General features: G+C 40.4%; 2 protein-coding genes, 1 long non-coding RNA gene and 1 other non-coding gene across 6 annotated transcripts in view; 3 read left to right on the forward strand and 1 right to left on the reverse strand.

The window, feature by feature from the left end:
- Positions 1-3,172, forward strand: part of LSM11 (LSM11, U7 small nuclear RNA associated) — a 13,806-nt gene extending 10,634 nt beyond the window's left edge. Inside the window, exon 4 of the mRNA XM_051843563.3 lies at positions 1-3,172. This exon is cut by the window's left edge and continues 1,857 nt beyond it. The gene's annotated coding sequence lies outside the window, so the exon portion shown is untranslated.
- Positions 3,173-30,943: 27,771 nt separating this feature from the next.
- Positions 30,944-100,948, reverse strand: CLINT1 (clathrin interactor 1). Of its 3 annotated transcripts, none has more exons than XM_008255333.5 (12): positions 100,728-100,948; positions 63,520-63,624; positions 62,862-62,958; positions 61,281-61,389; positions 60,196-60,360; positions 57,385-57,562; positions 53,322-53,568; positions 50,361-50,427; positions 42,255-42,329; positions 36,592-36,884; positions 34,403-34,553; positions 30,944-32,677 (listed from the first exon to the last, which is right to left on the reverse strand). In XM_008255333.5, the coding sequence occupies exons 1-12, from the start codon at positions 100,766-100,768 to the stop codon at positions 32,331-32,333; spliced, it is 1,875 nt and encodes a 624-aa protein (XP_008253555.1). In that variant the 5' UTR covers positions 100,769-100,948; the 3' UTR covers positions 30,944-32,330. The 3 variants fall into 3 exon arrangements, with proteins under 3 accessions (XP_008253555.1, XP_008253554.1, XP_089191110.1); XM_008255332.5 differs by having other exon boundaries at positions 34,403-34,607; XM_089334984.1 differs by lacking the exon at positions 100,728-100,948 and adding an exon at positions 68,737-68,755 and having other exon boundaries at positions 34,403-34,607.
- Positions 56,973-57,080, forward strand: LOC127490847 (U6 spliceosomal RNA). The gene has a single exon (XR_007919240.2). It is a non-coding gene; the product is annotated as a U6 spliceosomal RNA (small nuclear RNA).
- Positions 100,758-108,587, forward strand: LOC149126130 (uncharacterized). Its single transcript, XR_016235419.1, has 3 exons — positions 100,758-101,164; positions 104,982-105,077; positions 108,208-108,587. It is a non-coding gene; the product is annotated as an uncharacterized LOC149126130 (long non-coding RNA).
- Positions 108,588-144,179: the final 35,592 nt, after the last annotated feature.

The raw sequence follows: 144,179 nt of genomic DNA on the forward strand, positions 1-144,179 counted from the left end.
GTAAGAAGGTGCTACATAAGAAAGTCATCTCCTTAGGTGTCAGGGTTATGATCTTGTAGCTATCATGAGCAGGCAGTGAGGTCTTCAGGGACTGTTTTCCATATTGCATTCCTTCCTCTGGGGGACAGTGGAAGTTTTCAGATGATTATCTTCAGTAAGAGGAGAGTAACTTTTTTTTGCTGTTACCCCTGCATCCCAGCCCCCATCTTGTCTGGTCATTATCAGAAAAAATTCCCCTGAACTCTTCAAGGGGTTTATCTGATAGTACCAAAGGGAGAAATAAGCATCCAACAAGGATACATGCCCAAAGGGGGATTTGTGGAAGTTTAGTTTTTTGTTTTGTTTACTTGGTTTTCTTTTCCAATGCATGTTAAAGTATATTGTAGAGCTAGATCAGATGCACTAGTTTATAGAGATTCTAGGTTATGAACTCAATTGAACAATTAGCTTTGGAATCCTCCACTCTGAAAATCTTCTAAAGAGTGTGTCTAAAACTCAGCTTCCAAATTAACGGCTGTCTTAATTGTTATCTGCCAGTCTCCCCCGTGTGGCTGCCCCTCTGTCCCTCAGCTAGAAGCTGCAGCAGATACTGTATTTTTCCAATAATGTACAACTGTTGAATCAAGAGAAATAAAATTAATTTACACTCATTTTAGTGCCTGATCAAACAAGACCATATTTATTTTAAACACACGCCTGCTTTCACATTTACATGTAATTTTCATACATCTGTGTAAGGACTGATAGACTGTTTCCTCCCCAACATGACAATTTTGTGAATATTATTTTTAAACCATGTGTGATTGATCTGCCTTATGTGCTGTGTTTCCCATTTATTTTTTTGGTGTGAACAGTATTTTGGAATGAATTCTATCGACTAAATGTGTTTTTTTTGTACAAAGCATGATACTTAATTTTTAGAAAAATCAGTCTTTAAAAATGGTTGCCTTTTCTTTATTATTGGAGGAATTTTTCAAAAGAAAGAAAAAAAATCCAAATAGTGTGTGTGCTGCTCAACAAATGGGATCATCTAGGTCCATGTCACGAAGCTGCTATGGAAGTAATGGAAGTCTTCTCAGGAGAAAGAAAGCAAAGGGGAAGTGGTGCTGTGGTCCTGAGCCCCCACCCAGCTGACAGAGAGGCAGCAGTGCTGGTCTCTAGGCCTGTCCGGAGATGAGGCTTAGGAAGAGTAGTACCCATTTTTGAACATCTAACTATCATTCTTCAAAGTAATCTCTGAAATAGGGGCATATGTTTTCAAGCCGGTTTCTCTAAAACAGGCTTAGGGAAAGTAGTACCCATTTTTGAACATCTGACTTCCATTCTTCAAAGTAATCTCTAAAACAGGGGAATATGTGCACTTGCAGTCTTCTCAGGAGTTGCCAGCTTTGTTAGGTGATAAGAAACACAGAATTGGAAGATAGGGTTTCACACCCAGAGCAGCTTCCTGTGCCACTGGACACAGAGGTGGTTCTTCTGCCCCGTCCTGAGTAGACGGGGCACTTGAGGTGGCTGGCTTTTGTTCTTGTGCAGTGTTGGTGCTTCCTCTCAGGGACTGTCTTACCGCCAGAGGCAGGCTGTTCCTGGCAGGGTTCGCCACAGTTAGCAGTGTCTGAGGCAGGTGCCTTGCTCTCTGTGCATGGTGCATGTCGAGTCAGGGGTTACAAACTGTTAGCCTTAAAATCAAGGCTCATAGGAAGCCTTGCTGTGAGTTGTCAGTGGATGCCGAGTGGCGAAGGAGCCAGGAGCACCTTTCAGGATTGCCAGTTGTGCCACTGCCACCCCTGGAGAAAAAAGAAAGAAACCTCGCTGGATGCAGACTGGATGTTGTATTTCTTTTTGCAGTGTCCGAAGCAGCTGAGAAATTCATGAAATAGAATTGATTCTGTAAATTGCCTTTCTCAATTTGCTCCAAATTTTGCCTTTAGGGAAAAATTAAAATTCCCCAAGGACAGCTAGCTGTCACTGGTGCTGCCCCCACAGCTCACCAATCTTGTGCATTTCTTGTGAATGAAGTGGTTGCTGGGGGAAGACCCAGATTCATGCGAGGGAAGAGTATCCCGGGATGAGTGTTTCCCAGCTGCTTTCATTTTTCTCTTCCTGGCCAGAAATAGAATGCAGCCGGCCCCACTCCACAACTTCTGTTCACCAGTCTGTGTTTTTCTTCTCCCAGAAGGCTTTTCTTAGCAACTGTAAAGCAAAAAAAAAAAAAAAAAAAAAAAAAAAAGCCTCTTTTCTGGGCCTGTGTTGCAGTGGTGGGCGGTCTGTCATTACTTTCTGGCAAATTGAGTTGATGGATTTAGGATAAGCCTTGGGGTTCCTGGCACAGTTTTCTAGGCTCTGAGGACGGGTTGGGCCTCCATAGCCTTCAGTGTGTTGAGTATTTTTCAAATGCCTGTAAGTTCTCTTGCACTCCTCTAATACATATGAAAGCTTTCTGTCAAGCAATGGCTTTGGATGGTTTGAAGATCTAGGAGGAGACAAATAAGTACACCTGAGACCTTCAGTTGGTTTTTTATTTATTCAGAATAAAAAGTAGTTTGATAAGCAACCAGAGTTAGTGCCTCTTTAAACACACTCTCTGAAAAGGTGGGAACTGTCCCTTAGGAAAGTATAAAAGCTGTTCCCAGTACATTGCAATTGCTTTTGATTTTACTCCTTTACAGCAACTGTGTGATGTACGTCTCATGTTATGTTTTTAGAGCTGTGGAGAAAATACATGAGAAATGTTATAGGTATTATTTAAACAGTGATGATCTGGCTGAATTGTGTGTGAGCAGGGTTCTAGGACAAACGTCCACTCCTTTCTTCTGTTGTACTGACAGTGAAGCAGATCGTGAGCCATGTCTTCAACAGTGATTAGCTTATTCCGTGCTGGCATCTAACGACATCGGCCTTTGTATTTGCTAACCCTCCACACCAGGACTTGGTACGGATTTTTTAGACAAGGCTAAACCTGGATGACTCTGTGTATTGATAGTATCACAATTCATATTCCAGCTGCTAAAAGAAAACTGTAACTTATAATCGCCTCTTTGAATTCCTCATAATTGTTAACTGAAATCCTTCGTGTAAGGAGGATTGCTGCTAGTAATGTCAGTTTGCAATGTTCTGCTTGAGAAATGTCTCATGGGAGTCTGGAAATTGTAATAAATATGATTGTATTAATGAACTGGCTGCTTTGTCTCTGCTGATTTGGGGGGATGGCAGGGAAGTGGATGGGGATTTCAGTACCAAGTGAAGGCCCCTGCCTAGAAAGCAGGACCATCTCAAGCCGTCTGCAATTTCATTTTGCAACCTTGGGCCTTTCCTTACCAAAGCACAACACATCTGGATCACAGTTTTTAAGGTAGCTTTCTTCTTGCATGTTTATGTGGAGTTCATGCTTTAAAAACAGGAGCTAATTAGTGGATCCAAAAGGCATCCATAGCCGAGACAGATCATGTCAAGAGCCTTGGGCAATTATTGATGTCATACGTAAGAGTCCTATTTGTTAAATAAACAAGAGTCACTGTGCACTAACTTTCTGTCCAGGAGCTCTGTCCCCAAAGAGTTGTACCATGAGACTTAATAGTAAAACTTGTTCTCAAGAATCACTTCCTTTTAGTATATTAAAAGGAGGATATTACTGTGTCTCATAAGATATAGTTATGTCCAAGAGCTCACAAAAGTAACATCCTTGGGTTCTTCTTTAAAGACACTTAAGTTTCTAAAAGGAAAGAAGGGGGAGGAAGGAAGGGAAAAGAGGAAGGGGGGAAAATGAAATCACCTTCGAGAAGCAATAACATAGATCCGCCCTTGTATAGACAGTTGAGGAATACTTCTGCTAGTTTTTTTTTTTTTTTACTCCATTTGTTATTTCTTTTTCTTTTTCTTTCTCTTTCTTGGATAAAACAAAAGAGAAAGCAGGAAGTGGGGTGGGAGGAGAATGGGTGGTAGGGCGGGTACAGTGGGAAGAATTACCATGTATATAATGTTGTATTTATGAGGTACATACAAATTGAAAATAAATATTTAAAAAAAGAGATAATCCCACATTATGAATTATCTGTTCTGAGCCCCAAGTAGTGGTAATTGCCCTGTAAATTTATTTTACCTAACACTCATAATCCATTGTCTTCATGATAGCTAAAATCACCATCAGTTCTGCTCCCCTCTGATTACCACATTAGGCTCTTTGGTCCTTACATGCTCCCAGAAATATGTGAATTTGCCACCAGCGTTCCTCTGTGAATGTGGAACCAGTGGAGCAGTTGAAGGATTTGCTACATTGATTACTCAGCTCTCCTGTGTGCTCCCAGAACCAAGTCACTTGGTAAGACGAACAAACAAAAATCATCTTGATTCTTAGACAGGAAACCTCAAGTTAACTGTCATGACTCAGTGCCCCTCTTGAGAGAATAACCTAGGCACAACTGATACGCATGAAGTTTCTGCCACCGCTGTCAAGATCCGCTGGTACCAGTTCTGATCCTGGCTTGCTCTTGTATCTCAGAGACTAATGATTCATTGAGGATGTCCTCACTAATCAAAAGAAAGGCACAAGAATCAGCCACTTGACTTTTAAAATGTGCAGTGACAGTTAACTGTTGGCAGGGAAGTCGAGGCCAGTGGGGTGAGACACATCTATTACTCTTTTCCCTTGCTTCTTGGATAGGAGTGGCATTGAACAAAATCCTTGGATTAAGCGAAGTGTGTTTCAGTCTACTTAGCTACCACTAGGTGGCAGTGGTTTAAAGAAAACAGCTTCATTAGAGGTTCCAGAAGGATCCAAGTCTCCCATCTCCAGTCGCTGCTGTAATTTATCCTTTGGACTGAGATAATCAAGGAAAAACAAGCTATAATCAACCCAAGTGGCAATATAAATGACTGTTACCAATATTGAATTTACCTAATTTAAAGCTCAGGAAGTCTGACATGACATTCGGGTAGTGAATGTGCTTGGGAAAGAGTGGCAAGGAGAAAGATTTTCAGTGCCCACTTTGCTGGGGGGTCTTCCACTCTTCTCAGCATACTGTCAGTGCCACCCAGCCTCTTCCTGCCTGTTGGCGAGGGGGACCCCCAGGAAACTGGAAGTTCTGGTTTCTCAGCAACTGTCTCTCTCTCTCTCTCTCTCTCTCTCTCTTTCTTTTTTTTTTTTAAAGAGGTATTTATTTATTTGAAAGCCAGAGTTACACAGAGAGAGGAGAGGCACAGAGAGAGAGAGAGGTCTTCCATCCAATGGTTCACTCCCCAGATGGCTGCAATGGCCAGAGCTGCACCGATCCGAAGCCAGGAGCCAGGAGCTTCTTCCAGGACTCCCATGTGGGTGCAGGGGCCCAAGGACTTGGGCCATCCTCTTACTGCTTTCCCAGGCCATAGCAGAGAGCTGGATTGGAAGAGGAGCAGCCGGGACTAGAACCGGTGCCCATATGGGATGCGGGCACTTCAGGCCAGTGCGTTAACCCGCTGTGCCACAGCGCCAGCCCCTCACTTTCAAACAATTCAGTTCCTCCCAGTGTTCATGTTGGGAAGCGTATTTGTGAGAAAGGCTGCAGCTCTCTTGTGAGTCTATGACCAGAAATGAGCCTCCATTACAAGACGCAATGAGCAAATATGCCCATGAGTCAGAGGAAAATTTTCGATGAAGAGGACAGCCTGATGTTTTAAGCTGGGAGAGTCTCCTAGTACGTCATGCTAAGACCTCCCAAAAACTTTGCTCTCCCTACTCATGCACAGTTTTCCAGAAGCTTGTGGTAAAGATGATTACGGTATATGAAATAATAATACTGATTTTCAAATGAATATGAAGATCATAAAAAGGTTTGTCTTATGCTTGTTGGTCCTTGATGATTTACACCACATTTCACCCGATCATGCTGTGGGTATGAGGACAGATCATGCATTAAGAAATGCTGGCGTTTTTGAGCACTTCAGCCTTACACCAAGTATATTGCATTACCTGTGCAGTCTCAGCCACCCTAAGAGGAAGGTCTTATCCCTGCTCTCTATATGGCGGAACTAAAGCCCAGACAGATTAAGTGACTTGCCAGTATTTCTGCTAATAAATTGTGAATTCAGAATCTGTCTAAATTTCTCTGACTCTCAAATTTAGTGTTAGCCAGTTGCACCTTACAAGTATTAAATTTCCCAAGCATTGACCAGGAAACTTGGAGGATAAGCTGAGTCTTCCCCTTAAACTAACCAGAAACCAGAGGTCCGAGTTAAAGTGCTGCTTGATGGTTGCTTCAAGTGCCTGGGCCCTTGTGATTCACACCATTCTTTGGAAAAGCTGCTTCCTCGCAGTCTTGACTATGAAGAAACTCCTAAAGAAACTCCTCTCAAGGTTAAACTGTGGAGGTGCTAACCGTACAGAAAAATAAATTATGTGAAGCTCGTTAGTCTTTCTGCTGAAACCTGCAAGCGGACACAAACAGAAATCTTTGGTGAACCATCTGTCCATCTTGCAAAACTACCCTTCTACTTGATGATGTGCTAATTTCCAGAATACAGAAATCCTGGGAGTATTTTTGGCCCTTTCAGTAAAACTTTCGAGCCTTAGTTTCCTGCTCTTGAAAATAGAGATAATGCCACCTGCCTCATAGGGGTGTGGATGCAAAGGGCACAGCCCATAGAGCAAATACTTACTGTCTATTTGCGCCGATGACCTCAGTGTGTCATGCTCAGTGGCTTCCCTAACATCCCTGTTCCATCCCGTATCCTGAGATCAGGCCTGGCACACAAATGGACAGAACAGAATATTGCTTTCCTGTTTTTCCCCAGCACACAGGTGCTTGAAAAAGCATCCCTAGGCTTCCCAAATTCTCTGTGCTTCCTCAGTTGACTCTCCTTGGGTTCAAACTTCAGAATGTCATCAACTTCTCCACTGCTGGAAGAGCTGCATGCTCCCCTAGGAACAACATTAGGCTCCACGGGACGTTCATTAGTTGGGGTTACGAGGGGGCCACAGGGCACTGGAATGGTAATTTCCTACATGGGACCCCAGTGACCCAGAGTGAGCTAGCTCAGCTGGTCTGAGCATGTGGCTAATGAGGGAAGGGTCATGGATTCACTCCTGTGTGGGCCAATTAGTGTCACGTGGAAAGCATGCTCCTGGGGCATCAGGCAGCAGCCTTAACACGTGTGTGGCACTGGTCACCAGGATGGCTCTGTAGCTAGTTAGCATCACTACCACAAAAACAACCCAAAGCTCATAGCTTCTTTATTCTTACTACATGGATCATTGTTTCCAAAACGTATAAAGCACCTTCATGAATTCTGCTTTATCCTAAACAGACCATTACATTTTTATTTATTAATATTATAAAAATTTACTCACTTTTTAACTTACATTTAAAAAGAAGCTCACTACCATCAATAGGATTTTGAGAAATTTGCCCTAGGTTGAAAGTACACCTTAACAAAAATATGTAACTACTTAAATGAAAGTGTTTTTTTTTCATGTCATGTGCAAATAGGCCCTTGCTACAGTGATCAACAGGCTCTGTGTTAATAAATGTTGCAGGTATAGAATCTGCATGTGTCATGTAATACCCCATCCCATAATAAAAAGATGACCTCAGCAAGAACAATTTTATAAATGAATGCTTTAGTGGGAAGAGCTGGAGTCAGTGAGAGTTGCACACTTAAACAAATGAAATTTTTACTCTTGCAGGTATTTCAACACCAAAGGGTTATATTTTCATGTAGCTTTGTTCAAGGGTCAAGAATTTTGTTTACACTCTCCACTGGCACTGTCATTAATGGAGTGCTTCTTAGGCATCCTCATCATCACCCATTTTATGATAAGCAAAGCACCAACATGCAAAGCAGACATGTTGACTGCACAATGTCTTCGCTCCTCTTCAGTCATAAGCCACTTTGCAGTATCTCCCCGGTTGGCCAGTTCCTTATGGAGATCAAAATATAACCAATAATAGTGGTGTTGGTAATAAAAATGTGTTCCCCAATTAATTGAGCATGTTATATCCAATGCAGTTATGAAAACGTGCACTGGAGGACAAATCCACATGAAAATACACACACTATCCTGGAGAGAGGGCCTGGCCACTTCTATTATTTCAAGTTTCTAATACATTAAAAAAAAATCAAGGAATGAAGGGACAGTGTTGTGACATAGCAGCTAAAAGGCACTGCCTACAACACTGGCATCCCATATGGGCACCAGTTTGTGTCCCAGCTACTCCACTTCCAATCCAGCTCCCTGCTAATGTGCCTGGGAAAGCACTGGAAGATGGCCCGAGTCTTTGGACTCCTGAGCCCACATCGGAGACCCAGAAGTAGCCCCTAACTCCTGGCTTCAGACAACCCAGCTGCAGCCATTGCAGACATTTGGGAAGTGAACCAGTGGATGGAATACCACTCTCTGTCTCCTCTCTCTGAAAACTCTGTCTTTCAAATAAATAAATAAATTTTTTTAAAAAAAAAAATCAAGGAATGTCAAAGATGTTGGTGTTACACTATATTTTATAAATGCAAGGTGGTTGATGGATAGCTTCTCAATTCTGTTGACTGGCTATGTAGCTTCATTGGGAGGTGTTACAAATCTGTACGTAATGAGATCTTTGTGAATGTAAGGTCCAAAGGATCCTCCCTTCCTGTCCCAGGCCTAGATGTGAGCCCCACTTGGAACCCTGACTTATAAGCAGATCTGGGGTTAAATATTCCATTAGGCAGAATGGAAGATTTTTGGCAATGTGCAAACACGAAATTATCTGGAGTGTAGACAGATCAGAAGGTAATATCCATACTTTCCTTCTCTATTCCTTGCATAGTAGATTCTCCCTGCAGCCACTCCTGTTATTTCAGCACCACATAAGTTAGCCCACATTTATAGTTTTCTCATCATCTTTGGAAAGCCACTAATTGCTAGCAAGAGAGCCAGACTGATAAGTACCAGAGGACTTAGACTAGCAAATCAAAATCCTAAACAGTGGGCAAGCAGTTATAGCTTTTCTTCCATTGCTTGCCAGTCTGATGACTACTCTAACCACAAAAAACTCCTTTGAATGACCATGTGTATTTATGAGAACTAGGATAAGAGTATTTACTGGGCTGGCACTGCAGCTCAATAGGCTAATCCCCTACCTGTGGCGCCAGCACCCCGGATTCTAGTCCCAATTGGGGCACCAGATTCTGTCCCGGTTGCTCCTCTTCCAGTCCAGCTCTCTGCTGTGGCCCGGGAGGACAGTGGAGGATGGCCCAAGTCCTTGGGCCCTGCACCCGCATGGGAGACCAGAAGAAGCTCCTGGCTTCTGATTAGCGCGGTGCGCCGGCCACAGCGGCCATTGTAGGGTGAACCAATGGAAAAGGAGGACCTTTCTCTCTCTCTCTCTCACTGTCCATTCTGCCTGTCAAAAAAAAAAAAAAAAAAGTATTTACTGAAAATCCTCTATGCAGATTCTACTGGTATGGCTTTGTTTTCTGATGCATTCTTGTTATTCATGGCATGCTCTGCATAAGGAATCTGAGATCCACTGCTCCAGCTGCTTCTCTACTGTTTCCAAGTCTGATTATGCCTCACCTGGCCCCAGAGCTGAAGTGAGCACAGCTGTTGCTCTACAAGGAGTATTTTGTCAGAAGTTCCCTTCCCCTGTCCTGGGAGTCCTCTGTCCTTGCTGGTGTAGAACTGTTCTTCATGTACATTTGAATAAATTAGGTAACAACATACATAAATACACATCCATTTTAATGAAGAACAAAGAGACACCAAACCAAGACTGACAGTAAGAACTTATCTCAGAGAGCCTTCCAGAAAGTAACACGCTTGGGGATGCATCCTACCCAGCACTGCCCAAAATGATGAGTCAGGGTGCCTTCAGTTACAGAACTGATGCTGCAACTCTTGGGGGTGCCTGGAACCTCTGGGCTGGTCACTTCTAGCCACAAGCACGAACAGCTTCTGCAGTGTCCTTCACAGGGGGCTTAATGGGGCAATGTTGTAGCCCATGATGCTGTGGACATTGAACCTAACCAGCCTTATGGAATCCACAGTGTTGCACTCCACACTGGTGCACTGAGTGTGGTAGCTAAAAGGTGGCTTCAAATTCCAGAAGCCAGTTGTGGCATCAGCCACTGCCCATTGTGACGAAGGGCAAGAGGTAGCTTCCAAAGCAATTTAGGCTCTAGGTGCCCAACATGCCAAAATCTGCTACATAAATGGCAGGGTCCAGTGCAAAATGAAAATGCAGGTGCTTTATTCAAAAAGTGTCAAAAATTTCCAGATGGCATCAGCAGAGCACTGAACTAAACATAGAGGCCTTCTTAGCATGAGCTCTGTGCAGCTGTGCAGGTTGCATGTCCATGAAGGCATCCCTGTGGCTGAAGTGCTAAAAAGAAGACAGTTGGAAATTTCCACAGTGAAGGGGGAGGGGATGGCAGGTGCAGCACAGAACCGATTCTTCCTGTTGTTTGTGACTGACATGCTCTTTCACTGGTGTCCAGACTGGCTGTGTTTAGTAACTACTCTTACTATGCATGAGTGATTTACAAATGAAAGCATTATCATTATTTTGAATACTTTGAGAACATTTCATTAGATTTGAAAGATAGTCACACAATAGCAAAGAATATCAATATTACAAATGTCAATGAGAGAAAAGGAAGAACTGTTGTTTTCTTTAAAGATAGCTCAAAAGTAAATTTTGGGATGGTTTAAAGCCTTAATGTTTTTCTATCACTTGTTTAAACAAAGCTTATTGTTAGTCATAACTTTGATGAACTTGAAGGCACTGTTATTAAAAAGTCTTGATGGAGGAAAGAAGTTGAGCTGGAATTGTTATTTCCAGCATAAAATCTGATACTAAACAGCTATGCTCATAAAAGAAAATGCAAATTTCTCATTAAAAATTAAATATGTTATTTTGGGGGAATTTTATATAAATTCAGTATTTAATGTCTTCCCTAAATTTTGAACTTTATTTTCTTATATAATATGAAGAGTGATGAAGGCTTTAAGTCCCATATAGATGCTCCAAATCCCTTTCAATTTATTCAGTTTATCCTAGTGTGTACCTAACGTACTATCATTTCTGTGTCCTATGCAGCAAAAATTACTGGAGCATATTCTAGCCAGCAACTGTCTGGGGGAGTCTAGAGACTATGAAGAAGTGCATCTGCTTTTGCTCACTGCCCACTGGGCTTTGACCTGGGAAACAAAGCCATGACTAAAAAAGAGTTCAATCATGGGGACAACTACCAGTATTTCATGGAGTGTTAAACTGGTGGCATGAGAAACAGCACAATCCCTCAGCTCTGTTTGTGTCTCTACTTTCCATTTCTCTGATTCTGCCCCCTCCTACTTTTACCATTTTATCTGTGCTCACCTGGACAATCATATTAGCCTCTTAGCTTGTCTATTCAGCTTCATGTTTGACCAATCTGGTTCAATTAAGATGCCTTAGGTTTCAAGTAATAGAGTACCCAATTAAAACTCATTATTTCACACATAAGTTCTCATACTTGGTTCTGCAATCAAACAATATCAGAGCTGCGTAGGGACTGTGTGTGTGTGTGTGTGTGTGTGTGTGTAAGGCATAGAGATCATTTGTTTGATCTGCCTTTCCCCTCATGGTCTCAATATGACTGTTAAATCTCCAAGCATCATCTCTTCTCATGATGACATCCAAAGACATAGAGTAAAGGAGTATTCTCCTTGGAATCTCTTTCTACCCAGGAGGAAAATTCTAGAAATCCTCTTAGAGTTCCTCAGGACATACATATCCAAGTTGAACCAATCACATGCAAAAGGGAATGGGATTATAATATTGGTTTAGATGCCTCATTATTTATCTCTGGACTTGGCCTACATTTCCTGAGAATAGTTAGAGCCCTATATCCAAATAGAATAAAAAAAGTCCATATCCAGGAAGGCGCAATGGCTACTGGGTAAAAATCCAACAATTTCAGTGTGTCTTTCCTACATATCACTGGAAGACTCATCACACATTTCCTGCTTGAACAAGAGTCCTCCAAAGACTACTGGGTAAAGTTTCAGTCCCTTCACTTAGAATTTTAAAAGGTCCCTAATCTAGAGGATGAGGTCAGATTTCACAAGCACGATCCGCCTGGCGCCACTTCTACTTTTCCTTCCTGGTCCCTTACCACCTTTTTATAATTATACATGAACCTGGGAATTACATGACCATTTAGAGCTCCAGAGTGTGATCCCCGGCAGAACTGTTTCTGTTGTGCTTATCCTTATACCCAAAGTCCAGCCTTTTACTCAGACATGGTAGGTTTTCATAAATATTTGTTGCATGGATGAATGTGTACACCTGTCTGAGGCAGCAAGCAGCCATTTCAATAGTTAGATATTTAATTTGGCAAAAGCAGGTTTCTGTGTAGCTATCAAAAGAGGTTGAAAGAATTTGGTACCTCAACATCACCAACATTTTGTTAAAGGACTAATTGCCAAGCCCTGTGTGCATGTGGGACCATTAGTAATTCTGTAGCTATGCAAATTAAAACAGTGATGTATGATTTATAGCTTTAATAACATTCTGAAGGCTCTTAAATTTTAATCACTTGCAACATCCTTTTTAATATTCAATTACTTTATTAACTAATTAGGTCACTTGCTGAAAAAGCACATAAGGCTGGTGCTATTTTAATATCAGCTGAGCCTCACAAAATACCTTTGAAATGGTGCAAATGGTTTATTTATTTTAAACAGATCATTAAGATGCTATAATTAATAAACCAATTACCAAAAAAAGGCCCAATAGTGATAGATGCATAAGTACAATAGCAGTGTCCGATGGATTAGTCATTTTTACATACATACGTCAAGGGGCAAAACCTAAATGAAAACCCGCTGTAAAAAGTGCTTTCCTAAATAATTAATTTGTGCAATGACTGATAACCCTATCACGATGAACCTAACTTGAGGCCCATTCATTACGTAAACCTGTAATGTGTACTTTCATTTTATCTAATGACGCTCTGGATGGAAAATCTACAGCAAGCTAAACTTGGCGTTCCTTGATTACTTACAAGGGCCTTAATTTGCAGACAGAGACGGCCACTTCACTACCTATCAGCGTGTTGGAGTGAGGCGAGCCTCCCAGAGGAGACTCAGAAGGAGACACATCCAGGGTCAGCAGCGCTCTGCTTATTGATTTCTCAGCACTGTGTTAAGGTCTTCAAAGCAAACAATGTGAACAAAGAAAGCCAAGGCCAATCCTGTAGGGATTCTTCACCCAAAATTCTCCAAGGAGACTCTGGATGGTAGCACTGAACCTGCACTGCTAATGCACAGAACTATTGAGACTGCGGCTGGGGTACAGAGAGGAACAGCCTTTGGGCTTGGAATAGGATTTTATTTCTGGGATCAGGGGGAGATAAGAGGCATCAACTCTTTTGCTGGGATGGAAAATACTGTCAAATCCTGGAGAATAGGTCATTTTCACAGCTGTCAATAATACAATAATAATTTTTAAAAATATAATAAGAAACTCAGTGGCCATCATTTATGGAGTGCTCACCATCTACTTGCTAGACCCAGTGTTGACTGTGTTAACTCCTTAAAAACCTTCCACATATCAGAATAGCCCTCTCAGGGTTCCTGCCAGTACTAAATGCTGTAGTTTAATCTGCTCCCATGTTCCTCCTGGGCCTTCTACTCTGCAGGGTACTTATTTTGTCAGTGTGTATTTACTGAGCACCTTCTAGTACCAGCCACTGTTCCAGGCACTGGAGATCCTGGGGTGAACAGGACAGACAGGTTCCCTGCTGTCATGGGGTTGACTTCCTGGGGTGGGAGGGCGACAGATAATACACAAAGGTAAAACTATAAATCAGAATTTTCGAAAACATAAACTGCCATGGGAAACGTGAAACAGGAGATCGTGATGGAGTGACTGGGGCAGCTGTTGGTGATGAAGTCACTAGCGAAGGGCTTTTGAAGGACAGCAGCATTTGCCAAGAGACTTCAGGTGTATTCTTCTCCCAGTTTCACCACTATGTTGTCTGTGCCCTTTGCACATGAGTGGAAAAGAACAGGGAAGGCAGCTAAGGGAGAGAGAAAGGGAGGCCAGGCAGAGTGAGACAGGTTGGCAGGAGGGAGACTGAAGGAAAGTGGTAGGTACAGACACTGGCTTGCAGTCAGACGACAGCATGAACTTGCATGTGTTCTGTTGTGTGTGTGTGTGTTCTGGTGCGTAGAAAACGTGCAGAGAGAGTGATTTCTCAGGCCTCACCTCTTTTCTGTCACTGTCAGGCCCTGCACATGCCTATAGCTTGATTTTATGCATTTTTGATCTATTTTAGCACCTTCCTGATGTGTTGATGGAACTTTAAAATATTCATCTGTTTCCACATCCAGCCATGGACGCTGAGCTCTCTAGGAAGAGTAGCAGAGCCCAGACAGTGAATCTCACGTTGATGCTGCTCAAATACAGAGAAGATCTTCTCCCAAGTCTCTATTTCTCATTGTTGTGGCTTTCTATAAGTACCACATGGCTCAAAACAAATGACTTTTCAATTTTCATTTCATTATAATTGACATTGTAATCTGTCAATTGTCCTTCCATATGTCTCTGTCCGCCACATCAAGAATTAAATAGGTTTTATGTTGAAAAGAAAAAGCCAAACTATTGTAAACCACTGTGATAGACACATTAATTATGAGTTATAAATGACTACTAAGGAATATGTGGTATATATCCGCATTTGTGGTCCAGGTCGTCTGTCCTTTTTTAAAATTTGGAACTGGAGGGGCCACCAGCTGCAGGATATGGACCATATGAGTCCATTTCCAATCCAGCTGTCTGCTGATGTGCTGGGAAAGCAGTGGAAGATGGTCCGAGTGAGTGGGCCCCTGCACCCATGTGGGAGACACAGAGGAGGCTCCTGGCTCTTGGTTTCTGGCTTCAGGTCAGCCCAGCTCTGGCCATGGCAGCCATTTAGAGAGTGAACCAGAGGATGGAAGATCTCTCTCTCTCTTTCAAATAAATAAATAAATCTTTCATTATTATTATTATTATTTTTAGAATTATTTATTTATTTGAAAGTCAGAGTTACACAGGTAGAGGAGAGGCAGAGAGAGAGAGAGAGAGAGAGAGGGGTCTTCCATCTGTGGGTTCACTCCCCAATTGGCTGCAATGGCCAGAGCTGTGCCTATCCGAAGCCAGGAGCCAGGAGCTTCTTCCGGGTCTCCCACGTGGGTGCAGGGGCCCAAGGACTTGGGCCATCTTCCACTGCTTTCCCAGGCCATTGCAGAGAGCTGGATTGGAAGAGGAGCAGCCGGGTCTCGAACCAGCGCCCATATGGGATGCCGGCACTGCATCCCATAGCAGCAGCTATGTAGCAGCAACTTTACCCGCTACACCACAGCGCCGGCCCCAATAAATAAATCTTATATAAACAAACAAACTGTGGAACTGGATCAAGATAGTTGGGCCTTGAGGCAGGAAACAGGCTGTGCTGACTCCTTGGATGTGTGCCCGATACTCATGAGCAGATTCCTCAGGATCCTTTGCCCTCCCTCAAGGATAGACAGGGTGAGAGAGAGCAGGTGTGCCAGGGAGAGGAGCTGCAAACACATCCATAATGCATGTCCTGGGTCTTTCCTAGCAGCTCCTTTCTCACACCTGCTAATCACCAGATCATTTCAACTAAACAGCCTAATGTAAAATAACTTTTAATGTACCACCTCCAAATGTGTCTATTCATAAGATAGATACCTGTACTATTGCTAGGTTGTATATTAAGCATGAGACACATACACTTTCTAATAACTTAGATAAAACAGATTCAAGTGTGGGCCAGCATTGTGGCTTAGTGGGTGAAGCTGCCTTCTGTGATGCTGGCATCCCATGTGGGTGCCCGTTCATGTCCTGCTGCGCCACTTCCAAGCCAGATCCCTGCTAATGGCCTGGGAAAAGCAGAGGAAGATGGCCCAAATATTTGGGTTCCTGCCACCCATATGGAAGACAGGATGAAGCTCCTGGCTTTGGATTAGCCCAGCCCTGGCCGTTTCAGCCACCTGGGGAGTGAACTAGCAAATGTAAGATCTCTCTGCCTCTCCCTCTCTCTCTTCTATAACTCTGACTTTAAAATAAATAGATAAATCTTTAAATAAATAAATATAAATTGATATTCAATTCCTACTGTGCCCCAGTGGGCCATCTGTCATCTTTTTTTTTTTTTTAATATTTATTTGAAAGGTAGAGTTACAGAGAGAAAGAGGCAGAGACAGAGGAAGAGAGATCTTCCATTCACTGGTTCACTCTCCAAGTGGCCACAATGGACAGGACTGTACCAGACTGAAGCCAGGACCTTCTTCCGGGTCTCCCACATGGGTGCATGGGCGCGAGCACTTGGGCCACCTTCCGCTGCTTTCCCAGACACATTAGCAGGGAACTGGATCGGAAGTCGAGCAGCCAGGACTCAAACCAGTGCTCATATAACATCCTGTGGGCAGCAACCTTACCCACTATGCCACAATGCCAGCGCCCATGTGGCATCCTTCTAGAGCTTGTGTGAATCTTCCTTGAAGATCAGAGCTCTGAAAAATTGCAGAAATGTGTCCCATGCTGGTGGCAGACAGATCTACTGCTAGAAGCACCTTAAGAGCAGTTGGGACATTTCTTGCATGAGAATCCAGATGGTGGGGCTGGTATTGTAGTGCAGCAGGTTAAGCTGCTGCCTGAATTGCTGGCATCCCATACGGGGGCGCCAGATCTGAGGCGGCTCTTTGATAATGCAGCTGGGAAGGCAGCAGAGGATGGCGCAAATACCTGGGCCTTTGTCACCCATGTGGGAGACCCCGATGGAGCTGCTGGCTCCTGCTTCAGTGTGGCACAGTCCTGGCTGTTGTGGCCATTTGGGGAGAAAGCCAATGGAAAGAAGATCTTTCTGTTTTCTCTCTCTCTCTCTCTGTCACTATGCCTTTCAAATAAACAAATCTTTTTAAAATAAAGGTATCTGGATAGAAAATGCATTAAATATAAAGTCTAGCCTTTGACCGGTCCTAGAGATTCCCCTGGGAATACTGATCAATACTCTGCAAAAGGTGTGCAGTCACCCTCTATGCCAGTGCTTCCTCCAGTTCTCATATGGCCATCACAGTCTTTGCCATGTCAGGGTACCACAGTGTTGTTATTTTAGAAACAATACTCTTTACATTTTTCTCATGGCTGTACATATGAATGCACTTCAGAAGGATCGTTCCTATCACTACCAGAGAGGAAATGCCAGCTTTGCCTGCCAGAAAGACAGGAATCAACAGGTGCTTAATGATTAAATTTAAAAGGATTCACTTATGTGCTACCTCTGAAACCACCATAAGAACCCGAAACACAAGTTGAGAAATATTGCCTTTAGCTCTCAAGAAAACCAATACCAGATTTGCCAGATCTTCCTTTAAAGGGTTTTGACACCTGTAATCAAGTAAGAGATGATATTCCCAGCTTCAACCTGTGAGTTTCTCTATCCAGCCACTGATCTGAATCAACGCTCAGTTGATATTATCCCTAGCCCTGTCAAATGTCCACAGGTTTCTGTTATTTATTTAAAAGGCAGAGAGAGAGACAGAGACACAGAGATAGAGAGACTGAGTGCTCCTGTCTGCTGGTTCACCCTTCTTCTACCTACAATGGCAAGAGGACAGGATCAAAGCCAGGAGCGGGGAACTCCATCTGGGTCTCCCACATGGGTGGCAGGAACACAAGCATTTGAGTTATCACCACTGCCTCCCAGGATTTGCATTAGCAGGAAGGTGGAATCAGTAGACAGAGCCAGGTACCTTTCTGTGGGATGTGGGTATCCTGTGTTTTAAATGCTGGGGCAAGTGTTCACTCTGTGTTTTGTGTTAAGGAAAATGGTGTCATTTGGTGCTAGTGTGCTGAATAGTTTAGAATTCATGTTCTCTTGAAATATTTTGTCTGAGTTTTTTTCTAGATCTGCCAAACAAGCTATGGGACATAGTTTTTCCTTCCTTCTGGATAATGAGGCTAACTTACTATTTAGCCCAGTGTGACAGAAATGTGATGGGTGGATGAGAGGACATTTGTTTTGGGGATTGAGCACAACAGTATGCTGCACTGATGAAAGAACATCGGTTACACTCAGAGACAGGGGTGAGGGTTCGCAGCCCAGTTATCAGGTATGTACCGAGTACTGTGGTGGCCAGATGTAGACATGAAGACACAGCCTGGCGCTCTCATATGGGATGTCGGCATCGTAAGTAGCAGCTTAACCTGCTGCACCACAATTCTGGCCCCAGTAGCACAGGCCCTTCTGTGGAGTCTTCTTTATGCACAGTTGGCCTGGAGGAGATGGTGGGAGACTCATGTCTGCTGTTGTCTCAGCTGGCCTGTTTCTACTGCCTCTCCTCATGGGACCTTTGCCTGCGCCTGACAGTGGTACTCCACATAGACACACCTGATTACACATTGCACATAACTACCTAAGAGGGCTTCATAAAGTTCATGGAAATGGTGTTTTATGAACAAACATGCAAGGGTTTCAATTTTTTGCACCAAAATAAACTTACCTTTTAATTCCATTTTTCATGGACTTTTTGAAGTCCCCTTAAATATCGTTGTACAAGGGTATGACCACAAAGCCACACACAACTTAAGGGATTTTTCAAGGACAATTCTATTCCTGTCCAACATGAGTATTTCCTATGTTCCTGCTTCTACAAACAAACCTCATAGAAGCGTCCATGTAATTCCTGATCATGGGTTACAAGAATCCTATGGGATTATGTCCAAAAGCTTGGCACCTTGCTGACAACAGAGGTTAATATAATCATGATGGTAATGTCATTATTACTGTTTTACAACCAGAGCACAAACTATTAGGGATGAGTTCTATTCTGTGGTTATTATTAGCATAATTATCAAAAGGAATGGAAGGGATGGAGGGAAGGAGCAAGGGAGAGGGAGAGAGGGAGTGAGAGAGGTAGAGAGAGAGAGAGAGAGGGAGGGAGGGAGTGAGGGAGGGAGGGAGAGAGGGAAGGAGATAGAGAGAGAAAGAGAGAGAGAGAGGAAAATTGATTTTACTTCCCCTGGAGTTACAGAGTTTCTGAAGAGAAGAGTGGATATTTCGACAGACAGGACCTAAGATCTGGTGGAGGCCTCCAGGGTTCTGGTGTCAGGACTGGCCTGTGGCAGTGTTAGAGGAGGAGAAGCAGATACCAAGTGCCAAGTGTGAGAAGCAGCTTCCTTTGGTTGGCACCCATCAGAAGGGGTAGGGGAAGAACGCCTGGGAAGGTAGCTCATCATTAGAAGGCTTGAGTACCTGGATTTGATTCAGCTGGGGATGAGGAGCCATTGACAGTGGTTGAGCTGGGAGAGAAGAGCACCACTTTTGCTAGAAGCATAGAAACCAGGGAGGAGGCTGTTACATATGTTTGTAAGAAGTCATTCTGAGCTCAAAGGAGAGTGGCAGCCAAGGGGAGGGAAGATACTACACATGTTGGCAACGATTAGCTACATATTTTCTGAGAAGATCTCAGATATTTTGTGCTTTTTAAAATTTATTAATTATTGCTGCAGAGAGTTATGTAGTCCCATCTCTTTAAAAACATTTTGAGGGGGCCAGCACTGTGGCACAGCAGGTAAAGCTGCTGCCTGCAGCACCGGCATCTCATTTGGGTGCTAGTTCAAGTCCTGCCTACTCCAACAACCCATGTGAGAGAACCAGATAGAGTTTCAGGATCTTGGCTTTGGCCTGGTCCACCTCTGGCCATTGCAGCCATCTGGGGAGTGAACCAGTAGATGGAAGATCTCTCTCTCTCTGTCTCTCCCCAACTCAGTCTGTAATTCTGCCTCTCGAATAAAATAAATATATATATAACAATTTTATTTATTTATTTGAGAGGCAGAGTTACAGACAGAGAGAGGGAGAGACAGAAAGGTCATCTGTCTGCTGGTCATCTGGCTGCAACAGCCAGACCTCGGCTGATCCAAAGCCAGGAGCCAGGAGCTTCTTCTGGATCTCCTACGTGGGTGCAGGGGCCCAAGCACCTGGGCCATCTTCCACTGCTTTCCCAGGCCATAAGCAAAGACCTGGATTGGAAGTGGAGCAGCCAGGCCTCCAACAAAGGCCCAAATGGGATGCTGGCCTTGCTACTACACCACAGTGCTTGCTGGCCCCAATACATTTTTTTTTACAGGCAGAGTGGACAGTGAGAGAGAGACAGAGAGAAAGGTCTTCCTTTGCCGTTGGTTCACCCTCCAATGGCCGACGCGGCCGGCGCTCTGCAGCCAGCGCATCACGCTGATCCGAAGCCAAGAGCCAGGTGCTTCTCCTGGTCTCCCATGGGTGCAGGGCCCAAGCACTTGGGCCATCCTCCACTGCACTCCTGGGCCACAGCAGAGAGCTGGCCTGGAAGAGGGGCAACCGGGACTAGAACCCGTTGTGCCGGTGCCACAGGCGGAGGATTAGCCTATTGAGCCGCGGTGCTGGCCCCCCAATACATCTTTAAAAAAAAAGTTTCAATGTGTTTTCTACCACTTATCAGTAAGTTTTTTAAAAAGTCATTTTCAAGTATAATGATAAGATTATTGAGGACTTTCACAAGCCACAGCACTGAAAGTTAAATCTCAAAAATGTGGGAAGCCCATGGAAAAATCCCCACCCTGGGACCTTGGACCCAGCAACAGCCAGTGTAACAACAACAATATAAAAAAAACTCCCTGGTCTCAAATTGCACTGCCAACTGAAACCAACCGAACCAATCACCTTCCAGAAAACATGAGAGGGAAAGCAAAGGAAAAATCCAAATATTGAAAAGACATTTACCCTGATTTGAACATCACACAATGTATACATGTATTCAAACATCACATGGTACTTCATAAATATGCGCTTTGTATCAGTTAAATATTTTAAGAAAATTTAAAAAAATAAAAAGGATGCTGTCTTACAAATATAAGGATGGATGAATATTATTTATAGGAACTGATTCTTGGATTTGCTAGTGTCTAAGATAAGCAGGTGGATAGTTGCTTCACAATTGTATAAAGAATTTTTATCTTAAAATTATTTTTTATCATACTTGCATTGCGGATGATGCAAGTTGCAGGGTGTGCCTGAGTGTGGCACTGGAATTCCTTCAGATGAATGTCTCCCACCTGCTTGGGGTTAGAGAGCATTACTGCACATCAAAATCTGTGATTTCCTACTGGATTGTTTACACAATGTTGTCCCATCTACATGTCCTTGCCTACAGTACCACTTCCCTTTGTCATTCTATAATTTAAAAAAAAAAAGCATTTTAAAAAGTTTGATATGTGGAGAAGGAGACTGAGAGAGATATAAATAAACAGAGATCTTCCACCTTCTGATTCGCTGCCCAAATGTGAATCAGCCAAGGCTGAGCCAGGGAAAATCCAGGAGATAGGAACTCCAGGAAGGTCTCCTATGTGAGTGGCAGGGCCTACTCAATCACTTGAGCCATCACTTTCTTCCTCCCAGGGTGTGAATTACCAGGAAGCTGCAATTGAGAGCAAAGCCAAGACTCAAACCTAGGCACGCCATCTAGCAGCATCTTACCCACTATGCCACACACCTGTCCACAATCCATCATCATTTTACATTTACATTACATTACATTTCATCTATAACATGAATGTGTTAGAAGAGGGAGTAGTTGTTGGTATTTTTAATATATATTTTTTTAAGATTGATTCGTGGCCGGCGCCACGGCTCACTAGGCTAATCCTCTGCCTTGCGGCGCCGGCACACCGGGTTCTAGTCCCGGTCGGGGTGCCGGATTCTGTCCCAGTTGTCCCTCTTCCAGGCCAGCTCTCTGCTGTGGCCAGGGATTGCAGTGGAGGATGGCCCAAGTCCTTGGGCCCTGCACCCCATGGGAGACCAGGATAAGTACCTGGCTCCTGCCATCGGATCAGCGCGGTCTGCTGGCCGCGGCAGCCACTGGAGGGTGAACCAACGACAAAGGAAGACCTTTCTCTCTGTCTCTCACTGTCCACTCTGCCTGTCAAAAAAAAAAAAAAAAAAAAAAAGATTGATTTGTTTATTTTGAAAGTCAGAATTACATAGCGAGAGGGGAAGAGAGAGGAGAATCTTCCATCAGCCAGTTCACTCCACAGATGGCTGCAATGGGCAGTGCTGGGCCAAGCCAAAGCCAGGATCCAGGAGCTTCATCCTGGTTTTCCACATAGCTGGCAGGTGCCCAACACATGTGCCATCTTCTGCTGCTTTTCTCAGGCCACTAGGAGGGAGCTAAATTGGAAGCCAAGCAGCCTGGACATGAACTGGCATCCATATGAGATGGTGGCATCACGGGCAGCAGCTTTACCCACTAAGCCACAATGCCAGCCCCTTTAATGTAGCTTTGTGGGGAAAATGACCTTATGTCCCTACAAATATGGAACTACTCTCTGGGTAAAAATTCAAGGTGATATTCTTCTCTTATTTAACAAAAGAGTCACTCACACATCTTCAAGCTTGTAGGCTTTTTCATGTGTCTGACTCCATGGGTTCTTTCAAAGACAACCATAGCCCTGAGCTTAAGATAGACCCACACAATGTTACAATAGATGAATGGATAAACAAAACAGGTATGCACATAGAATGGGATATTATTCATCTTTCAACAGGAATGCAATCCTGACACAGGCTATAACTTGTATGAACCTTGATGACATCATGTTAAGTGAAACAAGGCAGTCAGAAAAGACAAATACTCTAAGACTCCACTTTATAAGGGAGTTACAGTAGCAAAATTCATAGAGACGGGAAGTAGAATGGTGGTTGTCAGGGACAGAGTTTCATTCTAAGAATTTTCTAATTCATTAGATGTCCATCTTTCACCAATTTGTCTCTGATGTTCCCTACCTTTCCCATCTAGAGATGACGCCTTTGATTAAAGTTATCTTGGCAAACAAGCGATTTAGTGGGGAAAAAATGGAAGCCATTTTTGGAAGATCAACATTATAACACTCAAATCAGGCCCTAAGGAAAAAGAAGCTGCATGTCAGACCACTGCCACCATTTTGGGAAGAGTGTTAGTGCCAATGCAGGATACAAAGACACCCTTAGCTAAGAGCTGATTGTTAACCTCCCAAACTCAATGCAATGTGACAGTGACACTTCACAGCACATTGCATCCAATCTCATTTGAAGCTGACAAAGATTGTTTCTGCTTTACATCTATTGGTTTATTAATGGTCTACAGCCTCTTAAGCAGATGCATATTCATTAGGTAGCCAGCTGTTAGGAGGTTCCCAGATGTCGAATGTAACTCTGTCTTGGAACATTTTTTTTTCCTTATCAGGAAACAAAGTAATTGAGGCCTTATTAAAGAACCAGTTAATTACTAAAGCGGTACCTTATGGCACCCTTTTTATCATTCAAATCTCAGAACTCTCGGGATGTCTAAAAAATTTGGTGAAGAAACATATTTAAGAGCCAAGGTTTGTTTTAAGTTTATATACACAGAAACAGTATGTGTAGAGACACACATACATACTTCTACATTGCAGGAAGTGAAGGATGCAATGAGCTCTTAACTGACAAATTTTAGCAATAATCTCCTATCCTTAATTCATTATAGGTATTACATCTAAAGGACAATACTGAAAAACCTACGAAGTTCATTGAAATTACAGAATTTAATAGTGTTCTTTTATCTAGTCTTATTACTTTCCTGTAAAAGAGAGCCACTGAAAAATGTTTTTTTTTGTGTGTGTGTAATCTATGTCTCAAACTTCATGTAAAATTTTGCATTAAAGAGTATTTTTTCCCCATCAAAAATAAGGAAGCTCAACTACTGGCAATGAAAGCAAGGTTTTCAAATAGCTAGATATTACCAAATGCCTTTTTAAATCCTATCCTAAAGTTATCAGTTCAAACACTCCCTTAAGAACACCTTAATCTAGAAATCCCATTTTCTACTTTTTGGTGACTTGTCTCTGTTTCTCAGCTGCAAGTCACAGGAGCAAATATAAAATGGCCAAGAACACTCAATCTTTAGAGAACATTGTGGGGCACCTTTTGAAATGGATTCTTCAACCAAGCAGTCCAGTGACATCCAGCTTCAGCCTGTGGCTTACTTTTAACGTATCTTTTGATCCCTTGAAATACCTTTTTGTTAATATTATTCCATATCTGCTGGATACGAGAGATCTGGTTAATAGCTTATGCTAAGTTACATCACCACATCAACAACACAAACATTTCAGAAGAGACCGGTTTTTATGGGCTCTGGGGCTTATCTCCTGCTGGTGACCTTTAGAAAATGCAAATAGATTACATAAACATAAAGTGCTTACTTTAAAAGCATATTAGTTAACAAGCATTTACTAGCTGTCTGATATGTGTGGAGCAAAACACAGCATCTGGGGACAAAGTGGTCAGGGCTCAGGGGAATATGCCAGAAAAAGCTGACAACTTATCTGTGTGACATGTACAGCCTCTAAATTCAAGAGTCTGAAATATTAAGAGGCGGGTAATGAGGAATGGCAGAATGAAGCTGAATTTGGATTCTAAAGAACAGTCCTAGGAGATGTGGCTTCCCTAAACCATCTTGAATTCTCAGGGCCTCAGTTTCCTCCTCTGTAACAAAGGGATGACAACTGTCTTACCTTCTCAGCTTTGGGCTATCGTGAAAAGCAGGGAAGAAATGAGTGTTAAGACACTCTGTCACCAGTAACATGCAAATTAGTACTACTTGAAATACTCAACTTGCATGTACAAATGAATCTTTAGGTTAAAACAATTCCTGTCTTTCATACTTAAATGAACTGCTAATGAATTTCAGGTTTGACAATAAATAACAAACTACTGCCATACAATTTTCCACTCAGGTTTCTTAACATTCAAGGGAGGCCTGTGACAACCATGGCAAGGGAGGTGCACAGGGCCTTCAGAACATTGCATTCCAGTTGTCTACAGTCCCCATGAGGCACTTCGGAGGGAAATGAATCACTAACCTTAGCATCCTACACACCAATTACTACCAGTCTGTCCTTGCCTATCTGCCCCCCACTCCCTTCCCATTCCATTCCTTTTACGTGAAGCTGCACCCACGCCCACTGAACTTCTGGCAATTCTTTCTCCACTTGGGGGTCTTCATGTATGTACTTTTTCCATGGCTCTACGTTTCCCTCTGGCCTAGCATGGCTGCCACCTTCACATCCTTCTTAAGACATCAAAGTAAAAGTGCCTTTCTCAGAGAGGTATTCATGGATTAATCCATTTAAACTAGGATTCTGCTCCTGTTTTTTTTTTTTTTTTTTTTTTTTTTTTTGACAGGCAGAGTTAGAGAGACAGAGAGAAAGGTCTTCCTTCCATTGGTTCACCCCCCAAAATGGCTGCTACGAGCCAGCAGCCAGGTGCCTTCTCCTGGTCTCCCATGCAGGTGCAGGGCCCAAGCACTTGGGCCATCCTCCACTGCACTCCCGGGCCACAGCAGAGAGCTGGACTGGAAGAGGGGCAACTGGGACAGAATCCGGCGCTCTGACCGGAACTAGAACCCAGTATGCCGGCACCGCAGGCAGAGGATTAGCCTGTTGAGCCGCAGCACCGGCCCCTTCTGTTCTTTCTTAACAGCACCTTGAGCAGTTCCTTTGTAACACTTAACACCTGCCCACACTTCCATGTGACCTTATGGGGAAATTTCTGTTGAATTATCTTAGCTCATAATTTGAGGTGATGCAGGCAGTAGGCACATAATATGAATAAACACATTAAAGCACACTTGGGCAATGGTCCTCTGGTTTGGCACTCCAGTACACTACTGCAATCTCATTTCCTAGTTGGGAATATTTAGGGTTTCTATATCATAATTACAGTGACTCTTTTGGTATTGTTTTCCTTAATTAAAAAAAATTTAGAAGCAGAGAGATTGAGAAATAGAGAGTATTCCCATCCCAGTGATTAATCTTCAAACGACTGCAATGGCTGAAACTAGGCCAGGTTGAAGCCAGGAGCCAGGAACTCAATCCAGGGACCCAACTACTTGAGCTATCACCTGCTTCCCCGGGTGTACATCAGTTAGAAGCTGGAAGCTGGAATCGGGAATGGAGCCAGGACTCAAATTCAGGCATTCCAACAAAGCATGTGGGCATCTTGACCGCTAGACCAACTGCCTATTCATGATTTACTTTTTCTTTTTTAAAATAATCAACTCATATGGTTCTCATTGTATTTGGTAAGCAGAGACACACAGAAATCTTCATTTGCTGGTTCACTGCCCAAATGCCTTCAACAGCCAGAGTTGGGCCAGGCTGAAGCCAGGAGCCTAGAACTCATTCCAGGTCCCCCACATGGGTGACAGGGACTCAAGTACTTGAGCCATTATCTGCCACCTCCCAGCATGAGTTTTAGCAGGAAGCTGGATCTGAAGAAGTAGAGGAGCCAATACTTGAATCAGAGACTTGGATACTAGATGAAAGCAACCAAAGAAGCATCCTAACTGCTGCACCATATGTCTGCCCCTTGATTTAGCTTTCGAAGACTGAAAAGTAAAAAATTAAAAAAAAAAATTCTATGAATATTGGAACCTATTCCACCATCTACATTTTAGTTATACTTGAAAAATAGTTCAATAAAACTGGTTTATAAATCAAACATATTCAATGCTTCCTTACTAAAATTATGTACCTATCCTATGTACTGGTTTACTAACGAAGCTCTCTTCAAATGGGGAAACCAGTTTGGAAATTCCTCTTTCCATGATTTAAAACAAACCTTGTCAAATGTACTGACCCCACTCCCTGATGAGTTATTAGAAATCAAGTCTCCAAGTTGGGGACTGCACAAATTCTCAAAAGCTTTTTTGTTATCTCATTTCTGACTCTCTTCTCTTACCATAAGGAGATAACTGTCATGGGTCACAAGAATGAAACATTATGATGGACATCAAGGGACCAGCAAACAGCTTGGCATTGTCATTTCATGAATTGGATGCAAACTTTGCTGAATTCTTCTTCCGATGGCATGGATCAAATTTATCTAGGAATATGGTCTGGTGCTCTGGCATAGTGGGTAAAGCTGCCACCTGTGGTACTGTCATCCCATATGGGCACCAGTTCGAGTCTGGCTGCTCCATCTGTGATCAAGCTCCCTGCTGATGGGCCTAGGAAGGCAGTGAAGGATGGCCCAAGTGCTTGGGCCCCTGTACCTGCGTGGGAGAGCAGGAAGAAGTTCTGGCTCCTGACTTCAGACTGGCCTAGCTCCAGCCGTTGCAGCCATTTGAAGAGTGAACCAGCAGATAGAATAATTCTCCCTCTCTGTAACTCTGCCTTTCAAATAAAACAAACAAATGCCTCCACCCCAGTTATCTAGTAGTACAGAACACGGATGCAGTATTTCTAAAGACATATCCTTCCGGGGTGTCAGAGAACATTAAGTAGGTTAAATTGCCAGAGCTCCCTCAAAACAGGTCAGAGGCCTTCAGACTTAACCATGACTCTTAATGAAGGCTAGACAAGGATATTCAGGTTTTCTTTTCTTTTTTTTTTTTTTATTTTTGACAGGCAGAGTGGACAGTGAGAGAGAGAGAGAGAGAGAGAAAGGTCTTCCTTTGCCGTTGGTTCACCCTCCAATGGCCGCCGCTGCAGCCGGCGCACCGCGCTGATCCGAAGACAGGATCCAGGTGCTTTTCCTGGTCTCCCATGGGGTGCAGGGCCCAAGCACCTGGGCCATCCTCCACTGCACTCCCAGGCCATAGCAGAGAGCTGGCCTGGAAGAGGGGCAACCGGGACAGAATCCGGCGCCCCAACCGGGACTAGAACCCGGTGTGCCGGCGCCGCAAGGTGGAGGATTAGCCTATTGAGCCACGGCGCCGGCTCAATATTCAGGTTTTCAACTCACCACGCACCCTAACACCCAATCTCTCAGCCGGTTTGTGTGTCTTAGGAACTTACTCTTCCTAATTTTATAAAAGCAAGCTGGTAGAAACACACTACGTTACCAGAATAAATAACCTTAAACATGGTATGAAATTCTATGGTGTAACCTATTTTTAAAATTTAGTACCCAGAGAGCAATCTTCTATGATTGGTGTTCTGCTAATGGTAAAGGCAAAACTAAACTTTTTGTAACTCAAGAAGATCACTTTGGAATAAATCAAGCAATACACAGCATACTAGGAAATAACCTTACCCCCTTAATTACAGCATTGTTGGCCAAGTGCAGTCTGAAAACCACTGAGGTGCTCTGAGGCCAATTCCAGGGAGCTGCAAAGTCTTCTTTCCAACCACAAAACAACTTATCACTCCAGACTGAATCCAGAGATCAGGGAATCCAGCTGTATCCCATTAAGCCAGAGTGGTGTTAAAGACTTGTAAAAATGCGAAACAACATCAAACTTTTATTTTCAAAATTAGTTTATAAAATTACAATTTGATAATATACAATGGATTTAATATGGTTAGACCAACTAACACTTTTAAAGCTTCTCAGTTGCTTCATAAATATCGATAGATATGAAACCACTTCAAAATATTCATGGAAAATTTGAAAGAAAGTTTTTGTGGCTACAATTTTTGAAATCCATGTATTTTTTTCATAATGCAATTTCTATGAACTATTTGAAGATACTTTGTATTCATAGATTTCCCAAAGTTCAAGAAATCCTTTCATGGAGTTTTTAAGTATTTATTTATATTTGAGAGGCAGAGTTAGAGAGAAAGAGGTCTTCCATCTGCTGGTTCACTCCCCAAACGGCCGCAAAGGCCAGAGCTGGGTGGATCGGAAGCCATGAGTTTCTTCCAGGTTTCCCATGTCGGTGCAAGGGCCCAAGCACTTGGGCCATCTTCCATTGCTCTCCCAAGCCATCAGCAGTGAGCTGGATGGGAAATGGAGTAGCTGGGACACAAATGGGTGCCTATATGGGATGTTGGCATCACAGATGGAGGTTTAACATACTACACCACAAGCCGGCCCCTTCATGAATTTTTAAAAATTCTATTTGTATCTGATGACTTATCTGGGTACCACAAGACTACTAAGATCTTAGTCAACAAAACTGCAAGAACTCAATCAAGCAAAAACAGATTTCCACAGCCTGTGAAAGCTGAGAACATTCTAATCAGAGTGGTTCGTGTAGCAAATCCTCTATAAAGGGCTCATTTTATGGTTCCCTCCCTTGCACCTGCCCTTACGTGGTAAGAAGTGAGTCAATATAGTCACAAACAATTCATTTACAATTTCCTTGACAGGTAAAGAAAACAGAGTTAAATTCATGCAGATACTGAACTTCTCATCAGAAAATGCCTCAGAGGTGTCTCTGGCTTTCTTAGCTCTACTTTGCTTTCAGGAAAAAACTTTAATTTGCTGTGTAACTTAAATGACATTCATGTGAACCATTCAGCACAAAGACTGGCAAAGAAAGCTGTCCACATGCAAACACATTCACATCAACAAGAAAATGGGGGACAGGGACACATGAACAGCACATTTGTCAGTGCTGGTGGGTCGTACACATCTTTTAATTATGCAACACTGCAAGACTTTAATAGTTTGTCTTAGAAAAGTCATATTAGGGTCCAGACTGGTCAGGTAAACCGATCAGGACCAGTGAGTGGTGGAAATGGAAACATTTTCCTTACACAATGAATGCAGTGTTGTCCAGGAGAGCTGCTAAGTAAAGCCAGTTTATTTCAGAAACCCATTAGGAGAAGCCATGATCTGTGCCAGTACAAATTTTGCATCTTAGCTGGAAAACTACAACATGACAACTGATCTTCATATTGAGACAATGTAAAGTTCTGAAAGAAGAAAAGTTCTTTTGTATAAAAAAAATCTACTGTTCTGAAAATATTCTGGAGAAAGTACTAACCTCTATCTCCAAATATAAGTGACTATAAAGGCCCCAACTTATTAGTGAACTACTATCACACCCATAACATTATAGGTAACTCAATTAAAAAAATCCAAAGTTCTGTACAAGAACACTGTGTACATGTATGATTCTTCAAGTTTATCAGAGAATTAAATATAATCCAGAAGGAAACCAACACAAATCTGGAGCAGCTATGTAATCATTGTATATAGGGTTGAAAGGAAAGTCTATTTGCCCCTCACAGTATCAGGCAGTAGGAAAAATGGATACAAATAGAACCCTGGGTAGGAAGGCAAAGTGGTATAGGAAGTGTATAAGGGAGCCCAACAGGAAACTGAAGAGCTGTCATCTTGCTAACTCCAAGAGATTTGAGGAAATTCATGCCTTTTTTTTTTTTTTTTTTTTGAGGCATCACTTATTAACCCTTTCAGAGACAAATCCTTATAAATTGGATAGACTCCCAGTGAGACAATTCTGCTTTTCTTTCATGGGCTCTAACACAAAAAATTCTTCTAAGATAGCATCTAACTATGCTGACTAAAAAGGAGACAAGGGGTACCCCGAGTATCCTCAGAGATAATAAATTTAGGGAGGCACTGGTATCGAAAATGCTTGAGAAACCTTACTATAAAAAATTTAAACACAAAAGTTCAGATAAAAAATATTTATTTCCTGTAAGAACCACATATATTTTAAAGGTTGAAGACATATTTCTTAAAGAAAAATTTATTTAACATTATGGGTTTTAAGACATTCTACTGTGCTGCCACCAGAGGTTGGTTTGATTGCTCTGAAGTAACAACACTTGAAAGCTCCTATTCTTTGAAACTAATTTAAACACATTGAATTGTTGAAAGATTAAAAACCACAGTCAGCTAATTACACTCTCTCTCATCTCTTATTCAGCAAATGAATCACTTTTCATTACCACTTAGCTGAAGTACATGAATTTCTGCCTAATTAGAAACGTTGTAGATGGAACATTAGCAAGAATGGAGCAGGTCAGGATATCTGTGCTGCTTCATTTTTAATTCCTAACAGTAGAGTCTGATAGGAAATAACAGAGAAGTCATTAAATAATTTTAAATTATTTATAAAAATTACTTTGCCCAAATTATAATTATTTTTCCCCAAATGGTCTCAAATGTCTAACAGAAAGAAAGAAAAAGCACTTCAACATTGATTTTAATGAACATTTTAATGTTGTGTATAACAGAACATTATGAATACAATGGAAACAAAGTTTTATCAATTTAATAAAAAAATTCAACATAAAGTGGGGAGGTAATAATTTGATAACTATATTATAGTATTTATTTTAAAAAATATTCCCAGCTTGAGGGTGAAACAATTTTGCATTCCAAACTCTAGAATCATGATTTTCATGTGAGCTCAATGCAGAATTACAGCAGGAAAACAAAAACATTTTAATTAATTTCCTTTATTTGTCATTAAATCAATAAAATCTTTGACTGCTACAGGTCTCCTTTAATAATATATATTTAACTCCTCTCTATTGGAACCATATTGCTAATGTCATATTATATACACTCAAAACCCAAACAGAACAAATACTGTATAAAATCTAAAAGTGAACATTGTTGAATTCTAACATTGATATTTAACTTAAGGTTTTAATGGACTTTTACCTTTCAATTTTTTTTGACAAGACACCAAAAAAATAAAAATAAATAGTTTTCTCTTTTGACTGTTCCTGACTTAAATGATAGTTACGGGGATAAACACGGAAGGAAGCTTTGCCAAGTAAATCACTGCAAACTGTAAATAATGACAGCAAAAAACAAACACAAACACTGGAGGGTTCTTTTTTTTTTTTTTTAATTTTAAAGGAAACCATAGAGCAGTCCTGAAAAAAATTTTTTTCCTAGTTCTGCAAAGGATAATTATAGCAGAAGACATGGGAAAAATCCCATAGCTATTACCAATTTCTTAAAGTTTTGTTACAATAAAAATTTGGATAGTATAATAGCAGTGTTGCTGGAACATTAGCAAAAGTATATACATTCCAGTTACCTTTGATTTAGCCATAATCACATATGTATGCCTTTTTTGGACAAAAATATATATTTTTATAAAAAACTGATCATCCAACTTTAATGATTTCATATATGGACTCAAGAATGGTAGTAAAAGGAACAGACCCAATTATGACAAGGCGATTCAGGGACAGAAAAATCAAGTTCCTCAGGAAAAGAAAAGTATAAAATTAGATATCCTAACATTTATTCAGCCCTATTCCAGTACTCCCACAAATTATGATGTTAAATGAATGGGCTCTTTAATTTATAAAGGCCTTCAGTGTTTTCACCACCCATAGGTGGTCTATCCTCACCGGGAAAAATGATTCTGTCTCATCTGAAGTGCTCTTCCCTGGCCTTCTAAAATACTAGATATTTCACTTTTATAAAACAGCTTTTTTGGTTCTTTATTTAGGCTTATTTAATTAACTGATAGAAGAATGGGGAGTTGATTAGCATTTTCCATCCCAGCATCACCTATCTGCACAGATAAAAATTCTTCATTTATTCTGTTTCTTTACAATCTCTTATTTGCTAAAGTTGGCGAAATTTGCAAAGGCATCTTGCTTAGGTTGCACAGTTCCAGAAGTCATGGCTATATTGGGCATGCCCATTCCCATTGTGCCTGTCAAGCCCATCCCAGGAGTTGACATCCCTATGTTCATGTTCATGCCCATCATGCTCTGGTTCATCATTGGAGTATTCCCAAGAGGGGCCATTCCCATGGTGCCAGTCATCACATTGGGCATGCTCATAGGCATGGGTCCCCCCAGCAAAGGGTTAGTTTGAGGCCGGACAGGAAGCATGTTTGACGGAGAACTGAGGTTCACAGCTCCAAAACTCTGAGTCATCACATTCATAGGCTGTTGCATATCTACAAGAAGAAAAGAGACAAAAGAATTTTAACACACTGAATTTTTTTTGAAAGCTTTTATTTAATAAATTTCATAGGTACAGCTTTTTGGAATACAGTGGTTCTTTTTCCTATACCTGCCCTCCCACCCTCACTTCCGTTCCACCCCCACTCCCTCTCCCATCTCATTCTTCATTAAGATTCATTTTTAATTATCTTTATATACAGAAGATCAACTCTATACTAAGTAAATATTTCAATAGTTTGCACCCACACAGACACACAAAGTATAAATTACTGTTTGAAGACTAGTTTTACCATTAATTCTCATAGTACAACTCATTAAGAACAGAAGTCCTACGTGGGGAGCAAGTGTACAGTGTCTCCTGTTGTTGATTTAACAACTGACACTCTCATTTATGATATCAGTGATCATCCAAGGCTCTTGTCATGAGCTGCTATGGAATACAACTATGGAAGCCTACTGAGACACAAACTTGGACATTATTTAGACAGGGACATAATCAAAGTGGAAGTGTTCTCCTCCCTTCAGAGAAAGGTACCTCCTTCTTTGATGGTCCCCTCTTTCCACTGGCATCTCACTCCCAGAGATCTTTCATGTAGGCCATTTTTTGCCACAGTGTCTTGGCTTTCCATGCCTGATATGCTCTCATGGGTGTTTTAGCCAGATCTGAATGCCTTAAGGGTTGGTTCTGAGAGAGTGCTATTTAGGGCATTTGTAATTCTACCAGTCTGCTGTGTGGCCTTCTTCCCATGTTGGATCATTCTTTTCTTTTTAATTATATTAACACACTGAATTCTAATACTGAAACAGCAAAAAAGAAATAGAAAAGAATAATAAAAAGAAAACAATAAAATTTTCCTGACCATCCATACATCTAGCCCCAGTAAAACTCCTTTACAGTAATTTTATTATAGAAGGCTATTCATTTGCCTGGCTGCTCTTGAGAGATTTAGCAGTTGTTGGCCTTGTTTCTCAGAGATGTAGAAAGAATTACAAATGGGCTGGGGAAAAGCATTCCTATAAAATCATCTGTTGAATTCTACGTAACAAAAGTTGTCAAGAGCTAGTGTGAATCAAGAGTCTTAAAAAAGTCTATACTTCTGACTTATTCTATTTTTAGAATATTATATTAAGTAAAAAAATCAGAAGTACAAAGATTTATATAAAATTATGGAGTTACTGATAATAACAAAAAGCTAGAAACAAGTAACCTGAAAAGAGGAATTATACACTGATATGAAAAATAACTTTAAAGATCTAAAAGTCATTTTTCTTAAAAACATTCACAGAGGAAAATGATTATAACCTAATGTTGAATGACAACAGTAAGATACAAAATACATATTCATTCCAAGTATTAAAAATATGCTTAGAAAAGATAAAATTAATGGTAATTATCACTATATTGTGGCATATAGACAATTCTTATTTGTGGATCATATTCTAAAAAGTTTATATATAGCTATTAACTTTATTTTAGTGACCAGTTCCCGGCCCCCAACTCAACACAATACAATAAATATCACACCAAGAGTAAACACAAAGTCAAAGTGCCAGGAGGGACATCAAGTTGAATATTATATGAAAAGATCTTACATGGTTAGTTACCTTCCCTACAGTTTATGTTGTATATTTTTATTTTGTAGCCTGAAGTGGTGCTACTAGCATCTAGGCAAAAAGTTAAAGTACACAGAGAAGTGAGATATCCTGAAATAACTTACTCTGTTGTTGAATCATTGTATTCAGTGATGGCTGCTGGGGTTTGGAAGGCTGCATACCAGGTAGCAAGTTGTCTAGGCTGATGTTTACACTGGGGTCAGACCAAGTTGACGGCAGGGTTTTGCTGACCGATTTCTGGACCATATCTGTATTCTGATTATAGAGAGGATTAGGCTTCTGCAGCACTGTGCTAACATTTTGCAAAGGCTGGAAAATAGAAAAATGCTCTAAAATTTAAGAATCCGCTTCATGAAGATTATCAGATGGTAGCTTAATCACAAAAATTAACTTCAGAAACCAAGAGAAGCCACCAATGTTCTATGCTAATGTTATCAATACCCTAACCATTAGTTTCCCAAAGAGAACCCTCTGACATCCCAATCAGATTTGGGGTAGAAAAAAATCTATAATATATCTATACTGACAATTATTTGCCTGTAACCCAAAACCTCAAAGTCACTATCCCTGGAAAATGTTCAGGCAAACTCACAACTTCAAGTTAATAAAGCTTTAATGGAATACATGAGTGGAAATTTATTTTTATAATATAGAATTATAAAATTTAATACCAATTATATTTAATATAGCCTGATCGTCATGTCCCTACTCCTACTGCCTAACATGAGCAACACTAGTGGAACAGACAAATTTCGGAGAAACCAGAAATTCAGGAGAAAGAAGCAGAAGTGCCTGGTGATTACTAAGGTTAACTGTGAAAGGCACAGAAAAAAGGAAAGGAATAGTAACAAGAACTTTTAAATGGTACCAATGCAAAGAATCACAACAGTTATAACTGTCACTGCAAATAAAATGGACTGGTTTCATACTTATGTTAAATCTAACTTCTGTTACATAGAACAGTCACTTTTCTGTTTCTTTCTTCTCTTCCTTTATCCTAACACCCCAAAAAGGAAGACTCCACACATTAAAATGAGTAATAAGCATCATAAACAAATATCCTCAAGAGCTTTAATCAAACATACAAGTTCCTGGTACAACTCAGGCACATACTTTCTCACTCTACATTTTAGGGATTCTAAGCTAGTATTAGGCAATCTGAATAATCTGAATTTAACTATAGAAAAGTAAATCAGGATATTCTTATTTTAGTTTTATTTATGAAAATGAAAGTTGAAAAAAGAGTCTATATAATATTTATACAATACACCACAAGCCCAGAAAAGGGAAAAACATTCACTCTCTCTCTCTTTTTTTTTTTTTTTTTTTGACAGGCAGAGTAGATAGTGAGAGAGAGAGAGACAGATAGAGAAAGGTCTTCCTTTTCAGTTGGTTCACCCCACAATGGCCGCTGTGGCTGGCAGTCTCCCATGCGGGTGCTGGGCCCAAGGACTTGGGCCATCCTCCACTGCACTCCTGGGCTACAGCAGAGAGCTGGACTGGAAGAGGAGCGACCAGGACAGAATCTGGCACCCTGACTGGGACTAGAACCTGGGGTGCTGGTGCCACAAGTGCAGGATTAGCCTATTGAGCTGCGGCGCTGGCCCAGAAATTTTTCTAAGTGAATGTTTGTCCTTGGGAAAATTACTATATTTCTATTATTTTTTCCCAAAAAATTTTAAAAATCTAGGAAATATTTGCTATAAATCAAGAGATTTTCAGTATAGCTCTCCCCTATGCAAAGAACCATGCTTGGTTATACAGAGATTACAAAGATGAATGAGACGCTCTTACCCTTGAGAACTCAAATAACTGTAAAAGGGGAAAGCATGCAAGGTAAATGTCCATGTACAATAGTACAAAGGCACTTCAAAAGTTCATGGAATGTGGAATTAAAGAATCAGCTTATTTTGTTGCAAAATGTTTTAAAATTCGAGCATATAAGGGTATATAGCCATAGTATATACAGCCATGTGCTGCATACCAACATTTTGGTCAATGATGGTCTCCATATACAATAGCAGTCCCAATGTCTATCACCTAATGACATCACAGCTGTCTTAGTTGGTCTAATACTCGATGATGTTTACACAAGGAAATTCCTAACACTGCATTTCTCAGAACCCACGTGATCCTGTTAAGTGACACAGGACTGTATATATAGGCACTCATATACACACACACACAACGCAGAATGAGCTAATTTTTATGTTTTGCATTAACCTATCATTAGATTAGCTAGAGCGTCTTAAAGATTAAGAATCACAATTTCTAAGGAAAGTTGCTAACTTACCTGTGATCTTGACATGGGCAAACCAAGTCCTACAGTATTAGTACTCATTATAGAGAAATTCATACTCTGAGAAGATGTCATAGTTGCCTGGGACGAGCCCATCAGATCAAACAGGTCTGAAGAGTTTGAGGCAGCTGCAGTTGGGCCTAAAGGTGGTTGTGAGCCACTGACAAGTTCTACTGGTAGCTGTGAGGCACTGCCAAAGAGCTCGCCACTGGAAGCAACAGGGCCCGATGGGGCTTGGTTGAAGGCACTCCAGTCACCAAAGTCTCCATTCCCACTTGTTGCTGTTACTAAGACAGAAAGAAGTATAAGGGCAAGAAACTTTCTGAAATGCACAGAACAAATGTTAACAATCTATGACCTGAAATAAATAAGAACTGATGGAAGTCCACACAGATTAACATCTACAGGTACTATCTCCATCTGGACATTATTCTTTCTCATGAATATTACATGCGAGTTAACAAGGTGGCAAAAGAAAAAAAAACTCCACATACACACTGAAACTTAACAGGTCTATAGGTGATATATAAAAACCACCATAAAAAGTTCTTTTCAATCAAATATGCTTCCAGTTAAACAAATATGATCCAGACTGGGTCTCAGAAATATAAGGAGGAAACTCTAAACTTGGTTAAACTTTTGTTAGGAGTTCCAGAATTCTCTTACAAGGAGACTTTCTGTAAAATAAGGGAACGCAACTCATTTTACAAATTCATTTAGGGGGCCAACACTGTGGCTCAGCGGATTAAAGCCCCAGACTGCAGTACCGGCATCCCATATGGTCACCAGTTCTAGTCCTGGCTGCTGTATTTCTGATCCAGCTCCCTGCTAATGTGCCTGGGAAAGCAGCAGAGGATGGCCCAAGTCCTTGGTCCCCTGCACTCACGTGGGAGACCAGCAAGAAGCTCCTGGCTCCTGGCTTCAGATCAGCTCAGCTCTGGCAGTTGCAGCCATTTGGGAAGTGAACCAGAGGATGGAAGATGTCTCTCTGTCTCTACCTCTCTTTGTAACTCTTACAAATAAATAAATAAAAAAAATCTTAAAAAAACAAAAACAAAACAACAAAACAAAACAAAAAAAACCTGGGCTGGCACCATGGCTCACTAGGCTAATCCTCTGCCTGCGGTGCCAGCACTCAGGGTTCTAGTCCCGGTTGCCCCTCTTCCAGTCCAGCTCTCTGCTGTGGCCTGGGAAGGCAGTGGAGGATGGCCCAAGTGCTTGGGTCCTACACCCGCATGGCGAACCAGGAGGAAGCACCTGGCTCCTGGCTTCGGATCGACACAGCGCACTGGCAGTAGCGGCCACTTGGGGAGTGAACCAACAGAAGGATGACCTGTCTCTGTCTCTCTAACTCTGCCTGTCCAAAAAAAAAAAAAAAAAAAAAAAGAATAAACAATAAAAAACCTGATAGATTTAAAAAAAATTCCATTTGGAAAAGTTCACAGAGAAATAAAATTCAGATTTATACTATCTCATATAATTTTTTAAATTCCAAATTCATGAGAGATAAATTTATTTTTTGAAAAACCACAAAAGCATGGAGAAAATACCCTAATAAAATCAAAGACAGGTTTACTTTCTTTATTTTTTTTAATATTTATTTATTTATTTATTTGAAAGTTACCCAGAGAGAGGAGAGGCCTTCCATCTGCTGGCTTACTCCCCAATTGGCTGTGCCAATCCAAAGCCAGGAGCCAGGAGCTTCTTCCAGGTCTCCCACACGGCTGCAGGGGCCTAACGCCTTGGGCCATCTTCTACTGCTTTCCCAGGCCATAGTAGAGAGCTGGATTGGAAGTAGAGCAGCCAGGTCTCAAACCGGTGCCCATATGGGATACCGGCACTTCAGGCCAGGGTGTTAATCCACTGCACCACAGTGCTGGCCCCAGGCAGGTTCAATTTCTAAAGGAGTTTTCACTCATTTGGCAATGCTTCCACTGATAATACAAGGGCTATCATCACAATTTACCCTTTAGTACATTGTTTTTTTTAACTGGGATTATTCAATTTACTTAAATAACAGGGGAAATAAATAACAGGGAAATAAATTTAAAAACATAGGCAGAAAAAAAATTCTCTTATGACACTTCAAAGTACATTTTAAACAAGTTTAAATGTCAATGTATTCAATAGCAAAGAAGACTGGGGCTGGCGCTATGGTGTAGCAGGTAAAGCTGCGACCTGCGATGCTCGCATCCCATATATGCACTGGTTCAAGACCTGGCTGCTCTACTTCTGATCCAGCTCCCTGCTAATATGCCTGGGAAAGCAGTGGAAGGTGGTTCAAGTGCTTGGGTCTGTGCACCCTCTTGGGAGATCCAGAAGCAGTTCAGGCTCCTGGTTTTGTTCTGGCATAGCCATGGCCGTTTTGGCCATTTGAGGAGTGAACCAGCAGATTAAAGATATCTCTCTCTCTCTCTCTCTCTCTCTTTCTGCCTTTTAAATAAATAAAAATAAAAATCTTAGGAGAAAATTAGACTGATAGACTGTGATGGTGAAAAGCATGGTTTGTACCTTACTAGCTGTGTGACTCAGCAAATTATTTAACTTCTTTGTATTTCACTTTTAAAATCTAAGTGGTAAAACTGAATATCTCAATATATAGTTAGTGTCATTTAAGATTTGGGATTATTACTCTGGATTAACTGTGAAAATTCATGTAAAAGCCAACAACACTGCAACACTGCAGTCTCTTTTTTCTAAGTATGCCATAGAAAAGTGGAAGTTAAGCTTTTGTAAATTATGCATATATAATTTTAACTAATTGGAACACAATGACTATTTTTTCTTTTTTTTGATAGGCAGAGTTAGAGAGAGAGAGAGAGAGAGAGACACAGAGAAAGGTCTTCCTTCCATTGGTTCACTCCCCAAATGGCCGCTATGGGCCAGCGCACTGTGCTGATCTGAAGCCAGGAGCCAGGTGCTTCCTCCTGGCTTCCCATGCGGGTGCAGGGGCCCAAGCACTTGGGCCATCCTCCACTGCCTTCCAGGGCCACAGCAGAGAGCTGGACTGGAAGAGGAGCAACCAGGACAGAATCCGGCGCCCCAACTGGGACTAGAACCCAGGGCGCCAGCCGGAACACAATGACTTTTTTTTTTTTTTGACAGGCAGAGTAGACAGTGAGAGAGAGAGACAGAGAGAAAGGTCTTCCTTTTGGCGTTGGTTCACCCTCCAATGGCCACTGCGGCCGGCGCGCTGCAGCCCGTGCACCGCGCTGATCTGATGGCAGGAGCCAGGTACTTCTCCTGGTCTCCCATGGGGTGCAGGGCCCAAGCACTTGGGCCATCCTCCACTGCACTCCCTGGCCACAGCAGAGAGCTTGCCTGGAAGAGGGGCAACCGGGACAGAATCTGGCGCCCCAACTGGGACTAGAACCTGGTATGCCGGCGCCGCAAGGCGGAGGATTAGCCTAGTGAGCCACGGCGCCGGCACACAATGACTATTAAGGCAAGTGATATCTAAAAAACTTAAGCTAAGCTACACACACACACACACACACACACGCATCTATGTAAATAAACCTTCCATTAAGAAAGGGAGAAATGGACAAGTATGAATAAATGGAAGTTGAAAAAGCAAAAGGTGAAGAAACAGCCACATAAAAACTGTCATCCAAAAGCAAATAGCACGTATTTTCCAAGTTAATTAGCACCATTTCTTTGCACTCTATGTTCATTTACAACTAGGAAATACATTTTGTCTAGCCTAAAAAGGTAACCAGCCCCTTTAATACTATGTCTCATTATACACAATATCAAAAGAGAACATGAAGTTTTAAAAATAAAATTATATTCTATTACCATATTAAAATGTAAGTACACTCAAAAGAGAAAATAATTCACTTAGAAGCACCAAGCCCTATCAACATTTTAATACAAGAACAGGATGAAGTGCCAAGCCCTACCAAAAATTTAATACAGAATTGGACAAATATTCATTACCTTAGGGTAATGATCTTCACCAAAACAAATTGCATCAAGAGTTTTACAATTACTTATATACATTAAGCAATTTAAACTAATGTAAGTAAGGCTGCTGGATAAAGGTAATCTTTACGTTGATTTTCTATTTGCTTGATCTGTAAGAGAATATAAATGGAAACTGGGGCAAAATGTGTTGCCCCATCTGAAACCTCAGTATCTGAGATGATTAATCATGAGATGAGGAGATTTCTAGAGGGGCATATACTGCTCAGAAATGATTAATCATTGTTGCAACAGTTTCAGCCCCCTGCGTAATGGTGATCAGGTTACATTAATCACATGCATACAGATGAAGGGATGTTACACTTAGGCAACATTAACATATTCAAATTACTTGCACAGTAGGCAACTTTACATACATAAAAACTTTGGGAATTACACAGGGAGTCTGTAAAATTAGGACAATGTTTATCTTTCACTTTGGTTTGTCTAAAGTAAGATATCAACACTTAGAAGGTATAATCACACTTCCAAAAGGAAGTACTTAATTACTAAACAATTCTGTTTTCTGGAAAATCTCTGGAATATATAAAAACAGGCTGTGTTAAAAGCTATGCATTTTTCTTCCTAACTCCTCATAAACCTATACCAGCCATTACTAAATATAAATTGTAATCTACTTTTATGTTACACCCAACAGACTATTCTATTTGTAATGAATAAGACTAATTCAGTTAAGTTACATCTTTCTTCCTTGTCTCACCTCAAATTTAAGAATTTTATGGTTGAGGGAAGTTTTATGGTTGAGGGTAGCGAACCAGGGAATGGAAGACCCCTCTTTCTCTCTCTCCATACCTTTGCCTTTCAAATAAATAAATCTTTAAAAAAAGACTTGTATGGTTTATTTTTAAAATATTATCTCTCAAACTCTCAAGCTGACCAGATTTTATGAAACAAACACTACAACATACTCTCCCCTCCAAAAATGAGACAATAATGAATTTAGTCTCTATTCTACGTACTTTTATAGACATTATTTTATTCTCTAAACAACCACAACAATTAACCTTATTCCCAGGTTTAGAAAACTGGAGGCTTAGAGGCTTTTCCAAAGTTAAACAAATATTGCGGTATTAGCAAAATTAGTAAGATAAAATACTAATTACCTCAATCCTTACCATTTAAGCCTAAATACTGCTTGAATGTTATTTTTAAAAAACTTCTTACCTAATGCAGAGTGAGAAAATTATAGCTGAGTTCATCTGCTCACTAATTTTAGGGTATGTCAAAATGAAGTTCAGTTACTTTCACAGAAATATTCTTAAGGTATCTATCTACATTACAAAGGAATGGATTTTATTAAGACAGTCTGCCCAATCCCAGTGCTCATTTCATTCACAAAACTGAAATAAGCATAATTAAATACAAATCAAAATATTCTTCCTGTTAAAATAAGGTTGTTTATACTTATTAATTCTCCACTCATCCCCATTCCCCGAGAAGATACACTTACAAATATGAGCAATTTTCTTTAGGTGTACCTGAGTAGTCTACAACCAAATTAATTCACTTGGTACATTTTAGATCCAATAAAATATGTTGTGAATAAATTCCTTATGAATTATGAATTATAAATACTGCAAGGATAAAAACAAAGTAAACAATCTTGGAAGGATTTTTGTTTTGGTAATCTTTTCACTGCTCGTAGATGTCTGGCCAATTAAACCACATCATACCTTGGGAAGAGAAACTCCCTGATGCAGCCGCTGAGCCAAAGTCAGCAAATCCCCCAAATAAATCAGTTGATCCTCCTAGAAGTTAAGAATGAGGAAAAAGTTAAATTGTGAGAACTAGAGAAGAACTGTAAGCAATTTCAGGAAGCCATTTTTAAATCAAACTGAAAGTATCCAATATTAGAGGCCTCAGACCTCTCCTAAAAGCTAGTTTGTTGCTCTGAGTTTTCATGTCACCAATGCTCCCTATAAGCTGCCACAGATTTTTATATTTCTCAGTCCTATATCTAGTAGATAAAATGATGCCACATCTGTGGAAAGTTATCACTAATATTTTACAAAAATAACATGGCATATGGTTTATTCAGCAATTATATTCTATGTATAACAATCTTCAGTAGATGTTAAAACCTGAGTAAAACACAGCTGGAGAATAAATATTTACATGACAAGTAAATGAAATGCGTAATACCTCACTGGACCTTGGATTTTGTTTCTGTTGAAGATTTATTTATTTATTTAAAGGCAGAGTTACAGAGAGGCAGAAGCAGAGGCAGAGACAGAGAGAAGCATTCACTGGGTTCACTCCCCAAATGGCTGCAATGGCTGGAGCTGCGCTGATCCAAAGCCAGGAGCCTGAAGATTCTCCCAGGTCTCCATGTGGCTGCAGGGGCCCACATAGTTGGGTTATCTTTCGCTGCTTTCCCAGGTACATTAGCAGAGAGCTGGATCGGAAGTGGAGCAGCTGGGACTCTGAATCAGTGCCCATATTGGATGCCGGCACTGCAGGCAGCAGCTTTACACCTACCATGCGACAGTGCCAGCCCTGGACCTTGTGTTTTTGAAAAAGTGTTATCCTTAATGATATAACTCATAGTATGGAAATCTGAATATGTTTGTATATTCGACAAAAATAGCGTTTTAATGTAAATATTGCAAGTATGTATTTATAAATGAGAAATGTCCTTGTAAGGAAATGCATGCTGAAGTATTTTAGGAGCAAATGTCATGTTAGATACTTCCTCTCAAATGGCACAGAACACTGCATAATAAATGAACAACAAATAACAAACTAGAGAGACTTTTTAAGATTTATTTTATTTATTTGAAAGACAGAGTTACAGAGAGAGGTAGAGACAGAGACAGAGAGAGAGAGAGAAGAGAGAGAGAGGAATTCCATATGCTGGTTCACTGCCCAAATAGCCGCAATGGCCCAACCTGAGCTGATCTGAAGCCAGGAGCTTCTTCTGGGTCTCCCACGTGGGTGCAGGGGCCCAAGCACTTGGGCCATCCTCTGCTACTTTCCCAAGTGCATTAGCAGAGAGCTGGATCCGAAGTGGAGAAGCCAGGACTTGAACTGGTACCCATACAGGATGCCATTACTGCAGGCTGGGGCTTTAACCTGCTGCGCCACAGCGCCAGCCCCAAGAGAATTTTAAATGAGTAAATTTTCAGTATTTCAGAAATTTTTTTAAAATAAAAAGGAAAAAAATAACACCTTGAAGTTGATTTAGAGGAAGTTTAGGGTAAGGCATTTAGCCTAGTGGTTAAGGTACTCACGTCCCACATCACAGTACCTGCACTGCATTCCTGGCTCTGGTTCCTGAATCCAGCTTCCTGCAAAAGCAGATTGTGGGAGGCAGCAGTGATGGCTCCAGTTATTGAGTTCCTGCCACCCACGTGGGAGACATGAATTAACTTCCCATTCTCAGCTTAGCCCAGATCACTGTAGCATTTGAGGAGTGAACCAGAGGATGGGAGCTCTCTGTTCATCTGTCCCTATTATATGTAAATAAGTAAACATTTTAAAGTCAGTTTAAATAGACATGAGGGGGGAAAAAGTCAATGCAGTGAGTTCAGTGTATTTTTTCTTTATTATTTACTCCATGTAAAGACGTTTTGGTTTTAATGCATGGAAAACAGCTTTTTGCTACTTCTTGATTGATGTTTTCCAAGGGGTGAAATTCTAATCACAAGTCTTCAAATCAGTCTATGTGTACTTAACATCATGTCCTCCTACACATTATTATTTATAAACACTACATAGGTAAGAATATTTTAATCTACAATTTGGAGTAACATTATTTCAAGTTTTAATATTCCATTTTCTCCAATTCAATTATCAATAGAATAGCCAAAGATAAACTTTAAAGAGTTATGCTTATTTTTGTCTTTAAAGATTTCACCTCTTAAGAGTCACAACCTTAGAAGTCTAGAGCCGCAGTTCAATTACAGGGCTTTTAGTGTTATGTGAACATTATATAGGTTACATCACAGCTGCTTAGCCTGCAGTGCTTAGAAACTAGCCAGGTGGGACTGGAACATCTGGGCTGCACTCAAACTCCACCAGGGACAGCTTCTAACATCTGGTGCCATTTCTGAATTGTCTTATCGCTGCAAGACATTCTGCCCCATCTGCTACACTCAACTGGGTTAATTAAAGTAAAACTATCTCCCCTTCTTAATAAATGGCCAGCAGTAATAAAAGGAACAAATCAGTTTCTGATACATGTATATCTGACATTTCTTTTTCAATACACTCTCACTGTAGTCAACTCTCAGCAGGCGTAACTAATTCTTCATTCCTTTACTGTCTTACATATATACCCTCACATTTATATTCTCACTCACCAATGACCTAATGCTTGCCAAAGTCAAGGTATTTAATTTATTATGCCAAACAGGTTAGGAATTTTCAAAACTTACTTAGTTTAAGCTAAAAGGAAATTCATGTTGAGGATAAAAGTTTAGAACACAACTTAAACTGGGACACAAAAACTTTATTTTTGACATACCCTGAATTTAATTTTTCAGATAATCAGCCACTTCATTCTGCTGCTCTACCTTCTACTACTACCTGAACTGAAATTACATGATATTATAACTTACCTCTAGCAAACATTCTTCTCCCCCATACCACAGGGAGTTTGATTTCAACATGACTAATTTGAGAAACGCAGGAGCAGAGCAGAAAGAGGCAGAGCTATTTTCCAAATAGAAGCCACCTTTCTTTGAAACAGATTTGAGTTTTTTCTCTAATTTTTTGAAGTGCAACATATTATGCCTTACTAGTTTAATGTGATCATCAACTCTGAAAACTGTCTCAAAAATTAAAATTCTCTTTCATCATTTACGCTAAGTTTCTCTCTCCTAGGAAGATCTACAACCACATGAATGACACTCCTACCAGTGCTTTAAATGCAAGAGAAATGTTGTGTGCTGAAGCATTTTCCCCGATTACCTGTATCTAAGGGAATGTAAATAAAAGAGACTACCAAAAATTGCTGCATGTGGAAGACTGCTAACTTTCACAACAAGAGCCATCCTTTAAGATTCCCACATGAGAGCTGTCATTATAAATGAACCATTTCCATCTGCCTTTTCAGGGCAGCGAGGAGGTTATTTACAATCACCAGCTGGGAACATGTATTTTCCAAAGCAATATTGTGAAGAAAAATACAGTTAAACCAGACAATGCTTAAACTAAAAATGAAAATTTTCTTCCACAAAGAATTTATTCTAGATGGCATTAAGAATACTTTTGAATAAATAATTCTAATATGAGATGACAAAATGCAGAAAGTATAAATATATAAGGGAATTAACTCCATAAGAAGTTTTTAAAAAATCAGTGATGAACATCCCCAACAGAAAAAAATGAAGAAAGGACATGAATAGACAAGTCACAACTGGCATATAAACATGAAAAGTGTTCAAACTCAGTCATCAAACAAATGCAAAATAAATGAAACACTATTCAATTAACAGTATTTTCTCCTTATCAAACTGGAGGATTTTCAAAGGTGCGTTTTGTGCTACTTTGTTTATAACAGAGGAATTTTTGAAAAAAAATAAAAGCAAAAACTAATGTCCAGAAAATAAGGGATGGTTAAATGACCATACACTGTAAAAATTATTAAAAAAAAAAAAAAAAAAGGTCATGAGATCTTGGGTGAAAATGCAGTTCACACACACAAAAATTCCTCATCTAGAAACCTGAAAAAGATTTACCTCATAAAAAATACACTGACTGAACAAAAATGTTTTAAAAAGAATATTCACCAAAATTATTAATAGTTAATTTTATGTATCCATATTGGAGCAACTCATTTATTTTCCACCAAACTCCTAAAATAAACATGCATTGCTTTTAATAATCCTTGAAAAGAGAAATATGTTAAAACAAAGCTAAAGATAACCTGAAATCAAATTCTACTATGTAAGTTGATCTACTAATGATGTGCCAAGGTGATTCATATTTATGTAAATAGTCTCAACTAACTAGCAATTATTGAGTGCAAAGCAACAGGTTCAAATATAAGCCTAATGAAAAATTTGGATTTGATATACCTTAGTCCCTTTCAATGTTTGTTTTTACAACTTAAAAAAACAGGTCAAAACATACCACCAAGTTCCATAAGGTTTTTCTATCTTCACTGATTACAGGTATTTTCTCTTCAACCTTACAAAATGTACTAGAAATATCTTGGGTAATATGTTAATTGAGACCCAAATTCCTTAATTACAAAGTGACAAAGACAATTAGGACTTTTTTAAGAGGTAATATATATTTAAGCCACCAAAGCATAAATCAGTGGGACATTACAATGGGACATTTATCAAGATAGCTTCAAATAAATCTTGATAAATGGTTAGGTTTCATACATATATTTTTAAACTTGGTAGATATTCTACAATGATTTTACTATATATCTTTTTGAAGATGCTAGCAGTAAGGTCATCACACAAACACACAACCAAAAGGAAAATCTGAGCATTTTCTCAGAGGAGATATTTATCTGATGAGTGGTACAGATGCGCTATCTGCTTAGCTTTACAGTTCATGCCCATATTACTTGCATGATGGTACTATTATAAATATGGGCACATCTGGTAAATGACACCCAAATGGCATCCCAAACAGCAATTTTAATATGGTAGATTCTTATACCTTATCATGTGTAGGTGCTGAAGATTTAATATGTAATTTTCTTTCACTGCTGAATTCAATCTCAAATATATTATTAAAATATCTAAATAGAGAGTGGGAGTAACTAAATTTATATACTGATTGGAGGGGCAACATGCACAAAACTGGAAAAATACTGTTTCAAATAGGAGTTAACTTTAAAAATAACTCTAATATTACTCCACATTCACTTGTTTTTAGAGAACATTGAGATAAATAAATCTTAAGGTAAGAAACCTTCCATATTTCATGCGAACTCTGTATCAATTACTACACTCATATTAAATGTTACTTCCATTTAATTAGTCTATCTACTGTTTGCATTGGAAAAGAAAAACCACTCAAAGGTTTCTTGCCGAGCAAAGAAAGCATGTTGGTATTTAATAATTCTTTCTGTACAAAGCAATCTTGGTATCACCAAGGAAGAAAGTTACATCCACTCATCTGACCTTCCTGGTTAACTCTTCTTTGATTGCTCCATTAAAACTTTCCACAGACACATGAAAGGAGTCCTTTAATATTTTATGCTAGAAGTCCAAAACAGCTGATACTCTGCGACACTACATCTATATTATATGTCTACATGCTAACCACCAGTTAGTGTTCCAGCTCAAATCTTAAACATACAAAAAGCACACAAACTGTCAAACAACTATTGCAGATATTTGTAATCTTGGGCATTATAATCCCATTAAGTTTAAATAATAATTTTAGGAACGAACAGTCATAGTTACAGAAAAAAGGAATTAAGAATCTCAGAAACGAAGGCAAATCAGATTTCCAGTAAGTTGACTCCCAGTCCAACAATTTAGTGACAGCAAGAATAATGAAAAAACATGGCATTTATATACTACATTAATTTCATGTTCTAACTACCACCAATGAAAATTAATTTCCATCAAAGACTTTAACTTAAACACTAATGTAAAAGTTTAGAAACAATTCAAGCTTTGAAAAATCATTTCACAAAATTGGGAATAGATTTACTTTGCACATTAGTAATACCCCAATTTTGCATTTTAATGTGAAATATACTTACAACAGGCTTGGAAAGACTGTCTTAAATTATGGTATATACACACTATATACTGTATATATATTTATATATGTGTGTATATATATACATATATATGTATATATGTATATACATATATATATATTTTACTGTATATAGACACAGTAAAATAAAATGAAATCCTGTCATTTTCAACAACATGGATATAATTGGAATCCATTATACCTAGTAAAATAAGCCCATCCCCAAAAAGACAAATGCCTTATGTTTTCCCTGATCTGTTGTAACCAGATACCTAAAGGTAATCTATAGAACTGAAATCGGTATTTTGAGATTTGATGATTTTCCATAGCCCTTTTCTCAACTGTTGAGGAACAATGTTTTTTTCCTCCTACTATTTATTGAACTGTTTACTTAGTAGAGTTAATCTTATGAATATAAAGTTAGCTGAAAACAGATCTTTGTAAAAATTAAGAATGGGAATAGGAGAGGGAGGAAGAAGAAGGGTGTGGGCATGGGCAGGAAGGAGCGAAGGATGGGAAGTATCATTATGTTCCCTAATCTGTATATAGTAAATACATGAAATTGGTATACCTTAAATAAAATTTAAAAAAACAAAAAATAAAGTTGTTTCTTGAGCTATTTTGATTTTAGACATAGTAGTTTACAGTTAAAACACTGCAATCATCAAATATAGCCCTAAAATATCAATTTGCATAAAAATAATTTATTATTAATTACTCAAAATCTAGAATGTTTGAAATCAAATGAAAGAAATCAAACTACAAGAAACTCTTGGTAAGCTGCTCTCCCCACAGTTCTGTGAAAATATGTTTGGTAGATATTTACACACTGGATTTCACAGAATGCCTTTCTCCTCCAATGCATTTCCCCTTGTTTACAACTAGACAGCTATTTGTGACTCTTTGATTGATGATTACTTCCTCCACTTGACCTTTCTATGAGGGCAAGAACTCTGTTTTACAAACACCCAGTCCAGTGTTTTGTTCAACAAATATTTGCTCAGTAAATGAATGAAAAGTTCAACAAACCCTAGGCATGCCCTTGTTGACACCCAGAATTAAAAATTCAATGAAAGATTAAATTGGGCAGAGCAGCACATTTTGCTTACAAAGAATGCAAAGGTGGAGATTCTAAAATAATTTTTTGTTTTTCCAAGTTTAAGGATTAGAAACGGAAATTATAAAGCCTCTAAAATCTGTAATCATGAAATATTTCAAAAAGTATACATATCTCGAAATATCATTTATTGTTAATTAGAGGAAGCACTACATCAGATATAAGGAGTCATTAAAATTACAGTGATTTGAGGATATTATTATAACATACCAGTTTTAACTGACTACCCAAAACAATTAGGTTTTTACTAGGTCTCAGGGACAGTAAAAAAGATGTAAAACAGACTATATTTCTTTTAAGGGCTAATTTTGAGAAATGGATGTTTATATAGAAAGATAAACAAAAATAAAAACATAGCAATTTGAAAGTGGTAAAGCCTTAGTTGCTAAAGAAATTAACAGGAACAGATTACTGAAGTTATAAAACATTCAAGTATTCACCTCCTTTATTTCGGAAATTAAAAAACTCCTACCAAATAATGGTCAAGTCTCATGTTAGGAAACTGGCGCAGTTTTAGCCAGGTGGCCACATGGCCCAACCTCTGTGGTCAAGCTCCACCCCCATCCTAATAGGATTTGCTGCTCCTGCTTCCCTGCACGCCCTCGGGCAAAGTTTTAAAAGGGCCTGTTCCTGAACACGTGCTCTCTTGGTTCTTCTCTCTTGGCTCTCCTCTCCTGCTCTCTCTTCTCTCCTCACTAGCTCCTCTCTTCTATGTCTCTCTCTCTTATACTCTCTCTCTCTCATTCCCTTCACTGCCCCTTCACTCCGGTCTGTTGGTGTTCCCCAATAATCGCTTTCCCTTATTCCGGTGTTCGGTGTGTTTTGTGACGGCTAACATTAATATATAACAGATCACTAATTTCATACTAAAACTAAAGCCAAAGCCAACAAATAATTTTTTCATTTCATCTTTCATTTGGTATTTAAAAAAAAAAGATTCTGAAAGCAAGGCGACCAAAAGGATAAAGCCACTTTGGAGGCTTACCTGACTGGCTGGAGCCATCAAATAGATCAACAAGGTCACCAGATGACTTGCTGCTAGGCACTGATGTCTGAAAACAAACAGGTAAGAAGCTTAGAAAAATAAATTTCTACTTTTCCTAAAATTATTTTACCTTTTTTTTTTTGAGAGGCAGAGGGCAAGCAAAAGAACTCTCAACCACTGGTTCACTTCCCAAATGCCCAAAACAGCTGGGTGGCTGAAGCTAGGAGCCACAAACTCAATCCCAAATCTGAAGTGGCTGGTGGGAACCCAACCACTTCACCTTCTGCCTCACAGGATCTGCACTGAGTAAGAAGCCAGAGCTGGGGATAAAAACCAGGTACTCTGAAGTGGGTTCTCTGTGTCCTAACTGATGTCTTAATCACTAAGTCCCAAGCTCTACCTTTCATTTACAATTTAGACAAAAATACCTGTAATTAATTCAATGAAAAATGGATACTAATTGTGATGCAGTAAAACTTTTTAAGTAATTCCAGTTTCAGTAATGCCAAAGTTCCCAACATTAATAATCTTTTCCCTAAGTCATTTATTTTCTTATTGCACTTCACTCAGGAAAAGATACCTCCCAGACTTCACCCAAATCTTAATGCTATACATTAGAATCACTGAAAAAAAAAAAAAAAAAAAAAAAAAAAAAAAAAAAAAAAACACCGCCCTAACCCATCACAACACAGTGAACTGCCCAAGGTAGAACCTTGGCTTATAAAGTCTTGTAAAGCTCCCTAGAACATTCCAAGGATCCAGATCCACTGGATTAGAGGTCAAAAACTTGTGCAATACTCATTTATGTACCACACAAGCTAGAGCAATTCTATGCTGTTGGATCTAATTATCTCACATTTAATTTTCAAACTAAACTGTGGGGACTGGACCTACATTATCATCTTTGTTTTTTGCATAATGCTAAGCACTCTGATATCTATGTTCTCCAGGTCCAATACATACATGTTAGATTAGCAGTGAACTGCTAGCCAGCAGGGAAACATTAAGTTCCTAGGCATTTTATTTGTGCTCTAAAGATAAACATACTACATTATGGTTCAAAAACCCTTGAATTTTCAAGAGATCTGATGATGTTGGGTAGTTCTCCAAGAACTTCAAGCCTTCCAAACACTTTTTTGTAACAAAACAAAAATAAAAAGCTTACACTACAAATATGAAGCATTTATGGCAGAGTGATATTCAGGTTATATTATAAATTAATATTTGAAATCCTTCAATAACAGAATAGGTGTTTGGCCTAGTAGTTAGAATGCCAATTAAGAAACTTAGGTCTTAGAGTATATAGTCGGCACCGGGGCTCACTAGGCTAATCCTCTGCCTGCGGCGCCGGCACACCGGGTTCTAGTCCAGGTTGGGGCGCCGATTCTGTCCCGGTTGCTCCTCTTCCAGTCTAGCTCTTTGCTGTGGCCCAGGAATGCAGTGGAGGATGGCCCAGGTCCTTGGGCCTTGCACCCACATGGGAGACCAGGAGAAAGCACCTGGCTCCTGGCTTCAGATCAGCACAGTGCGCTGGCTGCAACGCTCCGGCCCTAGCGGCCACTTGAGGGGTGAACCAACGGAAAAAGGAAGACCTTTCCCTCTGTCTCTCTCTCTCTAACTCTGCCTGTCAAAAAGCTTTCATTATATTACAGTATCTGTTTTTTTTTTGTTTTTTTTTTTTTTTTAAATCTGACTCTGGATCCTGACTCAATCTTCCTGCTTATGGAGACCCTAAGAGGCAGTGGTGACATCTCAAGTGACTGGATTCCTGCCACCCATGTGGGAGACCTTGTGTTTCCGGCTCCCAGCTTTGGCTCCTAGCCTGGGGCAGTTGCGCACATATGGGGAGTAAACCAACTGATAGGAGATCTCTGTCTCTTAAATAAAAAAAAGAAATCCTTTAGTATTGAAATATCACACTGTATTCCATAAATATTTATGTCTATAAATAACAAAAATTAAAACCCTTTAAGTTGTAACTTGATTTACTGTTAAAAAATTATAGTTTGGATGACTTTCCTCATGCAACCTTAAAGAGTTGTCTATGCCACTGTGTACTTAGGTGTTAAATATGGCTATTTATCAGATCCTATACAACTATCAGTAAGTTAACTACACAGGATGGGGATTCTTAAGACTACAAAAAAAAAAAAAAGGCACTATTTTTCTTTAACTACAACTAAAGCTGAGTTATAATTCAAAATTAAAAAGATAACGACATGGGTAAAATTTGGCAAAAGGTTGTTGACACTAAATAGGCCTAACTTTTATCTTTAGAGGCACCTACAATGTGCAGGATACATTACAACAGTGTATTTCCCACCTTTTCTCTACTTCTACGGAAAAGATTGAAGTTGAGCAAACAGTTGTGGGGGGAAAGTGACAAACAGTTGTGGGGGGCAAAGTGACAAAAACAACAATTCTGTCTTCCAGGCAAATCTCCCTATTTGGCAGATTTCTGTCCAAATGACTAGCGCAGGGCCAACTTCTTGGGAGGTGGATTTCCTTTCTATGGCGAATAAAAACAAATGAAGGCAGGAGGCAGTGTTTCTGATACTGACTAGGATGCAAGTAAGCAAGGCGTCATCAACATGTTAGAAGAGATCATTTCCTTGATACACTTCTATCTTTTTAGGCCCTCTTTTGTCATTTTACAAAACTGCCAGTCTGTTTTCCTCGGTGAGTCTAGTTGTGTTTCGTGATAACTAGAATGGAAACAGATGCACAATGTTCTGATTCACAACTTAGCCCAAATGAACCAAAAGTGTCATTTCTACTTCCATAAAAAATAGATAATCATTCAGCAACTGGACACACTTCTTAGTATTAATGACTCTAATACATGCCTCCAATTAATACAATTGCCAGAAACGCCCAAGTCTACTAATGCAGGACTTCTACGAGTAGTTTATAGAGAGAAAATCATGTGTAATGCATAAATTCCTGCTGGAAGATTCTCACCTTAACTGAAGACTGAGGTGTGTGGGTGGAAGCATTCTGATCTGGACTTGCTTTGTCCCCGGTGTAATGTGCTGCTGCTCCAAGATCAATGGTTTTGGAAGGGTTTGCAGTGCGCTTGTGTCTAGTTGTGGTGGTCTCTGTGGCCTGTGTGATATGGATATGCTTTGTCGTCACTGTTTCCTCTTCATCTTTGAATTCACCTTTGGGAGATCTCCCTCTTCGGGCTTTCTTTTCCTCATCGCTGTCACTAAAAGATATTAAAAATGAAGCAAAATAAGACGACTTGGGATTATTTTAAAATGGAGTCCTCAGTGAGTTGAGTGAAAGAATTTCAGATGCAGTAACTCCAATATTCTACACTTTGACTATCTGACAGGGATCAACATAATGTTATTTAAGCTGTCTGAATAATGATATGTGTGTATTGGGGAGGGGGAATAGAAAGCCACAGAATTCCCTAGGTAAGTCTCAAACACTGCTATAAGAAAAATTGAAATACTCAGTTTTTTGTTTCTTATAGTTTTGAGGTTAACTTAAAAACATAATAGCGTTGTTCTATCAGAATTAACTGGTAAGACCTCAGTAATTCACACAGCTATATTTCATGACCATTTTTCTTGAAATACAATGTGTGCAAATGGCTATAATCTCATTTTATAACATACTTTTATTTTCAACTCTCATTAATTCAATATAACAAGACACAAGTTCAATAGATGCATTTGAAATATCCTGTTTGGATTCAAATGACTAAACTTTCATCTGTCAATGTAGGAAGAAAAATATGAGAGAATGTACTTCACAAATATGAACTGTATTTGACTACAGTATCAAACTTTTAACATATTTTGGAAACTGCTTTTTTAAATTGCCTTTTAAATAATTCCCCCTCAGGCACATTCAAAAAAAATTTTTTTAAAGAAGGCAAAAGGAAAAAACAATCTAAAGAGTAAAAAAAAGGCTTTTCAGCTGCTACAAAAGAAAATGTCAGCACTAGTCTGTCCTACAGTAACAAGGTATTGGGGTTTTTTTCTGATATAACCTGGGGAAAAGAGGGAGAGGAAAAAACCTGAAGTATGTTCTATTACCTATATTAATTACTTAATTGCAGAGCAGGTAGTTTAATTTACAAATATCTTAGAATAAAATGCTGAAAATCTCTTTTAAACTATGACTATTAATGATACAATATAATTCAGACTAAACTAAAGCAATTTCTACTTAAATATAAGCCAATTTGGAATTGTATAAATCAAGGGTAAAAAACAATGGCATCCCCCACACACAGAACAAAAGGATTACACAGATTTTATAAATGAGCATTTTGAGGAACCCACATATTCTGATAAGTGACCAAAAGACCATAATTTTTTAATAAAGAATGACAAAGATTCCTACCATCAATAATGTAAGTAAAACAGTTATTTCTTACCCTTTCAGAATCTAATTTTATTTTAGTACAAGATAATTTCTTTACAAATTGAAAATCTCAGTATGACTACCAAACACTGAAGCAGATGCTTCATAAAAGATCAATGTTCTAGAATTCCTGAATCTAATAATGAGCTAGTAAAGTCTGAAATTCCTGTTAACATGTCAAAGAAGTCACATGTAGCTTCTTCTAGAAATCTAGTCTTCTCTCATAAAAACTCCAAGATGCAAAATATCTAGTGATAAATGTTACTTATCTTCTATCTACTCTTTTTAACTTGAATACTCCACACGGAAGACTCAGGAATGCTAGCATATCTGTGTTATGAGTATAGAGTGTAGAATAAAATATAATGGCAGAAAAAAGGAAGACAAAAAGACAAGGGAGACAAAGCAAGACAAAATTGAGGGTAGAGGGTAAAGGAAAGAAAATAGCAATACAAGTATATAGACAGTTAGATCTCTAATCAGCCTTCTGATTTCATACTTCTTCAGGAAATATCAGAATATACAGCCATTATGTTTTCTAAACCAAGTCAAAAGTTTATACACACAAGCCAAAATAACATTAATGTTGGAAAAATTGCACAGATTATTTCAAGTAGGCACTGTTTCCCCAAGTTTAGTATTTGTAACTACCGTGTATATACTCTCCTAGTATAAAAGAGCCAGGCTAGAGATGGAGTTATAAAATATACATACTGAGTACTAAAAATAAATTCTAGCTCTTCAAAGTGTACAATCCAGAAATAATCTTGAAAAAGTGGCATTCCAGGGATTTAATAAATATGGAAACACAGTAAGAGTAGATAATACAAATATTTCAGACCCTGTTTCAAAATTAGATTACATTTTTATTTGCACTTCTTTAAAAAAAGTTAAAAAAAATTTTTTTTAATTAATTAATTATTATTATTTTTAGAGTCTGAGAGGCAGAGACAAAAAGGGAAAGTTCTCATTAGTGCTAGGAGTCAGAAATTGAATCTTGGTCTCAAACATGGATGCGAGGACCCCAAATCCCTTGAGACCCTCCCATCCAGAGTCTGCATGAGCAGGAAGCTGGAATCAGGTATCAAACTCGGTACTCTGACATGGTCTTCAGATTGCATTTTAACCATGCCAAAGGTCCACCTCTATACTTCTTTTTAATGACTCCTAAATCCAAATTACTAAGGTATGTGCTAGGTAGGAAAAAATAGATGGTATTTAATAAGAACTCAACTGAAGGCTTGGTTTTTACTTTAGGCAAGTCCAGTTAGTCTTATTGGGTCTTAGGTTTTACTTCTAAAAAATACAGGCAAAATTCTTGCTCTAAGCTATTTAATACAGATATTACCATGCATAATTGTTATAGATGTTGTAAAACTTAAAAATTAAGTGCTACATATGTTGCCCTTTAAATTGACAAAAAAATTAGCTTATAGCTGCATTGGTAGTTAAGAACAAAAAAAGAATGTTATAAAGTTCCAAGTACTGTTCTATGTAAAACTAAACACAAATGTTCTACCAGCAGAAATACTGTTTATGAAACAGTTTAGTCTATATTCTAAAACTTCTGCTTTGAAAATTCATTTGGGGGCTGATGTTGTGGTTGTGGCGTACTGGGTAAAACTGCTGTCAGTGAAGCTGGCATTCCATAAGGACGCAGGTTCTTGTTCTGGCTGCTCCACTTCTGATCCAGCTCTCTGCTAATGGCCTGCAAAAAGTAGAGGAAGATGGCCCAAGTACTCGGGCCCCTGTCACCCACATGAGAGAAATGGAAGAAGTTCCTAGCTTCCAGCTTTGGCCTGGCCAAGCCCCAGCCAAGGTGGCCATCTAGGGAATGAAGCAGCAGATGGAAGTGCTGTAATTCTCTCAAATAAATAAATCAATCTTAAAAAATAAATAAAATTCATTGGGATTGTTTTTCTGGTAATACTGGCACAGAATCATAATGAAATATTATAGAGAGAGTTAAATTCCAAATTCTTTAACCATTTTGTTTAAACATAATATATAAATTTCATTATTCCTTATCAACACTGAGATACCTGGATCATCTGCTGTGCAAATGCAAAGTAATACATAAAACTTTTTAATGTGGAAAAATTTCTAAAGAAGCTTGAATAAAAATATATATGGCATATGATCAACTTAGAAACAAACCAACAGACAACACAGAAGATGTGTCAATGCTAATTATAACAATGTTTGACTTAGCATCTTAAAAGCAGCTGCACAGTGCTTGCTTTGGCAATCCACGTATTAAAACTGGAAATATACATGGAAGATTAGTATGGCCCTTAAGCGAGGACAACCTTGCAAATTCATGAATTGTTTCGTATTTTTGCAAAAGGACATTGTTATCGCAATGAACTATTCTATGTGGTACTGTTATGGTAGTCGTTATGCATCTAACAGGAACCACAGAACTCTATAGTAGAAACTGTAATGGTAGGAGGAAGTATATAGCAATTCTGTAGGTATTTCATGTACTATTTTTCTGTAAACCTAAGACTCCTTTTAAAAAAAAAAGGCTATTAGACAAAAAAGTTGAGCTTCAGACAATGTTAATATCCCAAACAAAACAAACGAAAAACATAGCTGCATAAAGCACCCATTCTAAGAGACCCAGAAGATAAAGTGTTAATACCTGCATCTCTCTGGAGAGTCTTCTCTATCTTTCCTCCGGAACTTGCTGATGGTGTCATCAATTGTGCTTCCAATTTTATCACTCAGTTCACCTAATTTATCACTGAATGGAAAAGCACTCTTGTTTTTATCCCACTCCTCATCCCATTTTGATTTGGGCTCAGGATCATACCTTTCACCTATATAAAGCATTAAAAAAAGAAACAACTCTAAGGATATTAAATTCAAAAGGTGTCTATAGTCTTTATTTCTGAAGCTTTTCCTCATAATAAAATTGTTTTAAAAAGAAAACAGAAAGCTCCCACAGTGCTGAATCAACACAATTACAGTGAGGCACAGCATGTAATGCCAGTCATTAAGTGGTAGGAATGCAGATCCAAAAGCTTTTGTTTATGAAAACTTAAAACAACCTGAATGTGCAGCACGGCATTCATAAAGTTCATAAAGGAGGTTGAAAGACTAGTAGAAAACACAAAACCAACACAAATACATAAGCAAAAGAGAAATGGCAATCTTTTCATTTTTACCAAACTCACTTAACTGCATATTTTATTCTTGTCTTTTAACAGCTTTTTAATTTTTAAAAAAGTATTGCACAGCAACAGTGTTTGAAAAAAATACAAACTAAACAAATTGCTTCTGAATACTATCTATCCCGATATACTGAAAAGACTCAGTAGTGGTCATTCTTTAGTATCGAACTAGAAAAATAATTCAATGGATTTCAGGTCACAGAAGAACAGTCTAGAATTACTGTAAAAAGGAAAGAATATTCTAAAGCTTATATGCAAAAATTATGGAGTATGTTCAAGCAGTTCAGAACAATGATAACCTATTCAAAGATCAACTTGGAATATATGACGAGATTGGTGAAAACTCAAGAGCTTGTGTATGAATTTGGGAACACAGAGAATATAGTATGGCACAGAACAAAATGCCTAAAATGTCAAGATTTGCTATCCTTAACCTTAGAGACCTAAAGGAAAGATAGGAATTACGGACACAAAATGAAACCCTTCCATTTCCATGTCCAAACTCAACTTCAGAAACAAGAAATCACATGAGCCATTGAAATTAAAAAGTTGAAAATTAAGGCCAGCTAGAATAAAAGATAAAGGGCAATGAGAAACAAAATAATCAAAAAGTAACTAACGGAGCTTTTGAGTTTTTGACAACAAGCTCTGGGAGCATACACATTCTTTGAAGATTGAACAAAAACCATTTTGTTGAAATGCCTAATAAAACTGCAAGGCTAAAATTTTTCTGCAAAAGTGAGAGGATTCTAAAATATATTTACTAAATCTGAAGTGACCACTTGACAATATGGTTTTCCAGACAGAATTTAAACCATAATGGTTTTCCAAAAATATTTTTCCAACAATGTGTACATCTCAAAGATAATGTGATGAGCCAGAAATTGAAATAAAACAAACTTATAAGAGAAATTAAAGTAGATGAAAACCAAATTGATTACAGTGGTGGACATGACATTAAGTGAGTGCTAAAGATGTTGGTAAGATCATTTAATGACAAAATGGAAGCACATAAAGTAGCTAAAGCTGATTACCTAAGTCTCAAAAATATTAATAACAGCACAGAATGTGATGAAAACAAGATGCTCAATTCTACCTCTAAGATAGATGCCACAATTAGCTGTGAACCTGAACTTAATTTTTTAAATACTATGCCACTAAAAAGACAAACAGTAAGTAACACAATGAAACTAGCTGCACATAGCAATTTCTACTCAAAAACATGCTAAAAGGCTATAGCTACTTTGAAAAAGCTGAAGAAAATACCTGGGTAAATAAACCAAAAACATCTTAAAACTAATAAAACTTTCAAAACATATTTATGTGTTTTAAGAGAAATCTTCCAGCCCAATTCAAAAATTCACTTTTACATGACATAAAAAATAGAATTTTTCTGCTGTTAAAAAGATCCATAAAATTAATTAAACGCAGGATTTTATAGGTAATGACAAACTAATAGAAGATTTTTATGTTGCTCCACTGAAAGTGCTACAAGATCCCACTGTAATCCAAACTTAAAACTTATACATGGAGCTGGTGAGCCCCAAGCATCTGGCATGTTTGCAAGGAGACAAAGTGGCCAGGGGATAGATACTCAGAGTTCACAGGAAAAAGTCCAAAGGAGCAGGCTGTGTAAAAGTTCATTATTTTGTGTATCCATTCTGAGCACCAAGTGCCGAGTTTCCAGGAAACTGTATCATTACATTAAAAAATAAACATGACATATGAACATTCTAGTTATTCTTAAGAGTGTGAGGAATGGGCAACAAAGCAATAGGTGCAGATGAAAACTAACAATATCATCAGTCATCTTTCTTCCATGTTATATTGTTATGCATTGCTTAATTAAGTGAAGAGAGAATACAGGCAGACTTACAGGATGTTATTTTTGGCCTGAAATAGAGATACATTGGTTTTGAATTAGAAAGGCTGATTTCTTAATCAAACTATATTTTTATACTTGAAACAGTGAATTAAGAGAAATTTTTCTTCTTTTTTAAGGCACCCTAAGAGGGAAGGGTACATTTGTTTTGTTGTCAGTGTGCCAACTCAAACTTTGCAGTCATTTAAGCTAACCAATGATGGTTAAAATCGTATTCTTGAACCTAAAAACCTATAAGGTCCATTTGCTAGGAAACAAATTAAGTATTACACATATTTTATTACTATATGTATTCATGAAAACAAAAAGCAGATGATCTTTTGTATTTCAATGATTCTTAAAATACACCCAAGAAACCAAGTTGATGCTTAGGTGCCAGCCTATCTTTGATACTCACTGTATCTGAATCCTCCAACACTGTCAGAGGAAACACCAACATATTTGTCTTTGTTCTTCTTTGCTTTCTTTCGCTCTTCACGAAGCCTGTCGTCATCCTGTGCAAATTCAACCAATTCCTTTACCTTCTGGCGAATATTTATACCTTGATCCTTGCCATGCTCATCTGAGAGAATGGTAGGGGAGAAAGAAAACTTTCAGAATTCACTTAATATGTATCAAACTCAAATCTTTAAAATAAAAACAAAAATTCCAACACAAGAAATCAATTTCAATATTTAAAAAGATAATGAAAACAGGTAGATTGTGCTATATGATTTTGTCATATCCTTTTCAGAAAACTCTAAGTTCTGAAATATAATTCTGGCTTAAGGACTATAGCTAATAGTCTATATAAGGTCAATTAAAGATACACCAAAAAGGATCAATGATGACTATATGAAACAGACATATCATTAATGGCATTTATTTTTCTACTGTATTTTAATAGGAAAAATCAAAACAAGAACCACTTTAAAACTGCAAGGCATCCTTATGCCTTGGATTCCCAAATATAAGTTTGGGAATGCTAATTACTAGTATTTAATGTAGCTGGAAAGGTTACTTTTTAAAGTACTTTCAACAGGGTATGCTACAAAATGAAATGTACTTCATTTTCTAGCCTCTTTCACATTCAAAACACACTCTGGCCTTGCTGCCTTTGCACAGTAAATATTATTTGGTGGGAGGGAAAAAAAAAACTCAGCTTCAAACAGATGTGTGTGTTTTGGAGCTCTAACCTTTTCTTCCCATATGATTAAAGCTATTCCTTTATGGACACCACAGGGGACCAGTCTCCAGTGCATATTTTAATATAAACCCGAACACTCATGTTGTGTTGGTTCTGTTGTTATTAGCCAGTCTTTTCTGCAAGTTCTTGTCTTCACTAATTAATACTCTAGGGCCCCACGTCTTGGATTCTGCACTCGTCACACAACCAGCAACAGTCACATTCTAATTAGAGCAGAGAAGCTTCTAAGCTAGTTCAGGTGACTGACAACTCCAACTACTGTTTTAATTTGCTTATAAGGTTTTTCTATTGCTCACCTACAAAGTGGTAATTTTCCAGGGATCGCAAATCATAAATGTGTTCTCTGGCACTTGTAACAACACGCTCTGATCCATTCCTTATGAGGTAAGCTAGGAGCAGCAATGACTGTAAAAATACAAGGCACCAACTAGTTTAATGAAATAAATTCTAGTAGAGCTTTGGAAAATGTTAAAAAAAAAAAAGAGAGAGATTTCAACATTAGCAAATAACTAATCTTGGTGGTGGGAGTTCTTTACCTTATATTAGACTTTAAATATTTATAGTCTAGAACATATATTATCAACTTCAAGTTTCTCTTATATCAAGCATAGTAAATAACTATAAACTGTCCTCTGGATACTATATATCAGAGGAGTTTTAAAAAAATAAATTAGTCTGATGTTCAAAAAAATGTGAACATATTATGTAAATAAACAATAAGGTCTTAGGAAACTGGCTGTTTTTACTTTTTAACTGGACATTATGCAACTATACAAAGTTACAAGCAGTAGAAGTATTATTTGGTAATACCACAGTATTTTCTCCAGATAAATTTAATTTTGATGTTAATGAGGCTTTTGTTTCAAAAGATGCTGCCAACAAATAAAAGAAAAAAACCCAATACCTTGAAAATTTTGTTGCAATGTGAATTTAAAATGATCACTAACAGGTACAGGGTTTTCTTTGGGGGTAATGAAAATGAAAATGTCTTGGAATTAGATAGCAGTGACTCTTGCACAAACTGAATACATTGAAAACTACCAACTTGTGCACTGAATGGAACTTTGCTTGGAACAAATCTCACTTGACTATATTTAGATATGACCATCTAGTTAGATTGGTAAAATTGAGGGGTACAAAACCTCATCGTATCAGTTATTTAAAAAGTCATTTACTCAAGAAATGAAATCGCATCTACCACACAAGCAGACAGAAAGACATGGAATATTTTCAGAAACAAACAATATAAAAACACACAAAATTAAAGCACAGATTTTCAATCCTGAAAGCTAGAAATGTTACTTTCAAAGTTCCAAATATGAATGTTATATGTCATTTTGGAAAACACCAAAAAACATACTCTGAGTAGCAAGAAAATACGGTGGGGCTGAAAGAATAGATGACTGCTATTTTATAATTCTAATGAAAGGAATCTGATAAACAGTACACATTCACAAATTTAAAATATTAGAATTTCAAGTCTGATACGTTTTATAATTTCTGAACTGACACATTTTGAGTTGCAGAACTCTATAATACTATTATAAATTGAGCAAAGTTTTATGGAAAGTCAAATCATATTAAACTGCAGTTTTCATCTTAGCCGTTCATATACTACACATGTATACTAACTATTTGATAGGCACAATTTTTGGTAGGAAAAATTTTAACAGATTAAAACAAGAATACTCAAATTTACAAGTATGATTCATATTAACTTTAAACATTTTACACTAAGAGTAACTGCTTACCCCAACTAATAGGCTAAACAAATTATACATCTACTTTTGTTTTAAGATCACTTATATATGTACATCTTAAGTTTTAAGGTTTTGCTTTCAACATGTCAAGTTACTGAGAAAGGCTTACATCCATACCTTATAAACTCTTCTCCAATTCTTTTTGTTGTCTTTTAACATTCGTGACCAAAGCATGTTCATAAGTTCTGGAAATTGTTCATACATAAAAGTTGCCCTGAAAAAACACAATTTTCTTTAAGCTTGCAATATATTAATTTTGACAGTAGATGGCAGACTTGTTCTAAGTTATTGGGTATCCCTCAAAGAGCTTTAAAAAAATTAGTATGCTTTGTAACAAAAAATACACTTTCAGATACACTTTCTTGAAAATGTTTACCCTGCGTTTTCTTTAAAATGTATCTCCCACATTTGTAAGCCTTGCTAATACCATACCTTGGAAGCTCTTCATTCGAACAGGGGTTTAGTTGTTACATATCAGTGAAAACATTCTGGTAATTTTACTTTAAAACATCTTATATGCACCCAACAAAATTTTACATAGGAAGTTACTGTTAAGTCTCTAATCTTGAAAAAGGAAAACTGGTTTTTTTGTTGTTGTTGTTTAAAGCTAATAGTTAAGGGGAATGGACCCTGCATAAAACTTTCTACATAATCTGAATGATTATGCTACATTTATATCTGGCAGCTAAAGAGTTTAAAACTGAAAGCAAATTTCTCATTTCTGTGAAAAGATACTTTGATTCTTTCTGCACTGCTGAGTCAAATTATCACTTACTTGGCAATCTCTCCCATGAGTTGCCCAGAAGGTCCCCAAGGATCATCATTCGTTGCTTCTCGAACCTTAGACTCGATCTCTGAATAATTCATAACCACATTGGTGCTGCACAGAAAAAAAAAATATACGCACATACGCACAAAGATTAGCATCAAAACTGAGAAACACATGAAAACTTAATAATGACACTACTGGGTGTCCTAATGAGCTACCTCTACAGGGTGGGAGAGAAAACATCTTTTGTACACAAGCTACCCCAAGGACACTATATAACACATTTAAGTTATCTTTAAGAAGATTTTACTATTCCATTAGCCTCCAAGAATACAGATGAGAGACTACATTAGATCTGGCACTAGTCCAGTGAAAAATAGCTTGGGGTCAAATTAAAAGGGAACTGTATATGCTAGACTCTATTATAAAACTAAGTTGTCAGTTCTCTGACCAGAACTGGTTTACATGTAGGATTATGTATCCAGCTTCCAGCAATTCTGTACATTAAGCAAAATTGTGTAACAGCTGAACATTATCATGTAAAAAAAAAGACTACTGAATCAAGTTAATCTACAGTTTATTAGGACCTAGATAAACACTTAATTGTAATCCCCTGGTCTCTTTTCACTTATTATATAGTATACAGTTTACATATCATTATATAGTCACTAGAAGTTAAACTGTTATTGTTACATAATATTCCATTCCGAGCTTGCATGATACATGCAAATTTTCCTTAAGATTTCAGCAATGCTAAAAGAACATGGACTTTAAGAGGAGAAAGATCTAACTTTAATAAAACACTTACTTTTTGATCTTTGGCAAAATTATTTTTATTATCTTAATCTCTGCTTCTTCCAAAGTAAAGTGGGGATAAATAAGAATACTACCTCAAAAGACAGCACATCAAATAGTGCTTAGTGCAGTGCCCCATAAACGTCACCTGTAACTGTTATAGTAAACATCTAATAGAACATAAAAATACTAAATAGTATGCTAGCAAGAAAAATTAGTTTTTTAAGGAATATCTTAAATTAAGACATGAGATAGCAAAACTTTTGGTTAAAACAATTCCTCAATCATATATGAACTATAAGAATTCAAAGAATAAATAATGTGAAAATGTGACATACTACAGTATTCATTTGACATCGAAAGCTCTGATTGTTACTTAAGAATTGTTATAACAGATGCCTGTGAATGTGGTAATTCAAATTTCCTACTTAAAAAGCGTTAGGGATAGTGAAAATTCAGAATTTGATAACTATTGCATATCCCATACTCTTGCTACATGGCTTTTGAGTCATCAAAAAGTTGTGTTTTTTAAACACAAAAGTTTGGTAGAAATTAGTGTTCAAATATCTTAACTATAAAGAAATATAAATTTTACTGAACACATTTCAATTTTTTTACTTTTATGACGAGATGAAGATTTGAGTACAATTTTAAAAAAACTAATATGCATATAAATGTGATTTGCCAAATCAGTGAATAAATTTGGCTTCTAGATTTATATTCAGAATACCATTCTATTAAGAAAGAAATGTGAACGCTTAGTATTTTCTTTTTGATAAATTGAATACAAATTAATTCCCAGGAACTAAATGAATGCATAATCTTCCAAAATTTAAGACTCTTAATGAATACATTTTTATAAAAAATCTAGTAATGATTTTACTGACAATTGTATGTATAAATGCAGAATAACTTTCTCTCTAATTTTATCAACACGAAGCAAGAAACAAAACCAAGAAGACAATAACAGATCTGCAATTTAAGACGCCACAAAACGATGGATTTCAGAATGCTTTTGTTTATTCTGGTGGCTGAAGAATGTGTGGTTTATGCAGTTAGAAGGTGTCAAAATGCAGCAGTGAAAATGAACAACAGCAATTAGGATTATAATTCACCCAAGCATTTCATTACCAAGAATGCACTTGAAATCTCCCTGCATTGTTTAATTTGCTGGAGAACAAGATGAAAGGAGTTAATCTCCAATCCATGTACATGAAATATTTTTACCAGAGCCTTCATAAATGCTGTAGCTTTCAGAACACTACTTCCCTTGTTCAAGCTACAAAGGCCCATGGGTCAAATGAGAAAAGTCCTGTTTCTGTAACCCTTCACAAGAGTCTTAACTGAAGGTTTGTATGTTTGAGTGACGTTTATTTAGAGAGGTGGCAAAAAGCCAATAATTTAAGAATCTCCTTATTCTCCTGGTTAAAAAACACTGGGATCCATTAGAACATACAATATAAAGTATATCTACAGAAGGATATGACAACCATAATGAAAAAAAAAATAACAGAATACTTCTATGATGTGAATCAGCCTCTATTTTAAAGCTGTCTTCCAATGAAAACTGTTGTTTTCAGAAGCTGGAAATAACTTTTTCAAGAGATCTATTGGCACAAAGAATTCCAAAACAAAGTATTTTTAAACTTCACTCAATTCAAAAGCAAATGTAAACTGAAACAAAATAGCACTACACTGGATAGTTTGGCCTTATTTCAGGTCATTTAAAAATAACTGTGCTTAAAAAGGTAGAAATGCTATTTTGTATCCTTTCTTTCTCATGTTTTCTACTGCCCATAATTCTGGTGATATTTTCCAAGAGAAAGCAATCCCCTCTCCCTGCAAAAGAAAAGGAAACAAACAAAAACTTATGTACAGACGTGAAAGGAAAAGATTGCTAGTTTAATTCTCCAAAACTTTCTATGACTGACAAAATATCTTACAAAACGCTATTTCAGACACTAGAGGGGGCACTTACGGTTTTTAAGACACACACAAAAAATCCAGACAAAAGAGTTCTGCCAACTAAATTATCAAAAAAATCCCAGTAAGTTTCATACAACTTGGACTAACAGTATAGTCAGACAAGTGGCATGTGGCTTAAAAATTCCAGAGATCAAATCTTAAAGAATTATTTCTTTATAATCAGTTTGAAAAGAACAAGCAACCACTATTATGACTTTCATTGAAGGTCAAGTTTTGGATACAGGCTTTTCTACTTGCATTTTCATTCATGTAATTATTATAAAACTTTAAACAATAAAAAAAATGAAGAGTAGGTTTCCCTGTCCTCATTAATAGATAATGATGAAAATAGTATTAATTAACAATTAACAGTATACTGGGCTGTATCCCAATATAACAGGCAACAATACCCAAACTTAACAGACTCCAATGTTAGGTGAAAGAGAGAGAAGGCAAAAAGCAGGGAATGAGAAAAGAATGAAGAATGCAACATGACAACTCTAACGCTGGCTGCTTTCTTTCTAATGAATGCTGTACTCTACAAAAAAATAAAATGAAAAGAGAGGAAAAATATACAGCAACTCCTTGTACAAGAGTTAAAGGATAAATACAGTTAGGCTTAATTCCAAATCCATTCTCTATTACGTTAAAATGACTAAAAATCAGATAATCAGTATTATTCTCTGACCTAAATGAAAAGGCTTACCACTTAATATACAAAATGTTCTCAATTACTCAAACTATATTTTCTATGGTTTCAGCAAATGTTAAATACAAACCATAGAACCAAACAGGAAGTCAATGCTCTCCCTTTTTATGCATGTACACTTAAAAGCAAGGTAAATAAAAATAGCAGTTTGGAGAAAGGCTAAAATTAGAGACATAAAAATCTGAGGCTCCTTTAACCCATCCTTTCAAAAAAGAGTAACCTTCTTACTTAAAACCCATGCAGCCTATTCCAGCGCAATGATATGATATGTATGATGGATGCTCACGTGCATAGTACTTAAGACTTCAAGTATTAATACAGGATTAAACTGGATTATGCATCTTCTGTTTTCCTCTTTGCTTTTCAAGAAGGAACACTAAAATTCTAAAGGATGAAACATGAAATTTTATACTTTCTAAAATAATCAATCAAGAAACCTGCATTGAAATACTATTTCATGTTTTAGCTATCTCAGAAACAAAAGTAAGATCAGATAACAGTAGCTTCTTGACAGGTTTTGGGGGAAGAAGGGAGCTGCATAGTCCTTTTTAAATCTTTTACGATAATTTTGGATACTTAAAGATCAGGTTTGTTAACATAATTGGGTACTTAAAATATTTTTTTTAAAGAATTTGTTTGAAAGGCAGAGTTAGAGAGAGGCAGAGGCAGAAAGAGAGACCAAGACCGAGAGAGAGAGAGAGAGAGACAGAGACAGAGAGAGAAAGCGAGGTCTTCCATCTGCTGGTTCACTCCCCAGATGGCCACAATCGCCAGAGCCAGGCCCATCCAAAGCCAGGAGCCAAGAGGCTCTTCCTGGTCTCCCATGTGGGTGCAGGGGCCAAATCATCTTCCAGTGCTTTCCCAGGCTATAGCAGAGAGCTGGATCAGAAGAGGAGCCGCCAGGTCTCAAATTGGTGCCCATATGAGATGCCAGCATTGCAGGTGGCGACTTTACCCACTTCACCACAGCACTGGCTCTCAGGTACTTAAAATATTTTAAAAACATTGTAACAACAAAAAATCCACCTAAGTCTAAACTCAAGCTGCCTGACATTAAAACTACAGAAAATGCTTAAAAACATCACTCCTGACTGTTCTTTCCCCACATTATATAAGACCACAGAAATGAACCCCCAAATGATATAACTATTTTTGAAATACTGATTGTTTTAAGTAGTATGAAAATTAAGGACTATAGACTTTTTTTTTGACAGGCAGAGTTAGACAGAGATAGAGAGAGAGAGAGACAGAGAGAAAGGTCTTCCTTCCTTTGGTTCACCCAAATGGCTGCTACGGCCGGTGCTGCGCCGATCCGAAGCCAGGAGCCAGGTGCTTCTCCTGGTCTCCCATGCGTGTGCAGGGCCCAAGCACTTGGGCCATCCTCCACTGCCCTCCCGGGCCACAGCAGAGAGCTGGACTGGAAGAGGAGCAACCGGGACAGAATCCAGCACCCCAACCGGGACTAGAACCCGGGGTGCGGGTGCTGCAGGTGGAGGATTAGCCTAGTGAGCCGCGGCACCGGCCAGGACTATAGACTTTTGACAACAATTCTATTGCCAAATTCTTTGTTTCATTCTCATTGAAGCTGGCATTCAATTTCAGTAATAGTTAAGTCTGGTATTATCATGAGGGTGGAGAACTGAACTGTATAATTTTAATGATTTGATGATTTCCTACTATTGAACACTGTTGATTAATGACTTAAAAGCTTGTAATCTTAATTCAAATTTTTACACTTTATTTATACTACTTACAGATAAACTAGAAAGATAAATTCCATAATGTTTCTCTAAAAATACTTTTCACTTGTCGCTCCCCGTCTTCGTGGAGGAACGACACAGGACCCTGCGCTGTTCTTTCGTCTGCTCGGCCCTCCCCGGGTTTGCTGCTGGTTCTTCCCGGGTTGGCTACTATCCCTTCCACCTCCGTGGAAGGGCGGTTCCCCCTGCCACATTCCCCACTTCCGCGGGGGAGCGGCACACCGCCGGCCGGCTCTCTCGGGGGCTGCACAGGTGTTCCCCTTAGATATTCCTCGTGCATGCTGTCTCTCTCCTCCTTTACAGTCCTTCCACCAATCCCAACTCTGCTACCCACACGCCGAGCACGCCGCTCTCCTCCAATCAGGAGCAGGTCCTGCAGCTTGTCAAGTTGGTGAGAGGCAGCTGGGTAGAAGCTGTTGCCTCCTCTCCCAGCGCCATATTGTGGGAGAGCAGATGCATAGAATAAGTCTTAATTCCAGTAACTTAGTCTAGTCCGAGTTGCTCCCCACAACTTTTTATAGAGGAAGGTAGAGGAGAGAAGCAAATAGAACAATTTCCTGCAATTAAAACAAAAACAGGGGCTGGTACTGTGGCAAAGAGGGTAAAGCCGCCACCTATAGTGCCGGCATTCCATATGGACGCCAGTTCGAGTCCTGGCGGCTGCTCTTCCAATCCAGCTCTTTGCTATGGCCTGGGAAAGCAGTACAAGATGGCCCAAGTCCTTGGGCCCCTGCACCTGCAGGGGAGACCCATAAGAAGCTCCAGGCTCCTGGCTTCTGATCGGCGCAGCTCCAGCAGCTGCAGCCAATTGGGGAGTGAACCAGGGGATGGAAGACCTCTCTCTCTCTCTCTCTTTCTGCCTCTCCTTCTGTATGTAACTCCGATTTTTGAATAAATTAATTAATTAAAAGAAAGAAAGAAAAAAAGCAGTACTAACAAACTCCTAACATTTTTGAAACTCTAAGGTATCCTCAAAATTACAAACATGGAAATCTTTGCAGACTCCTGAAATCTCCCATAATCAACTGAAAGTTAAAGTATCCTGTGCATATTGAATTTTCCTCACCACAGATAATCAATACTTAAAGTCACCAAAATTTTATTTCTCAAGTAACATTTTTACATGGAAACACATGTCTCATAAATTTACTGACCCTACATAGATTTGACTGTGTGATCAATCTGAGCTTATTGCCAAATCGATGCATTCTTAAATATATGCAGAACATTTATTTTCTGTCCATATGCTGTCATTTCCTTAGACTGTGTCACACTATTGGCATTAGAGGTTACCTTTCTTTGAGTAATCCACAAAGAATCAAATTGTTACCACTGCCCCTAAGAGAACAAAGTTGAGCTGTGAGGTGGATGCCAGTGACTGAGTAAGGGAACCCATTCCTGCACAGGTGGTTCAGATGTGGATCACAACAAAATTTTTTCCTGTTTAAAAAAAAAAAAAAAAACCTCCCAAATCTTTTTTTTTTTTTTTTTTTCAAGATTTACTTTATTCATTTGAAAGAGAGAGTTACAGAGAGAGAGGTCTTCCATCTGCTGGTTCATTCCCCAGATGGCTGCAATGATCTGAAGTCAGGAGCCAGGAGCCCCTTCCAGGTCTACCACGTGGGTGCAGGGGTCCAAGGACTTAGGCCATCTTCCACTGCTTTCTTAGGCCATAGCAGAAAGCTGTATCGGAAGAGGAGCAGCCGGGACTAGAACTGGCACCCATATGGGATGCCAGTGCTTCAAGCCAGGGCTTTAACCCACTGTGCCACAGCGCTAGTCCCTCCCAAGTCTGTTTTATAAAGTCAAAACTTTGAAAAAAATCTATCAACAAATTACTGTATTTTTAGAAAGGTTAGTTCATAAGCAAAATAATGCAGAAGAACTCTGAGGAGCCAATAATGTGAGCAGTGGGTTAGGCCACATCAGCATTCCCAGTGGGAGAGTTGGTTTGTGCCTAGCGGCTCTGCTTGAGATCCACCTTCCTGCTAAGGGTCCCTGTCACCCATGTGAAAGACTTAGTTGGAATTCCTGGCTCGTGGCCCAGCCCTGGCCATTGTGGCTATTTGGGGAGTGAACCAGTAGATGGAAGAAACATCTTTCAATCTCAATTTCAATGTCACTCTCTGCCTTCCAAATATATAAACAAACAAATAAAAAGAGAAAGAAACCTGAGAGCCTTTCCTTTTTAATTTAAGCATGCTTCTTGCACATTTGTGAGCATTTCCCAATAGATAATGGATTTATACCATGTTTACTCTTCTGATGTCTAAAAATACCTATTACAGATCATCAGTATTACAAATAGCCTTAAAAATGTTCAAGCTTAAAAACCAGAATTCTAAATTTCTGTAATTCTAAATTGCACATGGAAGAAATATGTGGCCCCTTGCTTATAAAAGAGTCTACTTAACAATCCAGCAAAATTTCCAGTAATAATTATCACTTTGGATGGATTGAAACTAACCAGAGGCCGGCGCCGTGGCTCACTAGGCTAATCATCCGCCTTGCGGCGCTGGCACACCGGGTTCTAGTCCCGGTCGGGGCGCCGGATTCTGTCCCGGTTGCCCCTCTTCCAGGCCAGCTCTCTGCTGTGGCCCGGGAGTACAGTGAAGGATGGCCCAAGTCCTTGGGCCCTGCACCCGCATGGGAGACCAGGAGAAGCACCTGGCTCCTGCCTTCGGATCAGCGCGGTGCGCCGGCCGAGTGCACCAGCCGTGGCGGCCATCAGAGGGTGAACCAACGGCAAAGGAAGACCTTTCTCTCTGTCTCTCTCTCTCACTGTCCACTCTGCCTGTCAAAAAAAAAAAAAAAAACAACCAGAATCACATCTAAAATTTATGAGATTTCTAACAACTGACATATCTGTTATTTAAGTTCAAGTCTCAAGATACACCTAGCACAATAAATCTTAAGACTTAAAAAAAAAAAAACAGTTCAGAGAATCATTACTTTATGGCTTACATAGAATTCAAGATCAGAAAGCACTAAATTAAATGAATAATCATTAAAGAAGTCAATAATACAAATTTAGTTTCAAATGGCCAACAGTGCACCAGAATAGAATGCATATATAAATTATCATTGAAAAGACGTAATTTATTATAAAGGCAGGGACTAAAATAACTCATTTTATAAAAAAGGTCATTAAATGTTTATAGTCCAGCATAAAGTCTCTTGGGAAACACTAAAAACCATATATAATTATTTTAATACTTCAAAAAAAATAGGCATCAATCCAAAAACAAAACAAAACAAAAATGTGCAACCAGAATGGTAGTGGGATTTCTGCTCTTTAAAGCCTGTCATTTAATTCTCTAAAGGTACCAACCTCTTGATAGCTATTAAGCACGACTTGAACTGGCAATTTTTCAAGGAAATACTTTAGTAATTTATGTAACAGATGTGCAAGGAAAACTACATGACTGAGATAAGCCAAGAAAAACATCCTGATGTCCACAACTAAATTATGACCTGTGGGAGGAAGAAACTATAAAACTATTTCCCTTTTTCTTACAACTTCAGTGGTTAGCAATACCAAATAAAATAGCCCGTCTGATAGCAGCCCATTTTCAGACATTAAAATGCTCCTTGACTTCAGGAACTGTTCCAAAACACAAGGCCACACTAAGGGAAAACATTGCACATTCAACTACTTCCATAAACTGCTTCATTTTTTATGAAAACAAAGTAATGTGTGTTTTAATTGATCAATAATTTATTAGTAATTATTAGGGCCTTAATCTTTCTTTTTTTAATATTTAGTTACTTAAAAGGCAGAATTAGAGAGAAGAGAGCTCTTCTATCCGCTGGTTCACTCCCCAAATGGTCCCAATGGCTGGAGCTGGGCCAATCCGAAGCCAGGAGCTTCTTCGGGTCTCCCATGTGAGTACAGGGGCCCAATCCAAATATCTGGGCCATCATCCACTGCCTTCCAAGGTACATTAGCAGGGAGCTGGATCAGAAGTGGAGCAGCCATGCCTTGAGCTGATGTCCATATGTAATGCTGGTAGCTTTAGCCACTACACCACATGTACAGCTCCTAGGTCCTTAATCTTGTTTCTAGCATACACTAATTCTGGTCCCTAAATAAAACAATCACTGTGTGCCTCAGTTTGCTCATATGAAAGATCTCTATGTACTACAGACCGAAATGAAATGGTATGTATGAAATATTTAGCACATAGTTTCCCATTATTATTTGTTTCAAGTTGAAGGCATTCAACCTAACCACAGCCCCTTATAAGAAGATTGGCATAATGCTTGTTACTGATCCACATCTCATTGTCACAGAACTTGACAGTTACAGCAACTATCCACCAAACTGACCCAGTACAGACAGTGAAATTAAAATTTCAGAGAAAGAACTATATACAGCAAGGTAGAAATGCCTCTATAACTTAAGAAATGACCAAAGAGCTGAAAATGAGTATCACCAAAAACAGCACAAGAATCTTTTAATATAAGCCTTATCACAGAACAGTTGCTATCTTCACTCTTAACAGAGGTTAGACTTTGAAGTTTACTCTCCTTAAAACCTGGTGCCAGGCCGGCGCCGCGGCTCACTAGGCTAATCCTCCGCCTTGTGGCGCCGGCACACCAGGTTCTAGTCCCGGTTGGGGCGCCGGATTCTGTCCCGGTTGCCCCTCTTCCAGGCAAGCTCTCTGCTGTGGCCAGGGAGTGCAGTGGAGGATGGCCCAAGTGCTTGGGCCCTGCACCCGCATGGGAGACCAGGAGAAGTACCTGGCTCCTGCCATCGGATCAGCGCGGTGTGCCGGCCGCAGCGCGCAGGCCGTGGCGGCCATTGGAGGGTGAACCAACGGCAAAAGGAAGACCTTTCTCTCTCTCTCTCTGTCCACTCTGCCTGTCAAAAACAAACAAACAAACAAAAAAACACCTGGTGCCTAACTTTAAGTTAGGATTTTATTTTATATTAAGTGGTAATTTCTCCTTTAACAACAATCTAACACCATCTGATAAAATAAGCATTAAGTCTCTAACATTTCTGGACTCCCTCAAATAATTCATTCATATTAACTACATATCCCTTAGCAAAATACACCAAAAACAAAGACTTTAACTTGTGAAAATAAGATGGAAATTACCTAGCATTAAGTTTATATTTAGAAGTTAGGAATGTCAAATGTAGCAGAACTCTGAGCTTTCAATATGCCAAATATAAAGTTCATAAAATTTAGTTGATGAGGTATCTGAATGAACAAAGTATTTTAGAAGAGCCACTGTTAGTCTGTTTCTGTATTGTGTTTCTTCTGCAAAAATACAAACCATGATACCAGGAAATGTGTGGATGCTCACTATGTTTTGATGTTTTATGTGGAAACCTTTCTACTCCCATTCTAGCACAGGTGCTGCTGTCACTGGGATCTGGGCAGCAGACGGCAGGCTTACAGAAAAGCTACTTCAACTTTTTTGTTAAATCCCATGATGCTAAGGACTTATTTTCCAGATAGGCACTGTGGCAGTGTAAAATTGGTAGAAGGGGTGTTTTAAGGCTGGTAAAAAGGAAGAGTAAGTTGTATGGTTAAGGAAAGTAGGCTGAAAAGCAGCTTCTGAAATGTGGCAGCAACAGTATCTGAATGCCATGGTAATAGATCAAGCAGAGATAACTGCTACTAGAAAATCCCTTTCCTTTCATGGCCACAGAATATCACCTTCCACAAGAAATTGATGAACATGAACACTGACTGCTCCATAAAAACACAAGTGCATGTGGACAAAGTCTGGAAAGACCAAAAAACCCACATGAGAACAACTGTGTTAGAGTGGACAGAATGTAAGGGTGTCAAGGTGCTCTCTGTCCCTTGGCTATGTGCAGTACATGGCTGCTTGAACAGACTATTCCCTATGCCAATTCTAACTCCAAACTTTCTATTTCCAGTCTGGTTTTTTTTTTTTTTTTTTTTACCATGTTTCTCTAATTCTCAAGATTTTCATTTTCTTTTAAAACAGTAGTCTAAATGGTGTTTTGTGAAAAATACTCTGTCTGGGAGAAATAATTGATGCTCTGTAAGAAAGGAGTTCCACCGGGAGGTTTGGGAAATGTTAAACAAAGGCAACTTTATTACTGCATGATTTCTCAGAGACTTCACTGTTCTAATGTTGCATTTTGAGTTTCTAAGAGGGAACTAGATTAAACATTTCTAAAACTTGAGACAACCCATCTTTTTCCAGCTTAAGTGTCTTAAGAAAGTTGCTTTGGTGTATTCTATTCCTTTAAAAGTCCTTTTCTTGAAACTTCCAAATGTATCTGTCCACTTCCTACAACCCATACAACACGACCCGGATTACTGCCAATAGCCTTCTTTTTTTATATAATTTTTTTTTCAGATTTATTTGACAGGTAAAGTTATAGACAGTGAGAGAGAGAGAGACAGAGAGAAAGGTCTTCCTTCTGTTGGTTCACTCCCTAAATGGCCGCTACAGCCATCGCTGCGCCGATTCGAAGCCAGGAGCCAGGTGCTTCTTCCTGGTCTTCCATGAGGTTTCAGGGGCCCAAACACTTGGGCCATCCTCCACTGCCCTCCCGGGCCATAGCAGAGAGCTGGACTGGAAGAGGAACAATTGGGACTAGAACCTGGCACCCAGATGGGATGCCAGCGCCGCAGGAGGAGGATTAACCAGGGCACCAGCCCTGCCAATAGCCTTCTAACTAGCCTCTGATTCTTCCAGGCTAACATTAAAGGGAGTTCTTGCTGAAATACAAATCCTACTTAATTGAGTCCTTGTTTTAAATCCAGCAGTGACTTCCTTTTGGCCTTCAAGATGAAGTCCAAATTCCTTAACATGACATAAAGGTCCTTCATTTGAATTTTCAATTAACATCTTTAGTCTCATCAGCATGTCATTGTCACCTTTTGCACAGGCTGTTTTATCTCTAAATCCTTTGCCCACTTATCCCTGCTCCCTTACTCTACCTCATGATAAAATTTTAACTTAAATGTCAATCCCCCAAAAAAACTTTCCTTTAGCTCCATAAGCAGTGGAAGTTTTGTCCATACTTTTCAAAGTAACCTGTGTTTTCTACAATCCTGGACTAAAACTTAAACCAGTGTATGAAAACATGCTTATATACTTGTTTATCTTCCTCTCTCAACTGAAAATACCTAGAACACACAAAATACAGTATCCTGCTCACATCAAGATAGCCAGTGCCTTGGAACAGGCATACTGATAGCAGATGCTCAATGTTTAGAGTAACTGAACAAAAGGACTGAGATTCTTAACTTGCCTTTTTCTTAAATAACCCCTTTAGGACTATCAAAAATCCTAAGTGAACTGATGGACAAAACCTGCATGATTTGTCCTCAAATGACCTATCCTTTTCTCCCATTACTTCTGTTTCATTTCCCTGGATAATAATACTGTCTTACTAGCTAATCAGCATTACTGCATAACCCACATTCCCTTTACCTTCTTATCTCAGTGACTCTCTGCAACCCTGGAATCATCTCTCCTTTTTAACTAAGCAGAAATGAAGCCATCCTGAATCTTTCCAACACATAATTTTCCCTTTCTCAGATCAAATTTAACATTATTATGTCTTATATTGTGCCTTATACAATGGCTGTGGTATGGATTAATCTTTCTTTTTAATTAATACACTGTAGTTGTATGTATTTATAGGGTATAATGTGACACTTCAATATATGTATACAATATATAATAACTAGATCCGGGTAACTGGCAACTCCATAACCTCACACTTTTATTATTTCTTTGTGTTAAAACAATCAGAACTCTACTAGCTGTTTTGAAATACAGAATAGCTGTCAACTGTGTTTATCTCAACCTTAGTTTTACAACATTAGAAGTTATTTCTCCTATTCAACTGCACCCCATACCCAATAACTACCCGTTCTCCCTAATATAAGTTTTTTAAAAACCACGTTGAGTTGATTCTCATTATTTGTGGGTTTCATACTTGCAAATTTGCCTACTCATTATACAGCAATCGTAACCACAAAATCAGTATTCATGATGCTTTTATGGTCATCACAAACCTGTGTAGAGAAGCAAAAAATTTTTAGTCATCCGTCACATGTTTGCAGCTGATCTTGTTTCAGTTCTCATATCATAAACATGTGTCCATTCTACAGTCGATTTAAAATGTGTCACATTTTTCACATTTTTGTGTGATTTTGGTGATACTGCTGTTTAAAATGGCCAAGCGTAGTCAAGTGTTATCTAGTGTGTTCATAAGCTCAAGAAGGTTGTGACATACCTTTCAGAGAAAATAGGTGTGTTAGATAAGCTTTGTTCAGGCAAAAATTATAGGGCTATTGGTGAATTTAATGCTAATGAATCAATTCTCTTATATACATATTATTTATAAAGTATTCTGTCTTTAAACAAAAACACACCAATAAGAAGGTTAAGCTCTAACTGGCTGCAGAAAACGTGGCCTATGGGGACTCTTTAACTCTGTGCTGTCCCCTAGGAACAATAGTTCGGTCTTTGCTAACTTCTTTATAAAGCAACAAAACTACCTCAAAACAAACAAACAAACAAACAAACAAAAAAAACAGAAAACACACACACAAAAACAAGGATTATAGTATTATGTATTTTTGTTTCTCTCACTTAAGATGAATACTTAAAAACTGCCAAGTGAAATATATAAATGAAATCCATGGTATCTTGGAAACAGAGAAGGGGCAAGAAGGGAAGGAAGGAAGCTGAGACCAAGAAGGGATAAAAATAAACACTTCCCACCCAGTAAACACACAAAGAGAATGACATGTTAAAATACCACCCTCACAAAATTTTTCTTAAAAAAGAAGGCTATTACAGAATACTGTTTCAGTCACAGGTTTGTGTTTTTTTTTTTTGTTTTGTTAAGATTTATTTATTTATTTGAAAGGCAGTGTTACAAAGAGGCACTGCAAAGGTGAGGGGACAGGTCTTTCAACTGCTGGCTCATTCCCCAAAAGGCCTTAATGGCTGGAGCTGGGCCGACACAAAGCCACGAAGCAGGAGCTTCTTCTGGGTCTCCCATGTGGCTGCAGGGGCTCAAGGACTTGGGCCATTTTCTACTGTTTTTCCAGGCTATTAGCAAAGACCTGGATCAGAAGAGGAGCAGCTGGACTAGAACCACCACCCATATGGTACGCCACCACTGTAGGCAGCAGCTTTACCCACTACACTATAGTGCTTGCCCTCCCAGGTCTTTTGAGCACATGGCTGGAAGCATTTACTAACTGGCTATATATTCTGAAATTAACTCACTGATCCCTAACAAGGATTTAAACATTAAGGATAACTTGGCACAAGATTTCTATATCTCACAGAAACATCTGAAGAGCCAAATGTATAATCAAGTTTTAAAAAATACTTCAGGGGTCGCCAGCACTGCGGTACTACAGGTTAAGGCCCTGGCCTGCAGTGCCATAATCTTATATGGGCACCAATTCCAGTCCTGGCTGCTCCACATCTGATACAACTCCCGGTTAATGGCCTGGGAAAGCAGCTGATGATGGCCCAAGCCCTTAGACCCCTGTACCGATGTGGGAGACCCAGAAGAAGCTCCTGGCTTTGGAGCAGCTCAGCTCCTGCCACTGCAGCCATTTGTGAAGTGAACCAGTCAATCGAAGACCTCTCCCTCTCTTTCTCTACCTTTGTCTGTAACTCTTTCAAATAAATATTAAAAAAAAAAAAACACTTCAAAAGCATCGGACATCCTGCTACTCACCGTCAAATACAAATGAGAACCATCAAGTTCCACAGGTGCGATTAATTTTTTTATATAAACAACTTTCACTTTGTATCACAGTATCTTGTTAACTAAACTCATATATATAGGAACAGTGCCCTTATTTTACATAATTTGTTACCAGAGAAGAACTGTGCAAAACAATAATGCCAGTTTAACAGTAATTTTTGTGTGTTCTTCCCAAAGTAAAGCAAACAGCAGGGGACAATGAGAACATTTTATTCCTCACTTTACATCCTGTCCCATAATACAGCACGTTCGTTAATTTTTAAAAATTTAACTCTAGAGGCCGGCGCTGTGGCGTAGTGGGCAAGGCCACCCTCTGTAATGCTGGTATCCCATATGGGCACTTATTCAAGACCCAGCTGCTCCATTTCCCATCCAGCTCTCTGTTATGGCCTGGGAAGGGAGTAGAAGACGGCCCAAGTCCTTGGGCCCCTGCACCTGTGTGGAAGACCTGGAGGAAGCACCTAGCTCCTGGCTTCAGACTGGTGCAGCTCCGGCTGTTGCGGCCATCTGGGGAGCTCCTCTCTAACTCTGCCTTTCAAATAAAATATATCTTAAAAAAAAAAAAGTAACTCTAATGGGCCAAGCACTGTTCTAAGCTTTTAACAAAGAATTCACTTAATCATCCTAACAATGCTACGAGCAAGATTCTACTATAATACTTATTTTACATATAAGGAAACTGAGGCCCAAAGAGAATCAATATCTTGCTCATTAAGTGGTATGCACAAAAATTGACTCTAGTCAGTCGAGTCCAGAAACCAAGGTCCAGAGATCATGTTCCTAAGTGCTATGTTATAATCATGATATCAACCACTTCTTCCTTCTATTCTTAGTCTCCTCTCTGATCCAACTCAGCACCAAAAATTAGCGATGTAAGTGGGAGCACTTCACTGTCTTGTTCATCAAAATTCCTGTCTTCTTATAAAAATTAGAATAAATTCAAACTCAATGCAAAGACTTACAAATTCCTAAAAACTACCCTCACATTCTATGCTCTTGCCACAACACTCTGGCTCTACTTTCTCACCAGCTTTCCGTTATCTGCTCAATCTGTGCTATCTTCACCCTAGATCACTCTTTATACTCTGCTTTTCAGTCTTAATGTAGATGCCACATTCTCAAAAAAGCTTTCATCAGCCATCCTACTTAAAATAGCTCCATTTATCAACTCTCTACTTCAGGCTCTTTCTTAACACTTAGAGAGGGTACAATTATTTATTCTTTTTATTTAGCGCTCTCTACCAAAACTTCCCTACAACTATACTTCAAGTATCTATGAGTTCCAGAGGAACAATTCTGAGTCTTTACTAAATTTCTTGAGGACTTATGTTTTGCATGGCTAAGAATAAAATGAAATATTCATAAAATTAATAGGCCAGGTTATCCTGTGGCTTCCTGTGCTCTTTGTTACAGCATCTAGTTCCCTTTGTGATATGGATATCTGACGTGAGATGCATAGTTATAACTTTAGCCTTTATCAGAGATTATGTAAGTATTAAGAATGTATGTCATATAAATACATCTTTTAAAAAATAATATACCTCATTAACTAACAGATGATTCTAATTATATATTCTAACTCACAGTTGAGAAACATCAGTCTCAAAGAAATTACAATTATGTGTTAACTTTCAAATTACTCCTTATAAATCTCAAGATGGCAAAAGGGATATTACTTTAAATTCAAAACCAGTGTTAAATCACCAGTAAATGTCTTTTTTAAAAAAATATTTATCTATCTGAAAGTCAGAGTTACAGATAGAGATCTTTCATCCACTGATTCACTCCCCAGAGGACCATAATGGCCAGGGCTGAGCAGGCTGAAGCCAGGAGCTTCATCTGGGTCTCCCATGTGGATGATAGTGACCCAAACACTTGGGCCATCTTCTGTGCTTTTCTCAGGCCATTAGCAGGGAGCTGGGTTGGAAGTGGAGCAGCTGGGACATGAACTAGCATCCATATAGGATGCCAGTGTCACAGGCCCCTCCAGTAAATTTCTTAAGCTCTTCTAGCCTTAATGTTCTAATTAAGAACTTATACTTAATTATTTAGAATCGTGTGATGCTTCAGTTTCTTTAACACTTTTTTTTTAATTACCAGAAAAACATCACTCTCAACGTATGGCCAATTGTTTTTCCCTAATTTAGGTGAGAAAGACTTTCTATTTCAAATAAGTTTTATATATTTTTTGGGGTACAGCAGGTAGATATCCACTTAAGATACACATCTTAAGATTATATTTAAATTAATCTTGAGTATTTCTACAAATTTCACATCGATATTTTACACTTGTGTTTGCTAAACAAAGTGCCAACTTCTAGTATTCTAATTAGAACAGTGCTGTGATGAGTGAGACATTTAAATTACTTAGTAGTCAGCTGCTAGTATAAACAAGCCAACAGCTTTGCAATACAACACAAGTATTGTGAATTGCAGGTAAAAAAAACAAAACAGAAAATAGCACTAGGAAGAATAAGTTTTATGGGGGCATTTTATTGATATAATCAGAATATTGATAATATATACTCAAATAGCATATGTTTTGATTTTTGCTTGCACATACTTGATTTAAGAAAAGCAAGTTAAATTACTGAACATGGGAAAAGCAGGCTAAGAACAGAAATGCAGAGTGCCTCACAAAATCTTAAGTTTTAATTATCAAAAGAAAACACCACGACCACACTTCCAATGAGCTTTTTGTTCCAAGAAGTTCCAGCAAAATCTTAATAATGATGACATTATCTCTACACAAGGGATCTTCAAAAAGTTTATGGAATACATTAAGAAAAAAAATTTAAGGATTACAAAACATTTTTGCATGAAAATAAACCTACCTTTTCAATTCTTTTTCCATAAACTACAATATACATCAGTTGTATAACCTTTGGTTTAAACAGCCTCACCACTAAAAGAAACCAAAATCAGAGTCCATGGAGAAATGGCTGATACAGGACTGATGTGATGGAGTAAAAGTATGGGTAAGCCTAACTTATCTTATGCCAGAAACTTCAACAGTGTTTAAAAAAAAAAAAAAAAAGGGAAACTGCCTTTAAGGGGTTCCTGCTAGCCACATTGGTGACAATTTGGGTACTGAAATAGAAAAAGACAACAACAGATTACAATCTACTGAATAAAATAAAAATCCGTGGATGGAGAAAGGTAAGAAAACAATGAGAGCTCCTGCTTATAAGAAATTGATAAATATTAAGAGCTGTGGAGTATGGGGGTGGGGCAGGAAAATCATAATTCTGCAATTCTAACATAACGACTGGTTCAAGGAAGAAGCATGAGTAGATGCTAAATCGAGGGAGAAAAGTTTGATAAGGAGGTCTCAGAGTGTCTCCAAAGATTACTTATCAGTTGCAACAATAAGTATATGATAGAGGAACCAGAAAACACCTTGACTCCAGTCATCAAAACTCCTATATGGGGGCCAGCATTATATAGCGGGTAAAGTCACTGCCTGCAGTGCCAGCATCTCATATGGTGCCAGTTTGAGTCTTGGTTGCTCCACTTCCAACCCAACTCTCTGCTATGGCCTGGGAAAGCAGTGGAAGATGGCCCTAAAGCTTGGGAACGTGCACCCATGTGGGAGACCCATAAGCAGCTCCTGGCTCCTGGCCTCGGACTGATGCAGCTCCAGCTGTTGTGGCCATTTGTGGAGTGAACTGGCAGGTAGAAGACACCTCTTCCTCTCTCATGCCTCATGAAACAATATACATAGCTTGGAACAAGGACCAACCCGATGAAAAGGACTGGTTGATCTTTTTCATTCTGACCCGTGATTTTCTGGACTCTAAACTTTGAAGAAGATTTATTTATTTCAAAGTCAAACTAGGCAGTAACTAGTTCTCTAGTGTAATCGTTCTATTAAAGCAGTGAAAAAAGAGCATGAACACTATATTTTAAAATCCAGAACAACTTAGTTTTTCTTTTGGTTTAAAATTTATTTATTTATTTGAAAGGCAAAGTTACACACAAAGAGAAGGAAAGGTAGAGAGAGAGAGAGAGAGAGAGAAAGAGAGAAAAGTCTCCCATCTGCTGGCTCACTCTCCAATTGGCCACAACGGCTGGAGCTGTGCCAATCCAAAGCCAGGAGCCAGGAGCTTTTTCTGGGTCTCCCACGTGGGTGCAGGGGCCCAAGGACTGGGGCCATCTTCCACTGCTTTCCCAGGGCATAGCTGAGAGCTGGGGCGGAAGAGGAGCAGCTGGGACATGAACCGGCACCCATGTGGGATGCCAGCACTGCAAGTGGTGGCTTTACCTGCTACGCCACAGCAGTGGCCCTAACACCTAAGTTTTAATATAAACTGTAGTTTATCGAAGTTAAAACAATTTATTAACATTATTTTTTAAAAATTATTAACAATTTTACAGTTAACTTATAATAATCTGTACTAAGTTACCTATATTTTATTTTCTTGGAATGCTCACTACCACCCCTTACATGAAGTAAGCACGTCAAGAAGTCTGAAGTATTTATCAGGAGGCCAGTGCTGTGGTGTAGTGGGTAAAGCTGTTGCCTGCAGTAGAAGATGGCCCAAGTCCCTGGACCCCTGCACCTGCATGGGAGACCCAGAGGAAGCTCCTGGCTCCTGGCTTCGGATCGGCATAGCTCCGGCCATTGTGGCCAATTGGGGAGTAACAAGCAGATTGAAAACTCACTCTCTGCCTCTCCTTCTCACTCTGTGTAACTCTTTCAAATAAATAAATAAATCTTTAAAAAAAAAAAAGTATCAGTAGAAAATTCTAAGAAATCATTTTACTTAATAAACATGTAAAAAAATATTATCCACGAAACTCTCCAAAGCTCTTACAATTGTTCTAATTAAAAAGATTTCATGAGGCCGGTGCTGTGGTGTATCACTCTGCAGTGCCGGCACCCCATATGGGCAACAGTTTGAGTCCCAGCTGCTCCACATTTGATCCAGCTCTCTGCTATGGCCTAGGAAAGCAGTCGAAGATGGCTCGAGTCCTTGGCCCCTTAAACTTGTGTGGAAGACTCGAAAGAAGCTCCTGTGTTTGGATCAGCACAGCTCCAGCCGCTGTGGCCATCCAGGGAGTGAACTAGCAGATGGGAGACCTCTCTCTTTCTCTCTGCTCTGCCTATCTGTAACTCTGCCTTTCAAATGAGTAAATAAATCTTTAAAAGATAATAAAGAAATAAAATATTTTATAACATAGTAATTTATTTCCATATTTAATACCATTAATAAAAACCCACAAAATATTGTATCTTATTTTTTGAAAGTTACACACAGAGAGAGAAAATCTCATATCCCCCCACTGGTTCATTCCCCAAATGGCTGCAATGGCTGGGGCCAGGCCAAAGCCAGGAGCTTCATTCACATCTCCTACTAGGGCTATCTTCCACTGTTTTCCCAGACACATTAGCAGGAAGTTGGATCAGAAGAGGAGCAGTCAGGACATCAACCGGAGCCCATATGGGATGCTAGTATTGCAGGTGGTGGCTTAACATGCTGTGCCACAACACTGATCCCCAAATATTGTATTTAGATAAAACAGTAACAGAATATTCATGACTCTAAATACCCAGGCTACTCATCCCTACTTGCTAGAAAAATTCAAATATATAGCATAAAACACATATTTGAAATACCAGTTATTCAAATTCAACTATGTTTCCTGTGTTACACTTTATACAGTTTGGAATAAATATTCAAAGTCTAAGCTGTTAGGTCAATTTCCTTAAAAAAAGAACAAATATCATTTCTATTCAACAACTAAAACACTTTACCTTGTACTTAAAGCAGCTTCAGGCTCGCATTGTTTTGTGCATTCATTTTAACTGTGAAATATTCTTTCCTACTGTTGAGAGAGCTTAAGGCCAACTGCACACTGCTTTTTAGTACATTGATTCTGTTTTAAAAAAGAAAGGAGACTGATATTTTTCTTGCTCCTTAGGGTATCACATTAGCATAGTTTCACAGGCAGATCAAAATATCCAAGGTATTAAAACATAAGTACAGGGGGCTAGCATTATGGCACAGCAAGTTAAGCCACCATCTGCAGCACTAGCATCCTGCATGGCCACTGGTTCAAGTCCCAGCTGCTCTACTTCTGACCCAGCTCCCTGCTAATGAGCCTGGGAAAACAGCAGAGGATGGCCCAAGTGCTTGGGCCACTGCATCCATCTGGGAGACTGGGAAGAACTCCTGGCTCCTAGCTTTGGATTAGCCCAGCTCCAGCTGTTGCAGCCATTTGGGGAATGAACCAGTGGATGGAAGGTCTTTCTCTAATTCCGCCTCTCAAAAAAATAAGAAAAAATCTTAAAAAAAAAAAAAACAAAAAAAAAAACTAAGTACAGGGGTGGCGCTGTGGTATATCAGGTAAAGCTGCTGCCTGCAACACCGGGATTCCATATGGGTGCTGGTGAGAGCCCCAGTTACTCCACTTCTGATCTAGCTCCCTATTAATGGTCTGGGAAAGCAGCTGATAATGGCCCAAGTACTTGGGCCCTTGCACCCATGTGGGAGACCCAGATGAAACTTCTGGCTTTGGATCAGCCCAGATCTGGCCACTGAGGCAATCCGGGGAGTGAACGAGTGAAGGAAGATTTCTCTGCTTCTGCTTCTCCCTCTTTGTAATTCTACCTTTCAAATAAATAAATCTTAAAAAAAAAAAAAAAAAAAAAAAAAAACACACAAAAAACAAAAAACCCCCCACACACATAAGTATGGTATAAGAATTTTATTTGCATTATACAACAACTCTAGTTTTTGCAAGTATGGCAAAACAGTAACTAAAATAATTTTAATAGTAAAAAATTCTACTGTGAAAGAAGTTATTTCTTTTTAAAGATGTGTTTACTTATTTCAAAGGCAGTTACAGAGAGGCAGAAGCAGAGAGAGAGAGAGAGAGAGAGAGAGAGAGAGAGAGAGGTCTTTCATCCGCTGGTTCACTCCCCAGTGGCCACAATGGCCAGAGCTGCACAGATCCAAAGCCAGGAGCCAGGAGCTTCTTCTGGGTCTCCCATGTGGGTACAGGGGCCCAAGGACTTGGGCCATCATTCATTGCTTTCCCAGGCCATAGCAGAGAGCTGGATTAGAAGTGGAGCAGCTGGGACTTGAACCAGTGCCCATAGGGGATGCTGGCATTGCAGGCGGTAACTTTATCCACTACGCCACAGCGCTGGCCTCATGAAAGGGGCTTAAAACCTCATGAAAATATTTGGCAACTTTTAAATTTCTATAATTAGAACAAATCTGAAAATCGTCTTTGTTCATCTATAACTGTTAACTTTTGGGTTACAATTTTTGAAGCTGTCTCATAATGACAAATGTAAAGAAAAACCAAGGGTCTGCGGTTGTGATGTAGTAGGTTAAGCTGCCACCTGTGAAAACAGAATCGCATATGGGCACCAGTTCAAGATCCAGCTGCTCCACTTCCAAGCCAGCTCTCTGCTAATAAGCCTGGGAAAACAGCAGAAGATGGCCTGAGAACTTGGGTCCCTGCACCCGCATGGAGACCAAGAAGAAGCTCCAAGCTCCTAGCTTTGGCCTGGCATAGCTCTGGCAGTTGCGACCATTTGGGCAGTGAACCAGTAGATAAAAGATCTCTCTTCCTGGGGCCGGCGCTGCGTCATAGCGGGAAAAGCCGCCGCCCGCAGTGTCAGCATCCCATATGGGCGCTGGTTCAAGTCCCAACTGCTCCACTTCCAAGCCAGCTCTCTGCTATGGCCTGGGAAAGCAGCAGAAGATGGCCCAAGTCCTTGGGAGACCCAGAAGAAGCTCCTGGATCCTAGCTTAGGATCTGCGCAGCTCCAGCCATTGTGGCCACTGGGGAGTGAACCCGCAGACGGAAGACCTTTCTCTCTCTCTCCCCCTCTGCCTCTCCTTCTCTCTCTGTGTAACTCCAACTTTCAAATAAATAAATAAATCATAAATCTTAAAAAAAAAAACTCTCTTCCTCTGTGTCTCTCCTTCTCTCTATAACTCTGCCTTTCAAATAAAAAAATTAAAAATGAAAAAATAATAATACAAAATTCTGGTGTTTTATTACACAGCAGGGTGAATATAGTCTGAATATTCTGTACATGTTTCTTAAAAACAAAACAAAATGTTTTAATTGGGGAGGTATGTTTAACGTGGTTCAATACTACAAAATGTTCACATGTAGCAAAACATCAAATGGTACCCCATAATATACAAATAAAACAGTTAAAACTTTTTTAAACTTAAAAAATAAAGAACTTATGGAGAACACAACAGTAAATGTTTTCACAATATATTAGTTCATTTACTTCTCTAAATAGTACTGGAAGGTAGATCTTACCCCTGTTTTATACAGCAGAAGGAGAATAAGTATTTTCACTTGTGTTTCCCATCCAATTACACCTATCACTCCACATAATGATAAAATAAAATTGAAATCCAAAGAAATGTGATCAATTCTGGCACACTTAAGAGCAGTTACATTTTAAATGTTAGCATTTTAAAACATGCTATTAAGGTAGCTTTATCGAATCTATCATCTTACTCCTTTAGGAGAAAAGTCTAGAACAAATTACTGAAATCTGTTAACCTTAAGGAAAAAAAGGATAAAATTCTTCTAAGTGAATGGCAGAAACAGACATCCTGCAGTTACACAACATGAGAAAATTACATCTCTGTGGACACAAATGTCTGATATTGCACAGTCTGATACCACAGACTTTTTCACTTCTACCTGATTAAATTCAGATACACTGTAAAACAATTAATAGTAACTAAAACCATGTAACTCTAAAAACTCATCAACAGAATGGCATGAGAAATCCTATACCACAAAAGCGCCAAGTTTGTTATAACACATATCTGTAAATTCATATACTTATGTTTTTCATTTTTCACTACTTAAACAGATACTTTATCAAGTCCCAAAAACTAGATTCAACTTTCCTTTTTTAAAATTTTTAAATTTATTTGATTCATTTATTTTAAAGGCAGAGAGACAGGGACAGAGGAAGAGGTAGAGATCTCCCATCCACTGGTTCACTTCCCAAATGCCCACAACAGCCAGGAGCCAGGAACTCAACCTGGGTCTCCCATATGGGTGGCACACAGCAAACTACTTGAGCCAACAGCTGCTGTCTCCTATGGTATATATTAATAGGAAGTTGGAATCAGGAACAGAGCTGATACTTTAACCCAGAGACTCTGATAAGGGATATCGGCACCATAAGCACTGCACCAAACACGCACCCCAAAACTCAACTTTTCTGATAGGAAGACAACTGTTTACAGAATCTCACTACTAAAATTTTGAAAACCTTTATAATTTACTTTTTCTTTAAGTTCTCAAAAAAGAAATCTATGGTTCAAACTATTTAGTTTGGACTATTCAATTGGGGTAGAACAGAGACCTCCTTACAGAGAACAGGTTCTCAAGAGTATTTATTGATGTCATCTCATCCTTGAAACCATTGGGAGTGGGGTCTTATCAGTGAGCCTACGTCATCTGACCTGTGTTTCAGAGTTTCTACTTTATGTTTGATACCTTATTTGGCCACATCGTCTTCCCAGAAAATATTCTTTTTAAATACCATGCTCTATCTCCTTCATGATGCTTTTGCTCAATCTTGTTTTCTTCCACTCTTCTACAGAATTTATAGTATCCAAATTTGGATACACAATCTTGTATCATGCCCTTCCTTTTTTGTGTGTGTTATTTGAATGCATCTGCTTTACAGAACCTTAAGCTGTCCACCAGAGCCCTAAGGTCTGTCTCACACCTACCCTACCCTACAGGACTCATTGTAGGTGTTTAATAATAAACACTTATTGAAGGATCTTTACAAGGTATGATTAAGATTAGTAAGGAAATCAACAATGTATTGAGTTATTGTATAGTATTTAAGTATTTACAACCTATGCCAAAAATGCAATACTTGGTCAGGTACATAAAAGATTAGGGGAAGGGGCTGGTGTTGTGGCATAGCAGGCTAAGCCTCCGCCTGCATCCCATATGGCTTCTCCTCTTCTGATCCAGCTCTCTGCTGTGGCCTGGGAAAGCAGCAGCAGATGACCCAAGTGCTTGGTCCCCTGCACCCACGTGAGAGACCTGGAAAAAGCTCATGAATCCTGGCTTTGGATCGGTCCAGCTCCAGCTGTCCCACCAGAGTATGGAAAACCCACCCACCCCAACTCTACCTCTCAAATAAACAAAATCTTTTTTTAAAAAAAAACCAAGGAAAATTATTCCTAAATGATCATTTTGAATGATCCATAAGAAAAACTAGAAGAAGTTGTAGAGAAATTAAGACGAAAAAGACATTAGCACTACAGGCACATCAAACTGACCACAACATAAAGATCAAACAATTATTAGACTTTTAAAAGTTGTAGGGGTCGGCGCTGTGGCATAGCGGGTTAAAGCCGCCGCCTGCAGTGCTGGCATCCCATATGAGCACTGGTTCATGTTCCGTCTGCTCCACTTTCAATCCAGCTCTCTGCTATGGCCTGGGTCCTCCGGCCCTTTCACTCATCTGAAAGAAGTGGAAGAGACTCCTGGCTCCTGGCTTCAGAATGGCACACCTCTGGCCCTTGAGGCCATCTGGGGAGTGAACCAGTGGATGGAAACTCTCTCTCTCTCTCTCTCTCTCTGTCTCTCTGCCTCTCTGTAACTCTGCCTTTCAAATAAATAAATCAATTTAAAAAAAAAAAAGTTGTATAAGTTGGTTACAAAGGACCACTGAGTCTGAAGAATGATACAGTTCATGACTATCTCATTTCTTGGGACTGATTACAGAAAACAGTCATAATAGTTGATATTTTCTTTTTTGTCTACAGAAACATCTGTTTGCTTCTCTTCCATTAACGGTCACCCAATTTGCAGACATTATTCATAATACTACAAGAAGTTAAAAAATTTTTATAATAGCTGGACAGGAAAAAATTAACAAATACTCTCACTGAATTGGTTCAGAATCCTAAGTATTATGTTTTTTTTTTTTTTTTAAAGATTTTATTTATTTGAGAGGTAGAGTTACAAACAGTGAGAGGCAGAGGCAGAGGCAGAGACCCTCCATATGCTGGTTCACTCCCCAAATGGCCACAATGGCCAGAGCTGTGCTGCGCTGATCTAAAGCCAGAAGCCAGGAGCCTCTTCCAGGTCTCCCATGTAGGTGCAGGGGCCTAAGCACTTGGGCCATCTTCCACTGCCTTCTCAGGGCATAGCAGAGAGCTGGACCCGAAGAGGAGCAGCTGGAACTAGAATCGGCACCCATAAGGGATGCCAGCGCCACAGGCGGAGGATTAACCGCAGTGTGGCGCTGGCCCCAGTATTGTCTTTTAAAAGATGAGCAAACATGGAGGCTGTTGTCGTGGTTCACTTGGTCAATCCTATGCCTGCGGCACCGACATCCCATACGGGTGCTGGGTTCTAGTCCTGGCTGCTCCTCGTAGCAGCCATTTGGGGGGTGAACCAACGGAAGGAAGACCTTTCTCTCTCTCTCTACCTGTCAAATAAATAAAAAATTAAAAAAAAAAAAAAAAGATGAGCAAACACTGTTCTCAAAAGAGATCACCTAGATTTAATATTAGACTGTTTTTCAGATGTAACCAATGACAAGATGCCAGGCTTCTCTGTGTCCAGCTTCTACACATGGCAAATGCTCAATAACTATTAGCTTTTATTAGCAGAAATATTGGGACTTCAGTGACACCTTCTGTACTATGTACTGACTTAATGAAATCGGACATATTCATTCAAAGATAATTACTGAGCACCTACTATGTTATGAACTTTAGTAGTAGTTGGTAACACTGTGATAAATAGCAGTCACTGTTCCCTCAAGAAGCTTAATTTCAGAGGCAGATGGCTACCTATAAACAAAAGAAGGCAGGCACAGAGAAAAAGTGTTATGTGCCACTGTATGCTATGTAATACAAGAGGGAGGCCCACACAACATGGAGATAACAAGGCAGAGTAGTGAGAGATGAGGTACAGAAGCCAGAAAAATGCCAGATTACATGAAATCCAGTAAGCAGCGAGTGTCATCAGAGAACCCAATAGGGGTTCTAGGAAGATACAACTTAGTATTTTTAAAGAACCACTCTTGCTGTTACGTGGAGAACAGATTATAGGATTAAAAGTTTTATTTTGTATAGGCCAGTATATAACAGGCTTGACTCCTGGCTGCTCCATTTTCAATCCAGTTTCCTACTAATGCACCTGAGAAAGCAGTGCAGTGGGACCCAAGTGCTTGGGCCCTTTCCACCCATGTGGAAGACCAGGATGATGTTCCTGGCTCATGGTTTTATCCTGGCCCTGACCCGGCTGCTGCAGCCATCTGGGGAGTCAGAGGACAGAACATCTCTCTCTACCTTTCAAATAAATAAATGTTAAAAAAAAATTGCATTGACTTCACGAGAAATGAGCACACTTCAAAAGCTCATTTAGGGGGCAGGCACTGTGGTGTAGTAGGCTAAATCTCTGCCTGTGATGCCAGTTCCTGTGGGCGTCAGTTCTAGTCCCAGCTGCTCCTTTTCCAATCCAACTCTCTGCTGTGGCCTGGGAAAGCAGCAGAGGATGGCCTGAGTGCTTGGTCCCCTGTACCCATGTGGGAGACCCAGAAGAAGCTCCTGACTCTTGGCTTCGGATTGGCCCAGCTCTAGCTCTTGTGGCCATTTAGGGAGTGAACCAGTGGATGGAAGACCTTTCTGTCTCTCCCTGTGTCTGTAACTCTACCTCTCAAATAGATAAAATCTTTAAAAAAAAAAAAAAAAACCTCATCCAGAACTGAACTCATAGCTATAAGACAAATGTACCAAATTAAGTCTAAATGGCAGTTTCACTACAATTAAAAACATGTGTTCCAGCCAAACAACTTAAGTCATTTTAAAAAATGACAACAAATGAGTAAAATAGAAATTAAGTTCAACATTACTTGTATTGTTCTGTGTGTTATTAAAAACGCATGAAAACAAAAGGCAAGAAAAATATGAAACTGAATTTTCAAAAAAGATCTTTATTACAACGTAAGTTTATTTGGATGAGAATTCTTGAGCAAAACATTTCAAAAGCATGCATGCATATTTTCCACATAAAGGTGAGTTTGTGTGAAAATTGCAAAACATGTATTAGAATCATGCAGATTTTACATATTCTCCTAAAAATTTAGAACTAAACAAAATTCATGTCAAAGAAGGCGTTTTTTTTTCCTTTCCTTTTTTTTTTTTTTTTTTTTTTTTTGACAGGCAGAGAGAAAGGCAGAGAGAAAGACAGAGAGAAAGGTCTTCCTTTTCCGTTGGTTCACTCCCCAATGGCCGCTGTGGCCAGTGCACCGTGCTGAGCCAAAGCCAGGAGCCAGGTGCTTCTCTTGGTCTCCCATGTGGGTTCAGGGACCAAGGACTTGGGTCATCCTCCACTGCCTTCCCAGGACACAGCAGAGAGGTGGACTGGAAGAGGAGCAACCGGGACAGAATCCGGTGCCCCAACCGGGGCTAGAACCCGGGGTGCCAGCGCCGCAGGCGGACTAGACTATTCTTTCTTTTATTTGCTATTTTATTAATTACAAAGACCAGATCCCACCATACAGAATATTCTTAAGTAAAAACATGTATGGCTATTACTGCACATTAAGACTCAAAATTAGTAATTCAATAGCCAAATCTATCCACGAGCCATAACTATAAACTGACTCCAACATGAGAATGTTATATTCCTTTAACTTTATTTAATTTTCAGAATAAAAGGCTCTGATAAGCCAAAAACAATTTCTTGTCAATTTGAGCAAGTGTGTTAAAGAACCGCAAAGCCCTCTTTGCAATGTCGTTTCCTGTACATGCTGCTCATCTACGTCAGAGATCATGAATTTGACATTACTTATTTCAGAGAGCTCCTTTTCTTAATATTACTCAATCTCGTAAGGATAAAGAGCTTCAATTCATATTCATAAAATGAATTATTTTGCTGTGAAAGAAATGTCTTACACTAGCACTATCTTTAAAATTTTGAGAAAATACAAAACAAGTGTAACAAAATATTACAAGAATTGGCAGATGGAAGTTGCAACATGTCCTTCCTAAGACTATTCCTGACATGTCTGTTCAGATATTTCTACAATATGCTTTAAAATACTAAGTAAAAGCATTTATAATTTGGTAAAAATAACACATGGCGCATACAACAGGTATTTAAATGAGTTTTTCCTACATGTAGGCTAAGTTGTTTTTTCAGTTAAAAGTTTTAGGAGTGTCCAAAGGAATATGAGTTTAGATTAATATATACAGTCCTGGGGCAGCACCACGGCACAGGTTAATCCTTCACCTGCGACGCCAGCATCCCATATAGGTGCTGGTTCTAGTCCCAGCTGCTCCTCTTCCGATCCAGTTCTCTGCTATGGCCTGGGAAAGCAGTAGAAGATGGCCCAAGTCCTTGGATCCCTGCACCCACGTGGGAGACTGGGAAGAAGCTCCTGGCTCCTGGCTTCAGAACAGTGCAGCTCCAGCCGTTGCGGCCATTTGGGGAGTGAACCAATGGAAGGAAGAACTTTCTCTCTGTCCCTTCCTCTCATTGTCTATAACTCTACCTCTCAAATAAATAAATAAAATCTTAAAAAAATATATATATACAGTCCTGGGGCCAGTGCTGTGGCACAGTGGGTTAAAGCTCCAGGCTGCAGTGCCTGCATCCCGTATGGGCACTGGTTTTAATCCCGGCTGCTCCTCTTCCGACCCAGCTCTCTGCTATGGCCTGGAAAAGCAGTACAAGATGGCCCAAGTCCTTGGGCCCCTGCACCAGTATGGAGACCCTGAGGATGCTCCTGACTCCTAGCTTCAGATCAGCTCAGCTCTGGTCGTTGCAGGCATTTGGGGAGTGAACCAGCAGATGGAAGACCTTTCTATCCGGCTCCACCTATCTCTGTAACTCTTTCAAATAAATAAAATAAATCTTTTAAAAATAAATATAGTCCTTACATATTTGCAAAAATGCAGTCTAATGGGTATCTATTCTCTCAAGCACTGTATTCCTTTGATTTTTCCAAATATTATTTTGTGTGTAACTAATAAGACATTTTAACAGTTTATTACATATCAAGTATATAATAGGTGTTTCACATATAATTATCTCACCTTGTAAAACAAATATCATTATTTCCACTCATATTTATGGAAATTCAGAGCCACTACTATAATGCCAAAGACCAATGTTCCTCAATAGTAGGCCTAAGATTTCAACCCAATGCTCATCTTCAAACCACTAACTGCTTCCTAGATCCATTAAATACTACCTGCATGTGCTTACCTATAGTGGAAAAATTAGTTTGGCTGGCAAATTACTATAAATATAAATTAATAGTGAGCCAGTATTGTGGCCCGCCTACCACACCTGTATTCCATATAGGCAATGGTTCAAAGCCCAGATGCTCTGCTTCTGATCTAGTTCCCTAATAGTGAGTCGGAAAGCAGCAGAGGATGGCCCACATTTTTGGGCCCCTGCACTGACATGAGAGACCAGTGGAGTTTCAGACCCAGCCACCACCATTGTGGCCATTTGGGGGAGTAAAACAGGCAGTGGATGGAAGGTCTCTCAATCTCTCTGTCACTGTCTCTGTCTCTGCCTCTCTTATAACTTGACCTATTCAACTAATAAAATATTTGAAAAAGAATACATAAATTAATAAACACATACAATTAGACTGGACAAGTAAAGTTCATACAAAAGGATACCTTAATAGAACAGGCTAGGGGCTGGTACTGTGGCATAGTGGGCTAAGCCTCCGCCTGCGGTGCCAGCATCCCATATGGACATCAGTTCGAGTCCTGGCTGCTCTACTTCTGATCCAGCTCTCTGCTGTGGCCTGGGTAAGCAGTGGAAGATGGCCCAAGTGCTTGGGCCCCTGCACCTGCATGGGAGACCAGGAAGAAGCACCTGGCTCCTAGCTTTGGATCAGCTCAGCTCCGGCCACTGTAGCTGTTTGAGGAGTGAGCCAGGGGATGGAAGACCTCTTTTTGTCTCCCTGCCTCTCTATAACTCTGCCTTTCAAACAAATAAATAAATCTTAAAAAAAAAAAAAAAAAAAAAAAAAAAGAATGGGTTAGATAGAATTGTGGCATAACAAGTTAAGGCTGCCACCTGCAACACTGGCATCCCTCCCAAGAGCCAGTTTGAGTCCTGGATGCTCAACTTCCAATCCAGGACACTGCTAATGTGTGTGGGAAGGCAGCAAGAAGATGGTCTGAATACTTAGGGTCCTACCACCCATGTGGGAGACTGGGAAGGAGTTCCAGGTTTCTGGTTCTGGCCTGGCCCAGTCTTGCTGATGTGGCCATTTGTGGAGTGAACCAGCAGATGGATGACCAATCCATCCATCCATTCCTCCCTCCCTCCCTCCCTCTCTCTTCTTCTCGTGTCTTTCCCTCTCTGTAACTCTGCCTTTCAAATAAATAAATCTTAAAAAAAAAACACACACACACAGTTAAATAGCTTTATCAGAAGGGTAAGGAACATGCAGCTGAGTCTGAAGGATAACTTTTTATATACAGGAACACTAAAAGTACTAAAAACATACTTTGAACCTATAGAGTAATAGAGGAAAATGTAAACAATACCATGAGGATGCAATGAGTAAAATCCAGACTGAGAAAAAGGCAAACAACCTATTTTCTCAACAAAGACACTGCTAGGGATAAAGAAAGCAGAGTGCTTCAATCTATGGATTAAGACAATTAAAGGCTAGACCCACCCATCAAAAACAAAAAGGAGTTCTGAAGCAATTAAGAAATGAATACTGAGTACCTGATATTAAGGAATCACTTTTTGTTTAAGGCATGATAATGATATAGTGATTATAATTTTGAAAAGATAATTCCTTACTTTAGGGATTGATGTATTTATAAACAAGATGTCTGAGATTTGCTTGACAATAATATGGTTTGGGGGGTCATAGCTAGGAGTATAACTCATCAAGATTAGGGAAACTGTTGAGGCAAGGTCAAGTGCCCAATAGTTCACCACAGCAGTTTATCTATTTTTGGAAATACCTGAAATTCAGCACAAAAACTAGAAAAAATCCCAGGTAGATAGCAAACCTAAACAATAAAGTTTCCAGAAGGTTAAAAAGATATTTAAGCTGTCTATATGGCTTCTTTTTTCCTAAAGGAAATAGGAAATAAACATTAGAAATAAGTAGGAAAAAAGAGGAGTACAGGAAGAAACTCAACAACGGAGCCATACTGTGAAACCTAGGAGTACTAGTGACTGGCACTTAAAATAAAAAATACTAAGTACTTTTAGTGGACATTATCAGTAAACAGATGAAAAACTACTTGTAAACTAACACTAATGGGCTCAGGAAAACATAAGAGGCAGCTAAGTGATTTTTAAAAGCACCTTGATAATAGTACTAAATAGATTAATTTAAACTACAGGAAATCTCTCTACCAGATGCCAGTAGAAGATAAATTACTTTCTCTTTGAAATTAAATTCTTAGTACCTACTGGTGTCTACTTACTAGGAGACTAATTTTTTTTTTTTTTTAACAATAACAATTACCTTCAATTGGTTCAAAGAAAAGTTGACATGGGAAGACTAGAAAGCTGACTATCATCTTATCTTTGCTTTTAAGTTCCAAGAAGCACTGGACAGAGATTTCATGGGTGAGACAGGAAAAATAAGGGGGCAAATGTGTGCAGAAAGAAAAGTAAAACCATTAATCCATACCAGTTGTAGCATGTTTGTAGTGGGAAGTTTCTTGTAGGCAGGTATTGTACATTGTGAGTTCAGAAAATTCAGTATTAAGTCAATAAATAGTAAATCTATTCTTGTTGAAATAACTGAATGAAGTACTCTGTATAAAAGCACTAGACTACAACAGTACTTTCTGGAGTCAGCTAGACTAGAACGGTACTTCTGAACCTGGTATAATATCTAAACTTTTAAGAACTAAAAACAACTAAATATACTACAACAAAAATAAGGTATGGTGAAAATGCAAGCCATCATTATTAGAAAAACTTAAAATGGATGATCTATAGCAGCTGCCTTAGGACCTTAGCCAGAGTTCTCTGAATCACTACTACAAAAAGATAAAGGGCAACTGATGAAAACAGATTTACCACTAACATCACCCTCTGAAAGAAAAGAGAAGGTTTGGCTGGGCTTGAACAATAAATAGCAGCTTTGATCTACCACTGCTGTGTCATCTTCACGGCATTCTTCAAACCTGGAGAGAAAATTAACAGAACTGGGGGCCGGCACTATGATGCAGCAGGTTAAAGCCCCGGCCTGCAGTGTCGGCGTCCCATATGGGCAACGGTTCCAATCCCGGCTGCTCCTCTTCCAATCCAGCTCTCTGCTATGGCCTGGACAGCAGTGGAAGATGGCCCAGGTCCTTGGGCCCCTGCGCCCACGTGGGAGACCCGGAGGAGGCTCCTGGCTCCTGGATTTGGATCGGCGCAGTTCCAGCCGTTGTGGCCATCTGCGGAGTGGACCAGCAGATGGAAGACCTCTCTCTCTGTTTCTACCTCTCTAACTCTTTCAAATATATCTTTAATAATAATAATAATAAATTAACAGAACTGCAGCAACTTTCAATTTATATCAGTGATGGGGAGGAGAAACAGAAACAGATACAATTTTAGCATTGCCTCAAATAATGGGTTGTAAGGCACAGGATGACTATGGTCAAGTTAGTCCCTCTTACTAGGAGTGATGCCACTTACCCCTTCCTGCCACAGCTGCCTCTTATGCAACCTGACGACCAGTAGGAGGAAACTGGCACTCCAAGCTCGGCTAGCCTATGGCTCCATCTGCTTTCTCTCAGTTCCACAATGCTCAGCATAAACAGATCCATTTAATACCACCAGGAAGTGTAACAACTGTAGAAAATATCCTCCCACCTTCCCAAAGTCTTCAAGGTCTCAAAAGTCAATGTTTGACTTACGTCATTATACTTAAGAACTGCTACTACATTAGAAATAAGTAAGCAGCTACTCTAGGGAACTCATTTGAAAGTACATTTTTCTTTCTGAAGTAAACTTCACTGGATGAGGATATGCAGTGTAAGACCCAATTTTCCTGAGTCATGAACTGTACATATTGCAAAAAATTTCAAATACACATCTACTAATTATCACTTGAAAAATTTCCCTTTCCAGCCTAAACTCTACCTGCTATTGTGAAGCACTAGTTTCAATTATTTCTTCCTTGATGGAAACTCATTTCTCTAAATTGCCATCAAAGTTGGAAAAGGTCTAACCTTAGCCCAGTCCCTTCATTTTACAGAGAGTGAACCCAAAATCTGTAGATTCATATGATTCTGTTTCAGATCACACACACAGCTAGTTTAAAAGGCGAAGTCGGAATCTGAACCCAACCCCTCAAATTCCCTAATCCAGTGACCTATCACACAGGCCTTGAGTCTATTAACTGAGGTATCAGAGCAGCCCTTAATCACTTCACTGCCTCTTCATTTCTAAGTGTCATCATTTTAAACCTTTGACAGAGCATTCAATAGATTTGCTTCACTTAAACTACAGTATTTTAAGGTACACAGTCTAACTGGACACACTGACACAGGTACATGTTCTGTTAAGATGTTTACATTTAGGGGGAAGAAATTTCTTCTCTTTGTGCTAGTGAAAGACGAAAACTAAATCCTGAGTAGCTAGTAAAATAACCCCATGTTCTAAACATACTATCATGTGTCAAACACCTACAAAAGCTTTAAAAGGTCCTTGGCAGCAACATTCTTACACATTCTTGAATAATTTGCTTCAATTTCCATTCTAAATTGGGTAATAAAAAGGAAGACAAAAGTTATTTTTCAAGAACAGGTCTTCCATTAGGTGACCTGATAACTACTCACACAGTGAATTTAACCTGCAGATTAGTAAAATTAGTGATAAAGATAAAAAATTAGAAAAGACACCCATAGCAGGAACATGGCCTTGAATTCTACCATCTGAAAACTGTACAGCTTCTTCAAATTTTTAAGTACCATAAATTTAGTCCTCTAAAATAACTCTGTTTGTTGGCGGTTTTCTTTTGCACTCCTCGGACTTGAAAGAAAGAGGTAGTTTTGGAAAGTTTTTAAAAAGTTGGGGGAGGCCAGCGCCGTGGTTCACTTGGCTAATCCTCTGCCCGCAGCGCTGGCACCCAGGGTTCTAGTCCCGGTTGGGGCGCTGGTCCTGTCCCGGTTGCTTCTCTCCCAGTCCAGCTCTCTACTGTGGCCCGGGAAGGCAGTGGAGGATGGCCCAAGTGTTTGGGCCCCTGCACCCTCATAGAAAACCAGGAGGAAGCACCTGGCTCCTGGCTTTGAATTGGCGCAGCGCACCGGCCGTAGCAGCCATTTGGGGGTGAACTGGAAGACCTTTCTCTCTGTCTCTCTCACTAACTCTGCCTGTCAAAAAAAAAAGTTGAGGCATCAGCATTAAAGCTTAGCAGGTTAAGCAGCTGCCTGTGATGCCAGCCAGGATCCCCTATCAATGGGGATTTGAGTTTTCACTGCTCCACTTCTAATCCAGCTCCTGCTAATGAGCCTGGAAAAACAGCAGAAGACAGTCACGTGACTGGGCCCCTGCCACCCACATGGGAGACCAGGAAGAAGCTCCCAGGTCCAGGCTTTGGCCTGGCTCAGCCAGGGCCGTTGTGGCCATTTGAGCAGAGGATCAGTGGATAAAAGATCTCTGTAACTCAGGCTTTCAAATAAATAAATAAATCTTAAAATAAGGTCATTTCCTAATGAACTTGGATCTAGAGGTGAACCATTACTTTGTTATAATTGGTACCCAAAAGCAAGGGGTATATAAAAGCAAAACAGCCCAAAAGTATCAGAAGGGTTTAATGTACAAATGAACACTTGTAAAAAAAAATTATTAAAGCAAACACTTCTCAAACCTGCAGTTTCTCTTAATTAAGTTTATCTCACTCTAAAATGCAGAACATCTGGTATAATTTCAAAAGTTTACTAAACTGCTTTATGTGCAATTTAATCTTCACAACCTTCTGAGTTAGGTATCATTATTTTCATTTTCTACCATAGAAAACTGGGACACTGTGAAGTTAAGAAACTTGCCCAGGGTTACAATGCTTGAACACAGCTCTGCAGGTGTGCAAACTGTGCTCCTTAGGCACTCTAATGTCTTTTTGGTTGAATAAAAAATTTTAAAATAGGTGAAACTCTAGTTTTAACTGATCTACTATCCAAACCAGTGTGCATTATGCCGTTTTCTGGTGTCAAGAAGTTTGCCATCTACACTTCCTGGTTTTGGGTTAGGTGGGTGGCACAAATGAATCTTTCTCACCACACATTGCATAATCATCACTAAAACTCAAAAGGAAGGGTTGGCTGAATTTATAAACTTCATTTCCTGCTGGCCTAGATCATACTGTTATATCTGATACACTCTATTTAAGTGTTAAGATTTTTTTATTGCAGTAAGTCACTGAAGTTTTTTCCAGTCTTAAAGAAAGTCACGTATGTACTGGCTATTTTACCTGTCTGGAAAGTTAAAAGCAGATCAACAGGATATGAAGCTGGAATGTTTTATTTTTTTAGGGGAAATTCCTTAATGACTTCTTAATGAAACGGAATGGAACAAGTGGCCCACCAAGAAAAGAAGTGGAGTGTTAAAGGAAACAAAAGAGAATAACCACACTAAGTTATATGATGATTGACTTTCACTAGTGCTGGAAAAGCAGACCATGAGTCTCCTCTTAAGTAACTTCAGCCTGACCACAATGGCCACTTGTTACACCTACCACCCACTCCAACACTCAAGCTCATTAGGATTTAAAATAAAAAGCCCAGCAAGGTTAAAAATAATAATAATAATAATAAAGACACTCCCCGAACAAGCCTAAGGTCTGTCTGTTCCACACCCTGAGGGACACCGAGGGCCAGTGCACTGCGTCCCCCACCCTCAAGCCGTCCCTGCTGCCCAGGAGGCAAAGCTCAGAGCCTGGAGCCAAGACAGTGCTCCAGCCAAGGCAGTGACCCAGCTCCAGATAAGCCGCCCCTCCTCTGACCAAAGGCTCCGTACTCGGGGGTTGGGATAGGGGAAAAGATAGGAAGGCCTGCATAGGCGAGAAGAAGGGTAAGAGAATGTTTTGAACGGGGGAGGGTCCCTTCCCAGCCTCGCCGGTAGGAACGAGGCCCCGGACCGGAGAGGGAGCCGGCCGCCGCCATGATGGGGCTGGCCGGGGTGGGGGGCGTGACGCGAACGACCCCGAGCGCGGGACCACCTCCCCTTTCCCCTCCCCCGCGTGGGCCTCGGCCACAACTGTCCCGATACTCACGCTTTGTCCACCAGCTCCCGCACCTTCCACATGTTCAACATCCTGCCCGCGCAGTTCGGGCCGCCCCCTTCCTTTCCTGCTCCCCACGGACCCCTGGATATTTCCGTGCCGGGGCAGGTCCAGGCCGGGGTCACCGCCGCCGCCGCCCGCCGCCTTGAACTCCCTCCGTCAGCTCCTTCCCTTGCCACAGCCACGGCGCTGCCGGTGACACGTCGAGACGTGGCGGCAGGGGCGCTGCGTGGGGCGGAAGTGCCCGGCTCTCCGCCTGCGGCGCGCGGGGCACGCCGGGATTTGCAGTTTCCCTGCGCGCCCAGACGGCCGGGGTTCTGAGGTTAGGCGGGTTTCGCCTATTTTCTGGTTCCCCTGCGCCAGACAATTCTGCCAACCCGGAAATTGGAGTTGAGACCCTGCGTCCTGAGCTTTGAAACCTCCTCCAGGTGATTTTGGTAACGCTGAAGTGTCTGAACCCCTGGTGCCGGTTCTAGCCGCATTCAAATGTGAAGTGTTATGTTAACAATGATTAGAAGGAAATGTGGCTGGTATATATAGTCCTCTTTGCCAGATACATCACTGTGTTCACAAATGTCCAAGCATATTGCTGGGCCTTGATTTCCACCCTTTAAACTGAAGAATTTGTATTCTAAGTCTTTCCACTCTAATTCTGTAATACAGTCGTCTGAATTTAGACAGCTACCTGATATCCCTGTGAGATACTTTGTTAGAAACCTTAGAAACTCAGTTCACACTCTGGGAAATTAGAGAAATAACACTATACATACACATATATCCATACGTACATATTTTGTATATGGTACACCCCAGAATTTGCAGGTTTGTGTTCTTGAAGCGTAAATATGACAGTATTTCAAAAAGTTCATGAAAAAGTGGAGGTAAAAGTAAGTTCATTTCAGTGTATAAAAATAAGGCTTACTAATTTGAATCCAAGAGTGGACTGTGCTACCTGGAGAATCACTGAGCTCCGTTTGCACTATTGGTATAGGCAGAGATCCTGTGAACTCTTTGTTTAATTTCATTTTTATTTGAAAGGCAGGGATAAAGAGAGAGACAGAGATTGATCTCCCATCCTCTGGTTTACCTCTCAAATGCTTTCAACTGCCAGGGATGGGACAGACCAAAGCCAAAGGCGCTGAATTCAATCCGGGTCTGCCATGTGGGTGGCAGGAATGCAAGTACTTGAGCCATCGCCTGTTGCCTCCCAAGGTGCACATTAGCAGAAAACTGGATCAGAAGCAGAGAAGCCAGGAGTGGGACCAGGCACTCCAGTATGGGATTTAGGAATCCCAAATGGCATCATAACTGCTGTACCATATGCCTACCCTCCATGATCTTTTAAAATTACCCTCATATAAATACTGCTTTCAGTGTTTTGTTGTAATGACATCACTTTTTCACTTACTTATTTTTGTCACTGCTTATGTTACCTTCAATTTCATTTGGCCCAACTGCTTCAATTTTACAGTTGTTTTCATTCTTCTGATATTTATTGAGCATCTTCTATATGTCAGAAGTAGAGAATACTCCTGGGTCCAAGCTCTTTGAAGCTTAAAGGTCATTGGAGGAAGCAGATAAATATCAAGGAAACATTTAAGATAATTGCAAATAATAAGTATTTGAAGAAAATAAGATGATGTTATCAAGAATGATGTTAGAGAAAAATAAAGAAAATATTTGCGACCTCCTTGAGAACACTGTATTTAAGCTGAACTTGAAAGATAAAAAAGAATTGTCCATAAGATCTGCAGGAAGAAGCCAGCGCTGTGGCATGGCAGGTAAAGCCACTGCCTGCAGTGCTGGCATCCCATATGGGCACCAGTTCAAGTCCTAGCTGCTCCACTTCTGATCCAGCTCTCTGCTATGGCCTGGGAAATCAGTAGAAGATGGCCCAAGTGCCTCTGCACCCGTGTGGGAGACCCGGAAGAAGCTCCTGGCTCCTGGCTTCAGATTGGCACAGCTCGGACGTTGCGGCCATTTGGGGAGTAAACCAGCACATGAAAGATTTCTCTCTCTCCCTTCCCACCTACCTATGCCTCTGCCTCTGTAATGCTGCCTTTGAAAGGAGTTTCAGGAAGACTTTGGGATTAAGGCCCTGGAAGAAGCAAATTGAAGGAATTGCCAGGCAAAAAAGTATAAAGAACAGAATTCAGAACAGAACTGTCTTGGAGCTTTGTCAAGATAGGAGTGCTTGGGCTCAGGCAAAGTGAGTTGGAGAAGGGGTGGGGAAGGTCTGGTAAAATTGAGCAGAGATATGTAGAGGAAGGAGCTATCAAATGAGAAGGCTATGTTCCTTGTTGAAAGAACTGTCAGACCCATGGTTCAAAGGATGGAATGTGGCCAAAGGAGATAAGAAAGAGAAACAATTCCGCTTAAGTAAGAACTCAGCAAGTTAACTTTCAAACCAGCCAGTCCAGAGTACACCTCCAGAATGGGCCTGGCACAAAAATACCCGCCTTCTCCACCCTGAGCCTATTTGTATGTTTATGGTAGGGCAGAGTCAGCCTCACCAGAGCTGTTCTGAGAGTACAGTATCGTCATCCACTTTGTGCTTCCCAATTCCAAGTTTGGGTGGACCTAAACTTCCTCAAGATTTATCATCACCTGTGATGTTTTCACAGTCAGCTGGGGTTCTGTAGGATGTAAGACCAAAAAAAAAAAAAACCTGCCTGTCTACATTTGTTCCAAAGAGCCCCTTCAAGGACTCAGAAAAACTGAACCAGCAGTTTGTTAACAAGTGGTCTCCTGAGACTAACCATTTGCATGCCAACCAAGTGTTCCATTTTTACCTTTTATCTTTTAAGTTGGGGAGCAGTTTCTATAGTAACTTCTTTGTGGCAATTTAAATCTGTCTACGGTAGAATAATAAACGAGAAAACACCCCACCCACCACTTTTCAGGAAAACATGTTTAAATGAGCTGACACTTTCAGTGAGGCCAATCCAACACATGTTTTGAAGGAAGGCATACTCAGCAGTGTTAATTACTCCTATGTGTGAGGAGCAGTAGTAGACAGTGGACACTGACTGCTTATCTCACATGATTGCTTCTCCCGTGTTTACCCCAGAGGAGTTTAATTCTTGGTACCCAGGCATGGTAGCCATGGAAAGGCACCTTCTGAAGCTCGCTTCAAGAGAACCAGATCCAAAAATGTGATTGAATGACAGCTTCCAGCAACCACTCCTCCGTGATCAGTTAGTCCTTAGTCTCTTTGAACAACTCCCAGCCCATAAGCGAGGACTCCTCTATAAGACGTTGTTGCCCTGAGCTCCCCAGATTTCCCCAGGGGTATGCTATAACTGGACACTTCCTACCCCATCTTCTTTCCTTCTTTGCTTTTCTTCCTTGAGAGGTGTCAGAACTTTTTGCTGTCTGAGGCTCTCCCCATCTTCTCTTGCCCTCTCTTCCCTTATTCTTTTATAGGGTCTCCCCCTGTAAATCTCTTACATTTCTGATTCCATTTTTTTTTTTTACACAGGCAGAGTTAGACAGTGAGAGAGAGAGAGAGACAGGGAGAAAGGTCCTCCTTCTGTTGGTTCACCCTCCAATGGCCGCTACGGCCGGCGCGCTATGGCCGGCGCTGTGCCAATCCAAAGCCAGGAGCCAGGTGCTTCCTCCTGGTCTCCCATGTGGGTGCAGGGCCCAAGCACTTGGGCCATCCTCCACTGCCCTCCTGGGCCACAGCAGAGAGCTGGACTGGAGGAGGAGCAACCGGGACAGGACTGACGCCCCAACCGGGACTAGCACCTGGGTGCCAGCGCTGTAGGTGGAGGATTAGACAAGTGAGCCACGGTGCCAGCTCTGATTCCATCTTGGTTTCTACTTCCTGCACTACCCAATTGACAGCAGGCAAACAAGTGCACCTTGGTTTCAGTATCTGGGCCTGTGAGTATTGTTTTTGATCATACCTGACTGTTCCCCTCTAGAAGTCAGCATATTTGGTTTCTAGTCACATGATGAGGATTGCCACAAAGAGACATGTAAATTAAGTATTGCACAACCTCAGGGGCCCCATTTATGTGCAGTACTGTGAAATAAAAAAGTTACCTACAGAGAAGAAAGGGTAGTGTATAATGAGCACAATCAGCTATGCTGTCAGACAGACCTATGCCCAAATTCTGTAATTCTCTTTCCTAGTAGCTTAGTCATTTTGATAAGTTAATCAAGTGAGTATAGCAGAATGGTTATGAACTGGAACGCTGAAACCAGATTGCTCATCTTTGAATCTTTTTTGCTTCTTAGGACTTGGAAAATGATGTGACATCTTTGTGCTTGAGTTTTCTTATTATAATGGAGGATAGGAGAAGCCTACCATGCTGCTTCAGACAAGTAAATGAGGTAATATTTTAAAAAATTTACAGTAGTCCCTAGCACAGAATAAACAGTGACAATATTCTGCTGCTAGTCATAATAGCGATTACATTCATCTGTATAATGGTAGTGTTGTTGTTTGAGTGTGTTTCCTGAAAGGTTCGTGTGCTGGAAGCCTGGCTCTCAATGTGATGATATTGAGAGATGAGGCTCAATGGAAGGTACTTAGGTCACTGCAGGCATTGGACTCAGGAGGAATGATTGCTAGTCTCCCAAACTGAATTGGTGTGTGTAGAAAGGGATCATTAGGGAATAGCAGAGTCTGACCCCTGAATCCCTCTGTTTTGCTGTCTCAACAGAGGATCACATGATGTAATATATATAACTGGCTTCTCATTGGGTTCTGCATGTGGTATATGCTTACTAAATTCTACCTTAATAATATCATCAAATTCCTTATGTGGACCTCTGCTTTGTGCTTACAAAGGACAAAAGGGGTTGTTCTAAGTATTGTAAACTTAGTCATATATGTCATTTAAAACTAATTTAAATAGAGCAAGAACATATATTAACCAGGAAACTGGGAATTTTTCTCAGGAACTTAGTAAATATCACCCAAACTCTCTCTGATTCTCCTTTCCTTTATTGTGGACAGGTTTCTTTCCCCCAGTTGGTAGAAGATAGGACTGTCACCTTGTGGGGAATAAGTACCATTTTTTCAGTTAGGCTTCCAAGGGGGGAAGAGACACTTTTGTGTTTTTTCTACTGAGTCTGACATCACAAGGATAACTCTGATTGGCCAAGTTCAAATCAGGTACCTATCCTAAGATCAGTAACTGCTAGGAAGGTGTGCCTTGCAGAATTGGTAGCCTTAGTGGAACCACATAGACTGGGAACAAAAGGGCTGTCTGAAGAAACTATGAAAAGTGCCATACCTTGCTGATGAAAGCAATTGTTGTTTGTAACTGTATGAATTAGGTGGGGTCTAAGAAATCTCTATTTTGATAAAACTTCCTGGGTGATTTTACAAGGGTTTGTGATACTCTGGAGTAGATGAGACAAGGTCCTTTCCAGGTCTCCTAATTCCACAAAAGTAGATGGGTTGGGAAGAGTGAAAGAGAAAAGAAAACCAGGGGAAAAACAGAAAAGAGAAAGAAGTCATGAAGAAGGAAAGAGTTAAGTGGTCTGAGGCTGCCCATGGCATTGTCACCATGAAGAAGGAAGGAGTTAAGTGGTCTGAGGCTGCCCATGGCATTGTCAGCATTGTGCTGCGGGTAAGCTGATAGCAGGGCACACCCTTGCTTACTCCATTCTGCCAACAGTTGGGCTCTTCTTGGCTGAAATTCAATCCCCTTTCAAGGCTGTCAGCGGGGCTCCGGTGGGCCTATTCCTGAAGCCTTGTGTGTGCTCTAAAGGGCTAACATATTTGCAAGAACGGGCAGGTGCCAGCAGGAAGAGAGATGGAGGCAGAAGTGTTCTTGGAATCATTTTCCTGTCCCCTGGGATCCCTATCTCCTTCTGTCTCCTGAAACAGGTGAGCCCACAGTGGATGAGCTGCCTCTGTTTTCCAGCCCTCTGAAAACTCTATTCCTAAGAATGTGCTGTCAGAGAAGCAACCAGGCACTTGTGTCAGTGGGGACTCATCCTGCATGGTCAAGTCAAATTCAGAGGGGAAGAACTTCAAAAAGGATCAGCTGACTGATTTCCGAGACAGGGTCTTTCTGGATAAGGTCAAGTGTCCCGAGAAAGACCCCTGTGTTTCCAAAGTTTATGCTAAATCTCCATCAATCCCCAAAATCAGTTCATCAAAGGGGTTGTGCTGTAGAGGAAGAGTTCACTGCAATGAAGCTCAAATACTCTGGTGGACAGATCACTGCTCTTTTGTAAACAGAATGTATGTGGCTAAAGACTTGTATAGGCTGGAGGACAATCAGTGGTAGGTATGCTTTCCTGATGGCATCGAGTAAACATTTAACATTTACTGGGCACCTGCAATGTGCAGTGGAATTAAATAAATAACTAAAAGTTATTGCTACTTAAGGCCAGCATTGTGGTATAGTGGGTTAAGCTACTGCCTTCAATGCTGGCATCCCCAGTAGACAATGATTTGAGTCTCAGCTGTTGCACTACCAATGCAGCTCCCTGCTAATGGGTCTGTGAAAGCTGTGGAAGATGACCCAAGTGCTTGGACCCATACTTCCACATCAGAGACCAGGATGAACCTCCTGGCTCTTGTCTTTGGTCTAGCCAAGGAATTGAGGCCCTTGTGGCCATTTGGGGGAGTGAACCAGTAGATGAAAGATTCTCTCTCTCTCTCTTTCTTCTTCTTCCCTCCTGCCCTTCCTTCCTCCCTCTCTCTGTAACTCTGCCTTTCAAATAAAATAAATCTTCTAAAAAATTATTTTTCCTCAAGGAACTTACAGTGTAGGGGAGAGAAACTTTTCTTCTGCCCTCTAATGTTCACACCCTGGGGGCTGTGAATTAAACTGACAAACAGCAGATGAACAAGGAAGTTTGTTTAATGTGTGCAATGTGCACACAAGCCAAAATGTTCAGTGATTTGTACCCCAAAGGGGTGTTCAAAATTGGAGACTTACAAACCAAACTTAGGAGGGGAAGAGGAGCAGGGAGAAAAGGCTCCTGTGAGAAGAACAAATAGGAAGGACAAATGGGTTTTCTAGGAAAACAAACAAGAGATAATACCGATTGTGATGTTTCTTGGAACAGGTATGAATGGTCTTTCTGTCTTTTTCAGGGTCATGAAACTCCCCTGGAGAGGGGCTTTATGGTAAATTTACCCTTGCATTCTTAACTGGGAGTAGAAACCACTCTCAAGAGGGAATTTACGGCAGTCTTCATTTCTCAGAAGTTTCTGCCTTGAGTCAGATAAAGGAAGTTCCAAAAAAGTCTTATGTTTGCATCTGTTGGATTCCAAATGTCATCTGCTTAAAATCATCTTTATATCAGCTCTGGGATTCTGAATGGATCTCCACATGGTCTAGGATAGAAGATAAGCATATTTCAATAAACAAAACCACAGTTAGAGTTTTAAGGAGGCAGCACAGAGAGCAGGAGGGGCTTGGAGCATCAGCCATGGTTTATGTGCAGGTACCCTCACAGAGCTGTGTGACTTTTTATATATTATTTAACCTCTCAGGTCTCAGCTGTCTCTCTGGGAAAACAGAGCTATTAAGAGTCTTTATTGGGGGGCCAGCACTATGGCGCAGCAGGTTAAAGCCCTGGCCTGAAGTACCAGCATCCCATTTGGGCACCGGTTCTAGTCCCAGCTGCTCCACTTCTGATCCAGTTCTCTGCTATGGCCTGGAAAAGCAGTAGAAGATGGCCCAAGTCCTTGGGCCCCTGCACCTGCGTGGGAGATCCAGAGGAAGCTCCTGGCTCCTGGCTTCAGATCAGCACAGCTCCAGCCATTGCTAAATGGATGGAAGACCTCTCTCTCTCTCTCTGCCTCTCCTTCTCTCTCTGTGTAACTCTGACTTTCAAATAAATAAATAAATAAATAAATCTTTTTTTTAAAAAGAGTCTTTGTCTCATTGGGTTGCTGTGAAGAGTGAATGGCATAACATCTATTAAATTTCTGGCATAGCACTTTGACCTATTAAATATAAGATCAATTATTTCTAAACTGTTTGTATCCAGAGATCTTAGGTAGTATGAGAGTTGGTATAATAGGAAACTTATTAAATCTTTCAATATGTATGCATTTGGATACTTACCTTATTTTTAAAATTTTTTAAAAAGATCTATTTATTTTACTTGAAAGAGTTACACACAGAGAGAAGGAGAGGCAGAGAGAGAGAGAGAGAGAGAGGTCTTCCATCCGCTGGTTCACTCCCCAATTGGCCCATTGCCGGAGCTGTGCCTATCTGAAGCTAACATCCAGGAGCTTCTTCTGGGTCTCCCACGCGGGTGCAGGGGCCTGAGGGCTTGGGCCATCTTCTACCGCTTTTCCAGGCCATAGCAGAGGGTGGGATCGGAAGTGAAGCAGTGGGACTCAAACTGGTGCCCATATGGGGTGCCGGCACTGCAGGCAGCAGCTTTACCTGCTATGCCACAGCACCAGCTCCTAAAATTTGTTTTAAAATTTCTCTCTCTATATATATATATACACACACATACATATATATAGATATATAATAAATATATTAATATATTAATAATACATATATTCATATATGTATTAATATCAATATATGTATTGATAAATATATGCATAAATAAATGTATATATATATATATATTTGAGAGACACAGAGAGAGAGAGAGACATGAGAATTCTCATGCTCCAGTTCACTATCCCAAATTTCAGCAATGGCTGGATTGGGCCAGGCTGAAGCCAGGAACTGGGAACTTAATCCAACTTTCCTGTGTGGGTGGTAGGGACTCAACTACTGGAGGTATCACTGCTGCCTCCCAGAATCTACATTAATAGGAATCTAGAATTAGGAGCAGAGCCAGAAATTGTGCCGTGAAAAAGAGATACAATTTCTGTCCTCTCAGCATTTACAGTCTGATGGAGGAGACAGATATGAAACAAGCAGTGCCACAATACATCTGTCATTGCAAACTGTGCTGAATGCTGTGGAAGACAAAGATGGGCTGCTATGAGCGAATACAACAGTGGTATTTCATTGAGAGTGGGTAGATAGTGAGGGCCAGGAAAGGCTTCTCTGAGAAAGTGACATATAAGGCAATGGTGCAAGGCTAGTTTTGAGCTAATGAGGTGAAGAGAAGTCCAAATAGTGAGATCAGCCTGCTCCAAGACCATTCAGCATGGTATGTTTCTGAATCTGTAAGAAGGCCCCCTGAGGATGGAGGGGAAGGAAAGAATGGACAGAGATGAATGTGGGAGGTATGCAAGGATATGCTGGTTCTTAGCCACTCAGACCATTTTCTATTCTTCATGCCTTTCTGCCATCCAGGAATGCATGACCTACATCTTCTGGCTTCTAGAGAGTTCTGCCAGTTTTGTGATGAGGGTATCAGGAGTTTGAAGAGAGAAAAGGTTATGATATTTCTTCCCCATCCTCCCTGCTTTGGGCCATGCTTCTTGCAGGAGGCACTCTACTCCTGCTGGTGTCGGTGACACCCCTTCCCCCTTTTGTGTTTCCAACTCTGTCTGCTTCTTTCTCTTACCTCCTCAGTCTTCGGATGGTAATGTATTCACTCACCCTGGTGCTAATTCCTGGGTGCTCCTCCAGGCATTGCTGGTTTCCTCACCGTGCCTGCACTGCTGTTCATTGTCTCTTCGTTATGTAATTTTTATCCCCTGAGTGTGCCATGTTTGCTGCTGGGACCCCCGCTGGTGTAAGAGGTCACTAGGTGGATCCCTTGTCTGTCAAGGATATGGCTTTTTAATATTGTGCAACAAGAAGCTGCAAGCATGCTGTAGTCACTTCCTGCTCAATTCATCTTCTCACACCTGTGGCCCCATTTTTCTGCTCCCTTATCAGAAGTCTGTCTTTTTCATAAACAGACTCTGCATCTTTACTCCTGAAGACACAGATAACCACTTATTTCTTCCCCAAACTGCTCTCTTGGCTTTCATGACCCCACTGTCTTCTGGGTCTTCCTCTATGTCAGGTTTCTTGGAAAACTTTTGTTCCTCTCCTTCCAGATTTTGGAGGGGTCACTGTGTCTTGCCATTTTCCTCCACACCAGTATGAACCCTAAGTAACCCCTAGAAATATTTTTTAAAGATTTATTTTTATTTATTTGAAGAGTTACAGAGAGGGGTAGAGACTGAGAGAGAGAGGCCTTCCATCCGGTGGTTCATTCCCCAAATGGCTGCAACAGCCGGAGCTGTGCCAATCCGAAGCCAGGAGCCAGGAGTTTCCTCTGGGCCCCCAACATGGGTGCAGGGGCCCAAGGATTTGGGCCATCCTCTACTGCCTTCCCAGGCCACAGTAGAGAGCTGGGTCAGAAGAGGAGCAGCTGGACCAGAACCGGCACCCGTATGGGATGCTGGTGCTTTAGGCCAGGGCTTTAACCTACTGTGCCACAGTGCTGGTCCCAACCACTAGATATGAAAACTGTTACAAATACCTGTTAATTTTCTCTCCAAAATATTTTTGAATCATAAATTGGACTGTATTACTACTTGCACAAAATACTTCGTGGCTTCTCATAGTATTTAGAATCCAAACTTGACCTATCAGATGTCCGCTCCAGTCTAGAAAGCTGTAGCCAGAAGGAAAGAGTGACACTATGACCCTCTGGTGGGTTAGAATGCAAGCCAAGTTCTCAGAAAGAGGTGGTGGTGGGTGGGTCGTGGGCTCAGCTGGTATTGCTGAAATCTGCCATTGACAGGAGGCAGTACAGTTTTCTGTTACATCATATTTTTTTTTCCACCCATCCCTTCCTGAGAATAGATCTCCATGATACTGCTTGGGTTTTTTCAGTTTCAATATCGAAGTGACCAAACTTTGGTTCATAATTTGTTTACAACTATTCCCCTAAGGTAAGGTTATTTCTGATAATTTCATTCTTTTTTTTTTTTTTAAGATTTATTTATTTATTTGGCCGACACCGTGGCTCACTAGGATAATCCTCCGCCTTGCGGCGCCGGCACACCGGGTTCTAGTCCCGGTCGGGGCACCGGATTCTGTCCCGGTTGCTCCTCTTCCAGGCCAGCTCTCTGCTGTGGCCAGGGAGTGCAGTGGAGGATGGCCCGAGTCCTTGGGCCCTGCACCCCATGGGAGACCAGGATAAGTACCTGGCTCCTGCCATCGGATCAGCGCGGTGCGCGCGCCGACTGTGGCGGCCATTGGAGGGTGAACCAACGGCAAAAGGAAGACCTTTCTCTCTGTCTCTCTCTCTCTCACTGTCCACTCTGCCTGTCAAAAAAAAAAAAAAAAAAAAAAAGATTTATTTATTTATTTGGAAAGCAAACTTACAGAGAGGCAGAGGCACAGAGGAAGAGAGAAGTCTTCCATCCACTGGGTCACTCCCCAGATGGCTGCAATGGCTGGAATTGAGCTGATCAAAGCCGGGCTGATCAAAGCCAAGAGCCAGGAGCCTCTTCCAGGTCTCCCACACAGGTGTAGGGGCCCAAGGACTTGGGCCATCTTCTGCTGCTTTCCCAGGCCATAGCAGAGAGCTGGATCAGAAGTGGAACAGCTAGGCCTCCAAATGGTGCCTATTTGGGATGCCAGCATTGCAGGTGGCAGCTTTACATGCTACGCCACAGCACTGGCCACTGACATTTTCATTCTTGATATGTTGATTCCAGTATTTTTATGATACATTCTTTTCTTTTACATTTTTAAAAATTTATATAAAAACAATAGATTTCATGTATCTCATAGGTACAATTTAAAGAACATAATGATACTTCTTTTTTTTCTTTTAATTTTTGTAATAACATTTCAGTTTGTTTTATAATCACAGGCTTAATCTTCCACTAAATAAAAAATTCAACAAGTAGAAAATAGAAAGACCCTTGTTCCTCAGGAGTGTTGACAAAGGGTATAAACGATAATCAAATCCCAAGAAGGACATACTTTTTTCTTTTTCTTTTTAAGCTAAGTGTCTATTCTGGTGGCACCTTAGAGTACAATTGCCTCGAGTTTACTTTGGCTTTTTTTTGTGATTGTGTCTGTCCACGGATGCTGCATTCCTTCTGTGCTTTCCTTCAGTTCACTTGAAGTATCACTTGTGTCTTAGGGTTTCTTGTGAATGTTATTAAGCCTAGTTCCTCTTGGACAGATTTAACTTCAGAATTTCCCCATTTTTGATGATTCACACTGAAAAAAGTGGGTTAGAGACCTAGTGTGGGAAGTCTAAGATTTGACAGACCCAAATGCTATTGGGAGGGGAGGGAAAAGAAAAAAAAAATAGTACAAGTTAACAATAATAATACAGGTTAAATCTCTTTTTTCAAAATTTTTCTTAATTTTTTTTAAATTAAGACAGTAAAACATATCTATTCATCCTCTATCTACTCATTGACCCAGCAGTTCAACTCCTAGGTGTTAATCCACGAGAAATGAAGTTTTATCAAAATTATCATATAATAATGTTCTTAGCAGCTTTATTCAGAATACTAAAAAACCAAAAATAGCATGAATGCACATAAACAAGGTATGAGTCAACACATTGTCGTGTGTGATTTGAATGGAGTACAGCTCATCAATAAGATGGAATGAATTGCTAATACGTTCAGCAAAATGAATGAATTTCAGATGTAAGCAGAAGAAGTAAGCAAAAAAGTTAGACACAAAAAGTTATGACTACATTTATATAAAATTCTAGAACAGGAAAATCTAAGGTGAAAAAAATTAGAACTGTGGTTGACTGAGGTGGAAGGAGTGTTAAAAATAAAAAGGAATGGGCCGGCGCCGTGGCTCACTAGGCTAATCCTACTCCTGCGGCGCCGGCACACCGGGTTCTAGTCCTGGTTGGGGCGCCGGATTCTGTCCCAGTTGCTTCTCTTCCAGTCCAGCTCTCTGCTGTGGCCCAGGAGTGCAGTGGAGGATGGCCCAAGTGCTTGGGCCCTGCACCTGCATGGGAGACCAGGAGAAGCACCTGGCTCCTGGCTTTGGATCGACACAGCGCCGGCCATGGCGGCCATTAAGGGAGTGAACCAACGGAAGGAAAACCTTTCTCTCTGTCTCTCTCTCTCACTCTATAACTCTCTCTGTCTCTGTCTCTCTCTCTCTCTCACTGTCTAACTCTGCCTGTAAAAAAAAAATTAAAAAAAATAAATAAAAGGAATAGACACTCTGGGCTGGCATTGTGGTGCAGTGAGTTAAGCTGCTACCTGTGATGCTGGCATCCCATATGGGCCTCTGTTCAACATCTAGCTGCTCTACTTTCTATCCAGAACTCTGCTAAAGCTCCTAGGAAAGCAGTGGAAGATGGCCCAAGTACATGGGCCCCTGTACCCATGTAGGAGACCGGATAAAACTCCTGGCTCCTGGCTTTGGTCTGGCCCAGCCCTGGCTGTTGCTGTCATTTGAGGTGAGAGCCAGTGGATGGAAGATCTTTTTTTTTCTCTTGCTCAGTCCCTTCCTTTTCCTTCTCTGTAACTCTGCCTTTCAAATAAATAAATAATATTTAAAAAAAAAATAGACACTTACTTTAACAAGATAAGTAGTCTTGAAAGGCCATAAATAAAAATTTGATATTTTTACCCTTTCACAATAATTTTTTAAAGCCTTGATATACATTTTTCTATATTTATACTTACAGATACAAATAAATATACATGCTATACATGCACATATGTAAATTTTTCTTTTGAGGGATTTTTTTGAGAGGCAGAGAGACAGAGGGAGAAACAGACAAACAGATATAGACAATTCCCATTCATTGACCTACTGCTCAAATGCCCTCAGTGGCTCAATTTAGGTCAATGCAGGGAGCAGGGCACTCAGGCCTTGTATCCCACATGGGTGGCAGGATTCAACTACTTGAGCTATCAGCTGCTACCTTCAAGGTCTACATTGGCCAGAAGCTAGAATCAGGAACCAGAGCTGGGGATTGAACTCAGGCACTCCGATCTGGAATGTAGACTTACCTGCTAGATGAAACATTTGCCCTTCTTTTGGGAACTTTTCACAATATTAAATAATATACCATGGATATCCTTCTAGTTCAATAAACATAGATTTAACTCTTTCTCTTTAATAACAGTATGTAGGGACCCAATTGACATGACTGTAATTACCAATATATGACCCGGGTAAGCCATCCCAAACCCTGTGCTATAAATAAAGGCATTGAGATATTCTGCCCCATGTTTTATGCTGGGCATTGATGCCTGAAATATCTCTTACCTGACCCCTGGCATATTAATACTTCTTGAGAAACTCCAAGTGCATTCTGGTTCTCCACAGGACACCTTTGTCCATAAAACTTTATCTCATGCCTCCTGGCACAGGGATTCTCATGTCTTGCATTCACCTACGATATGCTTCTATCCATAAGTCTCTCATAAACTACTCTGTATATTCCTGGATTTGTCCACCTTTTTCTTTAATCTATTGCCACCTCTTGCCAGTTCTTAGATACCTAGTTTTCCTGAAACATGGTTTAATACCCTAATATGAATGTACCACATTTGTTGAATCATTCTCCTATTGAGTAGTGAGGTCATTTTTTGTATTTTTGTCTTTCCCACTCCAAAGTTATATGTCTTTGGACATATAACTTTACATACAATATTTGGAACAGATTCTTAGAAGTGGGTAAAAAAGTATATATATTTTTAAGTTGAATCATTCTCCTATTGAGTAGTGAGGTCATTTTTTGTATTTTTGTCTTTCCCACTCCAAAGTTATATGTCTTTGGACATATAACTTTACATACAATATTTGGAACAGATTCTTAGAAGTGGGTAAAAAAGTATATATATTTTTAAGTTTTTCATAATTGTGTGTATTATTTTTTATTGGAGAGTTGGAGAAAGAGAGAGATCAATCCCATCTGCTGATTCACTGCCTAAATGCATGCAATGGCTGGAGCTGGGCTGGACTGGGGCACGAGGCAAGAGCCAGGGTCCAGGAATGCAATCCAGGTCTCATATGTGAGTAACAGGAGCCCAATTACTTGAGCCATCATTGCTGTCTTCTTGGGTCTGCATTGTCGAAAGCTGTAGTCAGGACCCAGAGACAGATATTCTGATGTGGAATCCAGGCATCTTACCTGCTAGGCTGAATGCCCATTCTGTGTTTGTAACTTACTGGTAGTTTGGTAGATTGTATACCAAGGAGGTTATAGCAGTTCTCGCTGTCACTCTGCAACGTATTGAGGAGTCCATTCTGTCACATCCTCACCAGCAGTAGATGCTGTTGCTATTTTGAGGTTTTGCCAATTGGACTGACAGAAATATGTTGCATTCATTTCAAAGTATTTATAATTGAGGTAAACTTATGTTTTCAAGCCTTGTGTAGAAGTCCCATCTCTCCTATCTTTCAGTCCTTGTTCTCCTTGGTCAGTATGGCTCAGATTCCTCAAAGTTGCATCGGCATGTATATTGGAGATGGAAAGCAGGCATGACAGGGAAGGAGCCATGCTTATTTTTCCTTTGCTTGTTTCTCTTCAAATATTTAGCTTATTTTTTAAAAAAAACTTATTTATTTATTTATTTGAAAGGAAGAGCTACAGAGAGAGAGGAAAGGGAGGGAGGGAGAAAAGGAGGGAAAGAGAGAGAGAGAGAAAAAGTCTATCATCTGCTGGCTTGCTCCCCAGATGGCCACAACGGCTGGAGCTGTGCCAATCTGAAGCCAGGAGCTTCTTGTGGGTCTCCCACATGGGTGCAGGGGCCCAAGGACTTGGGCCACCTTCTACTGCTTTTCCAGGCCACAGCAGAGAGCTGGATCAGAAGTGGAGCAGCTGGGACTCAAACTGGTACCCAAATGGGATGCTGACACTGGAGGCGGCGGCTTGTACTCTACAGTGCTGGCTCCTATTTAGCTTATTATAATGTGGAAATAATAAAATGAATGATATACTTAGAGATCCGAAAGCCGTTGCAAGCCCTGGCAGAGGTCCCATAAAGGAGTAACTTCATCTGATTCAGATTCCTCTGCAAGTTTGCTACCATTTTACCTCCTTTAACATCAACCTCTGTGTTGTGGATGTTAATGGATTTAGGCAGAATGAATCAAAAAAACCTTCCCTAAATATATTGCCTGAGGTTGGCTCTCTTTTATTCTTTATCACTGCAGCCTGTTTATTTTCATCCTGTGCTTACCTTATTTGTTTATAGACTTATTATATTAGGTATGTCACAGCAGAAAACAAAATTCTTGTTAAAGAGAATGAAGTAAAAAGATCATTTATGGAGGTAGGGTCAGAGTGAATAATGTTAACAGGAACGTTGAGGCACCTGGGACAAACAGCATTGAGAAACCATTATCACCTGTTTTCAGGTTATCCCTTGCCATGTAACACACACTTACTGAGTTACGCATCACTTATTTGCTCACAGTTCCTCCATTTGAACAGGGCTTGGTGGGAATGGCTTATCTGGACTCTGCACTTTGTGGAGTTGGTTGGGAAAATTAGACTAGAACTGTAAGACCCAAGATGGGTTCATTTGTACATCTGGTGCCTCTGCTGGTGTGGCTGGAATGGCAAGGGATGGGCTAGGCTTTCTCTTTTCTTGCCACATGGCCTCTTATTATTTAATAATTTAATCTGAGCTCTTAACAGGTGGCTGGATCCCAAGAATGTCAAAGTAGAAGCTGCCAGACTCTTAAAAACTCTTTTTCAGAACTGGCAGAGCTTCACATTTTCCATATTCTACTGGTAAAACCAAGTTGCAGGGTAAGTCGAGATTTGATGGGAGGTGAAATAAATACTGCCATTAAAGAGAAGTAACAAGTGCATATAGGGTTGAAATGAATCACTAATGACCATTCTTGCAGACACTCTACCACACATATCTGGGTATGAAAAAGCAAAGGGAAGAAATGGAGTTACTCATGAGAGCTGGCACTACGGAGGGCTGTCTCTTACAGATGTAGTGGTTCAAAGCTACTGCAGGAAGTATATGCTGAAGCAAGGAGGAAATGGCAGAAGACATGCTCTGACCTCTCTCTTCCTAAAGTCTGAACTCCTGCCAGTACAAGGAAGTTTGGGTAATGCAATTCACAGAGGCCAACTCTATCTCTGTAGGACACACAGTATGAGAAAAGGCCATAGAAAGTATTGGTGATGGGTGGGCTATTAGAGAAGACTAGTATGTTGTTGTTATCTGTTTCTTGTTTTGGATTATAGTCCCCAGGAAGAAAAGGCTCTGGCTGTGCTGGTCATAGGTGATTCTGTGATGTCTAGAAAGTGTCTGACACTTCCCAGCTCCTCAGTACAATGTATTGAATTGATTTCAACAACCTGAGAATGAGTCATAAACTTGACTGTCCTTCTTCCTGATACTCTGAAATAGGGCAAGATGGATGTCAGTGAGCTTGGTCCTGAATCCTGGTTCAGCCACTTTCACTTTGGAGCTTGTAACAGTGCAGGGCACAAATGCATCCTCCCTGGAGATGGGCTGGGAGTGAAGAGAACACAACTTACTGGATCTCCCAGCAGATTGGCTCATCACTGTTCTTTTCTTGATTCCATGATGGAGAGCATAGCTGCTTTGAATCAGGTGATTTGTTTTCCTTAATAGAACAGTTATGACCAGCCAGAGCTATTCTTTCTTTTTTGAAATAAGATGTAATTCACATGCAATAAAATTCACTTCTATTTTCTGTTATTTTTCATCTGACAAGCAGAGACACAGATCAAGAGAAACTGGGAAAGACAGCTCCCATCCACTGGTTATCTCCCTAAATACCCTCAATAGCCAGAGCTGGGCCAGGGCCTACGTCAGAAGCCAGGAATTCAATCCAGGTCTTCCGTATGGGTGACAGGAACCCAATCACTTGTGCCATTACTTCTCAGTCTGTGTTAGCAGGAATCTGGAGTCAGGAGCAGATCTGGTTATCAAACTCAGGCGCTCCTATATAGGATTTGGCCATCTTCACATGTACAGTTTTAGTTCTTATATTCAGTCAGTTATTTGGCCCTATTTTGAGTTAATTGTATGTGGTGTGAAGTAGGAATCCGATTTCATCCTTTTGCGTGTCAATATCCAATTGTCCCAGCACCATTTGTTCTATTCTTTCCCCAATGAATTGTTTTTGTACTTTGTTGACAATGAATTGGTGATAACTCTCAGAAAGTATTCCTAATATCAATGATAATGACTAGAATTATTGCTGCCTCCTGGTTTATACCATGAATCTTCATTCCTTCCAGTTGGAGGCCATTTGTTTTGGAGATCAGTAGAGATTGCAAATTTATATTTTTTATGAACACAGCACTGAAATATGCTAAGATGCTAGAAGCATACTCCAAGTATGATTATGCAAGGTTTTGTGGGTAAATAATTTTGAAAGCTTTCTCATATATAAATGGAGATAAGGGTACTTAGCCATAGAACTTGAAGATTAAACACATTTAAAAAGATGTGTATGAAGTATGCATGAGGGGGAATACTTGTAAAATACAGATAGAAGGCAAATTTCAGTGCTTTAGCAGGAGTTGGGTTGTCAGAAAGCAAGTGTTGCTCTGTGATTAATTAGCTGAAAGACTTTGCCCAATCACTTTAACTCTGAGTCTCCATTTCCTGGTGTACTGAAGGTAGGTAATAATTCCAAGTCTATTGACCTTTCTGGGTTATTGTGAGATTGAAATAATGTCATAGATGCAAAAGTGCTTTGGAAAAACTCATTATTATTCTGGGCATCATAAACATTTCATAGAGAACACTTGCTTTCATTTTAAAAATTGCCTTTGAATTAATTATAGTAACCAATTTATCTTTCATTTTTGGGTCAGCCACAATGATGTTTACCATAATAAAGTATTAACATGAAATTTCTCACCACTTATCTGGGTAAGGGCAAGGGCCTGATGCTTGGCTCAAAAAAGGAGTTTTGCAGCATTTAATAACAAGCAGGCCCTCCAGGAACTCTCAATAAATACATCTAGTGCTGGGTAAATGGTCAAAAATTATCAGCCAGGGCTGGCATTGTGGCATAGTAGGTAAAGCTGCTACTTGTAATGCCAGTATCCCATATGGGTGCCAGGTGGAGTCCCAGCTGCTCCACTTCCAATCCAGCTACCTGCTAATGTGCCTCAGAAAGCAGCAGAAGATGTCTCAAGTGCTTAGCCCTTGCCACCCACCTGGGAGATCCAGAAGAAGCTCCTGGCTCCTGACTTTGGCCGGCTCATCTCCAGTCATTGCGGCCATCTGAAAGTAGATGGAAGATTCTCTCTCTCTCTCTCTCCCTCCCTCTTTTTGTATGTAATTCTGCCTTTCAAATAAATAAATATATCTTAAAGTATCAGCTGTAGTCTTTTACTGGTCACTTAGAATGTTGAGGAAGTGGAGCTGGTGCTGTTGAGTAGCAGGTAAAACTGCTGCCTGCAGTGCCGGCATCCCATATGGGCACTGGTTTGAGTCCTGGCTGCTCCGCTTCCAATCCAGCTCTCTGCTATGGCCTGAGAAAACAATAGAAGATGGCTCAAGTCCTTGGGCCCCTGCACCCACGTGGGAGTCCTGGAAGAAGCTCCAGGCTCCTGGTTTTGGATCAGCCCAGCGCTGGCTGTTGCAGCCATTTGGGGATGGAAGACCTATCTCTTTCTCTCTCTCTCTCTCTTGCTCTCTCTCTCTCGGTTTCAGATCAGCCCAGTTCTGGCTGTTGCAGAGATTTGGGGATGGAAGACCTCTCTCTCTCTCTCTCTTTCTCTGCCTCTGCCTCTGCCTCTACCTCTTTGTAACTCGGCCTTTCAAATAAATAAATAAGTCTTTTAAAAAAGAATGTTGAGAAAATTTGTTCAGAACAATCTCAGACAAACTTATTTACACTATGGTGGGGCTGAATGACTCACACCTTCATATGCTCATCTATTCCGCCAGCATCCTAGGCTTGGTAATCCAAAGCACTGACTGCATTGTTGAAGAAGATACACATGCAAACTATGAAGCATTGCAAATTATCAAGGGTATTTCTCTACATCTTTATGGGTTAATTTAGGCTCAGCCGCCTCTGAAAATTAATACTAATGTTTGGGAGATACAAGGGTCATCCAATAATTGCTGACAGGCCATGATAGAATAAAGATCTTTGGCCTGCTATGTCAGAGACACTGAAGGGAAGTAAAGATCTGGAGGATCCCTCAGTTCCCTCCTGCCAACTGTCTGTGTATTAATCCACACTAACTCAGCTTTTGGGAATTCTTTTTCACCTGTTGAGAACATATTTAACCTGGTAGAGCGAAAGAGATGGTCCTGGGGCAATAACGCCCTTGGGAAGAAGAGCAGTAGAGAGGAAGGCAGGGTTCTCCTGTGAGTAAGTGAGATGAAGAAGCAAGATTAGGGCCTTGGGGCTTCCGAAAGGGAACTTTTAAACTAAAGGGCTTAACTCTTTGATGCTTTCCCCTTTAAACCCACAAAGTTATACTTCGCACATAGCTTTAACCCCCTTCCCTCATATTCTCTAATTCCCTTTATCTTCCTCCAACAATTCTTTGGTAAAGTGGGATACACAGCCACTTACCAGCCATGCCTCAGTGTCCCTATCTATAAAATAGAGATAATGCCTACCTCATAAGGTTGTTTTGAGGATTAGATAAATTAGTACATGTTAAATGTGCTAATGAATGTGAATTGTTAGGACCCCTGCCTGACACAGAAAATGCTCGGAATATGTGAATTGCTCGAACTGCTAACAACCCTAACACTTTGTCTTCTTTCTCTTCAAGGAGTTCTCTGATACTGAGAGCCACCAGGGCCACTAAGAGAGAAAGAGAGAGAGAGAGAGAGAGAGATTACAACATAAGATTGTGATAACTTTGAAATAGTTACATAAGCTCATGCTTTGCAGCACCCACACACACACAAAATACGAACAATGCTTGGGCTGGTGTTGTGACACAGCAAGTAAAGCTGAAACATGCAACACTGGCATCCCATATCAGAACACCAATTTGAGTCTCAGCTGCTCCACTTCCAATTCAGTTCCCTGCTAATGTCTTTAGGAAAATGGCAGAAGATAGCCCAAGTGCTTGGGCCTCTGCCACCCAAGTGGGAGACTCAGATGGAGTTCTAGGGTCCTGACTTCAACCTAACCTCAACCCTAGCAGCTGTTATCATTTGGGTAATGAACCAATAAATGTAAGATCTCTCTCTCCCTCTTTCTCTCTGTAACTTCCAAATGAATAAATCTGTTATTCATAGGATAGTTGCACAGAATACAAATTATGTACAACAGACACTGTAGCTCAGGGATTAGGTACAAGCTGAAAGCTGAAATGTAGACATCAATACCTTCCAGTCTGTTAGCCTATCTTTTTATATTAATATATAACCTTGTTTGGCACTAACTTTAAAGACAAATTTTAATCCTTTCATGAATGTGAAGCAAAACCCAAAGTTCCTCTTGAACCCCTCTATTCCTAATCCTTAGGCCTTTAGCAGATTCACAGAAGGAAGAAAGGGCTGCCTCTCACCAGACTCCCTCTCTGTCTTTGCATAGGGGGAGTGGCTAGAGAATAAGCAGTGTCAAAAAGATGATTCTAGAGGCATTGCTTGGGCTACCCACAATCCTTTATCAGACTGCCTGGGATTAAGTCCTACCCCTGGTTCTGATCTAGCTTCATGCTAATGCTCACCCTGGGAGGCAGCAAATGATGGTCCAAGTACTTGGATTCCTGCCACCCATGTGGGAAACATGGCTGGAGTTCCTGGTTCTTGGCTTTGGCATGGCCCAGACCTGGTGTTGCAGCCATCTCGGGAGTAAATCAGAGAATGAATGATCTCTCTCTCTCTCATTTTAATAAGAGGTGATTCTGGAAGTGGCAAATTCTTTCCATAATATTTGAGAGGGTGGTAATAATCTAGAGAGAGACAAGCTAACATTCTGCTTCCTGGAGTAATGCTTATATAGCACTGCAGGAGAGCTGAGCTTCAGCATCATGAGCTGAAATTCATTTTTATCTGTTTTGGTGGAACTATTTATAAAATGGAGTCTACTTCCCTTATTAAAAAGAACATAGTGAAAATTAAAAAAAAAAGATACTCTCCAAATGAAAAAGATTGGGGTTGTCTTATTTGTGATATGGTGGGCTTGTGAATCATGTCTGAGGATTTTCATTTTGCCCTGGCAGAGTATCTAGACTCTCACAGCAGAAGATAAGGAATGAACACATGTTTTCCCTCACTGTCTGCATTTCCTTCACATTTTTGTGTTAGCATCATAATTCAGTCTATGTCTTCATTGGGGAGAAGAGAGTTTGGTGACACTGCTGTGACAGTGACCTGCAGAAGTATGGACTACAAGCACTTCTGTTGGATGAGGACCATTTTAGGTGCTTTTTTCTTTTAAAAATAACAGGCACTGCTCAAACACATGGCAAGGTAAGTTCTTTTTTAAAAAATATATATTTTATTTATTTGAAAGGCAGAGTGACAGAAGAAAAGACAAAGAGAGATCTTCTGTCTGCTGGCTCACTGCCCAGATGACCACAATGGCTAGGATTAAGCAAGACTGACGTCAGGAGCCTGAAACTCTATCTGGGTCTCCCACTTTGGTGGCAGGGGCCCAAGCACATGGACCATCTCTACTTTTCCCAGGTGCACTAGCAGGGAGCTGGATAGGAAGCCGAGCAGCCAGGACTCAAGCTGGCGCCCATATAGGATACTGGCATCACAGGTGACAAGCCAATGTTACAATGCTGATCATCAAGATAAGTTCTTGAAACAAGTTTCCCTGTGAAAAAAAGGTTTATTTCCAATTTAAGGCCATTCCCTTTTTACTCAGGGGTCTACCTTTATTAGATTCTATTTTGGGCCCCAAAGATACAATGATGTGTGGGAAAAGAAATAGGTAGGCTGAAGTCCTAGGTGCTGGTCTGTCTCAAGTCCCTATCAGCCTGTAGTTTTAGGCATCTGTTCCTTAGAGTCCTTATTTGTAAAATGTGGATGACCTAACACCCTCCTGCTTGAATGTCATAAAGATGAAATGCAGCAGAGATTTGTGACTGTAAATCCAGGTGGATGATGTTGCCCAGGGCCTGTCTTGGAATCCAGTGAGTGCTCTACAAAGGGGAGCTACTTGTATTAGTCCTGTTTTATTTCCAGCTGTGCTCCTTAAAACACAAGCCTTCCCTGTTTTCATATCAGTGATTTTGCTGTTGACCAATTGGATACATGGCCTCATTCACTCATCCATTTATAAACTTTTAATATGGAAAATTTTAAGCATATATGAAAATAGTGAATAAACTAGTAAACTGCAATGAACCTCTTATCTAGATATACTCATTAACTCGTGACTGCTCTTTTTTAAAGATTTATTTGCTTATTTGAGAGGCAGAGGGAGAGATTTCTATCCACTGGTTCACTCATCAGATGCCTACAATATCTGGACCTGGGTCAAAGCCAGGAATTAGGAACTCCATCTTCCTCTCCCCCCTGCCTTGTAATTAATTTGTTGCAGCAACATGTCAATTGTCTAGAAGAGTTTTCCAAATTCCATATTTGGCTGATTGTGCCCTCGTTGTGTTAGCATGTTTTTCTGCCCCTACACACATTGCAAACTGATCACAGGCTTCATCTGATTTAGCTTTCACTTTGGTGAAAATATTTCTTAAGTAGTTAGTGTTATGGGCGTTACTGTGGCCCTCCAAAATTCATCTGTTGATGAAAAATTTATCTTTTGAAGTTCTATGCCCCTGTATGTCAGACTGAATATAATTGAAGACAGGGCCTTTTAAGAAGTAACTTAGTGAAAATGAGATTATTCTTTAGAGTGGGCCCTACTCCAATATGGCTAGTGTCCTCAAAGTGGAAATTTGGAGGCCAGCATTGTGGTGTGGTAGGTTAAGCTGCCTGTGACATGCCAGCAGCCAGTATGGTCACCAGTTTGAGTCCGGGCTGCTGTAGTTCCAATCCAGCTTCCTGCTAATGGCCTGAGAAAGCCAGGAAAGATGGCCCAACTGCTTGGGCCTCTGCCACCCATACGGGAGATATAGAAGAAGCTCTTGGCTTCAGCCCTGGCCCAGGCCTCGGCATTGCAGCCATCTGGGGAGTGAACCAGCTGTTGAAAGATCTCTGTGTCTGTCTCTTCCTCTCTCTGTAATTCTGCTTTTCAAATAAATAAATAAATCTTAAACAATCAAAAAAAGGAAATTTGGATACAACCAGTCACTGAGGATGGGCCAAACACAAAGAGATGACAACCACAAGCTAAGGAAAGGGGTCTCAGAAGAGACTAACCCTGCCAACACCATGTCTTAGACTTTCAGCTTCCAGAATTGTGAGAAAATCAATTTCTGTTGTTCAAACTATCAGTCTGTGGTATTTTATTAAGACTACCTTAGCAAACAAATATATGTGATGGTGGGAATTTCCATCAGAGGTGGAGAGTATGAGATGTCTCTGTGGTAATATGAACTGCCATTGATGATTATTGCTTGTATCCAAAATGAATCATGCAAAACAACTTATTGCAAAAATGGTCATGTTCTGATTCTAGCATTCCTTTTTCATTCTTTAAAATCTAGAAATCTTTTCTAGAGAGAATCCCTCCCCCCACCCCATTAACGATTTGGAAACTTCAAGAATAAGCAATTTTTAAATCTTTTTAAAAGATTTATTTTATTTATTTGAAAAAGTTACAGAGGGAGGTAGAGACACAGAGAGAGAGATCTTCCATCTTCTGGTTCACTCCCCAGATGGCTGCAACAGCCAGAGCTGCACCCATCTGAAGCCAGGAGTCAGGAGCTTCTTCTGGGTCTCCCACATGGGTACAGGGGCCCAAAGCCTTGAGCCATTCTCTACTGCATTCCCAGGCCATAGCAGAGAGCTGCATCGGAAGAGGAGCAGCTGGGACTCGAACTGGTGCCCATATGGGATGCCGGTGCTTCAGACCAGGGCTTTAACCCACTGCACCATGGCGCCGCCCCCTCCTCCCCCCGGAGTGTTTCAAAAGGGAGCAATTTTTGTTTCATGAGCTCATGTAGTTTATAAATTTGACCTATTTCATCAGCTACAGTATGCCTCTTCTTGATGTTCAAATTATCTCAAATCTGGCCTGTGGGAGTTTTTTTTCACCCTGGCTCCTAAACCCTTTTTATATGACACCAGTCTTATTTAATATTTCTTCCTTACTTTTTATTATGACAAGATACTCAGGCTCATCTTCTACATTTCCTGCCCTAGTGTAGAATCAGCCATTTCTCCAAGGAAATGGAGTGTAGAGGATGTGATCTGGGAATCAACAGTGTCATTACTATTAGGTTTATTGTTTGTTGGTCTTTTTCATGGAGCTTAAAATATATATATATTACTTTTAAAGAAAAAATACTAGTTCATAGAGATTCAAAATTTATTATAAGATGTTACTTAACTTTTTTATATTTGTATTTCTTTTTATCATATTTTAAAAGTCTTGGTTCTTAGCAACATTTAAATGACTTATTTGCTTTATCCTACTGTGAGCAGGACAGTTTAATAATAATAGCAATAACAGTATTATTGCCAACAGTATGATTACTGAAAATAGTTTAAGAATGTTTTGCAGTCCTTTTTCTCCTTAGGATATATTCCACAGGGATATTAGTCAAATTACTAAAGCTATGTGAACTAATTTCTTTTAATATTCTGTTAGTTTTTGTTTCTTAATTTTTTAAAGTTAATAATTTAAACATTTATGTGGTTGAAAGTCAAATCATAAAATATTTTACATTCAGAAGTCTATTTTCTTTCTTTATTCCCACTACACTACTTCCCCTCTTTCTAATAGATAGCATTCTATTTTAAATATAGATCAACATATATTTCTTCCATCTCTGGAGAAAGACATGAAACCATTCATGAGGCTAGTACTGCTATGACCTAATTGTCTCTTAAAACTGTCACAATGGCAATTTAATTTCAACATGAGTTTGGTAGGAAAAAAAAATCACATCCTGAATCTAGCATCTTGGGTATCACTTTATAGCATTTTATGCCTTAGGCCACTACATTGCAGCCGTGAAGTCTTTGCTCCTTATCAATGAGCCTTTAGATTGTTTCCAGTCTTTTGCTATTCCAGATAGTGTCAGTTTATACTTGGTACAGTAAACATGTGACATTTTGTATTTCTCCAAGTGTATTTTTGGGATAGATACTTGGAAATGGGATTTCTGAGTCAAAGATGAAATGCAAATAGAAATTTCGTGGATATTGCAATTCTCTATGCCACTCATTGGTGAATGAAAGGATGTTTCCCCAGAGTATTATCTATATGTTGTCAAACTTTTGTATATTTTGCCAATCTGATAGGTGAGAAATGGTATCTCAGCATGGCTTTTTTTTTAAGATTTTATTTATTTATTTGAAAGGTAGAGTTACAGACACAGAGAGAGGTCTTCCATCTGCTGGTTCACTCCCCAATTGGCCACAACAGACAGAACTGTGCAGATCTGAAGCCAGGAGCCAGGAGCTTCTTCCAAGTCTCCCAAGCGGATGCAGGGGCCCAGGGACTTGAGCCGTCTTTGACTGCTTTCCCAGGCCATAGCAGAGAGCTAGATTGGAAAAGGGGCTGCCAGGACTAGAACCTGCACTCATATGGGATGCTGGCACCACAGGCAGAAGATTAACCTACTGCGCCACAGTGTTGGCCCCTCAGCATGGCTTTAATTCCCATTTCTTATTATGAGCAAGACTGATCTTTTCCTGTGTTTAAAATCATTCATGGTTGTTTGTTGAGGTAGATTCGTTCCTGAGAAGAGGAGCATAGTGGGGGCAAGAGGCACGGAGTCACCACACAGACCCCGGGAGTCGGGTGAAAGCAGGCCTGAGGCAAGCAGCCTGCAGACTCACTTATTTCAGTTGCTACAGATGCTTATATAACCAAGGCAGCCAATCTGGTCAAGGGGCGGTCTATGCCCTAACCAATCACAGCATTGTTGCCAGGCAGTTTCCAAAGCCATCCAATCACAGTCTGTTGCCAGTCAGGCTCTGTTGCCAGGCAGTTTCTGAAACTATCCAGTCACAGCCTGTTGTCAGTCAGGCTCTGTTGTCATGTGGTTTCCAAAGGCATCCAATCACGGCCTGTTGCCAGGGGATGCTGAGATGCTGGTGCCACAGGCAGAGGATTAACCTACTGTGCCATGGTGTAGGTCCGCTTTTATAACCTGTATTCATATCTCTTGTCCATTTTTCTATAAGGTTGATCTTTTAGATCTAGCTCATTTTATGTGAGTCATAAACAAACTAGGGTGTGCCATAAACAACTTTATGAGGTGCCTTTCCTGGCTCTTCCCCTTCTGTGGTGTCTAATCCTTTTAGGTCCCTGGTGCTTCCCTATTTAGCCGTCTTGGGCTTTTAGGTACAACACACGGTTGTGTGCTTTTTGCAACTGTGCCTTCTTCACAGGCCAAGGGGTAAGGACAGCAGTGTTCTAGAGCACCCACAAAACTGGTTGGAGGAATTGCTATAGAACCCCCAAAACTGAGTCTTCTCATGTGATGAACAGCAAGCCAGTTACTGACACTAGGGTGGTGGATGAAGTAGGTATTTATTACAAAGCACAGAACAAGGAGCTGGGCAGCTATAGCTTAATTCTTGGGGCCCCTGAGGTGTTAGGAGTAAAGGTTCCTTAGGCTGAAGTTGGGGTTGAGAGGTGCATATTCAGCTCCTGTACAAGTTTCTGGTTGGTCTACAGTGCTCAGGGCCTTCCTTCTCTTGGTTGGTGATATTCATGTGGTTTGGAAAGCTTTGATGATGGCGAAGTGGTCTCCAGTGAGTTTGTGGGCCATGTGCAGGTGGTTGTTACTTTTTGTTTATGGCTTGGTGGGGTACCTGAAAAAGAAACCTCTCAAGACAAGGCCAAACATCAAGATATTATCTGTAGTGGAGATAAGTGATCTTGGGAGTCTTGTGTTCAGGGACCCTGTAGGACCAGCGCAACATTACCTCAATTTAGCAAGTTAGTTTTAGTTAAAGCAGAGTGAGGAAACTTTAAGCCAAAGGAGGGAGACTAGGAGACTGGGGGAGACTGAGGCCTATTGGTATCCAACACTTGCAGCAAATGTCCTCTGGGGGCTTGGTTTCCATAGGAGAAATAAAACTATCAGGTGGCATCCCCACGTTCTTGGGACCACAGCCCATCTGATTAGGCAGGAAGGCTTCCCTCAGAGCACTAGGCACCTGTGTGCTCCCACTACTGTTAACTCTTGCTATCACTTCCACTGTTGTGACCACTGGGTTGCCTTGGGCTTGGAGAAGAGAAGAGAAGAGAAGAGAAGAGAAGAGAAGAGAAGAGAAGAGAAGAGAAGAGAAGAGAAGAGAAGAGAAGAGAAGAGAAGAGAAGACCCCAAGGGACTTTGCTAGTCTGTTTAGCATCAGGAATTCCCTTTCCCTCTCTTGAGGAGGTCAAAACCAGAGGGCTTCTCCTGGATCTCTCCTGCTCTGACTTGAAATGACTAGAGATTCCAGGAAAAAGGGACAGAGGAATTCATAGCTGGTTCAGGAGTACTTCAAATTTTGGTTGTCTCTTATCTGAATTCTTGTGTTTAGATTAAGAAAGCCCCATAACATCTGCCCAGATTTTATAGCTACTTCCATTGGGAAAGAAGTTGGAATGTGATAATATCACCTTACCTGGACCTAGAACTGCTATCTTAGGGATTTTGTTTTTCCTTCTTTCTCTGCTTGAAACACTTTCCATCTAGATCTTTGATCGTTCAACTCTTACTCATATTTCAGGTTTTACCTCAAATGTGACCTTCTTAGAGAAGCCTTTTCCTGACCACTTTCCCTAAAAATGTCCTCTCTCAAAACCTTGCCACATCGTGCATGATAAATGTCTTCATAGCATTTATCACTACTTGACATTATCTTGTTTATGTATTTAGTTCTTGTCTATTCCCCACCCCCATGAAGGCAGGAACCTATCTAATCTCTTTCTTACCTATATTTAGAACATGGGCATGTGGAAATTGTTCAACAATAAGTGTTGAGTAGAGGAAAGGAATCAAGCAGTATTTGTGTAAAATATTTCTTGGCTGAGGTCTAAAGAGTTAATTATATTATGTATGAGGCCACAGATATGGAAGAGTGAATGGGTGGCAGTGATATTTACTGCCAGGGACAACTGGAGGAGTGGTCAGTCCTGTGGGGTAGGAGTGGAAGTTAGAACTGTGGCCCTTTTCCTGGCTCTGACACTAACTTGCTTTGTAGTTCTGGAAAAGTTACTTCATCTCCTTGGGTCTTAATTTCCTCATCTGAGGAATATTAGAATAACATTTGTTGACTACTAAAGTCCTTCCAGTTTCAATATCTTAGGATTCTCAAACACGTAAGTCAGCAGTTGGCATGCTTTTAAGTTTAGTTACATGATCCAAAAGGATCAGAAATGCCAGAAGAACCTGTCTCTCTACAATGAACAATTTTCCTTTGGCAAGAAATTGAGTGAGATAATTATGGGAAAAGAGATCTTAGATTCTGACTTGAAAATGACCTGCTTGCTCCTGGCAGTACACATGGATTTTAACAACTACTTTTTTTTCTTCTCTTATTTCATGTATAACATCTACTCAGAATATACAGCTTGACTTCTATACTACAGAGTCTCTGACTTTTGGAACTGTTCCATGCTTCATTTCCCAAAATACACACACACACACACACACACACACAGAGCACACAGAGAAACAGGGAGTTGCCTGAAACTTTTGGCATCATGAACCTCCCTAAAAAATTTCCCTAGTGCTGACTTTCTGGTTGGGCCTGCGTTAGGTGAGTTACACTTCCCCTTCCCACTGGAATTAGTGTAGACACTGAGATCTTATTATTTTTAGCTTGAAGTAGACATCATGGGCCCCCTCCAATTTGGCTTAAATATTTTGGTTTCCTTCAAGTTTTTGGGAGATGTATTTGGGAGACCTCCAGACCAAATCCAAACATGCTAAGGCCCTAGAAGGCTGTACCAAGAATGTGGTGTGATGTAAACAAATCACTTGGCTATTTACATTTCTCTCTATAGTTGGATGTGAGTCACATTCAAGCTATTTGCTATGTTGGAATGAATAGAGTTTTTCAGTGAAGCTAGGAAAGAGGGCCTTTTCTTTCCGTTTCTCTAGTTTCCCTCATATTTTCATCTATTACTGTGCCTTAATGTGCATTCATTTATAAAATACTTGCTATGTTCTAGACACTACCGAGTCTCAGGGGTGAACGTACATTTAAAGGGAGATTTTGTTTTTCTGCATAAATGTTTTGACCTTTTATTGCTACCTAGTTCTTCCATGCTACATCATGAATTCTCTGATGATATAGTGCCAATGGTTTCCTTAAAATGAAACTAATAAAATTATCACTCAAAGTATGTTTAAGTGACCTGTGTATTTATAACTTGGCATTGCATCTGGGCAGTGAGGAATAATTTGGTATCACTGCCATAGTATATTAAACTGAGAAACTTCATAGACTGCATGTACTATTTGAAGAGTTACTCTTCAGATTTTTTCTTTCCTTTAAAAAAAGGCTTATTTATTTGAAACGGAGAGAGAGAGCAAGTGAGCAAAGGAGGGAGGGATGGAGGGAGAGAGAGAAATTCCATTTGCTAGCTCACTCTCTAGATGGCTGTATCAACCTTGGCTGAGCCAGGCTGAAACCAGGAGCCTAGAACTCCAGCTGGGTCACCCATGTGTGTGACAGGGATCTAAGTACTTGAGCCATCTTCTACTACCTTTCCAGGCTTCCCATTAACGGAACTGGGATCAGAAGTAGAGCAAGGATGTGAACTAGCACTTTGATATGTGATGCTGGTGTCTCAAGAAGTTTAACTTCCTGAGGTACAAAATTGACCCTGCAGAGTTAGTTTTTATTATTTATGTGGGCCTACATTAAAGGATGATGCAGAGATTACGAAATGAAGTGCATAATCACTTCACACTTTTAAGTAAAGAAATGTTCATTACAGTATTATTTATCATACAAAACATTGGCTATTATCTGATTAAGCAACAGTAGAGAATTGATTAGATAAATTAGAAGAGAATTCAGTTCAACAATTACAATTGCTTTTTTTTTTTTTTTTTTTTGACAGGCAGAGTGGACAGTGAGAGAGAGAGAGACAGAGAGAAAGGTCTTCCTTTTGCCCTTGGTTCACCCTCCAATGGCCGCCGCGGCCAGCGCACTGCGGCCGGTGCACCGTGCTGATCCGATGGCAGGAGCCAGGTACTTATCCTGGTCTCCCATGTGGTGCAGGGTCCAAGCACTTGGGCCATCCTCCACTGCACTCCCTGGCCACAGCAGAGAGCTGGCCTGGAAGAGGGGCAACCGGGACAGAATCCGGCATCCCGGCAGGGACTAGAACCCGGTGTGCTGGCGCCACAAGGTGGAGGATTAGCCTAGTGAGCTGCGGCGCCGGCCCATTACAATTACTTTTGAATGATAATATTGGGATGTGCTTACAAGATATTAATCAATAAAAAAATTAGGTTACAGTGGTGTATAACTCAATATGTTTTAACATTATGAATAAATATATTTATTAAGATATGCAAAATAAAAATACCATGTAAAATTATTTACATGTAAAAAATTTTAAATAAGTATATTTATCAACATGTATTATATATATAAATCACAATTTATTTCTATTAACTTGTATTTATCAAATAACACTTCTGCATCCATGTTTCATCAAATTTAAGCATAGAACTGAAAGTTCACTTTGGGTATTTGGGTCTTCAACCTGAAGATTCTGGTGTCATGTAAAGCTGTGATCAAATAAATTTGTTATGCTTTTCCCTTATTAATTTATTTTTTGTAAAGAATTTTCAGCCATGACCCTTTATGATGGGCAGGAGAGGGGTCCACCAACATTTTCTGCTCCTGTACTTTCCACAAAATGAATCAATAGAAATACATTCCTCCAATTGATAGTAATACATGATCATGCTGCTGCCCATGATTATAAGAAGGGATCAACAGAAACAACAGCCTAGCTATGCCTCAAATTGTAATTTTATTGAAAAGTAAACATGTGGTGATGATTCCTTAGGAATTTATTGTTTAGACACTACCTTGACTTGGACAAAGGAAGCATGAATGATGTATATAAGACATTTTGCATCTCTATGCCTATCAAGAAAGATTTACTGTTACTTACCAAAAGTGGGAGGAGGTCTTGTGTCTGGCAGGTTGCCATTAGTCATTATACAAGCTTTACTTTGTCCAGCATAGTAGAATCAGGGCTGAAGCACAAATAGTTAGATTTCCCATTCATATATGAGGAAGGACAGACAACTCTGAGTTTTGGGCTTCCCTGTTCCATAAGTTCACAGACAACCTTCCTTATTTTCCAGATGAGAAGAGGAGTGCTATGTGAAGATACTTCCTGAGGCTATGGATTACTAGGGATTGTAGAATTTTTGCTTAGGACATTCAAAATATAGGCTGCTTCTGATATGAAGCACTTCAAACACTGTAGGCTGTGATTGTATGGAAATTGTGCTCTTAGGAAGAGTGTCTCAGCTTTTGGGCTTGGGGACTAGGGACAGAAAGGCTGAAGGAGAATGTGAAGCCAGCATGGCCAATGAATAGTGCAGCTGTCAACATGGCATGTGTCTGGAAGCAGCAGCGGTGCTAGTAATGATGGTGAGGGACTGCCAACCAGAGCCCTCTCCTCCTTTCTCCCCAGACTGAGTCAGCACCTGTGTGCTGAGAGAGGAAGCTGCAAAAACAGCAGCTAGTAGGTTTCTCATTGACCTCAGGTTGTAGGGCTTGAAGGTGAATTTAGAAAAATAAAAACATAGGCCGGCACCGCGGCTCAATAGGCTAATCCTCCGCCTAGCGGCGCCGGCACACCGGGTTCTAGTCCCGGTCGGGGCGCCGGATTCTGTCCCCGTGGCCCCTCTTCTAGGCCAGCTCTCTGCTGTGGCCAGGGAGTGCAGTGGAGGATGGTCCAGGTGCTTGGGCCCTGCACCCCATGGGAGACCAGGATAAGTACCTGGCTCCTGCCATCGGATCAGCACGGTTCGCCGGCCACAGGGCGCCAGCCGTGGCAGCCATTGGAGGGTGAACCAACGGCAAAGGAAGACCTTTCTCTCTGTCTCTCTCTCTCACTGTCCACTCTGCCTGTCAAGAAAATTAAAAAAAAAAAAAAAACACATATAACATTGCTCAAGTCTGGAGTATGGAGTTACGATTTCTTTTTATTAAAGTAACTTCTGGGGGGTCGGCACTATGGTAAAGCCATAGTGGGTAAAGCCACTGCCTGTAGTGCCAGCATCCTATATGAGCTCTGGTTTGAGTCCCAGATGCTCCACTTCAGATCTAGCTACCTGCTTTTGCCTGAGAAAGCAGTAGAAGATGGCCCAAGTGCTTGGGCCCTAGGAGCCACATGGGAGACCTGAAAGAAGCTCCTGACTCCTGGCTTCAGATCAGCCCAATTCCGGCTGTTGTGGCCATTTCGGGAGTGAACTAGGGCATGGAAGACTCTCTCCCTCCCTCTCTCTCTCTCTCTCTCTTTCTCTGCCTCTGTGTAACTCTGCCTTTCAAATAAATAAATAAATCCTTAAAATAACTTCTGTACAGTCATCAATTCATTGGTTATATGACAAGTATTGGCAAGCTGCTATTCATATGCCAAAGAAAACTGACATAGAAGAAACTTCCCTACTCCCCTGCCCTAGCTAATCACAAGTAGGTGTACCTACTTGTGGGAGTTAATTGATGCCCTCTTTTCTTCTCCACTCTCTGTCCCTAGTACCCAAAGTACTATATTTCCTGACACAGACTCAGAGAGAGTATTGGATGAACACATTGTACTTCCTGTTGGTGGTCAGGATGTCTCAGCAGGTACAGAATATTTTTCTGTTCATGGTCATTCAGACTTGGGACTGTTATCAGCACTGCTGTTATCACACATACCACCCCTTCTGCTCCCACCATCCACCTGTACATGCTTTTCTCCTTGCAAACTTCAAAGGACTCCAAGGAAGGAAAAAGTTGCCACCTGCTGCACTGCTCCCACTAGTTGGACAGGTTTTTCCTGCTAAGGCAGCCTAGTCGCTCTGCTTCTGAGGATCTGGTGACCTGTGGAGACCCATGTGGTTAGCAGTCATAGGACAAAAAACTCCAGTTTGGCAGGCAAACAGTGAAATAGGTCTTTTCAAGCAATTCTGAGAACCTGAAAAGTGACTTTGTTGTAAAACCTATGATTTGTTCTTTCTCCTTTCCAATGAGTTGAATTTTTGAACTATACAATTGAACTATACTTAGTATTCAGAACTCAAAGCACTCTGTTCTCACAGCTTGCCAATGTATTACAAAGTGAAAGCTTTCTCTCGGTCAGAGGCAAAGAACCCTGCTGCTGTCCTTTAGATGGTAATCATATTTTACACACTTGAACTGGCCATCATCACGTCAGGTTCTAAATACATTTCTGAGTAAAGAAAAGGAAAAATTGTTCTATTACTCTTAAAAGTACACAAATGTTATTAATTTAATTCTGGCCTTTCCTATATAGAAACTGATTGGAAAGAAAGTGAGTAATGGGTTAAGCTGCTGCTTGGGACATTTACATTCTATGTTGGATGCTAGGGGTCTAGTCTCACCTCTACTTCCTGATCCTGCTTCCTACTAATACACCTGAGATACAGCAGATGATGGCTCAAATTCTTGAATTCCTACTACCCATGTGTGAGACCTTGGTGGGCTTCTTGCCTTTTGGCTTTAGTCTGGCCCAGTCTCAACTGTTATGGACATTTGGGGAGTGAATCAACTGATCAAAGATCTCTCTATGTCTTTCTCATCTTTCTGTCTCTTTCTGCTACTTTGTCTTTCAAGTAAATGAATATGTAAAATAAATAAATAAATAAAAAGAGGCAAGAAAGTATCATTTCCTGAAACAACCACTACTCCTATGTGAGGCCTCAGTACATACTCTCTCATTTAGCCCCTAGCATGCTTGGTTAGATTGGTCATCACTTGAAGCTGGCAGGGTCTCCTTAGCTAACATTGCAGTAGGAGAGCCATTCCAGAAACTGCAAGGGCTTTTGTGTTGCCAGTGTCACTTAGCCATGTTTTGTGGCTTCAAGCAAGTGATGAGTGGGGAAACAGACTCTATCTGTGTGTGCACAAGTGCTGGGTAGAGTTACAGAGACAATCTTTGTAGATAGACTACCATATTGTGCCTCAATCAAAAGGAGTAATGAAAACTAGCTTATACCTAGCTCCAAAGGTATACTATTCACAAAATTTTTTGAGCCACTTTGCTGAAAAATGAGGTGCATGGTCAAAGTGGAGGTGCAAATTTCCATTGTAAGTATACAGAAGTAGTTTCTGTCTGTCACCATCATATGCAAAATCCGTGGGATTTAGTCAGATCTGGCGAGTGTGCTGGCAATGATCAGATAAAATATAGCAGTATTTATTTGGCATGCATGTGATTCACTGTGGGGAGCTTAGGAGGCATTGTTCACTAGAGCAGCTGAAATTGAACTGAGGCCCACAGACTGCTGGCTGGGAAGATGTGCTGAAGAACTAAGATGCTGTGGGCAGAGACAACAAACTGGTTTCAAACATCAGCTCCACAGTGAAAGTCAAAAGAGTGGAGGAGGCTCTAAATAGCAGGTGTTGATTTGCACCTGCACTCACATAAATAACCTTGAGAAGCGGGCTCCAAAGTAAGCAGTAGTCATGATTTATTCATCTAACAATGGTTAATGATCCTCCAAGCCACTGCAAGCTAGTTATTGGTATCTATTGCTTTTTCCCTATCTCCAAATACTTTTGATCTTTGACTGTTAGCTGTGATAAGCTGGGCTTTTATATCTAAATGAGGCTTACTTCTTATAGTGGCATCTGTGTTGCTGTTTCCTGGTGTTGAATTCAGAAAGTAAACAAGGAAACACAACAACTGATAGGGAAGGGAGGGGGAAAAATAATCCCTGACATTAACATATTATACTCACAGGGGAAAGGCGATGACATCAGATGAGGATGTCAATGACTTTGCTTTAGCTGAGCACCAGTTTAGGTGCTTCTCTCTCTTTCACCTCCCACCCCCTAATAGTTAGCACCTCAATATCGTTATCTCTTGAAAGTCACTGCTGGGTTCTGTAACCCATGTCTTCAATAACTATTTTGTTGGGCTAACACAGCACCTAGATGAGTTCTTACCTGATCATGCCACTCTTCCATGGCTCTCTACCACCTCACCAGACTCCTGAGTTTAGCAAACAAGACTTTAGGATCTGGGCCTGTTTATCCAGGCTTACTTCACTGTTCTCTCTCTATCATTGATTTAGCAGGTAAAAGAAGAAGACATAGTTCTCCTTCCATGTACTCAAATGCTTTCTAAAAGGTTTGTCCAGCTCTTCCCATTCAGAGGTAGAGTATTATAATCACATCTTGGCTTGGGCTAGCTCTGTTTTTTGTTTTTCCTTAGAGATAGTCATTTATTGACATATAATCCCATACAAATAAACACAAATCTTGTTTTCAAAACAGCTGGAAAAACATTTTTTGATAAATGACTGGGTATTTCATTGAATAAAATTCTTTAAAGTATGTAATAAAATTCCTTTTAGATTCATAGAAAAGTATACGTTCTGCTTAGAATTTGGTTTGACCTCAGTGTATACTTTTTATTTATTTATTTAATTTGAAAGACAGAGAGGGAGAGAGATAGGGGGAAATAACTTCTATCTGCTGGTTTATTCTCCAGATGTCCAAATCAGCTGGAGGCTAGGCAAGGCTGAAACAGGGAGATGGAAATTCAACGTAGGTCTTCCACATGGGTTACAGAGATTCAAGTACTGGAGCCATCACTGCTCCCTCAGGAAGCTGGAATCAGGGCAGAATTGGGATGTGAACTTAGGTACTCCGATATGGGATATAGCATCCTGAGTGGTGGCTTAACCATTCCCTAAACTGCTTGACTCCCTCCTCCTCTAGGCTGGCTCTATGATTGACTTTGGCTTGTTAAATGTGGTAAAAATGGCACTGTGTCAATTCTGAACCTAGGTCTCAAGAGGCCTGGAGTGCTTCTGCTCCCTTGGAACCCTGCCACTGCCATGTGGACAAGGCCAGGCTAGCCTGCTGGAGGACGGGAGCCTGTTTGGAAGAGAGCCCTGTTGTCACGGCCAAGGCTATCCTAGACCAGTCTACAGTTAGCTGATGCCCAGATATATGAGAGAGAAAACTGCTGCCCAGAACTTAACTGGCTGCCAATACATGAGTGAGCTTAGCTGAGAAGAACTGTTCAGCTGACCCAGAGACTCATGAACAATAACAAGGCTACTATTACTTCAAGTCACTGAGTTTTGGGGTGGGTTGTTAAACAGCAAGAGCTGTGATCCACCCTTAATTCTAGGTCTCTGCACCGTGGACTCTTGTCAGGCTAAATTTTTTCCTCTTTTCTACATAGGCCATACATATCTCCACCATTTTTCTTTGCACAGGTTGCTTCCTCTGCCTGAGATAGTCCAGTTTCATCCTTTGCTTGGCTAAAGTCTCTCCATTTTTCATGGCTCAGCACAAATAGGTGGCCCTTCCCACCAAATTTTGCCTAACCCTGATCATGACTTATTAACTGTCTTTCCAGGGTAACTCTCCTTGAGCTCAATATAGTCAGGGTGCTCTTAGTCCTCCAGGTCTTGACCTTTAGCATCCATCTGTCTTTGTCCATATTTTTGCAGCTATGATAGAATGCCACAATTTGGATAATTTATAAAGCAGAGAAATTTATTCTCATTGCTCTGAGGCTGAGAAGTCCAATGTCAATATGCTGGCATGTGACAAGTATGTTGTTGTCACAGCTTGGCAGAGGGAACATGTGAGAGAGAAGAGAAGGGTGGGAGCAAGAGAACATGTGCATGAGAGAGCTCACTTCTGAAGCAAAGCCACTCCCACAATTAAGACATTCACAAAGGTGGAGCCTTATGACGTGATCACAACTGAAATGGCCCCACCTCTTAATACTGTTAAAATAAAAATTAAATTTCCAAATGAGTTTTAGATGAGATATTCAAACCATAGACCCATCCATATCTGTCTGGTATCAGTTTTGGCAAAAATCCTGTTAAGTCAGTTTATTATTTTATTTTTTAAAGATTTATTTATTTATTTGAAAGTCAGAGTTACACAGAATGAGAAGGAGAGGCAGAGGTAGAGAGAGGTCTTCTATCTGCTGGTTCACTCCCCACTTGGCTGCAATGGCTGGAGCTGTGCTGATCCGAAGCCAGGAGCCAGGAGCTTCTTCTGGATCTCCCACATGGGTGCAGGGGCCCAAGGGCCTGGACCATCTTCTTGTGCTTTCCCAGGCCATGGTAGAGAGCAGCCAGGACTCGAACCGGTGCCCATATGGGATGCCGGCACTGTAGGCGGTGGATTTACTCACTATGCCACAGTGCCAGCCCCTTAAGCAGTTTAGCCAGAATTATTCTACCCCTTTGTGATTCCTCACCCACTGATGCTTCAACCCTGTTTCTTGGCTAAAAACTCCCCATTATTCCTGATGTATTTAGAGTTTAGCCAGTCTCTCTACCTATTACAAAATCCTGGGCCGGTGCCGCAGTTCACTAGGCTATTCCTCCACCTGTGGTGCCGGCACCCCGGGTTATAGCCCTGGTTGGGGCTCCAGATTCTGTCCCAGTTGCTCCTCTTCCAGTTCAGCTCTCTGCTGTGGCCCGGGAAGGCAGTGGAGGATGGCCCAAGTGCTTGGGCCCTGCGCCTGCATGGGAGACCAGGGGTAGCACCTGGCTCCTGGTTCTGATTGGCGCGGCGCACCTACCGCAGCATGCCATTGCAGCATGCCGGTCGGCCGTAGCAGCCATTTGGGGGGTTAACCAATGGAAGAAAGACCTTTCTCTCTGTCTCTCTCTCTCTCACTGTCTAACTCTGCCTGTCAAAAAACAAACAAACAAACAACACCAAAACAAAACCAAAATCCTATTACATTAGTTCCTTGAATAAAGATTTTCTTGCTATTTTGACAAATGACACAGGTTTTATTTTTCCGCCTTTAACACTGTCGTGCTCTTCCACAGCTAGCATACTGTTGACTTTCCTTTTTCTTTTCTTTTCTTTTCTTTTCTTTTCTTTTCTTTTCTTTTCTTTTCTTTTCTTTTCTTTTCTTTTCTTTTCTTTTCTTTTCTTTCTTTCTTTCTTTCTTTCTTTCTTTCTTTCTTTCTTTCTTTCTTTCTTTCTTTTTCTTTCTCTCTCTCTCTCTCTCTCAGATTTTATTTATTTATTTGAGAGGTGAAGTTACAGACACAGAGAGGGAGAAACAGAGAGAAGGGTCTTCCGTCTGCTGGTTCACTTCCCAAATGGCCACAGTGGCCAAAGCTGGACGGATCTGAAGCCAGAAGCCAGGAGCTTCTTCCAGGTCCCCCACATGGGCTTAGCCTACTTACACCACAGTGTGGGCCCCTCTGACTGGACTTTTTCCTCTCCTTTGAGTTCCTTAAGGCAGGCCTGTGTCTTGTTTGGAGTAACACTGACTTTAGCATAGTGTCTAGTAATACAGTAGGGGAACAATATAACTTCATCAATGAGTCAATGATGTTATTGTACTTTCCAGATTTCCATTTCCTCATCTGTAAAAATGTAAGGAGTTCTGAGGTGAGGAGAAAAAAATTTTAAGTATTGGAATGGATCAGAGATACAGATAGGGTGTGTGTGTGTATGTGTGTGTGTGTGTGTGTGCCACTTCTGATCCATTAGTGCTATAATTCTAGCCTGAGAAGGAGTGTGTGGCTGTGACCAGAGTTACAGGGAAGAAATGTCATGATTAATTAGCCATGTCTGCCATGGTCAGGAAATAGGAAGTGACAACAGATCTGCCAAAGATGTGCCAATTTAGGGAAAGATGATTTCTCTGGCTCCTGTGAATATCAATCTTGCTCAACTCAGTCATGTCTGCATTATATACTTTTGTGCCAATGAAGAAAAAAACTGAATGTGAAACTGACTGGCTGCCAGAGTTAATGTTGGTGTTGCTTGCTGTGGTAGAGACTAGGTGCTTGGCAATCCGTTTTCTCTTCTGTCTGGGCATGCAGCTGGGCCAGGTTTTTCCAGCCTGTTCGCATTGTTTGGGCCACAGACTTGTTCCCACCAATGTCACATTAGCTGAAGTGATGGGAGTCACCGTGAGTAATTACAGCAAAGCCTTCTTCATGTTCCCTCTCTGTTGTTGTTGACTGGTTTCATACAGAGAATCATAATGGAAGGAGCATGGCACATCCACATCAAATTTCAGCGGTGTCAGGGCTCAGAACACCGTACCCCAAAGTGAAGAGCTCAGAAGCAGAATTTCTCTCTTTCTCCTGGTTTCCTATCTCCCAACCCTCATTATTTTCAGAGACAGTCCATAGAAACTATAACTCCTCTTCCCAAGGCAGCCCTTAGAATCCAGAACATCTCTGCCCAAAAGCAAGCCATGAAACCCTAAGAGTCTTACCCTTCCCCTCCAGTGTCCTTCTGTGTAGTAGGTAGTCATAGAGGAATTCTCTGACTCCCCTTGTTTGACAGGTCATGAGACCCTTGTTCCAGTAAGGGTCCTACCCTGTCTTGGGAGGAAGCAATACTGCTGGGAGAGAATAAGAAGGATCTGAACAGATGAGCTTTGCTTAGTTTCTCCAGTCTGTCTCTCAGCTCAGACCCTCTGTATCCAATCTCAATTCCACACAGCTGTCTCTGCCTTATCAAACATAATACTTCCCCATCTTTCATCTTTAATCTGAAGTTTGTCATGTCATGTAAAAGTATGATCAACTGAATTTTTGCACTTTTCTCATGTTAACCTGTGTTTTGTTATAGGAGCATCAGCTTCAAGGCTCTGAGATTTTAGGGAGAAAGTTTCTTTCCTCATATACCTGCCTACCTTATTTTCTGCTTTCTTTTTACTTTCAGGTGTGGAAGGATTGGGGCAGTATATAAAATGCTAATGTCATCCCTGGAAGTCAGTAAACATTGCATTTGATATTTGAAGTGCTTTAGTGAGTCATAAGGAATTATTTTATAAACTGAGAAACTGTAGCAACCTGGCCAGCATTTATGATCCCTCTTGTACCCTTGGGTTCTTTTTGCATATAAGTAACTGCCACAGAAGCAGGCTAACGCCCCATGTGGAACACTCTCTGCCCTTTTTGCGTGATATCAGTTACCCGATAGTCCCTATAGCTCAAAATATTTATGGCTCTTTTAAGTCCAAGAAAGTAGTGATTTCTTCCCTCAAACTTCTTGTCTTCCACAATTTGATTACAAAGGTTTTCAAGCTCATAACAAAAATAGAAAACATCAATTTCAAATCTTCAGGCTTCTCTTTCTGCAGCAGCCTGAGTGCCATGCATATGCATATCCAGCCAGACAGCAGCTGTCTTTTGGTTCAGAGAGGCACGGGGAAGTGGGAGAAGTTGACCTTTCTATAACTTTGTCCTACAACCTTGGGCACATTTTACCATGGAAGTTCCTGGCTATTGAGCCCTTATTCTTCTTCCAGTAACTATGGTTCCTGGAGCTGCCTGCTTTTCATACAGTAAATGTTTGCCCTGTGACCTTCCCGAAACTTTCCCATCCCATAGCTCAGTTCTCTCACTGACTATCTTTTCAATGCACTGATCAGATTGATTGTGGAGAACTAGTGGTTTACTGAGTCCCTATTCAGGGAAGTGGTTTTCCTTTACTGCCGTTGTCCTAAATGATCATCCCTAGAGGAGCCTATGGGGGGACAATGTTACCTTAACTGAAAGTTTTACGCTGGCATTTTAGGCCAGAGAATATAGAAGAAGGGTTCTGCAGCAGGCCAGTGGGGGCAGTTCCTCGGATGCGCATGGCCTCCTGACCCAACTTTGAGAGTACCAGGATGAATTGCCATGGCCTGGCCCTGGACAGTGTGGATGCTGTCGTGGCAGAGGAGATCAAAGCCAAGACGACAGTGGGAGTTCCGATGTAATGGGCAGCAGGTCTTTAATGTGTACCAGTGTGCATGTGGGAGGGCTGTCTGAATCAAGGTCCATGAGGTGGACAAAATTTCTGGGGAAACACCGTAGGAGGAGGACACAGAGACTGGATGAAGATAATAAGGTTGAGAATGCAATACAAGGTACACAAGAGAATGAGGCAACTTGAGTTTTGTTTTTCCAAGTTTCCTTATTTTTGTGTGTCATAGAGTAGATCTGAAAGCTTGCATTTGCCCATGATTCTGACAGGGGAAGCTCCCACCACTACCACCACGACACAAGATCACATTAATTGAGCTATTACCATGTGTCAGTGGTTCATTTATTGCTCTGGACAACTGCCAATGGTCTAAGAATCATTATCTCACATTCATAGATGAGGAAACTGCAGTTAAAAAGTAACTTTGTGGCAGGGTTTAAAACTGATAAAGTAGCAGAGAGTCGAGTGTTCTTTACTGCCGCACCTTGTTGTTACAAGCACTTGAGAGAGGTGAGAGGGTGGGCCAGAAGCCTTTCTAGGTCCGAGACTTCCTGTTATCAGCCCCATTTCATGAAATGGTAGCAGAACAAAAGGGCAGAGAAGCCAGCACCTATTCAATGTGCAGGTGGTCCTGCCAGCAGGGATTCCAGCAGCATCTCTAGATGACCACATTCTCTCTGTGCAAGTCTTTGCAGCCAGGATCCTTTGGCCGATTTGAGAAAGTGAGCTGCCAGCTCCAAAAAGGGAAAGCCTCCTCAGTGCCAGAGAATAGGGAACATCAAGGTAAAGGCCCTAGAGAATCTGAGGTTGTCACACACCTTGTCAATCAGGCAGTCTCCCAATGGAAGACTCCCCTGCCATTGAATGGCCCAGAAGGACAGTGGCATACCACTCTTTAGAGTTAGGGGATGACAAAAGACACAACTGTGCATTTGCAAGTGACAACAGGCTGCATTTGAGTCATCAAATGCACATGGCTATGTGGCTGCAACTTGGCCACCACTGCATTTCAGAAGACAGCCACACTGCCGCCGGTACAAGGGAAGCTGTTCAGCAGTCAAATCTTTCAAAATCAATTTAGTTCATTGCTTCAAAGTCCTGGCTGGAATTGACAGCGATTTCCTTCCTGGTTTCTGTAACCATCATATAAAAGTGCTGAGCCATTTTAAGCCTTTTTGAGGCCAGAACTCACCTTCAAGTGGAATTTTAAGAGGCCACTGTGAGAAGATCTGACTTAATTCCAGACCTCGCCTTCTCAGTAGTCTGAATAATTAGCCAAACATTCTCGACCTTGGTACCTGGAGTTTATGTACAGTGATCTGAAGTGGGAAACATTCAAGAGGCCTGTGCCTAGTGGCAGAGCAAGCTTTCCATCATTTTCTGTGTTCTCTGAAATGGGGATAACGATAATGAAGTCTGCTGGGTGGGTGCAGGCCAATTAGTCCAGGTTTGTAAAGCTCAGAGTCTTGTTAGAGCTTTACTGCTTGTGGAGAATGGGCAGCACCTTCGTGTGACTTTGCGTGTGAAACTAATTGCCCTGGAAATGTCGAGAATTTGATCTTCCATCAAATCCTCCAGCCCTTCAGATCCCTTGACAATCTTTGGCTATTTGCATCTCAAGGTTAAAGGAGGCTGTTGCATTCTGGATGCTAATCAGTTGTGAAAAC

Source organism: Oryctolagus cuniculus, chromosome 6 (assembly GCF_051225735.1).
Source record: "Oryctolagus cuniculus isolate XC-2025 breed Fujian yellow rabbit chromosome 6, ASM5122573v1, whole genome shotgun sequence".
Taxonomy (NCBI): Eukaryota; Metazoa; Chordata; class Mammalia; order Lagomorpha; family Leporidae; genus Oryctolagus; species Oryctolagus cuniculus.

Bases quoted from the DNA above. Each gene is read 5' to 3' on its own strand.
- CLINT1 (XM_008255332.5), bottom strand. From the start codon at position 100,768: ATGTTGAACATGTGGAAGGTGCGGGAGCTGGTGGACAAAGC. The intron at 61,390-62,861 runs GTATGGATGTAA...GTATTTTTACAG, and splicing joins ATTGGAGAAGAGTTTATAAG to TCATTGCTGCTCCTAGCTTA. The intron at 53,569-57,384 runs GTATTAACACTT...AATATCTTTTAG, and splicing joins GACTCTCCAGAGAGATGCAG to TGACAGCGATGAGGAAAAGA.